The sequence below is a fragment of the Copadichromis virginalis genome, linkage group LG14 (assembly GCF_057382275.1).
Source record: "Copadichromis virginalis isolate Kocher_CV1m ecotype Utaka linkage group LG14, C_Virginalis_male_GT1.1, whole genome shotgun sequence".
NCBI lineage: Eukaryota > Metazoa > Chordata > Actinopteri > Cichliformes > Cichlidae > Copadichromis > Copadichromis virginalis.
The window spans coordinates 25,882,856-26,004,751 of NC_140631.1; the positions used below are offsets into that span (position 1 = coordinate 25,882,856).

At 40.0% G+C, this 121,896-nt stretch overlaps 6 protein-coding genes across 6 annotated transcripts in view; 2 read left to right on the forward strand and 4 right to left on the reverse strand.

The window, feature by feature from the left end:
* The window catches only part of rab4b (RAB4B, member RAS oncogene family), a 9,997-nt gene extending 1,485 nt beyond the window's left edge, over positions 1–8,512 (reverse strand). The window contains exons 1-8 of the mRNA XM_085430148.1: positions 8,327–8,512; positions 4,782–4,862; positions 3,916–4,030; positions 3,683–3,745; positions 2,835–2,989; positions 2,661–2,756; positions 2,299–2,474; positions 1–1,257 (exon numbers count right to left, since the gene is read on the reverse strand). The exon at positions 1–1,257 is cut by the window's left edge and continues 1,485 nt beyond it. Of these exons, the coding sequence (XP_085286274.1) occupies positions 2,359–2,474; positions 2,661–2,756; positions 2,835–2,989; positions 3,683–3,745; positions 3,916–4,030; positions 4,782–4,862; positions 8,327–8,342 (642 nt within the window). The 5' untranslated portion in view covers positions 8,343–8,512 and the 3' untranslated portion in view covers positions 1–1,257; positions 2,299–2,358. The remainder of the gene's footprint in view (positions 1,258–2,298; positions 2,475–2,660; positions 2,757–2,834; positions 2,990–3,682; positions 3,746–3,915; positions 4,031–4,781; positions 4,863–8,326) is intronic.
* Positions 8,513–49,251: 40,739 nt separating this feature from the next.
* rhoub (ras homolog family member Ub) lies at positions 49,252–55,375 on the reverse strand. The gene is made up of 3 exons (XM_085430152.1): positions 54,931–55,375; positions 52,915–52,973; positions 49,252–51,340 (listed from the first exon to the last, which is right to left on the reverse strand). The coding sequence occupies exons 1-3, from the start codon at positions 55,127–55,129 to the stop codon at positions 50,885–50,887; spliced, it is 714 nt and encodes a 237-aa protein (XP_085286278.1). The 5' UTR covers positions 55,130–55,375; the 3' UTR covers positions 49,252–50,884.
* A 1,242-nt stretch (positions 55,376–56,617) lies between these two features.
* Positions 56,618–71,007, reverse strand: rtn2a (reticulon 2a). The gene is made up of 10 exons (XM_085430151.1): positions 70,879–71,007; positions 69,921–69,974; positions 68,871–69,461; positions 67,633–67,830; positions 62,213–62,420; positions 61,609–61,747; positions 59,990–60,059; positions 59,851–59,897; positions 59,701–59,759; positions 56,618–58,137 (listed from the first exon to the last, which is right to left on the reverse strand). The coding sequence occupies exons 1-10, from the start codon at positions 70,907–70,909 to the stop codon at positions 58,062–58,064; spliced, it is 1,473 nt and encodes a 490-aa protein (XP_085286277.1). The 5' UTR covers positions 70,910–71,007; the 3' UTR covers positions 56,618–58,061.
* Positions 71,008–75,402: 4,395 nt separating this feature from the next.
* ppm1na (protein phosphatase, Mg2+/Mn2+ dependent, 1Na (putative)) lies at positions 75,403–80,507 on the forward strand. The gene is made up of 6 exons (XM_085478828.1): positions 75,403–75,874; positions 76,612–77,183; positions 78,035–78,152; positions 78,246–78,360; positions 78,455–78,518; positions 80,342–80,507. The coding sequence occupies exons 1-6, from the start codon at positions 75,469–75,471 to the stop codon at positions 80,372–80,374; spliced, it is 1,308 nt and encodes a 435-aa protein (XP_085334954.1). The 5' UTR covers positions 75,403–75,468; the 3' UTR covers positions 80,375–80,507.
* A 3,497-nt stretch (positions 80,508–84,004) lies between these two features.
* LOC146694063 (amino acid transporter heavy chain SLC3A2) lies at positions 84,005–88,861 on the forward strand. Its single transcript, XM_085430153.1, has 8 exons — positions 84,005–84,502; positions 85,720–85,882; positions 85,958–86,054; positions 86,126–86,203; positions 86,290–86,345; positions 86,429–86,624; positions 87,754–87,861; positions 88,170–88,861. The coding sequence occupies exons 1-8, from the start codon at positions 84,163–84,165 to the stop codon at positions 88,557–88,559; spliced, it is 1,428 nt and encodes a 475-aa protein (XP_085286279.1). The 5' UTR covers positions 84,005–84,162; the 3' UTR covers positions 88,560–88,861.
* Positions 88,862–89,978: 1,117 nt separating this feature from the next.
* ptgir (prostaglandin I2 receptor) lies at positions 89,979–117,469 on the reverse strand. The gene is made up of 3 exons (XM_085430155.1): positions 117,240–117,469; positions 116,011–117,045; positions 89,979–93,235 (listed from the first exon to the last, which is right to left on the reverse strand). The coding sequence occupies exons 2-3, from the start codon at positions 116,839–116,841 to the stop codon at positions 92,948–92,950; spliced, it is 1,119 nt and encodes a 372-aa protein (XP_085286281.1). The 5' UTR covers positions 116,842–117,045; positions 117,240–117,469; the 3' UTR covers positions 89,979–92,947.
* Positions 117,470–121,896: the final 4,427 nt, after the last annotated feature.

Below are 121,896 nucleotides of genomic sequence, written 5' to 3' on the forward strand. Positions count from 1 at the left end.
AATGAGGAAATATTTATCCCTCCAGTATAGCTCCACTTGTACAATGTCAATGAACAAAGAAGATGATTTGAGAGTACATTGTCTAATAATAATTTTGTGTTGTCTTTTATCCCCCCCCTCTGATATCCAGAGCTTAAAGAGAAGTGATTACTTGGAAGTTTAAAAACAGAATCCTGTCAAATTGAACGTACAATGTGGCATGATTTTTAAAAAAAACAACAAACAAACAAAACAAAGGTCAAACCTTTGGCTGGTTGGGCGGCACAAAAGTTTCCCAAACAAACCAAACAAAAGCCAACTGTGGTTTCCTGTGACGTCTTATACAGTACGTGCATGTATGAATCTACGAGATGTCATGGAGAAAAGCCCAGCAGGAGTCAAAAACATTATAATGCCAATTTATCACTATAACTGGACATGTGAATTTAAACATGGTGTGAATCTGATAGAGCTCAATTTACAGACTTGTGGACTTTTGGTTTAAATAAAGAGCAAAAGTTCTTTTTTGTGCTTTCAACCTGACCCACGGCCTTGCCTGTTTGGGTGTAGAATGGAGTGATGGGATCATCCCCCCATGAGAGTTTATACATATCAGTGTTGGGATTTATATGCTATGAATCCATCTGGTCTACTACGAAAAAATTAAAATGACAGGACAAAGTAGAAAGGATTTGCATCACACCTGGTGTAAATCGTACCCAAAAAATGTGATGTTTATCATTTATTTTCCATTAAAAAAAATAAAATTCTCATAAATGATGAAAAATAATATTTTCCATCATTTATGAGAAATATAGTTAATGATGCATGATTTAAAAAAAAGAAGTAAGGGATGTCTTTATGAATGCTAAAACTAGGAAGAAAAAAAACCCCAATGACCCACACTAGGACAGGTTGAATGCACAAAAGAGTTTAACAATAATAATTTACAAGCAATGATATGTAAATGCTCAAAGTATTTTGGGGATTGCTAAAACCAGAATGAAAAAGCGGAGAGCAAGAGAGAAAAAAAGAATAACACACAACAGTAGGTCAGCCCAAACACACAACCCTTGACTTTGTCCTTGTCTGATAAGTAACAGAGACCATGGTGGAGGATGTCTCTTTACATTTCCACTTTGCTCACACTGAGGGGTTATGCTGTCCAAACGCAAGAGCAAACCGACCCCCTCAGGTAAGCCGTAGACTCTTACCAGAGGTCAAGGGTCATAGGTTGCAGTGATCTCCACGACCCAAGGTGATCCAAGGTGTGTAGAACTGAAGGAGAGGGGGAAGGACGATCACACACCAAAAAAAAAAAAAAAAACCTGGAGCCGAGATGTTTAAGAACAGGAAACAAAGTGAGCACCGACACGCCCTCATCAACGCTAACACAGATAAAACCTGTTAGTTTACAAGTCCCACTGGTCACATGAGTTAACAATAGGGATGGGTATCGAAAACCGGTTCTTGTTGAGTTTCCCATTTTTGCAATCGATTCCCTTATCGATTCCAGTCGCCCCGAATGACGTCACCACGTTGCAGAGCGTCATTTACCTGGCAGGAAACATGGCGGCTCAAATGCTAAAAAGTTTGGTCATACTTTACGAGAACGGATGACAACAGGGCAACTTGCAAAGTAGATATTTCATTTAAGGGAGGAAACACTACGAATATGCAAAAGCATTTGCTCACAAAACACGCGATAACCTTAAATGTATGTCGTGATTTTATTTCTGCTCCAGACTCGTGAATCTCAACCCAGCAGCAGCGGTAACGTTTGCACGTCCTTTCCCGTTAATACCGCAGGTAAATAATCAACTAACAGTGCATATTATGTTAGCGCGATCTGCCTTATTACAAACCTGCCATTACTGTGCACCCATTTGCCACAGCAGATGCCCTCAAATTTTCGGTAAGTGAATGTGTTTAATTGTAGGCAGGGACATTACTGAATATTCTTGTGTAATTGCTACAGAATAATTTATGATATACTTTGTTATTGCTACAGAAGAATATTTATTTTACATTTACAATTTTTTCCCCCGGGGACCCTGTGACACCCCATTGAAGAGCCATAGGCTGAATCTCTTAAGATCTCACTGTTGGGTTTGTAAGGCCATGCTACTCCTAAATTTCTATCTTGTTCAAAGAGAAGATATAAAACAAAGTTCTAAGCTAATCGACCTTAGTGTTCTCCTTTTTAAAAAGAATCGATAAGAGAATCGATAAAGAATCGAATCGTTAAACAGAATCAAAAATGGAATTGGAATCGTGAAAATCTTATCAATAACCATCCCTAGTTAACAAGTTACTGACCTGTAGGGGGAGTTCTGTCTGTGTGGACCTGTGGGCTGGGGTGAGGGTGGGTCCCGACCCCTAGCAATTACACTGCTGCTTATTCTGTGTTGTGGTGCCTCTGGGCTGTCGCAGCTGCCTCAACGAAGCATCTCCATACTGAATACCTGAACCCATCCTCTCTGGGTCCAACTCGCCTTTGAGAGAAGCACAATGAGAAACATCAGTGACACAGACATGTATGCTCTAAAAATGTCAGATCCACATCACTTCATGTGCTCAAGCTCTGAAAGCATTAAAAACAAAACATGGAAATGTCACTAAATTCTAACAAAAAACATCCACCTCAGATACACTTCTATAACAAAGAAAACAATGTGTACCTGAATCTATCTTGTTGAGAATGGTGCGAGCACACTTCAAGAAACCCTCCTCGACATTTTCACCTGTTAGCGCGCTAGTCTCTAGAAACATCAGCTCTGTGTGTGGGAGAACAAAAATACTTCTAAGAGTGGGGAAAAAAGCATTTGAAATGCATCAATGTACAGATAAGTTACCATTCTCCTGAGCGAAGCGTGAAGCTTCAAGGAAGGTCACCTCTCTGTCTGCATCCAAGTCTTTCTTGTTGCCACACAGGATAATAACAATGTTGGGACTCGCCAGTGTCCGTGCATCTGTCAGCCAGTTAGTCAGGGCATTGTATGTCTCTCGACTGTAAGACATTTTATTCATGTTATTTACCCAATTTTCTGTTTCAGTTTGTTTTCAGCATGAGGCTGTAGCTCTAGTTTCATTGTATACACTTGTCTGTTTCCCTGTGCGAGAGTGTGTCAGGTGACACCATCTGTGATGGACTTCTGCTTTCCTCTACAGACGCTACCTGACAGAGGATGCCTCTATATTACAGCTCTTGACAGTCCACACTCCACCTCACCTCAACAAAAGACCATAGTTTGTTAAAAGCAAACTACTGCATTCAATCCATCTTGAGTTTACGACCCAGAGTTTATGAAATACAGTAATGTGAGTGGTCTGTCATTAAACAGCACGATTTCTGGAGGCTGTACAGGCACAATGTGACTCCTTTTGTTAGTTGATATATGGACTCGAAACTGTATGAACACTCAAAAATAAACTAAGCTTCAAAGTTAAGTCTGTAAAATTTCATTTTAATTGTAGTCACATTTAAAATTTTCAATTAATCACAGATGCCAATGCCCACACCAAATACAACCTTACATTTTGTTGCTTCTGGGAGTCTTAGTAAACATGTAGTTTTTATTCTGGGAAAATTAAGGTACAACTGTAGTATCTACATCCCATTATCACAGCAAACAAAAAAGCTCACTTTGTTAGAGAAACTTATGAAAAGGAAGTGGGAGCACGAGGGCAGTGGCTGTTTTACCTGGTAATATCGTAAACAAGAAGTGCTCCAGCTGCTCCTCTGTAGTAGCTGCGTGTAACAGATCTGCGGAGAAAATGGAGGAGAGAAAAAAAAAAGGCTCCTTTAAAAGATCAGATGGTGAGATTTGACAGGAGAAACTGTCCAATCATTTTAACAGTTATCATCAGTCAGACACTTCATTATCCCAGTGGAGCTGGGACTTGTGACTTTAGGTAAATTTTGAAGGTAGATACCGAAATCGCTCCTGGCCAGCAGTATCCCAGATCTGCAGTTTGACTGTCTTTCCTCCAACGTTGACCACTCTAGACCCAAACTCCACACCGATGGTGTGGTTGGAGTCCTGTTTAACTGCAGTAGGAACAAACAGAAGACAGTGTAAAAAGGCACAACGTGAAATATACATAAAGGAGCAGGAAAACAAACGAAAAAACTACATGTGTAATATTTGGTGTTTGGCTTGTTTAAAAGACCTCTGCTGCTGTTTTCAAATACCTCATATCCACATTATAAGCTACAGGGAGTTGCAAATTAGATTAACAGTGCCAAGTTGCCCAGCCTCTCTTTCTCTATCCACAGGGACCCCTGAGATATCTTAATCAAATTAAATGTAATCATGAGCACGACTCTGTACATGAAGGAGTGTTGACATGGTTTGTTTTTTTTAAACCACCCCTCTGAAACTGAATTGACGTTTCAATTTGTATTTTAAACAAATTAATGTTTCATATGGAGAATTTTAACAATATAATGAGAGCATCGAGCTCGGTGTAAACTCGGCCATTGTTAGCTAGAGAAAGTCTACAGGAAGTATAATGTTTTCCCTCCATTTAACCACACAGAAAATTGTCTCTTTCTGAAGGACAGTGTGAGGCAAAGAACTGTGGTGATTGGTTTTATTCTGGGTCGACAAATGCCCACATCATCCTGTCATTGTACTCTGACTCATACCAGTCAATGAAGAATTTTCTCCAGATCATCCGCAGACTAATGGTTTAGTCAATATGCAACTCGTGAAACTGACTACAATAATTTCTTGAACGTGTCCATTTATGTGTTTGCACAGTATTAAACTTTAGAAATGCAGCGTTTTAGAACTTACACTTGTTCTCAATGAACTGGTGGAGGAGACAGGATTTCCCCGTCCCAGCACTGCCAATCACCAGGAACTTAAACAGGAAGTCTGCAAGCACAAAAAAGGAGGTAGAGATCAATGCAATGCCAACATCAATGGAGAACCTGCTGCTCTTTGCACTTCCATCCTCAGGGACAATCCTTCCTCTTAATCCCATTGAGCTACTACTTTCATAGTATCCTGCCAAACCCAAATTAGACTACTAATCACAAAGCGCCTAGCATGTAATCAGTTTAACTTGCCACTTACGATTCTAATTTAATACACTTGTTTGTCTGAGGTTGAAAATGAGTGTGTCTGAAGCCTTAGAAAAGCACCAACACTTAATAACACATGTCATTAGAGCAAGGTTTGAGCTTTAGCATTATTAACCACAGCTTAGGGCAACAGACTTGCACACAGGTTGAATAATAACCAAAGGCAGGCTTTTGCACAGATGTTGTGGAAAGTGGGTCTTTTCTTTGAAGGGCTCAATCCAGCCAACACAAATGATCCATAATTACTTGATCCCTTGACATGCAAACCCATTTAGAGTACAGATAGCCATTGTGTGCTGTGGCCAAAGATAACACAAGGGGGTATTTGCATACTGGATGTATGCTGAACGGCAGTTCTGACCAGTATACTGGGAGATCTGATAAGGAGAGTTAGGCATGAAAAGTGGCTGCATGTGTGTGAATTTACGCTGATCAGTTATGAAAACCAAGTTGCAAAAAAAAAAAAAAAAAAAAAAAAAAAAAGGGCTTTGGAACCAGGATTTCAGAATTTCTTAACCACCCAAGCAGTAGCAGTAAAGACCGGACCATGTGTTTCATGTACAGCTTGTGGGGCTAACACAACACAATAATTGGGAGGAATTCTGCATCATTCCTTCCAAGAGAGCCGTTTCAGTTCATATATATTTGTTTGCTCCCTTTCTAGGTCATGCTACATAATTTCAACTAGGTCAGGATTGCGGTTTGTTCATCACTCCCCAAAAATTCTTCTTTTTGAACCACTCTGTTGTTTTACTTGAGTCACTGTCTGGCTGCGTTACCCAACTTCTTGAAGCTCCGGGTCATGAACTGCTCCTCTGTTCTTACACTGAGAACATTTTTTGATATAAATTTTAAATGAAATGTTCTGTTAATGGCTACAGGCCATCCAGATCCCAAGGACAGCCCAAAACCATGATGCTACCTCTACCATGCTTATCATTTTTAAAGGCATGATACAGCACGCTCTGAGACAAACTGCTAACAGAAAAGTTCTCTTCCTCAGGGGGAGGAAACAAGACATGAAAGGTTAGTGCTTAAGTGAATCATAGTCTTTGTATGTTAGATTAGTCAAGTCTCATCTGGCTATACTTGTGATTTACATAAAGACCAGCCTGTATGAGAAATCAGTCAGTAATCCAGGTAATTCCTAAGGCTTCACAAGCTTTATCTTGCAACTTTCAATCTCTCTTAGCTCTGGTTAAGTAAGACATAATAAATAATTAGAGAGGTAGTAAATGAAATGCAAGACATGCAGAAGTGATAGTGTTCTCCTAAATATGTGAAAGCATGATGGCAAACTACAGCTTCCCTACTGAGAACTTGTTCAGGTTGAATTTTAAGTAAATTTTCAATTTCATTTTGAGCTCAAACAAAGGTTCTGAAAGCACAAAGCCTGGCAAGTGATTACTGGCTGCTGTTGATATCACCAGCTTCACACAAAGTCAACAGAAACAGTAAATCAAAGTATGAGATTAATCTTTACTTTCTGGGTGACATTTAAACCAATTATGTCATTGCTCCATGAGCCACCTTCATTTGCTGACACACACCTCCGCCAGCTCAGGTCATGGTGCACCTTTGTTGAAGCGGGTGTTTTCTTAAGCAACACAAGCCAGAGGTCAAAGTCTCGGTAACAGAGTAACTGCAACAAAGCGAAGGCGTCGAAACCCACTTATTTTTCTGTGTAACAGCAGTCAGTGTAACATCTCAACCACACTTCAGTGGCTGTGACAGTGCTGACAAAAATCAGAGACAGACCGCTCAGTTTTAAAAGTTAGCCCAAGCCTTTCTGCATTTTCTCAGACATCGTATACTTCTGTGTGAGATCTGGACACAACAATCAAACCATCAATAATGTCAAAAGCAGGGAGAATGGACTGCAGCAACTACCCTCTCAGGCTACTTTATTCCTCACTCATCAATATTAAGTACCCCCCCACCAGGGAGGATGGGTGCAATGGGTGAGCCCTCCCATCTCTCTTTTTTTTTTTTGGGGGGGGGGGGGGGGGAAGAGATCCGACAATATAAAAAGTAATGATGAATAAAAACTAACAGCAACAAAAACTTCAATAAAAGGAGTACTACTACAATATTTCCTTCTCCCCCTGCTACATGTGCCAAATTCTGTAACATCAACATAAACTCATGATTCTCATGTTGATAGACATTACTGAAATTAACAAGTGAAAACTATGCATTTTAAAGCACTTAACAGGCCCTTATTGGATTCATAATGCCTTTTTGTCGACTTTTGATCGTCCAGATGAGACAGTTGAGGAGACAGAGAGAGAGAAGGAAAAAAAAAATCAATAAAAGTCTTTTACAGGTCCCATTAGTGCTGGCACTCTCCCATAAATGTTGCCCACTTGGATAAAGTTTCATACGAGGAAAGAGAGAGACAGGGTACAAGTATAAACAGAGGGAGAGAGTGTATCTGGGAGTGCAACAGGAGAGGATGATGGTGTGCCATTTCATAACAAATGGCTCTGCAGTGTCAGGCTTACTGACTATCAGACAGAGTACTGTTTAATGAATTTATGAGACCACGAATACATCTCTGTATCTGCTCATTATGTGAATGATCATAGATAAGTGCAGGCAGCATTCATTCTGTCAGGATTCATTTATAACGTATCTGTGTCAAGTGCAAGAGCGGAGTTACTTTAAATAAGCATGGAAGCAGATGCATTACACCAGTGAGACACCAAGCAACGTCTGCCCTGCAGGTAACCGATGCATGATCAACCATCGCTTTCAAACTTCCTCTTACAGGCCTTGTTGCTAGCAGTTAAAAGTAAAAATATACATCAAATCGCAGCAGCCTTTCCTGTCGCAAGGTCACAGAACTTGCCTGAATCTCCCCAAGTTCACGTTAACTCAACGTCTCTACACATGCTATTAATGGCTTTTGCTTAAAGTTTGGCCAACTTTTACCCGTTGATGTCTCACCATCTTCTGCTCTCCTTGTTGCCCGTGAAGCACTACACGCTACCATCAAACGACAGAGGTGTCAGTTAATACACACGAAGAAATCCAACCAGAGCACTTTAACTGACCTACGTGCCAGCACTGAATGTTAATTATTACTGTTAAAATCCACAGACACGGTGAGGTGGCAAGTTAGCCTGTGGCTAAGCTAAGCTAATCTTACAGTTTGCTGATAGCAACGCTGCCAGTCTGTCACATTAGACCACGAAGCAGTCATACATAACAGCTAGCAAGCATTAAATGACCGCCTACTCCACACAAACATACCGTATGTCTCAGACATGTTGACCCTCGCTGTATGGAGAACTCAGTCGGACTCTTTTACTGTTCTTTTAGTACTGTGACAGCCGTGTGCCCGCTGGCTTCACACCTCTTTACGGTGTTTATCTACGATGCTAGAGGTTTCCTTTATCCTTTCCCAGCTTCCTCTGCTCCGACCACAACCAGTACAGCTACGCGCTACGTCATTAGTTATCTAGTGGTGTTGCGTTCATGTGTTATTGGCTACGTTGGAATTTTAAGAGAAGAGACGAACACGCTGAAAGGACACTGGCATCGCACAGAAACTGAGTGAATTTTACGAATAGACAGTTCTCATTAAACTAATGAACGAACGACTAGTACAGAAAATGATGCTCAGTTAGAGAAGCGTGAAGTCTAGCCAACTTTAACTAAGCTAAAAAGTAAAGCGCGTTGTATTAAGACAGATCAAGACACCAGATTTTCCCTGTATAGTTTTTACAGATAGTTTATTTATGAATCGCAGTGTTCCAGCAACACATTGTCATCGATTACAAACATACCACAAAATAGACACGAGGTAGATGAAACTAAATAAATAAATAATACGAGCAAAGTCGAATATAAATGCAATAAGACATGACATCGAAATATTACTACAATATTGTACAGTATAGTGTGGAAATAAGAAGTAGAGTGAGCTTGTGCATTGCCTCTCACAGAATTAATGTAATCTTCCTGAGCAGAGGGAAGCCATCGTATACTCTTTTGGCCATATAGTATGTTGTACAGGATATAGGCTATATTACGGTACGTGCAACATGAAGCCACAAGATGGCAGACAAAGATAGAGGAACTTGAGAACTGAGTTTTTAAGAGGCAGCAGAATGTAGCAAAACCCATATAGATCCCTCTAACAACACTAAAGTTTGAGTTTAACCTCACGTGATGTGACTATTTTGATGTATTTTATAATTACTTTTGCATACTTTTTCTCATTTAAATGCTACTATAAATTAATTTTGCACTTTTTCTTCATATGTGCACTATGGAAACTGATATATTGCTCCATTATCTTGACCAAAACAAACAAACAAACCAATCAATAAAAAAAGAAACAGCACACAAATACACTATGTCAAAATATGTCTGTGATATGGGAGTTTGGCATAAGTGTGGAGTGGCTGGCAAGCAGAGAACTCCTTCCTTGTGAAGAAAATTACTTGAAGCAATCTGAGGTTTTGAAAGAATCCAGAATATCTGTTTTGTTCTTGTTCTTTGCTTATTTATTCATCACCTTACCATACCTGGATATACATACATACACACATGAGCTCACAGCAAGCCCAGGGCCCAGGGAGTACAGGGCCGCCCAAGGGCAACAGGTGATAGATTACAGAGCCTTCCATTCTGCTACTATCTCTCCAAGTCCCTCCCTGCCTTTGTTCTTCTTTGGCAGATCCACTCATCCTCCCTGGCCTTGTTAAAAGCTCTTTTCACTAAGATTAAAGACAGAAGGAAACACAAGGCTCAACATCGTGTGGGGGCACGGATGTTTTCTTAAGGTGGGCTACAAGAATGGCTGGCCTCAAAGGTGTGCAGCAGGCTGAAAGAAAAAGGGGGAGGTGGGCAGGTGGGTGTGCTTCCGTTAGGCGCTTTTCCTTTATGGGTGTCCCAATGCTCATTGTATCTTTGTCTCTCTTGTCCTTTTCCTTGTCCTTTTGTTCACTGCAGTATCATCACTAGAGTTGATATTTGCTGGGCTGCAGGACAAACAAGGTGTTTGCAATATCTGCGTGTGGGATGTTTGGGAGTTTTGACCTTGGGCTGTGCTGACGCAGTTCAGACAAATAGAAAAGTTGCCTGCTGGATTCACATGCCGTTAAGAATGCAGAAATACAAAGGGAGGGAAAATGTGCAGAAATGAGACTTCTTCGTGCACCAATCCAGACAGTCTCAATCCCAGATCAAAACAAATGCGTTCATTAGGGAATCCCCACATAAACCATACAACATTTACAATGTTTACAGCAAACAATGAGTCATGTTCCAGGGCATAGTTGGAGACAGGTGAGCTCTGTATTTGGCTGGCATCACTGTAAATATAAAGGTGTCTGTCACACCATGAGTCATAGCCCACACAGTAAAACAGATGGATTCTTGCTGTTTTAGAAAGAAAACAAAGGCATTAAGTTTATGAAGTAAGGGCTATTAAAACACAAGGTGTTGTAAATTGATGAAAGGTGTGAATGCATTAATGAGTGAAACACATGCAAGCATTTGTGATGACATACTTCACCTATGCAGAACTTGAAGTCTGAAAAAATCTAAAACCCAGCTGTTAAAAACATAAGAGGCAGACTGTCGTGTGTGCTAGTTTGGAGAATGACTAGTACAGCTCTGCTTCCCACTAAGGGGGTGTATTTATGTGCATACCTGCTCTGTACAGTAGTCCTTGTGCAACTGTTTGTTTGCACACCAGGGCATTCACTTCAGCTTCTACTTCACGTCGCTCTGTTTAAGTCAGCAAATCCACACAAGAGGATGAGAGGAGAAGCCCCAGGCTATCTGAATCACAGTAAGTAAAGGGAACGGGAGTGACACATTTACAGAAGAGGGCTGCAGTGTTTGAAACGAGTGAGAAGAAAAAGAGATCATCTTTTAAAGTCAAACTGAGGTCTACACAAAAAGGAGAGCAGTCTCTCATATCATAAATATCAGCTTCCTTTTAGCTAGTCATACTTCATGTTCCTTTCATCTTCCCATCATCAAAAGAGATGTCACGCTGTGGGTCCCCTACATTTAGCTAAAAATACATAACAGCCTACAGCACTGCATTTTGGAAATGAAAATAAAACCACAATGACTAGCTTCTGTCATGCACCCTTTGTATTTGGGTTTTGCTAAGATATTTAAAAAGGCTCGATAATGCTGACTGACTCAGTGCAGTTACAAAAACAAGTGTGGATACATTGGAGATTACTAAGCACCTTTAATCTAGTTGAATTTACTTCTGTTTTTTAAAAGGTATGCATGCCTACAATGTACCTAATGTACCAGCTGAGTAGGAACAGAGAAACCTAAAACAATTTTGTGTTGCTGAATTCCTTCTATTGATATTGTTTGTGGAAAGAAACCTTACAAATGATATTTCAATAAAAGTTATTTTTGGGTGGATCTGCATATTTGAGTTTCCCAGATTGTTTTTCCGAATGCCCGTCCATTTTTCTGTGATTAGGGCCGGCACTAGCAGTACACGGAGACTGTGTTGGAGCAGGTCTTAAACAGGTGATCGGTAACAGATGATAAATTGTATCTTTTAATGCAGGAATGTTCAACTCATCTTACATTGTGGGCCCATAAAGCCCACTTTGATCTTAAGTGGGCCATACCAATCAAATCCCCCCTTCTGTTGGTGTAAAGGCGTTTTTGTCATTTAATCCCTCAGATATTTTAATAATAATAATAATAATAATAATACATTTTATTTAAATAGCGCCTTTCAAAGCACCCAAGGACACTGTACAACAGATAAAAACTGGAAATATACACAATGATAAAAATAGAAGATAAAAGTTAAAACATACAGAAATTTAAGAATAGGCAATTTTAAACAGATGAGTTTTGAGGGTGGACTTAAAAAGAGAGAATGAACTAATATTTCTGAGGTCCGGGGGTAGGGAATTCCAAAGTCGAGGGGCAGAGCAGCTAAAGGCCCTCCCTCCCATTGTGATCAGACGAGCAGAGGGAACAGAGAGAGAAAGAGAAGATGAAGATCTGAGGCAGCGGGATGGGAGCTTCATCTGTAATAAGTCAGAGAGGTACGGTGGAGAGAGAGAATGAATAGCCTTGAATGTATACAGAATTATTTTAAAATGGATGCGAAATTTGACCGGGAGCCAGTGAAGTTGCTTCAGGATTGGGGAGATGTGGTGGGTAGAAGAAGTCCTAGTAATAATACGGGCAGCAGAGTTCTGGACACGTTGGAGCTTGTTGATAGATTTTTGTGTAAGGCCAAATAATAATGAGTTGCAGTAGTCAATTCTAGAGATAACAAGATTATGGATGAGAATGGCAGTGGCGTGAGGTGTGAGGAAGGGGCGGAGGATATAATATAATATTTCTGATATAATAATATCAGAAAAGGAAGTGCAATTCTAACAGCATATCTCTTTTTCTATATATTAAAGACTATTTGGGCTCATGAAATAAATGTGGAAAATTGCAGAAAAAGTTCATTGCCCAGATTGTCCTGTAAAATTTATTTTCTATGGTAGATAAAAAACTGGAACCTTTCTGTCAATCTGCTTCTCAATTACTTTGATCTATTATCATGGTCATGGAGGAGGTCATTAGGAAAAGCTAATGCAAACAAAACTTATGGAAATACAGTCAGACTTTTTTGTTTTGCGATCGTTAGTGACGTTACAGCTTATTGGCCTTTTGAAATAAACCCATTGTAAGGCTCTTTCCATTAATAGGCTACTGTAAGTTTGGACAAAAATAACCAAGACCTTTGAAGATTTACAGTTTGTGGCACTTGTTAGCTTAATATAAAGTTAAAGATACATTTTACTTGAAATAAGGACTGAGAATTTTGCAATTACCTATGCTAAAGTCCCAGTATGATTATTATATAGACTTCATTGTAGACAACAGCTGCTGGTGGCTAATGTAATGGACATGTAAGTATGTCTGTACTATTTTTAAACTAGACTGTCTAATTTCACTCTGCAGGTGGCCATGTACATGCACTGAGGTAAGGAATGAGTGTCAAAAGAAACCAAGAATGCTTTGGAGTTCAGGGTCAAGCAAACCCAAAACAGCAACAAGCCTGGATTCTTTCAGTGACCGGTGAACTAGTTGATCATGTTACTTCAGGGCAGCTTTTGGTATAAGCTTGTTTGTACCCTTCATATAAGGTGTTTGCCACTTGTAACTGAAAGCTGACATTTTCTTGTGTTGGAGGTGACTCTCCTCTTACTTTCCAAAGGTTAGTATCACTGATCCTTGCAAAAAGCCCAGATTTTGTTACCCGGACTTGCATGACTATTGTGACTCTGTCTCTGGATTTGGACCTATTTCTAATCATTTGTTCTCATGAGCTTGTTTTTGTATTTCTGGGAAAATGACGAGTTTGCATAGTACGCTAAATCCATTCCACATGAGTTGGCTGACTATGCTGAGGATTTACGATCCCTTTAATTCTGAGTAAATGAATGATGCAGAAAATAAAAACATAAAGAAGATTTTAAAGAGTTCCCAACGACTAAACTAAAAGTTCTTTGAGTGTCAGAAACATAAATGTGTTTCTGAAATACACCCTGTTGTCAGTTTAAGGGGTATATAATTAAAACCAATCTGCTGTTACGAGGTTCATTTGAGTTTACATAAAATCTGTTTTAAAGAGCTGTCAGTTGGAAAGAGCGTAAGGTCATGTTGTCAAGGGTTAAGAGCACAGGCAGGATTTGCTATGTTATGGCTCTCTCAAACAGCAGCAGCTTTCGCATAAATCTTCCTCTCTCAGTGCAGATATTCACCTCTCTTGACCTCCACACCACCCATTTTGCTCTCCTTCCACTTTTCACACTGTCACACCCCAACCTGGAGGAACAGGAGAGGAGCAAATGGTTGTTTGTGGTCAGGTGTTTTGGGAAAGCAAAAAAGATTCATGCTGTTTCTATTTCAGTCACAACATTTTTTTTTTTCATTTAAAGAAAGATATTCAAAGCTAACAACTGCTCATATTTCTCCATCTGGCTGTAGGCGTAAAACAATGTAAAAAAAAAAAGTTAGACCCCCCCCCCCCCCCCCCCACAACAAAAACAACAACAACAACAAAAAGACAATTTCCGCTCTCGAACACTTTATTAAAAATTTTTTTTAAAAAGTAGTCAAACTTTTCCTTGCATAATGCAGAAATAACATTTGAAAGTAAAAGAAGGTGCTCAGTATTCCTTGGCGTGATGAGAGGTTTTTTGTTGGGGAGGAAAGAGGAATAGTGAGTGAATGTAGCATGAAAGACAACAATAAGACCCTGTTTTCCTCACCATGTTTCCTGTAGCTCAAAACATGCTTTCTTTTTGGAGGTTTACTCAGAGTTTAAAATTAACATCTTATTTTTCACATGTTGCACAAATAAGCCACTGGCCAAAAGTCATTGCTGAAATCACAAAAAGAGGGTGGGGGTGGGGGGGAAGCCCATTAACACATGATATTTTAATTAGCAACATGCCCTGATTTGTTCCTTGTCTTCTTCTTGGCTTCATTAAAATAAACAGTCACAGCGTGAGTGCCTGCTGGATGAAACTTGTTGAGGAATCTTTGCATGATGTCATTCACGATGTGTGGAATTCATACTGATCTGCTGTAAAGATCATCTTTCAAGTCTTCCAGGTAAAAGGTAAAAGAGTTGCTAGAGGTGGCGTGCCTGCTCACCTCTGAACGAGACTCCCAGTGTTTCCTTTCTTTCTATCCTGCACTGCAGACAACAAGAACCAACATCTCTTCATATAGGAATGTTCTGTGATCGTTACTGAAAGGTCCATAAACTGCGAAACGTTCCGTGAATATGCCAGACTGCACGTAGCCTGCACGCGGGCTCAATTTCGCTCTATATCCTGCACCCCCCCCCCTCCCCCCCCCCAAGTCCCCCACTAGATGAAGTCACCCTTGCTGCTACTGTAGTGTGTTAAATAAAGCGTCGTCATTAATAATTCGTCATTTTTAGGCACGCATCAGATGGATGCGTAGATTATGTTCGTCAATAACTGCAAACTAATTTTATTACACACTTTGCTAATGACCCCTCCCCAACAAACGAACAAACAAACAAACAACAGAAAGTCACGAGTGCCTGCGGACGTGCACAAGATTGAGATCTGGATTAGTGTGAAGCGTTCGTGGGATGCCTGAATGAGTGAAAACTGCTTTTTGGGATCGGTTCATGATAAAGTGAATTAGCACGTTATGTAGCGGATCGTCCAGGCAAACGCGCAAAGGGGGTGAAAGTGCGCAGAACAATGATGCTTGCTGAGAGTGAACGATAGGAGAGCTCTGCCTGTAAAGAGGAGGAAATCCCCGCTACACACAAAGCCTGTGTCTATAATCTGACACTCCAAAGTGCACATGTATTATTTTCGTAGAACAAAAGCAACTTCGATAAGGTTACATACGAATTAATTACCTAATCTCTTTTTTGCCACTAGCTCACCCATCTCAGGGGTTATCTCTCACGTTCTCAGCAGGCCCAGCAGTCTCATATCCCTGCCTCAGGCGCACACACATCAGCCTGCTCTCTGCACCACCCCCTTCCTCTCACATGTGTCAAAAAGCATGGGAATTTATCTCCTCCACACAGATATAATCCCTTAATTATCTGATTATGGCACTTTGTTCTGTGAAGAAAACTTGCGTTTCCTGCTCTAGCCGAGGGTTGTGTATTACCTGAAATGAATACATGTGTCAGACAAATCCCTGCCTTGAAGGTTAATTATGTAGTGAATTGTTAAATCGTTAGACATCTACACATGAGGTATAAATGAAAGGAAAGACAGACATAAAGTGTCTTAGTAAATCACTACTCTTGAGCTGATGGCTCAACAGTAGTTTCAGTAATTCTGCCGAAGTTACTGATTCATTCAAAGGACAATCCCTTATTCACAGTTTAATTACAGTGGTTGAGGATGATGGCTAACAGATGAGTCCAAAATCTCCACACAGGTATTCAGGGATGAGATCTGGTGCCTGTAAAAGAAATATGCATTAAACCATTCACTGAGACCTGTTTCCTATGGATTATCATCCCCCAAGAGACAATTCCCATCAAAGTAAATCGCTGGACAAAAGGGATCACCAACTTTCTGTTGATTTACAGTGACCCCCCCCAAGTTAAACAGAGCCAGCTCACTGTAGGGGTCAGTGGTTCAGGTTTTTCTTTAATTTATGACAAGAGTCTGTTGCTAAAACAAATCTAAAAAAAAAAAAAAAAAAAACACACCCCAAAATATCCCAGGAGAACAGGTACAATGTAGGTCAATGAGTAATGAAATCCAAAAGTGTGGATGTGAAGAAGACACTCCGTCCAAGTCATGGTGTTCATTTGTATGTTCTTGCAAGTTCGTGCACGCCCTTGGCCTGTCCCGTAGCAATGTGTCAGTGAGAGGAAACACTTGCCCCAAAAGGATGATGTAAGGGGCTATGATGGATGACATCATTGACCATAACACCCATATATCCACAAAGCAGATATATGCCTGTGCACATCTTTTTTGTTTCTCAAGAGGATAGAATAATTTCACTAGTGACTCTTTGCAAAAAATATTCAGGTTTGGCTATTTTTAATTAATTAATTAATTAAAATATGAATAACACTGACACACAGTGTTTGAATTGGCTGAAATTGGCTGAAATTAACAAAACAAAGTGAGGTTTGATCCATTTCTTATGCAATTAGTGCAGAATGTAATGGAAAACCTCAGTCTTTTATAAGTCTGATAATTTGCTGCTTTCAGCATGAAATATGAGTATTACTGAATATTTAATATTATGAGCAAGTAAAAATAATAAATGAATGATTAGAAACTATTTTGTTTAAACTGATCATTAGTTGCTATACACAGTATGTATAAAATTAAAGGAACTGGACTACACTCCACCACATAAGCCTGCTAATATGTCCTAATTCCACCTCACAAAATCTTCCCCTATTAGTAACAGGAGAGAGGGTCATTGACCTCACTAGTTGGGTTAATCTATGGCTTGTGGGGAAACCCAAAAGGCCAGGTGTGCAACACCTGTGCTTTGGTTTGGACGCCTGTGCAGGTGAGTGTGTGTTTCACCCTTATTCCCTCGCTGGCTTTCCCCCCTGCTGTCCTCCTTTAAGCTCCTCTAATTGTGTTCTCAGCCCACATCCTCTCAAAAAGCCCCAAACACAACCTCTGCTCCTCCTCATGTTGCCGTTCTCTTTATTCCACTCTTTCCTTTTTTTGCAGAGGAATCTTTAATGTGTCAGTGTGTAGCTCGTGTATAAGACTGAATGATGTTTAATTACTTACCAAATGATGGTTCATGAAAGTTAAAGTTATATAAAAAGTGGATTTTTTTAAATTCTTCACACATATAACATTATTTTGCATTCATATGCTTTACTCCAAATAAGCAGCCTAACAAGATTAATAACCTTGCTGAGACACAGGAATTCATATTTGGGATTATTTTAACAAAACAATGAATTTCATGATTCATACCTTTTTGAAATCCAATTACTATTGTTTTTTCAGAAATGAGGAGATTTATAGAGCACTCCTATGTGTCTAAATGCTTCTTTATGTTTACAGGCTAGTCACTAACTGCCCCTGTCATCAGAGCAGTTAACTCTGGGCAATAAAACAGCACACAAAATGTGGCAGAGAAAGCAAACCAGTGAGCAAAAAGTCACAATGAACAAGTAAAATCAACCATCATACAGACTGTTAATATTTAAATATGGATTTTTACTTTAAACTGAAATGTAAATACTACAAAATACTAAAACTTTAGATACAATATCTATATTTGACCTTTGTTTATTTTATTTAGATTGTGCTTTGGTGTGTTTTTGCAACTGCTTTGACTGAGATTCACGAGCAGGACAGTCTAAACAAAATCGAAAGCATAATAACACAGGCCATCTTTCCGAGGTCAGCTAAGGATAAAAAAAATCCCCCAAACCAAAAACAAAACACCTTATTGTGGTGAGGTGGTGATGATAAGTTTATCTTTTGAGTTTGAAGGAGTCCAGCTGCAGCTCTGTCCTTACTTCCTCTCACTTGTCATTGCTACTTACCTCAAATCACAGGGTATGCACAAACAAAACTGACTCTCATTTCCAGAAGAAGCGTGGCTCTCCGTGTGTTTGCTTTAACTTTTCATCATCTAATCTCAGTCTTGTGTGCCCACTTCAAGCATTAGCCGCAGACTTGTCACCTTGGTTTAATTAAAAGAGTAAACGTGGCCAAACGTGGCCACCCCCCTGCCCCCTCCCGTTGCCTTTATCCTCTCTGTCACCATTTTGCAGGATGAATTTATAAAGGCTCATTTCCTTGAAGGGTGACTTAAATTCTTCAAAGGGCTCTCAATTAATAAAGTTAAATCGTTTTCCAACAGTAGGCTGTTAGAAGGCTGAGATTAGATTAGCTGGCCACACTGCACTGAGTGGCAAGCCTCCAGGGCCCTGACTGGTGGGAGAACAGGACACAATGGTGCAAAAGGATTAGCTTTTGTGGATGTGACACATTTTGAGGGGGCTCAGAAGTTCTTTTGAGCTCACCTGGGAAAGTGGCAATTTAGTCGATCCCTTCTTTAGTCACTATGACAACAACGTCCCTCTTACACACACAAGTGTAAACACGCATCAAGGTTTAATCCACTCAATCCTGCTATGATTTTTACCACTTTGAACTACTTTCAGACACTTTTCTTAGTTTCACACGGTTAGTTTCTGATTAACCTTCTCATCTCCTAATTCAAAAGCACATCCTTTAGGCTATGAGAGCTTCTTTACAGGGCACCGCCCCTCCCCACCGCTCACCCAGAGCACCTACACTCATGCCCCTTGGGGCAGAAACAAATAACCTCTTGTGGGATCTCCCCAGCAGGAAGCTTCAGCAGTGCAGAGCTGCTGATCACTTTCCCGTGTCCAGCAGCTGAAGGGATGAGAACCTTTTGGTGCTTTTCTGCTTAAGGTGCGACTTTACCTTACAGTAAACAATACGAGAGCATATGGGCAACATGTGGCCTGTACCTCCCAAGATGCTTGCCTCTTCATCCCTTGTGCAAAAGTTTTCAATAAAAAGCACAATTGTTCTCTCATGTAAATGTGGCATTGATTAGAAGCCAAGCAAAATTCTGCTCTGATGTTGTGATTGCAGTGGAAAGTGTGTAAGATCTTCTCTTTGATCACCACACATGTAACCAGCAACAGGAGTTCACAGCACATGGGGCCAATAAATCATCAAACAACGGGGGAAAAAAAAGTCACTCAGGTGGAAAATGTCAGATGTGGGTGGTGTTCTCAGGTGAATTTTAACTGTCAAGCATGAGGAATGAAATTAAAGTATTAGGAAAGTTTCATGATGTGCTGATGAGTGGATGTCGGAGGAGGATTTTGAAATGCTCATTTGGAGTTTGTTTGCCTGTAGCCATGCTAAATCAGCTCTGTTCTGTTCTTGAATCAGAGCTGCAAGCGATTGCCAGCCAGGACAGGCAACCACTGTGAGCTAACTTCCTTTACTTTCTAGACACACACACACGCACGGCTAATTTATAGACATACATCCACACTAAAGATTGGGTTCGTTATTGCATGTGTATGTAAGTCTGCATATGTGTGTGATTGAAGCCCTTTCATTTCCTCACTAATCTCTTAATCATAGAGCCCACCTGGGGGCTGCAGCCTCTGTTTGCACAGCAGTCACTTTCCATGATGTCACTTCCCCTCTCAGAAACCCCCCACCACACATGCACACAGATACCTAGTTCATACATACAAAACTATAAAACTGTCCTCTTGTCTACTGATATTGATTGTGGTTTTGAGATCAGAGCTAGCATTTTAAAGGTAAAGATCACAGCCAGCTGGTAATTAAAATACACATAAATTCAAACTACAGAAGACAACACCATCATCACCACATGTGCGGGAAGAGAGCAGTGCGAGTGAGGAGGACCTCACATGTCTTTCTATTTTTAGATGTTTATTGTTGGATGCTTAAATAGAAACAAAGAACATAGTAGGAGAAACTCAGGAAGTTTACTTTGAGCTTCCACTCATTGTATTCTTCTCCAGGGTTTTATTGTGATGTAGCTTGACAGGACAATCCGCCACAAGAAATAAGAGACAGTGGAAGGCCTGCAGAGCCTTTTAAAGTTTAGAAACCACTTCATTCACCGAAGTGTAACTAAACAAAAAAGAGCAGCCAAGACAGCCATGTTTCTTAAATAAAAGGTCTGGATCTTATATGGCACTTTTCTTTTTGAGCATTTCAAAATCCTTTATACAAAATTTATTTTAATCCCATTAACACAAGCACTTTTTTCTATGTCTAAGTTATTTCTGACATTCATTACACATAGACGGTCGGATGAATGCATCGAGAGCAATTTAGGGTTCAGCATCTTGCTCAAGGATGCTTTAGCATAAGGACTGGAGCAGCCAGGGATCCAGCTGCCACACTTCAGATTAGCGGATGACCTGCTCTACCTCATGAGCCACAGCCACACATACAGAGCAGACCTGAACTTTTCTGGAGATCAACAGAGCTGAAAAGAGAACATAAATGTCCAAATTGGCCATTAGGGGACTTTTAACAGATTTTAAACAGCCACACCACCAGCACAACTCGGTGTCCAACATCCAATTACTCCCATGTGCGAATAGGGCAGGTAACTTCTGGTAAATTCACAGCGAGAGAGTTTCCTTCGTACATCCTGCCACTGTACATCTACAGTTGGCGCCATCCTTCTCCAAAACTAGACCAAATATTTCTAATAGCGAAATTTGATCTGACATCAACTATCTTCTGCTACACAGTGGAATATCTGGGAGAATGTCTGCATCTTCCCAACACTTTCCTTTGACTAGAGTTTATTTTGAAGGCTCCTTATAGGGGTTGGATTACTTTCACTATGCTATGTTAAACCGAAGCATTTATAAACTCCAATAAAGCTGGCAGAACACGGGCAAGATGAATTACAGGTGTACTAAGTGCATAGTAGAGTGTCATTAAAACAAGAGGTAATATCAGAAACGTGTAAACATGCTCTTAATCCAAGTTCTTTGAAATGCCTTTTTGGCATCAAAGTTCATTTAAGCGTTTATTTAAAATGTTTCAAAATGATCTGCATCAGCATCTGATATGTTGTCTTTGAACCACTTTCCTTTTTGTAATAATTTACATTTTACACAACATAACTTTAGTTATGTTTACTTGGTATATCTGCAATCACATAAGTGAAGGCTTATACAATATAATATCTGTAGCAAAGGTTGTGTTTGTATGGCTATAAAACCATTTCCATACTAAACCTTTGAATTAAATGGTCCCTGTTGTCTGTGCTGGATGTACAGTATATGTGCATATTAGGAGGCCTTTTCTGGACTAGTGCTAGATTGCAAAACCATTCAGTACTTGAAAGTCACATTGTAAATATTTCCATGTTCGTGAGTCTTATATTCCAACAAGGGTGAATTCTGCAAGCTGTTCTGCTGGTGGTGTTTTATCTATACATGTTTTAATGCAGCGGTCCCCAACCCCCCGGCCTCGGACCGGTACCGGTCCGTGAGTCGTTTGGTACCGGGCCGCGAGAGTTGAGGCTCAGGTGTGAAATGTATGGTTTTCAGGGTTTTTATCGGTTTTCAGCGTTATTTAGTTATCGTTTTTATCGTTTACTCGGTTTTCCTGGGTCTTTTCACGTGTGTTATGAATAAATCTTCTTTTTTTCGGTACCGGTACTAGTTTTATTTTGTTGTACTTATCCACGACACCTTAAAGGCCGGTCCGTGAAAATATTGTCGGGCATAAACCTGTCCGTGGCGCAAAAAAGGTTGGGGACCGCTGCTGTAATGTGTTTCATGATTTCAAATCCAAAACTTTCTGTCAACGTCCACAGAATGAACCTTTTGTCAATATTTAAACAGCACAGTATGTCCTCCAGAAGTTTAATTATAGCACAGCCAGGTATTGCCTGCCAGTCGGGCTTGTTATCCTTTGCTGGACAGAATCAAGGCCATCATTTCCCAAAATACACAACAATTTGCCAGTAAAATAACCAGCTTCTATAGCCTTACAAATAAATCACTTTAAGCTCCTTAGACACTGCACTGGCTAGACAGTCTCTAATAAATACTTCAAGTTAACACACACTCAGCAACGGATCTCGGTTGCCACACACAAATACAGACAGTAGACACATTTCTGCACTTAACCACATGAACAGAGACAAGTACACACACAATCTCCCCCATCATCCTCTACGGCGTCTCTCTTGATCCCCTCATCCTGTCTCCTCTGTCTCCCTTTCAACACAAACAAGCTCACGTTTGGAGAAGAAATTGTTCTAATAAATCAAAACTGTAACCAACACCAACACAACTCCTGTGTTTCTCTGTCCCACTGACCCCAGAGCCCCATTAAGCAGTTCTAGCAGGGCCCAGAGAGGAAATAAGGCAGCCTGAACTCCTTCCTCTCTTTCTAGGCTGGCCCAGCGAGCACATGGCAGAGCACGTTTCCCACACAATGTTGGGGTTCACCTCTGACTTCTGACCCTAAAGAGAGGGGGTTGGATTGGACTGGGGTGGGGGACCACCCAGTCAGACTCTTCGGGGGCCTCCTGGGGATGGGATGGCTGAGGGGTGTGGGGCTAAGGCTTAAGGGGACGGCATTATGGTAGGTTAGGAAAAGGGGAAGAAGATTAGAGAGACATATTAGTTGGTGGTGGAGGAGTTTGAACCCAGAGGAGGATGGGGGGGCAGTGAAAGGGGGAGGGGGTGACGGCAGCTTTAAACTTTGTGAATGGGTGTTGCAGTCACTAAGTGCTTCATTATATGACTAGAGGACAGACAAAGAAGGACTAAACACTGTCATGACATTCGGGGTGAAGGGGGAAGAAAGCTTGTTCTGAAGCTTTTATTTCTCTTAGCACACCTGAGGGCGGAGTCTTGATTTGTGTGATTTTGTAACTCTGTATCCAAGAGATTAAAAGGCGCATTGATTGAAGTCAACTGTTGCTAGAGGATTTAGTGATAATGTCAGTGTAGGAGTGAGCATGACCGATGAAGTGAAGATAGACTGACTCTGTGCCTGCGCTGTAAATCTCTCTTTATCGCCTACTAAATAATGAGCGTAGGGCGTTGCTTATATGGGGAAGTGCATTAATAAAGCTCCAGGAGTGTGGTAGCACATCATCAGGCTTTAAAACCTCACGTTTTGCTATTGATGCACTCTGATGTATTTTCTTGGCATCCGAGAATTAAAATATAGTGAATGAAAGACGGCAAATATTTCATGCAAGAAACTTCACATTTGTTCCTTTGTCTCTTTGTCTTACAAATGTGATTTTCTTGAAAATTCAACACTGTACTTTTTAGCAAAGAGCTATTCAAGCATGAGGACAAGGTGGATTTTGGGGAGCACTATTGTAAGTGTAAATATAGATTAATACACATTTTTTTAATTTAATGAGATTTCACAGCAGCAGTTGCATGTGGGACTGAGTCGAAATAAATTACAATGATTGTCTATAGTAATAAAAGAATATGTCACTCGGTGTCACATGTATGCACATGACCCAAGTTAGCTCCAGCTGTAGGAAAAATGTATAAGCTGTGTTTGGTGTTTTTATGAGATATCTTCAACACTTTTTCATTTAATAGTCTTTAAAGGTGCTTTTTGTCCTGGTCTTCATTTTTATTTGTTGGAGTGCGGCATGTAAGACATAACACAAACAAAGGGAACACCGGCGAAGAGAGGAAACAGGCAAATAAGGTAATAAAGAAAGAGTGACAGTGGAAGCAGAAGAACAAAGAGAGTGAACACAAAAGGGTTTGACAGGACCCGGGGAGGAATTTGCCGGCAGGTAGCACTGGGGCCCAGGAAGTAAGGAGATGTGGGAAAACATGGAGGGGGGAACAATAGCAGTGGTGTATGTGTGTCTGAGCGTGCACGTGTGTGTCTGTGTGGTTGAATGAGGAGGTGGGGTGCAGCAGAGCCCGGGGGTAGATCAGTTTACCCACCACCACTTACCTGCTCAGCACAACACTGATGCTGGAAGCAGGCCTCAAAGGGGACTTATCAATGGATCCCATTCATATCAGCACAGGAATGTGTGTATGTGTGTGTGAGCATGTCTGCAAAAGACATGAGCCGTTGATTAATTGATGCAAAGATAAGCAAGAGAGGAAATCTTTGAGACTATGGTCAGTTGCACTCTAAACTGAGTATCGGTGTTTACACTTCCTGTGTGTTTTTCAAACTTCAGCTAAAACAATCCTTTTATATTATTGTGTCTTAAATGAGCCGCTCTTTCGTCACATGTGAAAAGGTCGTGTGAGGATGAGCAGCTCATTATCACCTACAAAAACACTGTAGGTATACATGCTGATGCTTATGTGCAGGACTATATATAATATCGTTTGCCTTCACGTGCAAAAAACCTTTTTTGTACGTGGTTTAGCGAATTAAAGAGAGCAGCGAGGATGTTTTTTTCGGAAATCAGCGCAATGTGGAATTTCTTGAAGAAACAAAGAGGGTTTTGGTGAACAGTCTGACACCAGAGATATTGTGTTTGCAATATTTTCACTGTTGTTTTAGATTTCCTTATATAAAGACAGCAGGCACAATGCAAATATACCAAGTCTTTAAATCCCTCTGAACAAATGTTTTATCCCCTAGTGACTGCTTTAATAAACTCTCTGCCCCACACAAAGTAAAATGGAGAGCTACAATTTCATCCTAACAACCACAAAAAAGAAAAATACATGATTTAAGATATGAGACATTTGTACATATCCCCTTTTGCTGTTTTACACTTCTATTGCATTTCATATGGTTATCTCTGCTACACAATGTTTAGCTTTAGTAACTCTGCAAATGATGATATTTACATTCTAAACATGTGATGATCTTATCACTATGGTAGATCTCTGAAGATCTGAGGTGTCAAACATCTGGTCTGGGGGCCATAAGCTTCCTGCCAAAAGGTCCAGTTTGGCCAACTGGATGGTTTTAAAATGTGTGTAAACTGCAGTGAAGTCGTTAATATATTCAGCTGTTCAACAACATGTGCTGATATTACCGGTGCAGCAGTGCGACTGTGCAATATGTTAAAAGCACATCTAGATGTTGACATTCAAAGCCCTGCAGTTGTGTAGTTTGAAAAGCTCAGATTTTTTGCCTGTAAAGATCCAGTGTGATGTGTTATTTTAACTGAGCTTATTGACTGAGGCATATTACTGAAAGTGGAGTTATTTTTCTAAAAACTGTTTTCAGACTGTTTATCATCATCTTTTTGTTCTTTTTCTTTTTGTTTTATTTTTCATTAACCTCCTAGGACCTGGCATCCACATATGTGGACATCACATTTTGGGTTATTTAGACCAAAATACTAAATCTTGCTCTACAAGGGCCTGATATCCACTTACAAGGACATTATACTGCCACTGTTCTATCGAAATTTTAAATGAATATCCTCATATGTGGCTCTCATTTTTATTACAAACAAAAATCAGGTAAAACAAAAATCTGGAATCTGGTAATTCTTTGTTTTTACATTCATCAAGTCCCAATATGCCCAAATATCAAAGAGAAATTAAAAATGCATGCCATGGAAGAGTTCGGGCCTTAGGAGGTTAAAGGGTTTTCAAATGTTTTTACCTTAAGGTTTTTTTTAATCATTCCATTGTTTTTACTAGTCTGGCTCATTTAAGGTCAAACTGGTCTGTGACCAATAACCGAGAATGAGTTTGACCCCTGCTGTAGATGAAATGCTACAGTAGTATATATTAAATGCTTAAAAGACACAGTCTCTACTAGTTTTGACCACTTTCTTCCACATATCCAATTCAGGATATATCCTTAAACACATAAAGCAGGAATAGGAAGCATCATGCAAAAAACTTGACATAACATTTGTATATGGAAAATTTGACACTTGTATTCTGTGTAATAAATGCCTCAACTATGGAAATATATACATATGGCACAAATGATAAGGCCATAACGATGTCGAGACTGATGCAAATGTACATGACGGTACTTCAGAGTGCAAAGCGAAGGCCCAAATGCAACAGTTTTGCTGGTTTTGTGTGGAAGAGCCATCTCCTTAGCGTCATCCAATACCTGAGCAGCCATGCTGAGTGCTCTTATGTCAATATAATCTGCAACATGGTTGTTAAGTCCAACACAAAACTTTCTCAGAAAGGCAGAATAATAACTATCATAATGGTTTACAATGACATGCTTAACAATTATGAAGATGCATTTTCTTTTAAAAATTCCCCCAGTCCGTCTTTACTTTTGCTTTGGTAAATTATGACTATTCCTGGATTTAATACACAACATATACTCTAAAGGTGGCACATGTGGTTTTACAGATGAGAAGCTCTGAAAATCCCATTCCTATCAATGGAAAGTTGATTGAGGCAAACTGAGACTATTTGCTCGTTTGTGTGCGACAAAGACAATAATGGAAACATGTGAGTCAAGAGTGACAGATGTTTGAGAGTAACCTGAGACAAGCTTTGGTTTTCACTCAAGCGACAGAAGACATGGGCCACATTGACAAAAACAAGTGACCCACAGCAGCTGTGGGACATAGCATGTGTGTGTTTTGTCATATATGTGTATATGTTATGCGTGCTGCGTATATGTGTGACACATGATAGTGTACAGGGCAGATCCCTAACACAGATAACCATTTGTCAGGGGATTCCCACACTAAATGTGAGGAGGAGGAAAGATTGATCATCCTTTACTTTGAGCCTTCCTGCAGTGAATCTGTTGCAACTAGCTTGGAAAAGAATAGTCAGGGCACTTGTCTCTTCATGTGCGAAATGTCAGAAATCTGAACCAGATGAAGGCTTCGTGATAATAACAGCGAGGAGAAAATTGAAAAGATGGAGAGTTAGGAACACTTTGGATAACGGTGACAGTAGGTGATCTTTAGTCGCAGCCACAACAATGCTGATTCACTGTGCACTGATCGTGCTGGTTGACTATCAAAGCGACAGACAGGCATTTGTTTCTTTCCGTCTTTTCCTGTTTGTGTGCGTCTGTAGCGGTCAGCACGTGTCTGCGTTTGATTGAAATGCAAAGCCTCTGCGTCCTGCATGAGGAGGTCACGTTGCAAACAGGAAGGTGCTGACGAAATCTTTATTTTCCAAACACGCTGCTGTGGCAGAGCAAATAATTTGCCTGCTGAGATTATTTGCTTTGAAGGGATAATGGAGACAGTGTGGCAGACGGTGGAAGAGCTGAAACAAAATGCGGTCCTAAATACTGTAACGATTTCAAACTCGAAAACGCTGCGCCTTAGTTTCTCCTATTTGCACTGAATGAACTCAAACCATATTTGAAGAAAGAGGTTGCTTTGGATCAGTGTTTATGCCAAACAGACTGAAAGCTATGTGGGGCATAGGGAATATTAGAGAGCTGCAATTTAATAAACAAAAAACAGGAACACGTTTGTCTTAATGTATGAACATTTCCAAATTACCAGAGGATATTGATGTGACTTCATTTAGTAGCCACTGGGAAGATATTTCAGTTTCATAAAGAGAGACATTAAAAATGTGCTCAGTATTATGCATACCACATCGTTAAATCTGAAATTCACCATTATGACTTACATGTGGTTTAAAGCCCTGAGCTTTAGGATAAACCCCTGAGATTGGGCTTAAAGAGGCTCTCCTCTCAGCGGAGTGACATGTCCCTTTATTTGTCCCAGCAGGGGATCGTAATCTCGCTGCATGCTCTAGCTATCATTGACTCCAGTGTCCTCCTCTCAAGGGAGCTGCTCATGAAATGCACAGGAGTAATGCTCATGAAGTAAATTATATATAAAATGTGGTTGAAATTAAGATACTTTTTTCTCTCCCCTGTTTAAACACAAGTCTGTGTGTGAGCTAATCTGCAATCTCACTGGCTAGCACGACTAAAGAAATCTCATAGGTGCTGTCACTGGAAAAAAATGTTGGAAAAAAGAGAAGCTTTTGCTGTTTGAACAACAACCAACACAATCATCAGTCACCACTGTTTACATGAGGAATCTCCTCTTTCCTGGTTGGGTGTCTCATTTCTGTTTAACTTTGAGTCATCATTAAATAGTGACATCACCACCAATCCCTGAGCACATCTTCACTCAGTATTAATGAGCTTAAATAAAGTTTGTATTGTGTGCCCGATCAGTTGCCTGACAACAAGATTTTTTAGATTCTGCTATTTGCCTTCCAAAGTCAGCAAATGGTATGTTTGCCAATTCAACAGAGACTTTATGAAAACATTATTTTCATGCTTGAACCACACTGTCAGGTGGCATAAAGGGTTAATACGCCTTAAACCGTGGAATAATATCAAGTTATCTGATGTCTGCCAGTATGCAGTGGGGGAAATAACAATTTGATCCTCCGCTGAATTTCTAAGTTTGATGACTTATGAAGAAATGTTTGGAGGAAGTCACATTAAAGTCATGGCATGACCTTGCTAGTGTCCAGATCTCAATCCAATAGAAAATCTTTGAAGGGAGCTGAAGCTTTGAGTTATCAGGCCGTAGCCACGAACCCTAAGGGATTTAAAAAGCTTGTGTAAAGAGGAGCGGGCCAAAATCCCTCCTGAGATGTATACAAACGTCTCACTGCTGTGCTTGACAACAAGGGTTTCTCCCCCAAGAACTAAGTTCTGTTTTGTTTGGGAATCAAGTACTTATTTCACACATGCAAATCCATTTGTAATTTTTGCATAATGTGTTTTTTTCTGGATTTTGGTTGATATTCTGTTTCTCTAAAATTTCTGGTTAAGTGCGTAAACTTACAAATTCAGCAGGGGATCAAATAATTATTTCCCCCACTGTACCAACACTGTGAAACCCTTGGCACTTTGCTACATAACGAAAAATACTTGGAAAAAGTCTGTGAAACCTCAAAGCATGGAGATCAAACAGAGAGTCCATCCATCCATTCATTTTCTTAAACACTTATCTAGTTCAGGGTTGTGGGGGTTACGTCTAACTATACTTGTGTTCCCTGCAGTGCGTCAGTTCCAGTATGCTGGTGTCCGCACATAGAGACCTTTAACTCTATCTAGGGTCAGTGGGAATGTCGTTCTTGCTTATTGATTTAATTGACCTAAGACAAACTAAATGTCAGCAAAAAATTCTTATAAGATTGCTCTGTGGTGCCGTGTGTGTATGAGAGCGCCATTAAAGAAATAAATGAACATCTGAAACTGTTGCAGACCTGTTTTTAATACACGGTCACATGATCACACTGACACATAGGCCTTTCACATAGGCTCTTATCTATATTGCTTGAAAAGACTCGCTCTATTCCATGACAGAGCAAAGTTCACTAGTTTCACCATAGCAATCTTTCAAAGAGACAGCGAGAGTGTGTGTGTGTGCCTAACTTCCAGTAAATGTCCCTTTCGCGGCAGCGTTTATGGCAAGCAGGTGATCTTTTTCAAAGCTGCTCTTTATCCTTAGCTGTTCTCCCTCTGAATGAGTGACTGACGTCAACGCTGCAGAAAGACTGATAAAGCTGAGGTGTAAATTTCACAGCAATTAATCCTGGAAACAGACTTTATAGCCGGCCTCTAGCAGAAGATTTACAATAACATTTCTCCACCACTCCTTTTATTCTTTTGAACACTTTTCCACGCGTCTTTCTGTTTCACCTCCCTTCTCCTTATCTCTTTCCTCTGGCCCTTCTTGTGTGCTCCCTCCCCCTGTATCCTCCCATGTCTCCTTTCTATACAACCTTTTCCTCCTCCTCAAAACTTCGATATCTTGCCAAGAGTTGCACTATTGCGTCCATCGCTATCTTTACTACCCCCCACCCCCACCCCACCACCACACACAGTTATGTCATCGCCTGTCTGCAGCCTCAGGCCTTCTGTCAATCACCAGGCCATAAAACAGAAGCCTTTCCATCCTGCCCACTTTCCATCAGCTCACAGACACACAAAATGTCACAATGCTGTTCTCACTGCTCTTTCGTGCTACTTTTTCTTAGCTATGCTTGCATGTCTAATTTCAGGTGAAGGAGTGAGATTACATTTACATTAGACACAGTGTCTTAAATAGGCCACCGACTTTATATAACTCAGCAGCCTCATTTAGCAGCTTGTCAAGTCTGTTTATCTTACTATATTTATGTGACTGGTTGTTTCTAGGGTCTGATTCACTCTGCTGTCAGTGGGCTCCGTAGCAGCTGTGAGTCCTGTTATTGGATAAATGTCTGAGTACAGTATGTACATCGCTTTGGCTTTTGTCTACATAAGTTTGTGGGTTGTGTGCCAGAGTTACTGTCAATCAGCTCAGTGTTTGCCACAGTGTGCGTGAGTGTGATGAACAGAACATTACATTGAAGCTTTTGGGCGGGTTATGCAACTGGGGAGTGAGGACAGAATAATGCATAGGGGCGGACATACAGTACACTGTCTACCAAGCTGTGACATGTCAGAATAAGAGAATGGCGCCTGTTGTTTATCTGCAACTACGCTTCACAACACATCAATAAGGCCTCTTTGAGAGACAGATACACCGTGGGTCATCTGTTAACCTGCTTCTCATTCCCACTATCTGACCTCTAGACCCATGTACACTCCTATTTGTGCTCCACCTATACTGATCAAACCAATTCAAAAACCCACACTAGCTGAATATATTTTTATAAACACCATCCTAACCAAGTTTTTGAGTGCTGTTTTGCTTTGCTTTGTTTTTTGGAAGGCTTGCCTGAGGATAGGTTTAGATTTACCTTAGTGATAATGAGCTATTTTGAAGGCACATAGTTATTCATGTAGATCCAGGTGGAAAAGCATACACAGTGATGACAACAATGTTTAAACAGATGTTAGGCATCACTTGGACTCAAGTTTTCCATGGATTAAAGAAGCTGCAGGTCAACTTTAACTTGCCAAGTAGCAATGTGATACTTATTAAAGAGAAGATGAGAACATAAAACTTGCTTTCTTCGTTGATTAACTGCAGAAATTGGAGACTGGAAAATAAAATGTTAGAGCTCCATGTTGTTGATTTTCTTTTTAATTATATATTTTTAATTATATCTGTCTATATATTTGCTGTGTAAGTACTGCAGTTCAGCGGTGTGTAGTTAGATGCTAATTCCAGTATGGAGTATGGACTGACAGTCTGGAGTGAGTCTATCTATAGGCCCTCTGAGACATCTGCAGCAGCTGGGAGTGCAGTTACTGGGCAAACGTTCATTTTCTATAACAGAAGGGTGCAAAGAATAGCAGGATGTCATAATGAGAGAGAAGAAATGTTCAGAATAAGGGTGTTCTTCTCAGGGAATCACAGTAGTAGTATTACATTTGTGAAGAAGTGAACTCCATTGTTAAGGTCTGGACTGGTATAGTACTTATATAGCTCTTCCCCAGTCAAGCTGAGTGTCTGTAGTGAGATACAGAGCAAGATGGAGACCAAATAATTCTTACAATTAAGTAAACAAAAGTGTGTCTACAATGGAAGGAAATAGTTAATCTGTTAAAACACGCAGGAATATTTACTATATTCAAATTAAAGAGAACTGAAGTAGCACATGGTACAGTGCTGAAACCACCCCATTTTTACAGCAACAGATCTCCCTTTGAATGGATTTTCTTCTGAATTACCATATTAAGGTTATTTGCTCGCTGAAAACAAACATTCAGAGCAATCTGATGCCTGGAGTCTTTGGCTCACGGGAAGTACATAAAAGATATCATTATTTAAAAGTTTGCCCATGCCTATGAACTCTTTTGATCCATAGTTAAGTGGGTCAGTAGTGTCTGTGAAGGTTCTCAGTCATCCAGGTCACCGTAGTCTAGTCTAGACGTCTGGACTTCTTTAAGTTTCTTGAATACGTTTCACCTCTCATGCGAGAAGCTTCTTCAGTTCTAAGAACAATTGGTGGAGAGTCCCAGTTTTTAAGCCCTATGGGAGTGTCTCTAAGGCTACGTCCACACTAATGCGTTTTCCTTTGAAAACGCATCGTTTTCTCTCCGTTTTGGCCTCCCGTCCACGCTGAGACGGCGTTTTCCTCAAGGAAAAAGGCAGCGTTTTGAAAACGCTCTCGAAAACGCATACATTTCAAAACGGAGCTGCCCCGTCGCAGTGTGGACCCTCGAAAACGCAGACTTTCTAAAACGATGACGCATTTTAGTCATGTGATGCAGTCATGTGACCAATTAAACAAAGATAGCAGAGTGCATTATACAGCAGTTGTTTTGATTGCTCTCAATTTTGACAGCCCTAAAAAAGATTAATATCGGTTTGTACATGCTCCAGATAGCTTTTCTTCAAATTCTTTAATTCTCACTCGCTTTTGCGCATTCGCAGGACTGGAACGTAAGCGTTTTCGGCTGTTTCAATGTGGACGCACAACTCTGTTAAAAACGATTGAAAACGCTAGTGTGGACGCGGTGCGTTTTTAGACGAAAACGCTGTTTTCAAATCTATCCGGGCTAGTGTGAACATAGCCTAAGAGGATCGTGGACCCCATATTGATGCTCTGCCTAATCACACGAGCAAGGTGTGAAAACGGGTGTGGATCACAATCAGCCATTGTGAGTCTTAGTCCCACCCTATCATTTACTGGGGTCAATGGTCCAGGATGTGAGTGGGCATTAAGGTGTCTGGGAAGGGATCTATAAACTGGATTATAGAAGGTCATTCACAGTGGACAGAGATGGCTTCTTTCACTCCTCTTTAAAATCATCTTCTCTTAAAATTCGTCTTCTCTTTCCAAATTGTGAACACGGGCATCCTCTAAAGAGTGACTTTTGTCCTTTAGATGCAGATTGGTTACATTGGTTTCTCCAATGTAGAGGTCTGAGCATTCCTAGCTGCACAGTGCAGCATACACTATAGAAACATAAAGAAGTCCAGACGGTTTTCTTTCTGAGCTCCTTAGATTACAATGACCTGGATGACTGAGAACCTTCACAGACTAAGCAAAGACCATAACATCACCATATTACCAGCCAACAAGGCTGTTGTTCTAAACACATGGATTATCACACAAAAATTATGACACACCTCAGTGACAACAATACCCATGAAGCCTTAAAACCAGACTCCACAAGCAACTACAAAAAGAAAGTTATCAGGTGCCTTCAAGAACCTGAAAGGCCCTACATATCATCGTCTATACCCAGGGGAAGCTATACCCTGTATTTACGGGCTTCCAAAGACAAAGTCAGACCCATTGTTAGGAGTTAATTCAGAACTTTCTGTTCATGTTTATAAAAGTTTGTAAAAATTGTAACTTTGATAAATATAACATTTTTATCAGTATTTGAAAATATACGGGTCTAGTTATACAGTAGCTGAATCACCACTAGTTCCCACACATGCAGGCATTTATTCTGATATATACATGAAAACACAGGAGTGCCTCTGAGCATGCACATATTATCCCATACATGCCTGCAGAGTGGCACACACAGAGCCCTTAGTTTTAAAATGCAATAGGTCTATATTTCAAAGGCCAAGGTCAGAACGGCCTGCACTCACCAGGAAGTTACACAGGAATGAGACCAATTAGAAGGCTGCCCAAAGGAGGTATTCAATCCCTCTTTTTCTCTGCCCCCCTCCCTTTTTGTCTCCATTCCTCTCTCAAATCCCACCAGGAATAAAGCCTCACATTGTCCTTGAAAATGATCCCCATTTTTATAAAAACCTAAAAACAATAAATGCAGATTTTTCTTTCCCTTGAATTTGACTGTTGGGTGCAGCTGTCATATGACTCTTTTCCCACAGCCAGGCAAAATGTGACTGCTTTACCCTTTCATTTTACTCACATCACACTCCCTCACAGTATACTCTGCTCTCTGGATCTGCCTCCCCTCTGTTTTTCCCAGACCTCGTGTAGCTCATTCAGTCCTTCTCTCCCTTCTTGTCTCTGTGTGGTTCACTCCCACACACACACGTACACACACACACACACACACACACACACACACACACACACACACACACACACACACACACACACACACACACACACACACACACACACACACACACACACCACACATGCAATATGATTCCCATGGTGGTTGGTCAGCATATGTCCACTGATAACAATGCGAGATGCTCAGCCTTGACTTGCAATGAACATCTGCTTACTCACTTTATAAACCAGTGCAGGCAGAGGTGACATGGTAAGTGAGGTGTTTTTTTTTAAAACATTGGATTGGTAAGGAATAATTCATCTTCAAGAAATAGAAGTTCAAAAAGTAAAAAAACCCGTCATTAGTAAATTTATTATCGTACACATTGCACTTTTTATTGCTAACACTGATGTGTTAAAGGAGTTGAATGAGTCACTTGGGGTATACACAAAAACACACGTGAGGAATCAGCTACACTGACACTGCCAAAAAACTATCAAAATCTGCCTACTAGCACCTATAATGTTTGGTGGTGAACATGTTTTATCATGTTTGTTCAACCTGCATACAAACAGAAGTACAAATGGAACAGTTTGTAATTTGACAAAGGGACACATGCAGGTTCTTAGTTCTTAATCAACTGTTCACTTTAACCTCGTAAAAATACCAACATATTATTAGGTGACATTTGAATATTCAGTAAATATCACTTAATTTTAACTGTTTATAACACCGTAGTTACATATTTTCATTATTGGCACAGTGCACATATAGCATAGTCTGCATGGTATCAATCCAGTTGAGAGAAAATGCTTGCGTCAACACTATGCTTCAATAGCAGCAACTGGCAGAAGAACACTGTCATGGGCAATCTATGCTTTTTGAAAGAGTGACACTGATTGGGCACAGAACATCACAGCCTGGAACATAATACCACTAGTTCATCTTCAGTGGAGCAAAACATATGGTGAAATTAAGTGGACTAAAAATGCAGAACCTGCCTGTCAGAAGGTTGCTGGTTCAATCCCTGGCTCCTCAACTCTATGTGCCAAAGTCTAGCTTGGGGAAGACATTGAACCCTCAAAACCCTCAAACTGTGAGTGTGTCTGGGATGGCTAAACTTTATGCACTATTACAGCTTGGTAATAATGTGGTATTATTGGGGTAATAAGGTGGACACGAGCAAGATATTAGAAATACAAAGTATAGTAAGAATAGTAATAATGGGCCAGAAACAGGAGGTCCTAATATTGAAACAAATGTATACCTATGAGGCAAAACCAATTAATAATAGTATAGTGAGGATAACAATATAATAGTATGTTAGCAATATAATGGTAATATCTCTGCGTTAGTCTTTTTATAGTGAGACTTGTGGTAATAACACCATAATAACCAGGTAATACTGGATGATAATATAATATTAGCACACTGTTAACATATTATAATGCTTGAATTACTTTTAGTTTATGTCCGTAACATTTTTCTTTGCTCTAAGCTAATGATAAAAACGTTGTCTTTAATGTTGTGACTTATAACCAGAAAACGGTAGCTTCTGTTTAACAACCAGAAATTGGTTGCAAAATATAAAAGTGTCTGTTTCCATCTAATTCCATGTTATTAACCTGTTAAAGATTATCTGGACACATGGGATAGTTTATGTGTAATAATCAGGAACCAGTTATGCAAACTGCAAAACTGCTTGTTTCTATTAATTGCATTAATATAATAACAATTAATAAGGATTTTTATTTCATATTTGTAACGAAACATTAAATTTGATCATTTACCTTTTGCTGAAATGACTATAAGTTTGTGTTAAAATGACGAAGAAGAAAAATATGAGAAGGCACTGATAGAAAATTACCAGGAAAGCTTCAGCTTCCTAAAATATAAAATGTGAATGAAGCCAGGGCACTGCAGAACACACATACTAAGAGCCAGTTAGAATGAAACTAACCTACTAAGCTGGTAATTTTTCATTTGCAAGAACAACACGTCACATTACTGAACTGTAAGAATTTAATCCCACTAAAACCCAGTTTCAGGTTTCTTACTCTCATTCTTCTAGAGGTGAAGGCAGCTTTACTGCTGACACAAACCAGACGTCATGACCCTGTTCCCAACGTGTCCAAACTCCCTCCCTGTACTCAACATCTCAGCTCTTCCTGATGTTTTTGTTGGCTGACGCTCTGTAGACCAACAAAGAAATGAATCAGCAGGTCAAAGTGAAAAGGAATCGGACAATAACGCCCCAATCAAAAGCATCAAAGCCATTTTCTGAACTGAATAGAGAAGCTTGGATGGTGATTTGACTACCTTTCAGTGGTGCACTCTGAGAAAAGCCCTGGAAAAACAGAGAAACAAAAGCAAATGGATGATGTGGATTCACGTTGCTCTGTGGCATCACAAAAGCGAGTTTGTTCTTATAAACTTTACTGGCAGTGACTGGATACATTCATAATGTCAAGTGGAGGATGGGAATGGGTGAAGAAAGGCCAGAAGGGAGGGATTCACAGAAAAGAAAACGATGGTGTGACGTTCAGTTTAAAAGTTTTAACTCAATAAATTGTATGGGAAGGAAAATGTAGGATTGGGTTAAATGCTGCATCAAGACAGATTTACTAATCAACTTAAACTTTCATACTCATTTTAGACAACTGGATAAAAAGTGAATAGTTTACATAACAGAAATCAGAAATCATACTTATTCTATCTTTTTTCAATCCACAGTGGTGTTTAGATGTTTGGATGCATTTTTTGAGGTCAACAACCATGCAAGCTTCTGAGGTCAGCTGTCAATACTGGGCAACATCATGTTTGTCTGGTGTGAAAGATATGTTATCATTGCTTTGTAGTACTGTGAAAAGTTTCACATGAGTCAAAACAGTGAAAGGGCTTTGAAGATCCCCACAACGTCTCACGTTTTCAAGATGTTCCAGCATCTCTTTCTGTATAATCTTTGAGCCACAGGGATGCTGTACTGATGTATCAGTGAAATGGTGGTAATGACTGACACAGTAGTCCACCACTCAAGCCAGTTTACAAAAACTGAGATGCATGACAATCCAAAAACAAACATGATGGACACCAGCAGTTGTGACATCACTTTTGCTACATAGTGCATTTTTGCAAAGACAAAAAGTGAACACGAACTAGGTGTAAGTCAGTAGACAAGATGATGGGTTACAAGACAAGTCAGCAGAGGACTTGAAATTTTTGGTTGATTAGCACTTCATAAAATATAAACATAGTGCTAAAAACAGCAGTATAACCTTTTAACTTAAAAAAAAACCCATTTCAGCTTTTAACTTAGTTAACAGCCTATGTGTGATTCAAGTTTCACCTTCATTTTTTTGAGCAGCATAGTTCAAATTGGCTATATTTCTTTTTTCATCTTCTACAGGATACAGGAAATATGGCGATTATTCTATTACCACTTATCTAAACTGCTTACATCTTGTTGTCAGGTGCTGCCTTCAGTCTCAGATCATTTGGGTCCAGACACTAAGTCTGGACAGTGTCTGGAGTAAAGGCCCTCCTACGGAGCTCCTCTTATAGGTCACATCCTGTCCAAAGGGGGAGAAAGAGAGGGCTCCTCTTGCCGTGGGAGGTGGTAGGCTGGAGGTCAAAGATCACGGCTGCTTTCTCAGGTTTCAAAGCATGCTGGGGGCTGAGGTTGCAGGGTCACAGCAATAGTTTAGCTCTAGTTAGGGCTGCTGTGTATTTGTGGGTAACAATAATGGCTTCCACAATTAAACACTAAAAACTGAAGCACTTATATCCTCTGCTGAAAGATGGTGATTGTCAGGGTAACTTTTGGTTTTGGGAGATCATGTGGTCTGTCTATGGGGGCTCCTCACCTCCTGTGTAGTGCACCACATGCTCAAACAGTGATTTTAGTGTATGTTGTGTTGTTACTGTGAGATTACTAAGCAATCAATCATTGAGGGCAGCTCTATGTTTGACTTCAGTGGACAAACACGGTCCCAGTGTGAGCTCACTGTTGGGAATAAAAAGGCTATTAGGTCTGGAAGATTTGGAAGTGTGTGCATGTGTGGTTGTTTGTGTATGTAGGGGATTATGGTAGAAAGTGGGCTGATAAATCACATTTTGTGGTTTGAAGAAGAAGAAGTGTAAAACAACAGAACGCCAGGATAAAAAATGAGAAAAATTACATATATAAATAAATAAATCAGTGTGTTATGAAATTTGGGGGTGGAGACTTGGCGAAGAAGAAATAAAAAAAAAAGCCAGTGGGAGGTCAGAGAGAGAAGAAAAGGTAAAGGTCATTCTGGTGGTCAGCAACTGAAGAATAAGGCATTGTATTTTTTTGTATTCAATGGAGAAATGAATGCATATATTCAGAAGTGGGATAAAGGGCGATTCTAGAAAGAGAGAAGAATAGGGGGTGAAAAAGGGAGTTAGTGTGGGTGCAGAAGAACAAAATAAAAGGAAGACAAGCGCAAGTCTGCCAAGACTGATGAGATTAAAGACGGGGAGAAAAGCACAAATCAAAAAAGCTGCAAGAAAAAAAAGGGCGAAGAAGAAAAAGTACGTCAAATGTACAAGCTGAATCCTGTTGTCATCCAGTGAACTGGAAATATGCTCCACTGTACAGGCACAGAGAAGTGGAGCACTTCTGCAGGTGTTATCTCAGTTACTGATAAAGAGCTTTAGGCGCAGCATGCCGTGAGGTAGGGAGACTGGCCGCATAGGGAGAGAGGGACGTGCTTACATAACTGGCCCCGTAACTTCCAACAGCTGGCTTGGCCCGGGCTTGCAGCACTAAACTCTGAGTGGCTCGAGATTCAGATTTCATATGTCTATCGGTGAGTACATTAGAGCAGAGTGAGGAACAAAGTGTCCCTGGCCATGAGAGATTCTGTTTCCTGTCAGTATGCATCTCCTTAGGCTGAGCGGGAGAGCATATGTGTTGATGAAGCGCCAAGAACTGAGGAAAAAGCCACGTTAATTTGCTGATCCACTTATTTATTTCAAATAGTTTGGAGCAAATGATGACACAAGGTAACACTTCCAAGCTCAGCACTCTTATCAATCTTTAAGAAGTTTCAACATGAAGTAAACTGTGTATCTTTGATGAACCATGAAAGATGTGTATCAGTAGCCAAGATGAAGAAATGAGAAATGAAAACTGGGGCAAAGAAAGTGATTCCATTAAACCTGCAACAGTGTTTCCACAAGATTCATTTTAAACTACAAAGACTGAAGAAACAATCAGAGCTGTTTTTTTTTTTTTAAAAAAAACATGCCTCATTGCCTTTCATCCTGTGACAGTCGGGTTTGACTCCAAACCCTGAATTGGATTAGAAAATGGATGGCTGGAACTTGCCTTATTACCTTGTTAGGGTGAAGGGATCTCAGCTGTCATATTTAAAACAATACCATATTTTCCTCTACTAACACTACCCATGCTCCAGTGTTGGTTGATCTTTTTGTGCTGCTTGCAAGCTGATATACTTAATCATGTTAGGAAGAGTAAAACAAATGTAGAAAAAAACACTATAGTCATTCTAGCTGGTTGGCAGGCATGTATAATTCAGCTTTTGTTTTTATAATTGAGATGCTTTTGAAATTAAAATACTTTCATAAGGAGTTATAGGTGCATGAATGCTAAAAACAGGTCATTTTAACCCAGCTGTGGCCCCCAGCTTTGTGGAGTCTTTCATAAACTGTTCATGTTGAGTCTGAGACTGCAGAGGGTCCCAGTGCTGTGGAAGACATCATGCCAGTGGCCCCCAGGATTACAGGCCTGTGGCACTGACCTCCCACGTCATTAAGACCCTGGAAAGACTCATCCTGGATCAGCTCCGACCCATAGTCAGACCACATCAGGATCCCCTTCAGTCTGCTTACCAGTCCCGTCTCAGAACAGAGACGCCATCATCTATCTGCTCAATCGTGTCTACACCCATCTGGACCAGCTGGCGAGCACTGTGAGGGTCATGTTTTTTGACTTTTCCAGTGCTTTCAACACCATCAGGCCGACCCTCCAGGGTGATAAGTTAGCAGCGATGCAGGTGGATGCTTCTCTGGTGTCCTGGATTGTTGAGTACCTGACAGGAAGACTACAATATGTACGTCTCCCACAGTGTGTGTCTGACAAGGTAATCATCAACACAGGGGCACAACAGGGGACTGTCCTCTCCCCCTTCCTCTTCACCCTCTACAGCACAGACTTCAGCCACTGCACAGAGACCTGCCATCTTCAGAAGTTTTCTGATGACTCCGCGGTGGTTGGATGCATCAGCAGGGATGATGAGACAGAGTACCGGGCTGTGGTCGGCTCCTTTGTCACGTGGTGTGAGCAGAATCATCTGCAGCTCAACGTGGCAAAGACCAAGGAACTGATCGTGGACTTTGGGAAGACCAGGAAAACCTTGACCCTTGTTTCAATCAAGGGGGCCAACATGGACATTGTGGAGGACTATAAATAGACAATAAACTGGACTGGGTTAAAAACACCATTGCACTTTACAGGAAAGGTCAGAGTTGTCTCAATATTCTAAGGCGGCTGAGGTCCTTCAACATCTATTGGACAATGCTCAGGATTTTCTATGAGTCTGCTGTGACCAGTGCTATCCTCTGTGCTGTTGCATGCTGGGGGAGCAGGCTGAGGGTCGCAGACGCCAACAGACTTAATAATGCCAGTAATCTTATGTGGATGAAGCTGGATTCCCTTAAGGTGGAGTCGGAGAGGCAAATGTTGTCCAAGATAAAGACAATGTTGGATGATACCTCCCACCCACTCCATGATATAGTGGCCAGTCACAGGAGCTCGTTCAGTGCGAGACTGAGATTACCAAAAAGCACCACTGAACGACACAGGATATCATTCCTGCCTGTGGCCATCTCCCTGTTCTGAACTCTTCCATCTAATACACTGTAAACACTGCAATAGTTACATGCTTTTTGCACACGCTCTTTTCTACTTTGTAATATTCCTGTTGAATATTACAGATGTTCTTGATATTTAGTAGTAATCACCTCTGTTATTCCTTGATATGTTATTTATACTGGAGCAACTGGAACCCACATAATTTCCTTAGGGATTAATAAAGTATGCTGATTCTGATTACTAGGTGGCTGGGTTGCTATAAAATTGAATTGAACTGATGTCATGCACAGATTGCTCAAGAGTTGTTTGCCATATTGGATGTAATAACAATGTGTATTCCCTAATTCGTTGGCAGTGGTTCTTGGAAGTTTGTTGCTGCTGCCTATTGCAAAGATGGTGCTGTACCAACAACCTCTCTGTGATTGCTTTGGTTGCTAGAAAGCCACAGTTGTCTCTAGTTTTTCCTGTTTGTTGCAAATATTCACAACTAGCCGAGCGGTACTAAAACTTAAAAATATGTGCTGGAAACTGGAAATAGAGACTACCTCAGAAAGTTGTACCTCAGAGCTGCGGCCAACATCTTTACTTGAAAGAAGAAACTCCTCCAGTTCGGCTTGAGTTGCACATTTAACAATTTCAGCTAAGTCCATTCACACTATGACTGCAGCAATTTGCTAGACAACAAAGCAATCACAAGGAGGTTTCTGCCAACCAGTTGGGGAATAAATGTTTTTCTCTAGCCACAGGTGGTTGCCAGCAGGTCACTGACCTGTAAGCTTGCATGACTGGGACTTTAGCAATAATTTTCCCAGCAACTGCCATCAACCAACTGCAGCTGGGAATATTCATTTTTTCTGGGTAGCCAGATGGTCACTGACAGGTCTTCAAGCCTGTGTGACTGGGGCCTTATTCTCTTGATCCTACATCATCACCATTATTGTCACAAGTCCAAAATGGTCAACAGGTTAATGTGTCTTGGTTAGTGGTCATGTGCCAAACAGTAGTGACATTACAATTTATCATTATGATAGGATCAAAAATATTAAACTCTAAAAACCATAATTGTCACCTTCATGGAAGAACTAGAGGGAAAGTGAGGTGATGATCACACTCATTAGCTTTTGTGTGGTTGATGTAAACTTTTGTCCCACGTGCCACACGCCCAGGGATCACCAAACAGGGTGGATTTTTCTCCCAATGACCTAGAATATCTTTTAAAATCCATCTGATATTCTAGTCTGTTAAAATACTTTTGGACTAACCAGCTAATGGGCCATTCATATGTGGAGCTAGACTGGCTAAAGAAACAAAGGTTTGGTTTAAATCGGAAAAACACAAAGCTAGCACAGGTTTCCACATATTGAATCATCTTTTGCTGGCCCGTTCCATCAACCCAACTTCCTCTCTCTGCTGCCCTTTAAAAGCATGATTTCCTCTTTTGTCCAGATGGACATGAGTTTCGTGGGTTTATCACTTATCACTTAACACATTTAGTGATACACATCTTCCATGTGTGGAAAAAAAATGATCTTTCCTCTACACCAAAGTACACAATGGTCCTGCAGTGACGTTGAGCTGTTCAGACCAGTAATAAGTCACAACGCTGGGTAAATAATTAGCTTTCATCCCAGACATTATCAGTGATCACTAAATCCGTGGACTAACTTGTTTGACATTTGTTTACTTTAGGAATAAATGTACTCTTTTGAAGATAATGTCAATCCCGCATGGACGTTTAAGAATGGTCAGTAACTCATATGTTATCTGAGGTGACTTTGTTCTGTGTAAATCAGTCAAACTGAAAGCTATTGGAGTACTAAACTATAATACAACACCAAGGCCAGGGGAAACAAGGCATAAATGAGTGTGTATGCATATAGACACACAAACACACACATGCCCTGCAGTCTTATCTGTCCCATATGAGAGATCAAAGCGCCACAGGCTGCAAGCAATCACACAGAGAACAGGGAACACCAGAAAAATAAACTGATAAGCAGGTGATAGAGGCAGCAGAAAAAAAGAGGAAGCGCTGGATAATGTGAAATAAACAAGCCAAAGTATAGAGAGAGACAAGGAAGAACAGACGAGAAAAATATATTCACACATGTCACGGAGTAAATGAGGTCATTATACCCATGAGCAGTTTCTACAGAGGGAACAATGCATGTCTCTGTAGGCCAATCACACAACAGAGACAAAGTGGGCTGCAGCTGTGAGCCAATCATAACCTCTGTTAGTGACATCAGCCATTCAGCTGGATCCAAAACAGGGAATATGATCAACTCAGGAAAGAAAAAAGGCTCCTCTTTGAAATCAAAACCTTATTGAGTTAAACCCCAAAATCTGTGCTCCTGTGCTCCAGTTTCATCACCACTTACTGTTCACAGGCGGGACTACTTTTCATGCCCCAGATACAATTTGACACTAAACACTGAAAGCAAGTACAGTCGAGGTGACTCGAGGCACTAAGCAAACAGCAGATGTTCACCTTACGAAAAAACGTTAGTGGCTTCTGAACTCTTAAAAATATAAATTTTCTACAGCTCGCCTAGTAATGTTTACCTTTGAACCTTTGAGAAAACAAGATGTTCTGACATAACTCGAGTCAATTATTAACAGCAGCCATCAATGGAAAAAAAGCTTCTATTGTGCAGCAGAGGTGGAGATAAGAAAAAAGATATGAGGCCGCTTCTGTCATCTCATTCTATCTGAAATTGCTTAATTACATTTTGAGCTGTGTTTGGCTATAAAGTTTGAGGAATGACATTACATTACGTGCAATTACATGCTCTGACTTTTGAAATACACCACAAAAGCCACATAAGCACATACACACAGGTGTGTTTTTAAATGAGGCAATAAGCTGCATTTATAGTACTGTTCAGTACTTCAGTACATTCACAACTCCTAGAGTCAGTTGCTTAAACATAAAATTGCAATAATAACATAAAACCATTCATTATTTTTTATATTTTAAAGCTCAATGACACAGCAATAATAATCTACTAAAAATAGTCTAGGCTTGAAAATCAGCTAAAGAAAGAAAGTGAGTCAAGATCTCTTCTGTGATGACTTTCCTGAAGACTTTGTGTCAAAGGACACATTTAAGGTAACAGTTTATGGTAACTTGGATTATTCTCCATGCTTTCTTGTGTGTCTAGTTATTGGTCTTCAGCCACATTGGCACTCTAATGTTATCTGTGTAGAAACCAGTGCTTTAAGCTAAATGCTAATGGTGGGCATGTGGTTGAGAAAAATAATGTGAATAACAACTAAGCACATATTTATTACATAGTCATAGCATTCCATAGCATTAAGATTATAAGTGTGCACTTAACTGGAAATGCATTTGATTATCTGATTATCATCAAGTTTTTGATTTGGGAGTTTGCTGGTCTGAAGTCTTCAAGTTTGTGTTGGCACAAGGCCACAATCTTCCTAGGAGTGGATCCCCCAGCAAATTCACCCCCAGAGTAAGCTAGTGCAACGCTCAGAGAAACATAAAATAAATAAAAAACAAAAAAATAAGAGCTACATTTCAAACTCTACAGGCCTCAGTTAGCATGTTAAATATTAAAGATGATGACAGTTTGAACGGTTGGGAATGGTTGCCATTAATAAATCTCTACTTTTCTAGAAAGAACATGGCAAGACGACTTAGGTTTGCAAAGTTGCATCTGAACAAACCACAAGACCAAAGGATCAATGTTCATTGGACAGACAAGATCAAAGGGGAGATGTCTGGCCATAATACACAGAGTCGCGTTTGGTGAAAAGCACAAAAAACACATATCCGTTGTTAAGCACAGTGGTGAAGAGGCACTGATTTGGGCTTGTTTTGCAACCACAGTACCACAGTACTCCTCGGTACAGTTGTGAAACAGGAGAATGATCCCAAGTAAGCAAGAATCTACATAGAAAAGAATCAACGTGCGGCTATGGCCCAGTCCACAAACTTAATTGAAAAGTTGTGGCAGAAAACTGTAAATCTCAATGAGTTAAAGAAACATTGTGAAGAAGAACAGGCCAAAAATTCTCCACAATGTTGCGAGAGATTGATAAAGTCAAACAGAAAACAATTACCTCAAGTTATTGCTGCTGAAGGTGGTTTAACAAACTAATAAGTCAATGGGTGAACTTAGTTCGTCACAGGACTGCACAGAGTTCATCATGTGATAAACAATTTTTATATGATTGTAGTAAGGCTGCTTACAATTATGCTAATATTGAATGGTACTGAGCTAACTTTGCTAAATAGGACAGTTACCTAATTCTTCAAGAAGTAATTTTTTTTAACAAAGCATTAATACTTAAGATGTAACATGTTAGATCTTAAATTTTGCAACTAACTGGTCAAAATTAGTATTAAATATAAAAAATGTTTTTATAAAGTAACAACACTCAAAAAAAATCAGGAAAGCACAAATTATTACAGATCATTTTATTGGAATACCTTAAATTATCATGGAAATCTGTAAACTAAAACTCAACGTGTCATCACAACCTATATGGTCTATCCGCCTGGGACAATGAATTTAATCAGAACTTTAACTGTCGCTGTTGGCCACAGAGTTGTATTATTTCCTGAAGTTTAATTACAAACCATTTTAGATCTATGTCACTTCAAACCAAAAATATCTGTCTCATATTGGTGGTAGGTCTAAAAGTGAGGAGATTTTTGCGGTCTGCTTTATAACTTTCATGACATCCCAACCTTTTTGCTGTTCGTTCTGCTGGCTTTGCTAAAAATGAGATGAGGTTCTCATATAAAAAGCATACAGTTTAAAACCCCAATAAGGTTGATGAAAATAATAATTATTCGCAGAGTGGACTGAAACAAGGATAGAGGACTGTACCATTGCTGACAAATTGCTGTTTAAAAAAAAAAGAATTTATTGGGCTATTTTTTTAAAGTTATCCTCAAGATGTGAAAGAAGCTGGAGGCAAATACAGTGTACATGTGTAAGTGCATACATGTGCATGTCCAAACAGTTTGCCTGAGACAAAGACACATGTTCTACAGACTACAGGACAGATGTTCTGAAGGCAGAGATGGGCCTCTTTATAGCAAAACACAGAGCTGTTCAAAGAGGCCCTGCTGACCCCTGGGACAGAGCGACTCAATTAGCTTCCCATAATGAGAGCGCACTGTGGGGGGTGTTTATATAAGCTTATTAAAACATAATCCTAGTTGCTGCGCCATACTGTAGCATGCCAGACAGGCCACTCCTGCAACCAAGTGTGAGCCAACAGCCGGCTGGTGGGTTCAGTCATCAGAAATAAGGAGAAAAAATAAAAATATTATTCGTAAACCTATACATTAAAGCTTCAGCAAATAATTTAGATAACATTTAAAACTTCCTATTCAACTAGAGGTACAGTGATGAGAACGTCTTTGCAGTCCTTTGTCACAATCACATAAACACCTAACACTTTTAGTTTTGTGAACATATGAGGACAAGTCACTGAAATAACTGAGGTCTAAAAGTGATTTCTGTCAAGAATAATGAACTGTACTCAATCAATATCTTTTAATCGGGCCCCAGACATATTGCATCGCATTACACAAGCTTGGGCAACAGTTAATCCTAAAGACAATGTACAAAGTGGACCACAGTCCACATTGCTGAACCCCTTCTCAACCCACAGACCCGATTAACATGGTTAATGTCTTTCAGTAATCCCACCCCGTGGGCTGAGCTCCAGTCATTATGCTGGCAATTGCGTTTGGGGGGGTACCACAGAAATCCTTCATCAACTGAAAGACATCAGAACTGATTACTGATCTACACTTTCATGTGGAGTCAGAGTTCAGTTGTTACCTAAATGGTTCTTAGAAGTTATGTAAGGAGGTGTGCTCACGGGGTTGTAAAGTTCAGTAACCTTTTGAGGTTGTTACAGCTGAAGGAGGCTACAGCTGACCGGGCCACCCATTTCACACCATTAGCTCACCCAGTGTTGGTTTGACAGAAAGCTGAAAGTTTCCATTTCCAAGAAGAAGTGCTGCTAGCTGGAACCATTAAGTAATCATACTCTGTATTTGAGTTCAATGGCATAAAAAATCTGCGCTGTTTAAGCTCTTTCTGATTTTTTTAAAAAAAAATGTCTAGAAGGAGTGGTTTGACAGTATAGGAAATGCACTCTCTTGCCAAGCTAGAAGAGAAGATTGTTACAACTCTCATCACCGTCTATCCAACATGATGCTGAGTTAGCACAGCTTAGCTTAGCATGAAAGCAGGAAATAGCTACTCTCTACTTTACTGTGTTAGAGTTGAATAGTATTCATTGCTACTAATCAAACTTAAGTGTAAAGGGAATGTTAGCATGCTAGGTTAAGTCATAAATCGTCTGCGTCCTCTTAAACGGACCCATGCCAAACCCATGCTTTGAAGCTTTGTGGCAGAGTTTTCTTTGGTTTCAGTTTACTTTGATATTATTACTGTTATGAAATTTCACAAACTCACTAGTTGCAATGTTGGCATCCTATTAAAGCCTTTCATCGAGCTCTTTATAGCAACAGTCTATTAATGGGACTAAGATCTACTGAATTCAAAGAATATAAGTGCTATGGCCTATTCCTTTTATCCATATACTATAGATCTAAAAGCTTGCTAAAAACCTGCTCTACCTCCTGAGCTACAGCCACCCGCTGACTAATACTGCACAGTCTCCTTCAGTTGCTAAATGAAATAAAGTATGTCCACAAGTTTAATTAGTGTCACAGTTTAGTCAAAAGCTTTTTTCAGGTGAACGTGGGATCATGAAAAGACAGAATTAGACACTTTGAGATGGTCGGTGAAGACCGGACCTTACTCATGTCTGTATGAAAAACAGGGTGAGGGTTGGATTAGACTTGATGGACACTGCATGCTCATATACGGCAGTTAATTGTCAATCACAAGCTAAGCCATTGTGAAGCAAACTCGGTTTTATCCTTCTTTTTAGTCGTTTAAAAAATTAACAAAAAGTTGTCTTAAAAAAGACCTAAAACTAGCAATTGAGACCACATAGAGTTTAGTCAGGTCACTGATCTGACTTTTGCACAACTAGATGTCTCTTTGCTCCCAGAGGAATCTTGACTTGCTGAGCATGAAAGAGAATACAGATTAAAGGCACTTTTGCACTGGCAAGAGAAACTGAGCAGCTTTTTTGGACTGAACCCAATATTTGCCATAATGGGAGAAATCTGATTGAGCAATGAATGTTAGTTTGACTTCTTTAACCAGTGACCATGCATGGGCTCCATTGCATGCACAGATTATCAGTGAATGATAATATTTTGTGAGTTCCACATGACTTCCATAATCTTCATGGGTTTGGCTCATTGACGTAATCTTTTTATTTACATTTTGTAACACAAATCCCCCCACATATGTTCATACTGAGCTCTTCTGGTTTATGCAGTAAAATACGTATTGCAGTCTAAATTAGCAGAAAGACGTGCGCTTGGACATTCTTACAGCCGCAGACAATAACCTGAACTTCCAGCAGGCAGGTAGATATTACAGTCAAACACACAAGCCACAATGCTAAATCACAGGACGTTTTGCAAGACAGCTGCCTTGCTGAGACACAACAATGGGGTTTCATACTAAAATATTGGTGGAAAGTGGAGCCGTGCTAACTATCATAATTAGACCACTTGGCATAACTCCTGCTTTAGTTTCACTCATTCTGAGGCCGGACAGCATACTCATCTGCAGCCTGCCAGACGACACAGACTCTCTTTTTAGTCACCTACCCTATCATTAGCATTTCTAAACAAGTACAAGATACCTACCTAACCATCCTTCTCTGCCATTGTTGTAGTGTGGTGTAGACACCCAGCTATATATGGCAGGAAAGGGCTATTTTAGTCAATTATAATCATCTGATCCTGCAAAGTTAAAAGTCTTGGTTCCCGACAAAACCTCTGAGGTTTCTGAATCTTTGAAGCGTTTTCCAACAAAAATGAAGTTTTAGTTCATTTTAGAGAGAACTGCTTACCTTGCAGAATAAATGACTGGTGATAAAACATGCAGCAGTTCTTCACTGTTGTTTTCTGTCAGGTTATCTCATGGTTAATGATCACTTACTGTATATTACTTTTACAGTGCTATAAGGTGATTTGAGTCAACTACATCTAGTGTAATGATTCTTAATTGAGATCCGACTGATAACAATAGTGAAAATGCTATAAAGGGGACTAGAGAGGGGATATTTTACTTTTGAAAAGATAGAGGAAACACACATAGAGTTGTGTTTGTTGTTCTGCTCCTCATTGTGGCAAACAAATAAAACCCTGTGTGTAAACCTCTACATTTGGATCAAATTTCTCTTTTAGGAGAAAAAAAACGTCTATTCATGCTCTGTAGTAACCACTAACCTCAGAAACATTCCCCTGCCCTCTACCACGTGACCACGTAACACAGCTCCACAGAAGAGTCAACAACAAAAGCAGGTTAAATATTTCACATTTTATTTAGTTCCACTCATAAAACCCAAAGAACTTCTCTCATGGCAGAATCAGACACAAACTGAAACAATCATACGGAGCCCATTTAGAGTTGGGACAGCACAGACAAAGACCGAGTCACTTATACTGTATCTGTACAAGCAGATTTATCCTGATGACATTACAAACATCAAATGATCACTATGTAACATACATAACAGCGTGTGAGATCTCATACATCTGCTGTGTATTGCTGTTGATCAGTTATTGGCCCAGAAAGATCAGATAAATAGACAGATGAATGAAAGGCTTCTGAAAAATAAGAAGCAAACACAGAATCAGTCTCTTTGGCGATTTCACCTCATTTACTGCATAATCTCAAAAGTGGAGAGAGTTTGGTTTTATACTGACTGACAACGAAAGACCCTTTGATCATCCAAAGCAGTGAGCGGAGCAGCTAAGAGCCTTTACCTGCTTGGATCCTACTTTTGAAGAAGGATTTCCACTCTTTCACTGGTCCAAAGTCCGTTGCATGAAATGTGGATAATACAACCAAGGTACAGTGGTATAACCCATGTATTGCTGCAACATTGTAACAGTAACAAAATGTCATGAAGTCGAACTGGCTTTAACATTTCGGAATCAGTCAAAGTGAAAACCGATATTGCTAAATCTTCCATAAACCTACAGCAGAGATGTGTTCTCCAGATTGTGTTGGTTGGATGATGATCGGTATTTGATCTTTGCCATTAATATTTTGCAAAATCAATCTATTGGTAAAGGAGCTTAATGGCCAATTAACAGCTGTGACAAAACTACAACAGCCTGTAGCACAACACACACCATTCAAAACGGTCATACACATCCTGGAGATGTCATCATCATTCCATTAAAAAAAATTATACTCATATACATTTGATTGTAAATTTTTAAAAGGATGAGTTAAATCTGATAAACTACAGAGCCTATTTTTAGAAGCTATTTGACTCACAGATGCCTCTCATTTAGGAAAAAGTGCAGGGCTTGCAATGTTTAATTTGGGCTTTTAGGCGGAGCAGTTCACGCTTTGAATTCAATAAAACAAAATTGAAAAGAAAATCGGGAAAAAATCTATCACAAGTCTTGAAATCCGAGTTACAGTGTAGATCAAATGAAATAATATACTTTGATAAAGAAATGAACCAAATCATAAAAAAGAAAGAGTATATTTTTAATATGCGATATCATCACCTTAACGACCCCCAAGTCAGCTGGAATTCCTTTGGACAAGTTCTGTATGATATGCAGTCCATGAGCCGTAACACTTTCCTAGTGCCATAAGTTTTGGTTCCATGATGGTCACAGTCACATTTTACATACTGGCTCTGAAGAGCAGACAGTGGTTACAACCTTATACTGTCTCTTAGGCATCAACATAGGGTCTTTTCTGGTCAAAGTAAAACCATCAAATCCTCAAACAGCCATATAGCTTAGCCAGGTGCCCCTGCTGAACTGTTGCTCCATCGAATTAAAGTCACAGTAGGTCATTTGAGGCCGTCCATGTGAAAGTAACAAGGAGTCCTTACATCCAACTCAACACTCCCAAATACGTCAGCAGTTCCAGTTTTACATCAGTTACAGAAATATTATCTCCTTCCCCCCTACTGGACGCACACATATTTCTTCCACCAGGCCTTGGAGAGCATCTTCATCTTATCGGCTGTGCTGCGGACCTTCCTCTCCCGCCGCGCTCGCCTATCAGACTGTCGCAGTCCCACAGAGATGGCCACATCAAACACCTCCTTCAGATTCTTTTGTGTCAGTGCCGAGCACTCAACGTACGTCACAGCCCCAATTTTTTCCGCCAGCGCCCTGGCATCTTCCTCCGGCACCGGCCTCTCCCTCCTTCTTGCCAACTCGATTAGCACTTTGACGTCCTCCCGCAGGTCGCACTGCGTCCCTACGAGGATGATGGGCGTGAGGGGGCAGCGGCGGCGGATTTCGGGGACCCACTTCTCCCAGACGTTTTGAAAGGAAGCGGGGCTGACCACGCTGAAGCAGAGCAACAGGGCGTCTGTCCGACTGTAGCAGAAGTGGCGGAGTTTGTCGAACTCGTCCTGATGGAGAAGAACAAAGAGAGAAATTTTATTTTATATATATATATTTTAACATATGTCTGGTTCAGAGTCTTTATTTTGATTTGAGCCACCTCCCTTCACTCTGACCACACACGGATGCACTTGAACACACTCAAGTACTGTAACATCACATCACAGGAAAGGGAGTGGTGCCAGTAACTGTTAAATAACAAACCGTCTCAATAGTGTTTATATTGCGCAAATATTCAGAACAGACAAATCCTGCCCACACATTTATACCATTTGCAGTAAATCTCTTAAATTGACACTTTGGAGCCACACAGCTTTAACTTACATGGGCCTCCCACATCCTTGAGTACACAGATTAAGGTTGGCAGTAACTTGACTCAGACCTCTCCTTTTTTTCCGTTTAACTCCATCCTTTCCAACACATATCTCTTAATCCTTATTTAACTAAACAATGCCACAAGCCCGCTCTCTGCCCTTTAAAACACAATTAAAATGTGCAGAAAAAAAAATATCAGCAGTTTCCACATGTGGATTTGAGGCCCAGCACATGCCGCTTCTGAGTTTGACACACACAAGGTCTGGCTGCGCTTTGTGATCTGATGACGTAGGCCCATCTGCAGAATATACACACACGTATCAACATCTCTGAGTGAGGAGCGACGTTGTTTATCAGCCCTGGAAGTGTCTGCTATCATCTTTTTCCAGACCTTCTGTGTCTTTCCATCTCTCCTCGCTCTCTCCTCTCTCATCTCAACGTTTTTGGCACACCCGACCAGTCTCTGGTTCAAGCTCTCCCCCCACCCTCGTATAGAATTGCATCACTACAGTAAGTGTTTGTAGAGTTTTATCTAGTTGAATTTGCCCCAGCTTGTCTGCATGCGGATGCGTCTGCGTGTATGTGTGTGCAGATTTAAGGCCGTGAACAGCTCAGAACATGCTGTGAGGTTTTACACGTATTAGGGGTTTACTCAAATGCCTCATTCCACTTTATAGCCAAACTGTCTTTGATTCTATGCAGAACTGGCAGTGCCCTCGCAGCGGCTGTGAATGTCAAATATGCTGCTCCCAGGGCAGGGTTTGACTGTAGTGGGTTATGAAACAACCACCCAATGCCCCAGAGAAACAGAAACACTGTTTCACAACATGTTCTTTCCAAGATTGGCCTATCAACATAATAATGAGTCAATAAATTTACCTGGCAAGCTCTGTGTAGCACAGTTCATTCACCTTAGTAACTGACAGAAAACAGTTCACAACTAATTATAATTTTATAACCAAATGACGTTTAACCGATTATTTGTTCCATCGTTTCAGTGCCTCAAATATAGTGAGGATGAGTCTGCAAATGTACTCAAGATTTTTTTTTAAATGTCTTTTTAAACATTAGCAGCATGCAAGGACCCTAATATGTGCTATTAAAAACTATTCCTGCATAACTCTGCATATGACACTGCAACCAAGCAACGGCGACTAATCAACCAACATGTGAGAGTTATGTAGAGCAAAGGCCGAGAAGCATGCAGGCACTGTATGTCAATGACCTGCGTAGAGTGGTAATGCAATGTGTTTGTGTGCAAACTCACCTGTCCCGCAGTGTCACACAACTGTAGTCTGACTGGGCTCCCATCCACCTGAACCACAGCTGCAGATACAGAAAGGGACAGAAAGAAAACAAAGTGAGTCACAGGTGACAGTATGAGTTTTAAGGCTGTGTATGTACCCCCACCTGACACTCGAGTTAATGCACACACACACACACAGCTACTAACCGCAACACTCTCAGCAATAAACAAAACCCTTACAGTTTAAAAAACAAAAAAGACTCCCCGCTGCCGCCTGTTCTGCTCTTCCAGCTCGCAAATGGCCTTGCTCAGTCTCGCCCACCCACTCTGCCAGTTACCGTTCAGACCGTAACACTTTACTGTCGCTCAGACCGCTCGGTGGGCTTTGTTCTGTGCTGTGTTTTGGCAGAGGCCAGTCAAAGGTTGTCTGATGGTGTGTCTATGTGTGTGTGCATGGGGGTAAAAACAAAGCAGATTTTGTTTATTTAGTGACTCTCTTCCAATTGGCCTCATTTCCAGATTGGAAAAGGGAGTGAGTCATCTCACAGTGAGTTTCATTACAGGGCCATTTATTCTATTCAGAAAACTGAACACAACGCAGAGCAGCAGGCACATGGAAACATTTACAATAGGCCTGGAGCGTGTGGTTGGTCATACCACCTGATCAAAGGGTTTTGCTGGAACTATTCATATAGGAGGACAGCCGTCAGAACACCCTGCTTTCACAGATGCAAAGGGGGGGAAGCGCGGGAGGACACAGAAGAAGGAACATAAGAGAGATGCCATTGGGTAATCATTTCCTAATACCTGACATATGATACTCCTTTGATTTTCTCATCCAAAACTCCTTATTGTCCAGTCTCCTAGCCTCCCGCTTCTCCAAGTCTCTGCCACCTGTGGCATTGTGTAACTGCTCAGAAATCAGCTTTCAAGGGAACGCTCTGATTCCAGGCACTGAAAAATGACATCACTATTAAGGGCCCCAACTGCACAATCACTCTCTGTCAGGCCAGGGAGAAAGACAATCTCTGCCTCAGAGCTACTGCAACAGATGTGCCCGTTTCAGTATAGAAGAGAGGCCTTGCGGGTCAAGGCTGACAACAATAGGCAGAGTTGTGCAATCCAAAACCCGTGAACCAGTGAACCAACCTCTGTTCTGTATGGAAGAGTTGAGCCAGCACTTGTCTAAGGGTGGTGTGTGCTCTACAAGAGTGTTTTATGAGATTTGGGTTGGCCACATTGTTCCTTTTAATGCTTATCAAGAGTAATGTCAGGGAATTAGCTATTAAGTTTACAAGTTTTTTCATAGCCAGCCGTTTTCTTTTTAAATAAAAATGTTAGATTTTGAAAAGGTAAAATACCAAAATCTTTTTGTATATAAATCAGGGTATAATCCTGCACGAAAAAGCAAAACAGCTTCTATGTTGCTCTAGAACTGCATTTCAAATGGTATGTCTAAATAACAGATGCGATCACACGTCAATAAAAGCGATCAACAGGTCACCGTGTATTTTTTTTCTATTCCAATACTGTTCGGGTTCAAACACCACCTTCAAAGGATTTTTGTTTTTCTTCTCTTACATCGCAAAAGCTTCCAGGGATTAGTGAGACAGTTTGGAAAGTGGTACAGCGCCAAATGGAAACCCAGCTACACCAGGGAGGATACTTCATCCACATTAATTACCGCTGATGGAGGACAAGATAGCAGGAAACACAAAGACATCTATCAGTCCTTAACATCTGAATAATAGAGGGACATTGGGGAATATAGGTGCGGTGGGGCGAAGTTGATCTCTAAAACAAGCAAGAGTTGAAAAGGCATCCTGTGAAAAATGGGTGATACTGACAGGTAGATGGAAACCAACAGATTTTTCTATAGGAGGGTTTTTTTTTTAAGTGTCATAAGTTTTATTAAGTTTATTCACCTCGTTTAAATAAACTGGACATGTTCAGCTATGACAGGTGACACACATACACGGTCTGCCTGTGCATTCACAACATTTCTAAAATCTGGAATAAAATAATATGTCTGTTTACCCGTGAAGTCATCAAATGCAGTAGGGACGTATTTCGTCGGGTATCCATTCGTGGTGTAGCTGACCACCAGACTGGTTTTCCCCACCGCTCCATCGCCCAGCAGGACGCACTTCAGCAGCCGCTCCTGCGCCTGTCCTGGCCGGGTAGGTTTGGGTTTATGAGGAGGCACTGGAGGGGCCATGGTCCTACCGTAATCCATTCTGAGTGGAGGTGCCTTTCAGTCAGCCAGCTCTGCACCGCGATCTCCTCGATGGACCGGTGAAACACCCACCATGAGAACAGGTTCTTTCCTCCTTTGCAGTTTTTCTTCCCTCCAAACGGTAATGATCGCAAACGGAGCTCGTGCGTAAAACCTCTCCTCCTGTGCGCGCTGTCAAATCCAGTACGGGAAGTTATCGTCCAGTACTGCACCGCTGAACACTGCAGTTTTACCAAGCGAGGGAGGACCCAAAGTGTTTTTTGTGTGTGTTTTAGGATTAATTTGACTAATCCCACCTACTTTTTCTCATTGGCTCCGCCCAGCAACGTGGGAGTGTGAATCCAAGTGTTCTTTGAAGAAAAGAACATTACCCTTATTAAACTGTTTGGGGAAAATTAGAAAACAAGAGGGACGATCCTGTGTTTTTATTATTATTATCAATCTTTCCTTTCAATATATTATTGTGTAGTTTACTCGTTTAACCTGTTACACACTGCGTTGCTATGGGCTTAATGTTTGATCTCTTGCAGGCATGTCCAGACGTGTCCTCACTAGTTAGGAGGAAGCCTTGATGCCCTTTTTGAACATGGATATAAAAAGTGCTGAAATTTTATACGCAGACTTCAGCCTCCTGACTTACTTTACCTTGTACTAGTACGCTTTTCCAAGAAGGAACATCCAGAATCTACAAGATTACTCAATCAATCAATAAATGGAAATTTTATTGTATTCTCCACGTGATCGGCCAGTTTTAAACTGTCCAATATCTAAGGTGATCCGCTTTCTTATGCTAATTTGTCAAAGACACTGGAAACCTCGAAAACTGAACCAAATGTTTTGCCTTTTGCCGCCTCCTTGTGGCTGCAGCGAGAAACTGACATACCTGAAAACAGGTAGAGTTAATACTCTTGTCTGTTTAAAAAAGCCACAGTATATGTTGAATTGATCTCTCAAGAGTTTATTTTTCCAGCCATAAAACTAGTTATTTTCAGGAATACAAAGAAAAGTGCACTAAGATAATGCAGGTCACGAGTGATCAATTGTTTGGAAATTAAATGAAAAGGAATTAAAAGTCAGTTTTCTGTTTAGATTAATATTTTCAAGGCAAATAGAAAACAAAAACTTCTGGTAATCTAGGCCTGGTATGACAACTCTATGAAAATGAAGTTTGGCTGGATTAGTAGCAGCTTTGCTAAATATGTACACAGGAATCATGACAAAACAGATTTATACATGTTAAGCTGTGTGGTTACATATTGCTGTCACCCATCTTTTTAAAGAAAGGACAGATGGGTGTGTCTATGCTACTACTGTAGTTCTATGACCAAGCAGCACATGATTTCTGACACTAACTGGCCATTAGGTTTTGGTTTTTAACGGGTTATATCTATGCTTTCTCTGTAGGATGTAAATTCACATCTATAAGGCATAACAGTCTTTGTGTGAGCTTTAAAAGCAGACACTAAAGGGAAATATGGACTTCAACTGTGGAGTATCCTGAATAATTTTATTATTCCTAAAACAGATCTACTTACAGTTCCATATAAGATACCTTGCCCTGTACAGATATAGGAATCCGGTAAGTTTTGTACATATACAAAACTCCATTATTGGGAAACAAATGGTTAGGCTGATACGAGAAGTGGTGCATTGTTGGAGGAAACAAGTTGTAAGTACTGTGAATCAGATCATGCACTGTAACCTGCGGTTAAAAAGGCACCTGCTGTATTACACTTTCACGTTCCTTCACAAGCTTCCTCTACAACGGGAGACAAAACACTTTAAGAGCACAAAGAACATGGGAAATCTTAGCACTTTGTCTATTGCCCATATACGCAATCATGAAACTCCTCAGCAACACTGACACCTCTGGTACTCTGCCAGTGAAGAACTTCCTCTCGTAAAATTTATAATGTTGTAAATTACTAAAGTCACCGAGGAGCTCAGTTATCTTTCTGTTTATATCAAAGGAGGGAAAGCAGTGCCTTTCAGCTGCTCCCTTTAGGAGTCAGCACAGCGGATCTTCTGCCTCCATCTCACCCTTTCCCTAACAGCCTCCTCTATCACACCGACTCCCTGTATGTCCTCCTTCACTACATCCATGAATCTTTTAGTGTAAGCAATGAAAAAAACAAAAAACACACAAAACATAAAAAGGGTGACTGATAGTGAATAGAAATGGATGCCAGCGAGGGTGAAAAGAAACACAAAATTTTGGAAAATTAAGAAATGTGACTTTAATTGCTGGGTAACAGTTTTGTTTGAGCAAGCTCTATGTCAGTTACTCGCATACATGCACACACAAACACAGAAACGTCCATACACACCTGCATACACACAGATAAACAGTCATGTGAATGAATATGCATGGAGAAATGTACATGTGATTTCACACACGTCTTTAATTGCCAGTTTTATGCTGCCGTGATCTGTGTTGACCCCTGTTTTAGTGCTCCTCGCACAAATCCCCTCAACGACTCAATTCCCTTTACTCAGGCGTGTAGCTGTCAGTGTGGGAGCTTCCCTTTTATGGTCTTGTACCTCATTTTGGACTACAGCTCAATTTAAGACACTTTTTGAATTCTTTTTTACATGTCAAAAACAATATTTCCAAAGATGGTCATGCGCAATCACCTGCGCTGCAGAATCTCTTCTTCTTCGAAACCAGCAGCAAGAGTCCTATCCAGGATTCATACACCATGAAGCAGAATCATCTCAGCCCCATCCTCTAACCCCCATAACTTGGATACAGTTAGTGTGAAGTACCATGCGTAGTCCTCATCATCATTCATTTAAATAACCTCCCTTTCGTTCCCTTCCCCATTTCTGGAGCTCTGTTCTTTGGAGCTCTGAGCACAGACTGCCATGTAAGACATCTGAGTGACAGTCTGTAACTCATGTAGCTTCTCTTTAAGTCGCTGTCCATGAGTGATTACTGGGTTTTGGGTTTGGCACCACCAGGAGTTGGATCAGGAGGAGGGCCACCACCCTGGACAAGTCTTTGAAGACTACAGGGGAGACACATAAGTGATAATAAGTGAAAATTAGCATCATCCACCACCATTATTTTTTGTTAAGTGTGTGTTAATGCCTCACTGATAAATCCTATGTTTAAGGAACACATTCCAACATAGTTAGTCCCCTTAGCTCGTCCTACCAGCCTTATAGTAGAACCTTTTAAATTACTTCAGTTAGATCCCTCCCTGGTTTGTTTTAGTGGCTTGAAGCCATTTTGATACGGATTACCTGGTATTTTTTCTTGGGATTGTGTGTGCGTGATACTGTTACTGCCATTAACTATATCAGCATATTATCGTGGGCTTGGAAGGCATGACTGGGAAATGGATAAACTATTTTGGTTGTAAGTGGTTCCAGTTTGGATCGACAACCAGGTTTGTTAATCCTACTTATTTTCTTGTTTAGAAAATCTGGTTGATGGAACCAGGCTGTGAACATTAAAAATTCTGAGATCCCACTGTGAGCTAAAAAGAGCTAAAAACTCATGCAACTGTAACAATGGATCTCCAAACTAACACTCTATACTTCAACATTCGGCCAATAATTAGCAGATAATGAGCAAATACACTATAACATATTAGTTACCATTATTATTAATAGCATTGTCATGCTGCACAGCCATGGTGGATCATTCTTCTGATGAGAATCATTTGATTAACAGTTAAAAATCTGTTGCTTTTTTCTAAACACAAATCATTGAGCATCATGTTCAGTCTCAGTCTGCTGACCAGCTGAAACTAAATGCTGTGATGTAAAGTACAATGTGTTTGCTTTATTAATTGCAGTACTGTGCAAAATCTTGAGCCTCCCTTCTCAAAAAATGTAAAGTGGGATTTGTCATTGATTTTCAGTCCAGGTCTTGTGTAATCTGGTACACCTCAGCCTTTTCTCCCTGTTTCCCTTCCTGAAGAATGACAGCCACCCTTCCCCTAAAACCATTTCTGATGTACAGTCGATGGATCAGCTGAAGGGCCAGATGCATTTTTCAGGTCCTGTTTCAGGTCTTTGCTGGATTTATTTTTTTATTCTATTAGTCATATCCTATTTATTTACCATTTAAAGCTGAATCATGACACACTCGCCAGAAATGTATAAATATATATATTTTAAATTAAAAACAAAAATGAATGTAAGATTTATTTGCTTTTATTAATTTGACTTTGTATCATATTTGCTATATCTGGCATTTCAGCTAACAGCACTTTGAGAATCACCTTTTTGTGCAAAAATACTCGTTTATGTCTGTGTTTCTACAACAGGCTGCAAAAAAAAGTGCCTAAAGATTCAGTTTTTTTCAACATGTTCAAAATGTAATTTCCTTATAGTGTTAAAAACATATCTGAGTACTGCAGCAATGAATAGATTTGGCATATTTGTTTATTTTTCTTATAGACTGCATAGTGCTATTGACTATATACTGTGTTAAACAGTGTGAATGATACTTTGTGCAGTCAGCTCTGGTGCATACTTAAAGTAAAAAGAAGTATCTGAGATCATGAGCTCCACTGTGTTGGTGATAGCACCTTTCTGCCACAGGATGGCGTCATACTCACATGTCCTTGACGTTGTCAATTTGGGCCTGGATTTTTGCAATAACGCCATCAACCTGCTCCTGGAATATAACAGAAAAAGGGTACAAATGTTAAAGGATATGGTGGACATTAAATATCAGTGAGTGTACAAATAGAAAAAAAAGTTGCTACCTGACGTCGTATATAAAAAAGGGGCAGAGAAAAGACAGCGATCACACCTAGAAGAGAAAAAAAAGTAGAGTTGCCAAAGTGATAAACAAAGAGTGTATCAATAGCTTTCATATGTCCAGTGATGATATGCGTTTCTTACTGATGATGAGCAAAGTAAGGCCATTGCACAGGTCTCCCAGGTATGTCACAAGGTACATCAGAAACAGGAACTAAAAGAATAAACATAAAATAAAGAAACAGCTGCACAGACTTTAGCTTTCACCAGAAAGTTAAGCTGTTATCAAGAAACCCTCCTGCAAACCTCCATTTGGTTTTCATTTCCTTCTAGAAAACAGTCCATCACACTAACACACTGTTGATTTTGCTCCACTGTATTATGTAAATAGGATACAGAATTCATTAAATTATTGTCACTGACATCATTTCTCCTTGACGGATAAAATAAGCTTTAAATATAACCCCCAGGCCCCAATATGATACAACTCTTTCCCCTCATTTTTCAGTTCTGTCACTGTACATATGATACTGACATGGGACACCCTGTGTCAGATGGAAGGAGACTCCAGCTTATCCCGGGTGTCTCTGAGTTCATATCCCTGTGTGTCATGCCACATTCCAGCAAGGTCAGGGTTGAGAACAGGGGGTCCTGGGATTAAGGGGCTCAGTCAGCTTACGCTGACTCACCATTTATTGCAAATGAGTTATTTCAGCCTGCTGTTAACAGCTACAATTTCATATCTATGTAGATGTTTTACTGATACTGGTAAAACTAGAGTATTCTGCATGTTATTCCAATACTGGCAGTGAGGTTTACTAACTATATTGTAACTGACTGGTACACGTGTATAGTGAATGCTGCATCAATAGCTCCTATCCCAGTCTAATACTACTCTCTATGAAATAAGTGGAAATTACCCTAAATTTAATCAAAGGTAAGTAGCCATCACACATTTTTTTATTCATATTTGATTGACCGTTTTGACCCCTCAGAGGATCCCTCAAACTTTTCTTAGACTTGTATCACTTGCATTACTCAAGAACACACCTACATTTGAAATGACTTGAGCCTAATGATGACTGTGTCAAAAGGCTGATTAAGAACTGGCATTTTATGCATTAGCTTTCAGAGAAAGGACATAAACCTAAAGTCAATCAAGTTTTATCTAAAAAACTGCAACAAAGCATTTTCCGTCACAGCAAACTAGATAAATCATTAGTTATGTGATGCTGGCAGATTTTCCGCTCTTGACTTGATGAATATGATCTCTCCTGCAAGCAAGGGTTTGGCCTTGCTAGCAGGAGAGGCATAGCCAAGGGTTGGATGAGAAGAGTGAGGCATTTCAGTTTGATCTGAAAGGATTCTTTATCCAAAGGGACACTTAGCCTTCCAAACAATTACCAAAAATATGTCACAGGGACTGACAGCTGCCAGCAGTGCTATTAATTTATTTAGGAGGAGAGGCTTCAGCTTTGAGCCGGGAGAATGAGAGTAACAGTCGGCAATGACCTAACCTCCAGTGATAGAGGGATGAGGCAGGGAGGAAGATGACAGATGATGAAGCAAAATGAAGGACTACGGAGATAGGATGATATCTTGGTTAATGATGATAAAATTAAGATAAAAATGGAGAGGAGAGGTTCTGGACAAAGCGAAACAAATCACTGAAGACAGGTGATTAGGAGAGTAAATATGAAGCTGGTATACACATACACACACATCATTTTAAAAAAGTAACTTGACTAAAAAGCTTAACTTACCTTGAGGGATTCAAAAAGGTTGCCAACAAAAAAGAGTCTCTTCAGAGTGTCAACAGCTGACAGAGTCATCACAATAAGTTTCTGCATATAGAGGTCAGCCTGCTCTCCACTGAAGCTGATGTCCAAGTCCAAATAAGACCTGATAGGACAGGATGACAAAAGCAGAAGCTAGATGCTGAAATGTCAGATTTAGTCTCACATTTCTTTGCACTGCATTTATTTTTGAGTCTTTTCTGAGTCATTCCTCCTTAAAAACACAGATTCCACACAATACTTCAAGCACATATACTTGTCATAACTTTCAAAGCCATTAAATTGCCCAATCTCTGAAACTTCCCAGGTCATCAGCAGCTATTTAAAATCCATTTTACATATAAAGCTATCATTTTATAAAGAGGCATTGCAACAAGATGACTATCCTATAAGGAAAATTCAACAAAAGTGACAATATTTCAAGTATGCTTTAACAAACAAAAAAATAAAGGTTTCCTGAGTGAAAGTTGTTATCTTAACCCCCTGGTCTTGAGCACATTCTATATTAATTTGTATAAAAACTAAAATAACAAAGGTCAAGTCCCCATTAAATAAAAGCACAGCATCTTACTTGAACGGATGTTCTCCATCACCCCAGCTGAGGATGTAGAGGAGTTGGTAGTAGATCCGTACTGAGATGGTGAAGCACATGATAGCCAGGGAGACTGTGGAGACCACAGTGATGATGCTGAGCTGGAACAGGGACAGCAATCCCACCACTAACCCTGTGAGCACCATGCCACTCCGCTCCGTGTCCTTCCAGTAGATCAAGTCCATCACTAAAAGGCAAGGCAGGTACCGTGTGGTCAGAAATGTACATGCTTTATCATAAGCACAAATATCATGGAAATTTGAGACTTTTACAATATTTTTTTTTGTGATGTTCTATTTCCAGGGTGGAATGATTGTACAGCACAGAGGTGTAGAGGAGTCAAACATGCATACATTCACTTAAATCTTTTATTAAATAATGCTTTGCCAGCATCTAAAGGATTTATTTAAAGCACACATTAAAATGACCGAGTTCAAGGAAAAGGAGAAATGTAGGTTTAAATAAGTTTGGAAGGTCTCGCTGAGCCAATTTTAAACTAGGGCAGATTCAAAGTACAAGTTATTCAGATGTGTCACCATTTTGCCAAGGTTCAAAAGAAGATACGAACTGTCACCCTTAGAGGAAGGGAAATTGGTTATATATTCAGAAACAGTCCATTAAGCACCGAAGGTCAAGCCTGCAATGAACTGGGAACTGCTGGAACACCAACATCACTGTGCACAGCAAAGCCAGTTTTATATTGACCTTGACTGAGGGTGCTGACCAAGACAGAAGCCCTTGCTCCAAAATTGATACCTTTAAGCTCAACTGAAATTTGTAGCTGCCCACATGGACGAACCAAATGCCTTTTAGTGAACATTTTATGGGCAGGCAAAATGAAGATTGACCTGTTTCGCCACAATCACAAGAGGTATGTTTGGAAAAGTAAAGGTGAGGCTTTCAAACAATAAACCTAACACAGTACCAACTATCAAGCATGGTGGTAGTAGCATCATGATCTGTGGCTGTTTTGTTACCATTGGTATTGGTACACTGCAGAAAATGGATGAAATAATGAAGCATGACTACCTCTAAATTCTTCAACTTCACTGCAAAACAGCTAGATTGTTAAAACTTGGATACAATTGTGTGTTCCAACAGGACAATGATCCCAAACACAAACTGGGTTTGGATTGGATGAAGCAGGCTAACATTAAACTTCTAGACTGGACTTCCCAAACCCCTGACTTCTAACCTAATCTAACTCTTCCAATTCTGCATGGAATAGCAGTCAAATATCTAGCCAGAATTATGCCAGAAGTTTGTTGATATATAACAAAAACAAGCTGCAACTTGCTGAGGTACATGAAACTAAATATTACTGGGCATGTGAGTTTATTTTTGACCCAGTTTGGATTGGAGAAAATCTGAATTAAAAACAAACATTTGCCCCTAATTCAAGCTTTGAAAAGTTTTTAAAGATTTACCCGTATAATCACGCCACCCCGGAAAAAGAACAGTTTAATAAACTCAGCAAAAGCACCAAATTACCATGACATTTATGCCCATGATGAGTGTACGTACACCTCTGACAACAACTGAAGAAAAGAAAGGTTAAAAAAAAAATAGAGCCAACAGAATAGGAAGTAAAAAAACAAACAAAATAAAAACAGTGGCTGAAAAGTCCAGGCAACTGTTGACAATATATTCGATTTTGACAAAGCTGCTGTATCATTTAAACTCCTCAACATTCGGCTGAATAATACCTTTTTTTATTTTTTAAGAAGCACCATTGAAAGAGCACCTGGAGCATAGGAAAAGAGATGGAAAGGGTGGCCAGAGAGGTTGAAGACATGAGGCAAGGAGGGATTTTAAGCCTCAGGCATGAAAGCACACAGGGCAGCTCCGAGGACACATCAGGCTCTAGGTCCAGTTAAATTTAGCCCTCAGATGAAAGAGGGAAACAAGCAGTTGAGGGGAATTTAAATGCAGCCTTTCACAGCACCTGCTGTCAGTCGTCAGGACATCGGCAGCCCCTTCTCCACACCCTGTTAGTTTCCCTCTCTGTCACCCAGCAACAGCTGCCCTGGAGACTGAGGTGTCTGCAGAGTCATGCAGTACTACAGTGGACAACTTTGATGTACGCAGTAGAATTCGTGGGTCATCTTTTTTCTCTTAACAATTTTAATGTTACAGAAAACGATTAAGCAATTAACAGTAATTAAAATTCCATCACACAGCTCACTGTAAATGCAGTGTCCCTGTGCTGTGTAATTATTGTCAGAGAGAGACCTGGTACTTTGTACTCGTCGTTCAGCGAAATGCTAAGCCTCAGCATTAGAATAAAGGGAAGCCTCTTTCAATGGAGTGTACTGACAGCAGGTGGGTTATTTATAAACATCACTGCACACAATTAATACCCATGATGCCCCTGGAACACACCTGTTCATTGTGTTTGTTTGTGCTGCTGCCATTCCGGGACAGTGACACTCACATGGAGACACAGCAGGATACGTGTTTAGTGTAATAACACATAAACAGCAGTATGACATCAAAACTGGCCATGGAAGACACATTGTATTTGGCTCATCTTCACACACCTTGTACTTGTACTTTACTACTTGCTCTCTATTACTTGCTCAGGGTTTTCTAAACACACGAGTATCGAGTAAATATGCAAAAACACTGTGACTTCCCCTTGTAATCCCCTAAAGTTGGTTTATTTCATTTATTTATTAGCAATTTCTTTCCAAACAGAACTTGAACAATTTATCAGACAAATAATATTAGCTGTTTGTTGATCGATTTGCATTGGCATGTATGAGGGCTGATAAATCAAAACTTCAAAAGCAAACAGGAAATTGGAGAAACACCCTTCAACCATGTTATGAGTGTTGACATTGCCCTGTTGGCAACACATGCCACAAACACAACAGTCAGAGAGTAAACAAATAAATAGACAACTGAACATAAAGAGAGAAAGAAAAAATTTGCACATATATTAGAATCTCGAATTTTTAAATCAACTATCGGTAACAGTATCGGTCTTAGAATCCTATATCAGTTGGGCTCCACTTTCAGTCACTTTACTTAAGACATTAAATAATGGATTCAATTTTCCAAAGGGCCACATGAGAAACTGGGACTGTTGTGAAGGGCTGCACCAATAAGCTTATAAATAGATAAAAATCATGTTAACCAGAATTGAGTTCAGAGTTGCTGGTATGGCTCTCCACAACAGTCCCATTGGCCGCTTTGCAAAATGAATTGCCCACCCATGCATTAAATATTTAATCTCCACATGACAGGAAGTATTTCACTGGTTACAAGTTAGCTTAATTCTTCAGTCCACTATAGTTCACTAAGATGAAGAACTGCAGCACCTTATGGACAACTGAGCCTGGCTCCAAAAGTGAGGAAAGCCCATAAACAAAAATGACCACATTAAAAGTAGAAATAAAGATATACAAAAAAAGGTACAAAAGGGCTTTGGTCTTTTTTATTTATTACTCAGGCGCATCCACAGTTCACAACATATCAAGTACTGAGCTAAAACATGGTGCAATTCACATTAGCTAAACTGCAGTGCTTTAACTACGATATACAGGATGTTACTGTATTCTTGATTATAATTAATCAAACAAACAGTCAATCAACTGTCAATTAACCAGTCAAACAAAAGTAATAGAGCCAACTCGTCCTTCATGCCACCTTGGCTTGACATAATTTCATTTCAGCCCCCAAAATCCATTTCACTTGTGCCTGGTCATGTCAGCTCAAGCATGTTGCCACAAACCTCGTACTACTTTAGAATGAAACTCCATCTGTGCCAGCTCTTCAGTCTAAAGAGGAGACACCAAAGAGTAAGAGAACCCAGCTGGCAAATATATTACAACCCATGACTGAAAGTTTATAGTCATTTGAATGGCTGGTGCTCATTTAAATCCAGGGTACTGATAAATGTGGCTATATTTGAACAACTGATTAGTTTAGTGCCAAACACACCTGCAGCTGATGGAAACACCCATCCCCAGCGAGCAGCAGGAAATCCACTCAGTTTAAACCTTCAGGACTCTGACAGACCAGCCTTCTCTAAGCCAGTCAGAAAGCTAAACAGTCCACCACTTGAATCTGCAGCTTTCTCTGCCATCAATTTAACTGAAATGAAACACAGCTCTTTGTGGGAGTTGTCCCTCAGCTCATCACACTAAGCTTAGACCTACAGCTCACCTATAAAGGTGTAGAAAATTCTATTTCCACATCCAGAGCATCTCACCTTTACTGGCCATTTTGGTTGCTGCTCCAGCGTTTCCCCTCGCACCCTCTGCCCCTCTCTCTGTGTGTACCTCTCACCCCTGTGAGCTGTTTTTGGCCACCCACTGCTCGCTCAGCAGTCCAAAGGCCTGACAGCCCAAAATAATCTCATGTGCAGCACCGCCCAGCACTCTTAGAAAATACAAGAGCTTCACCCATAAACAGATGATTCGCAACCATTACACTAGATCTTCTGACTCTAAAGACAGATGAATGAATCCATTCCTTTAAACTGGGAGTTTGTTTTATAGAGCTGTGTTCATATTTTAAATTGTGTGAAACAGGAGAATGAGTGTCTTTTTTTCTGTTATGTCACCAGGTCCCATCTTTCTGTTTCCACTGCTGACAAAAAAACAGAAGAGCAACTGAAAAGCTGCATTCTTTTTCACCTTTTCTAGAGTTATAAATTCTACTTATGATTTAATGTGACAAAACAAACAAGATAAAATGCTTAAGCTATCAAATGTCTAAAAACAACTAGCAGTACAAGGCCTAAAATGACTGACTAAAAGGGTGCTGAATGAGAACCCAGTCATTTATCATTGCCAGTTTCAATATTTGAAATTTGATACAATGCTACTAAAAGCAGTCATAAAACCAAAAGAAACATGATATTCCAATAGATATATTTGCAGTACTTATTCAGGGGACCCTAATCTCTGTCATCAGCCTGCCCGCACATTTATTAACGCTCAAACAGTCGTCTAAAATAAGACCGAGCTCCACTCTGATGGAGGATCCACTTCGAGGGTCAATTCACCACTACAATGCTAGCAAACTGCCACAAATCTGCATACACAGAAACTCCTCCCATATACTATGTGCATCTTTCTTTCTGTTGTGTTGCTGACATCAGCATGAATCTGAAAAGTCAGCCAGTGCCAGCTATGGTTTGCTCACAATGAGCCAATCACTCCTTAAATCCCAAAAGAGGGTTATTACGGAGACACAATGAACAGCCAGCACTTCCACGGGGGTGGGGAGAGGGTCAGTTATCTTTGTCTGCCTGCTCCTGAAGGTCCATGCAGAAAGTGAAATCTGATATTCTCCTTCTTTAAAGTATTGATTGAGCTCAGTGAAAGAATCTTGCTGAACGAGAGAAGAGGCAGAGGTCAGGAGAAGACAGACGTTTTTTATTCTCCTACCTGCTATGTGTGTGCATGCTGCCCAGTCCTCTGTTAGGTTAAGTGCTGAAAACCAGTGATCTCTGACCAGTTGTTCCTGAGTGTTTAGGCCAATGGCAGGCGGCGCAGATGACGCTGGGTCTCCCGGTCGCACAGTTGTGAGAAGCTTGACTGAAATGGTTTCCCTGGCAACAGGAGATACTGGCTCAGCTGCTGCTGCTGGGAAAAGGAAGAATGTGTCACTATGGTAATGCCATCACGTTGAATGTGCTTAACTAAACAGCAGCAAACTATATTTTGCACAAGAATGCGGATTTGTTTGATTTGACCACTATTTGTCTTTATAACATTCACCACAAACAAAATCTCTTTTACACTGACACGATCACAAGATACAAATGATATATGAGGCTATCAGACTACTGAATGTAGTTTAGATTAGAGTTGTTAATTGGGTATTTTACAGCCTTTAGAAATAAAAATTACATCTGGGGTTCCACTGCTCTTCTATTTATACATGCTATTTTTTCTCACTTTTTAATTTTTAAGCACAATAAATTTATATGTAATGAAATGTATTCATAAAAACCCACTGGAAAGTGGGTTTACAAAATATTTATGCGGCCTTTCGATGCTACAATTGTCTAATCATTTTGATTTGTCGTCACTTCTGCCTCAGACCCTAACGTGAAGCATGACTCAAGGCAAGGTCATCACTTAAGCTCTCAGAACATGAAGATTTTAAAGTGGAGACTGTTAGGAGGAACTAACAAAAAAAAAAAGTCTCTTATACTCAATAAATGTAAAATTTGGAAAGACTCCTTTACAAGATGTTTAAATTCAGTGTAAAAATAATATAAAATGAAGGTAAAACAGCATACAACAACATAATCTTTTTGTAGATCACATGAGGACTTCAAAAGACTTTTGACAAGATCATTATGCTGACTGACAGAATCAATAACCCAGGCCTAAACTCAGTTTTTTGTATTCTAATGTATCTTTAGTTGATCATAAGAATTCATAGTGATTTTTGGATACAGGCTACACTTATAAAACATCTACTCTAATGCTCAGTATGCTTAAAATTACAAGTCAGTTGTGCAAAGAGCTCATTACATTTTTTTGGTTGAAAACCTACTGCTCAGTCAACCAAGCTAGTCATCTCTGTACTGAGGCATCCTGAGATTTCTCAGACACTACATATTTTAGAGTTTCACACAACACAGAATGAAGCAACCTCATCACATATTTCTCACTCTGAAGTATCTGTGAGGGGCTCTGTTGCAGGGATGACAGGATGGAAGGGGAATTCTCCACACTCTCGTCAACACTCTCCTCTCTTTGAACTCCTTCATCTCTCTCTTGAGGTTCTGGGTCCAGGTTTTGGGGAGAGGGCTGAATTGTAATAGTTTCAGTTTGTCTTTGTTGCTCCCTTTCCCGTCTTTCTCCAGCACTTTCTGTCCTCGTCTCAACTCTCTCATGCTCTCTGCTTTCTGACGTTTCCTCTTCTTCATCTCTACCGAGGAACAGTTGAGGATCCCAGTCTGCATCAGGGGAGTCCAACAGTGTTTCCAGGGTGTCCGTGCGGATCAGAGGAGTGCGACTGCCTCGAGAACCAGCCCTGCGTCGATCGCGGAGGAGTCTAGAGGCACCCACTGCTTCAGCCTCGGCAATAGCGATGTAGGAGAAAGTCTGCTCGAAGGAGTTCTGACGCGGTGTGCCCCAAATAGACGGGGATGAAGCCAGTCCCTCATCATCATCATCTGGATCTCCATCGCCCCCCTCATCGTCGTCGGACCACTCCCTGGCCGTGTGCAGCTCATACATCTCTGACTCCTCATTTCCACCTGAACGAACAGAAAAACAAGATGGATGTGAGCTCAACGTACACACTGACACACAGTAACAAAACAGAGAGAGACAAAGAAACAGGATACAAGCTGGGAAAAAAACAGTTTACAAATAATCTAAAGACACTGGGGCTACTAGTGTTATTGCAGTGCTATGCAAGGAGAGAGATTTTAGTTTTATTAAATGGAAACGTCAGATGAAAGCTGCAAGGCATCCTATTTGATGTCAGGGAGAAGAAAGAGTTCAGAGTCGAAAGATGAAGCCTTCTTTGATAAGTGCAAAAACAGCTCTCCTTACAAAAAAGGAACAAATCAGCGTTCCTTTAGTCTAACCTGTGGATCTTCATTGCTAGCATTAGAGAAGTTGAATAACAGGTGCATTTAGGTGAACTTGCATCAATGAGTAGACATTCTGCCACCAAATATCTCTGGGGATGTTAAGTGTCTGCTTCTTACCATCAGTGCAGGGAGGAGTTGAGTCTGGAGTGGATGCCACGGAGCCATATTCCTCTGAAAGGACAAAACAGTGAAACTTTTGCATGAACCCACGGGTAAAACAGGAATGTTTAAGGCAAGCTGCTGTAAATCCATTCTTTCCACCATCTCACACTGAGCTCACAGCCTGGCAAACACTGAACGTAGGTGTTTCTTCTAATGATTAAAAACCCCAAAAGAAGCATTGCAGTAACTCGTTATGAGTCACTGTTTTAAGGGTTATAAGTGAACTGTCACTGTACACATTGAAAAAGACTGGGAGGTACCCTACTCAGCAATTTCAACCTCTATGTAAAACAACAAAGCATAAAACTGTGTGCATATCAACCATTTTGTTGCATATTGATTCATTTCCTTGCAGAGTTGTGCTGGCAGCAGTAAAGGCCTTCACTACATTAGACAGCCAGCATGACTTTAGCTAATAAATAAACCAGGGAGTGGAACGAAGCAGCATACTCTCGTCTGCACATGCAAATAAGCAGCCACTTTAATTTAAATGTAGAGAGGATCGTGCCCATATTCTGTCAGAAAGCTGAAATAAAAGGCAGATATGGAAGCACAACAGAAGCTTGTGGCAGCTTGAAATAACTTGCATGCCTAACATGCCTGGCTGAAAAGCCCTCTCAGACACAACCAAATAAACATCTGCTATCCAACGCTAGATAACAACAACCAAACAATCTGCTTCTGCACTGCATCCGCTCCATTAAGCCATGTGTTTATGAAAGGTATGAGCAGTAGAGAGGAACAGAGAGCATGCAGGAGAGGAGGGAGGGGGAGAGCTAACACATACGATGCTCATAGCAGTTAGCAGGAAAAGATACTGAGCTGGAATATAAGAGATGATGGAAAGGTGAGATAAGCAAATGCAGACGCCCCCAACACTGAAACACAAACTGAAGGACCAAAGCAGACTCACGGCAGTGGGAGAATCCTAAAACCTGGCCCATGCTCCATCAAGGCATTGCTGGGCCCATCCAGTCATCCAGTCTGGAAGCTCCCCCCTCCTCCTCCTCCTCTGCTGCCGACACTCACGTCCTGTGGACTCTCTCTCTCTCTCTCTCTCCTCCTCCTCCCTCTGTGTCTCAGTCATCTACTGAGAGGCTTCCTCCCTCTCCTGCCTCTCGCTCAGTCACTCAACAGCCCCGCCCTGCCTCACTCCACCATCCTCCCCTCTACATCTCCTCTTCCATCGCTAAGGCTGCAGCTGTAGTAGTAGTGTACGCTACAGCAAAAGGGGGGAAGGCACGAGTGTCTGTGTGCCTCAGCTTGCTGTCATCTCCCATTCACAGCTACTCTACACCCATCTATCCCCTCTCCCTCTCTCTGTCATCATGTGATCCCATCTCAGGATCTGATCGAATCAGGTTGTCAGAGAATGAAGACATTAATGATGTAAAACATAAATGTAAAACATAGGTTGGGTACGATGAGCTGAATCCTCAATTACATCCCATTACTAACATGTAAGGTTCGTCAGCTTTAGTTTGTTTTAGTAATACAGATCAGATTCTGTTTTCTCATATTATAAACACACAACTAAAACCACAGCCATAAAATATGCAGTATATAATATACTGTAGCATAAAAATTCAAGTAAAAGCTTTTAATTAGATTGGAAACAAGGCCTGGGAAACAACGAACACCAGGAGGCAGTGTTGTGCAGCTATAAAAACTGATAGTTTGGTTTGAGCAATGCTGGAAAAAATATGTGCAGTATGACGTCTTCATAATGCTTTTTATTCATGTAAAATTCAGCTTTTGAACTACAACATAGACCCTTCATTTCAGTTCATAAAACTACACTGCTAATGTATCCAAACCGCAGCTCTTTTACTGAGATGTTTGAGTCATTTTTTAATCATTCGTAAAGTAACTAAAAGCAGAAATTTAAAAGGGGAAAATATAGATTTAAACTGGATTTTTGTAATTAAAAAAAGGAAACCAAAAAAACTGAATAGAAGTGCAAGCTGAATGACATCATGGCAGTTACACAGCTGCCACTAGGTCAAAGCTGTGCCTCAACAAAGACAAATATATTTTCCTTTTCATAGTTTATATAAAATTTCACATATTTACTCATAAAAAAGCTAAACGTAAACTTTTTTTAAAACCTAATTTTTAGGTGATCAGTGTTGTGTAACAGCTTAAATGGGTTTTATCTGAGAATAGACCAAATTACTTAAGCCATATATTGCATTCACATGACAGATTGATGTCCAAATGTTTGAGAGATGTCAAAAACAATTTATGTTTTCTTGAATGATTTCCATAACCGGGGTGGAAAACTGACGGACTGCTTTAAACACGAAATGATTTGAGAGACAACAGCACATTACACATGCAGCTGAAACAGCCATTATTATCCACTGTTAGCATCACATGTAATTGAACAGTTCTACATTTATTTTTGTTAAAAACAAACAGTCGCATCCTGAGTTATACACCTGGCAGTTTCCATGATCAGACAAACACAAGGACCAGTGTCAGTTTATAAAAGGTTTAGTGCTACTTTTAGGTTGATGACAACAAAGATACACACATATAGACCTTAACGCTCTTAACCTCTAAACCAGGTCAGAAATCGCAAATACACAAACTAATTAGATTAGGACGCAGAGGTGTCATCTGACACACAATCAGCAGGTTACAAGTTCGAGGGCCAGTTTACTGCATATCATCTGTCTCTTCATGTGAACAAGTTCCACTTTTACTTTAGCTTATTTATATCCTCCATTTTAGCCTTAAACAGCATATCTTTCTGTTTCATATGAACATTAAAGCACTTCTTTTAGATTTCTGTCATACATCAGAGATGATGGTACACAGCCAAAAGGAGCTGGTACCATTTACCATTCTCAACGTTTAAGGCAGAATGGTGGCCAGTGCTTCAAAAGTTTCAAAAGTCCAGTGTGAACAAATAGAATTCAACTTCACAGTGAATATAACTCATGATTAACTCACTGGGAGTCAATATCTGAACATACAGCTCTGTCCAAAAGTCTTGGGCCAACACACACTTTGTTAAAATTTCGCTAGGAAATGGGAAATATTTGCGATGACTTATTAAAGCATGTGCAAAAATACACGGAAGAAAAGTATATAAAGCAAATACTGATTTTGTAGAAATTTAACGAGCGTGAAAGTCGCTATTTGTTATGATCGCCTTTATTCCGCTTGAACAGCTTGAACTCTCTTAGGCAAGCGGTCCTCAAGTAGTCTCAAGAAATAATTTTCCAGGCTTCTCATAGGACATTCAAAGCTCTTCTTTAGTCAGTTGTTCCATTCTCTGGCAAGTTCAAGCTTGGGAACCGGTGAAAGCCCATGCATGACTGCTAATGTTCTACTGTGTGCTTTTCTATCCTGGTATGCTTTTGTTGCATGGGTAATATGTTGCTATCCTGAAAGATTACGCCACTGCCCAGCTAACACTTTCCAGAGAGGAATGCATGTTGAATTAAAAATATGATGATACTTTTCTCCAACACCACTGGCTGAACAGACCCTGCACTATGCTTTACAGATGACTGAAACAAAAATGTTGATAAGCAACAATTTATTTTACTTTTGAAATAAAAATGTCATATTCATCACTCTAAAACACCTGTTGTCACATATTTTCATTCCAGTTCTTGTGTCAAGTGACATACTTCAGCCTTTCTTCCCATTTCTCTTCCTTAAGAATAACTTCTTGACAGCCTCTCTTTCACTAAGGACCAAATTTATTTGTCAGGTATTTGCTGGGTTTATACCCATTTCGTAAGGATATGACTTTCAAATACTGTTTAATCTCCTTAGATAATTTTTTAAGGTCTGCTACTTTTTTTTTTACAGTTTTTTTTTTTTTTTCAATTTTAATGCCACACTGCACACCATGATGAGACATTAAGTTTTTAGCTATTATGGATCTAATTTGGAATCACCTTGTTGACATGGTAAATTGCCTGTCAAACTGTGTTATCTTTGGGAATTTTTTAAATACATTTAACAAAAGAAAAGAGGAGAAATGATATATTTACAGGCTGCTAGTAGCAAATTGCCTCAAACTACAATTTTACAATGGTTCTAAGTTGTCTGTTTCATCCCTGGTAAGACACCTTGTTTACACTTGAATGACTTATAGCCCATTTAAGTGGGTTGACAAACATTCCTCTGAATTCCTCTGAAAATGGCCAAGTATAAGGGCTGAGCTGAAAAACTGTGAAAAGCAGCCCAAAGAAATGACCTTCAAGCCTGGAGAACTACTTCTCAAGACCACTTCATGTCCACAAAGTCTGGGTCCTTGGAAGCAAAATATAAGGGTATGAAGGGTGGCTCCAGACTTCAGCACAATGATATTTGCCAGTGATTTTGTTTTGTTGCAGTTGTGATCATTTTTAAATCCACCAATTTGCCTCCTGACATTTTAAAAGAAATAACTGCATGCAAAAATAAGTTCTACTTAAGTTTTATTTGACCTTAAACAGAGATAAGTGGTTACAGAAAACCTTACGAAAAATGAAAATATCTCATTTTTATTTACAGCGCTCATCTCAAAGTCTGCTACGTGGCTTTTTGAGCTCTCAGTGATTTCCCTTGTTTAACAGGAGAGCTCACTGGTCTTTATGATGAGGCACGTTGAACCTAGTGCGATATATATTTTTAATCACTTGAATTGAACTTGTGTTTCATTTACACAATTAGATTATCAAATAAAATGTGCTAGCTAGATTATGACGTATACAGATGACTAAGATGATTTTTTTCCAATAATCAAATTTCAAGCAAATTAAGAACATTTATAGACTGACTTATGGACAACACTGGCAACCTCACAGGGTATTGTGATGATCCCTAAACAAATAAACAATAGGATTCATGAGTCACTCAAAAATTCTCTCTAAAGATCGTCAGAGATGTTAATCTCCCACAGGCGTGCAAGACTGATCATGGGCTCTGTCAGTGTTTTGCTAAATGTCCCAGTTATAATCCATGCATGTGTGCAGACACAGGACTCTTGTGCTGGCATGCTGGCCATGTGATAATCCAGCATTACCTACAGAGCCAGTACTACACAGTCAGAGGTAGAGGAAGAAGGACAGGGAGTGGGTGGGGCCAATTGAGGAGATAAATCCATGGAAATAGATGAGCCAATAGAAGTGCCAGGTTGATAAAGTGAGAAGAAAAGAAGAGAGAGAGGGAGACAAAAAACACAAAACAAAAAACCCCACAGACAGTGAGAACCAGGTCTTGACGAGGGAGGATTCTCTACAAGAAAGTCGCAGGATTTTAAAAAAATATGCCCCTGGTGTTTTTAAATAGAAAACTAACGCAGTGTTTCATTTAACCGGATTTCACTGTAAAAACAATTTTAGTTTACCTGCTTCCCCTGCTTTGGGGGGAAGAGGGTTATAACCTACCTGTTGCACTGGACCTGTTGAGAAAAACACAGGGGCGGAGGAGGGGCACCCGGAGGAGACGAGGTGCCGCCAAGTCGAGCAGGAAGCTTGAGCACAGACTCTGTGGAGTGATGAGGACAGCACGCCGGGCGAGCAACGTGGAGGTTCCCTCCTTCCTCCGACAGCTGGTGAAAGAGACAGAGAAGATGGTCACCTTCTTCTTCAAAGGAGGATCCAGGGAGACAGGGCCTGGGGAGGAGGACAACTTGGATGAAGATGACGGAATACCCAGCCCGTACCTGGAGCATCCCATTTTGGAAAAGTATGTGTCTGAGGGGGGATCTCCTGTGGGGTTGAACTATGCTGTGGCAAGCATGCAGGGGTGGAGGGCTCAGATGGAGGATGCCCACACCTGTATGCCCCAGCTGAGAGCAGAGTTGCGAGACTGGGGTTACTTTTCTGTTTTTGATGGACACGCAGGCACCACAGTGGCACAGTACTGTGCCAGACACCTGCTGGATCACATCCTGGCTGCAGGTACGTGTTAACCATCGACTCTGAATCAAAATGTAAGATTTTTAGAAACTTATATTTATATCTAAACACCTTCAAAGTAGCCCCAAACATGTTCTTACTTTACTTGTTTGACAGGAAAACGCTTCCAGTCTTTTGTGGCTTTAATAATTAACATTCAGACTTGAAATGCACTCGCTGTAGTTTGCTTAGGACCAAAGCCTCTTAAAGAATAAAATAAGCAACATCATGCAAAGGAGAAGCGGTCTGGCAAGTTAAATACTTTAGCAGAACATGTGTATTTTCAGTCCCAAAACAAATCCTTTGATAAACAGGTCAATTAAATTACTTTAGGAACACAAAATAGCTAATTAAGAGCTGATTAATAAAGGCTATAAAAGATTGAGACTTAAGGGTTACAGCACACTGTGCATTACTTAAAGTGAATTTAAAAAAATAAAACACCACACTACACTACAGTATGCATTTTTTTCAAATCAAAAATTCTAGATGCTTTTAGAAACACTTGAAACATCGCAGGGACTGAATTTATTTAAACATGTAATTTCAACCCAGCAGTTCTACAGGGAGAAAAAACAAAACTACATTGAGTTTTTCACGTTTGCTCACAGCTACAGTACTGCTCAGTAATGTTTGTCTCTCCAGTGCACTTTCTCTAAACTTGTTCTGTGTCATTAAAAGTTAAATGTAAAATGTCACAAGCCAAACATCTATCTTTGATTGTCCCTCTTTTCCAACAGGTGGGATTCAAACAAACGAGGATCCTGAGCAAGTAAAGGAAGGGATACGCGAAGGCTTCCTAGACATTGATCGTCATATGCACAAACTGGCTCGTCAGGACAACTGGGACAGAAGTGGCTCCACTGCAGCAGGTGTGCTGATTTCTCCGCGCCACATTTACTTTATCAACTGCGGAGACTCCCGCACTCTGCTCTGCCATGACAGCCAGGTGGTCTTCTACACCGAAGACCACAAGCCGTTCAACCCCAGAGAAAAGGAGCGGATCCAGAACGCCGGAGGCTCGGTGACCCTGCAGAGAATCAATGGCTCGCTGGCTGTTTCCAGGGCACTGGGAGACTTTGACTTCAAGGAGGTGGACTGGAGGTCACAGACGGAGCAACTCGTGTCTCCGGAGCCGGAGGTGTACGAGCTGGTGAGGACGCCTGAAGACGAGTTCCTAATTCTAGCTTGCGATGGTGTGTGGGATGCCATTGGAAATGAAGAACTGTGTGCTTTTGTACGCAACCGTCTGCAGGTGTGCGATGACCTGAGAGAGATTTGTACCCAAGTCATTGATCTCTGCCTCTATAAGGTGAGAAATCAGGCCACAAAATCCACAGTAACAGTGAAGCACTTTGTGAATAGAAGCACTCAGACTTGCAATGTTCTAAAAGAATACACACACACACACACACACACACACACACACACACACACACACACACATATATATATATACATATAAAATTTTAAACTGAACTGCTTAATTCCCAAACACATGTGTATCATCGCGAGGTCTTATCTTAGCAGTCCTTCTGTTTACTTCAAACTCAGCACACTGGACCTTTCAGTAAGACTCAGAGTTACCACAGGTGGATTTGTGAATGGCAAGCTTTACGTCAAGAGGGGGGTGGTGGTGGGGAGAGTCTCTGTGAGGAGGTTTAATGCTAACAACTTGTTACGTAAGTAGATTACTCCTGCTGGTCTTCTTAATGCTTTTTAGTTACTATCCATACTCTATAAATAGCTGTATTAAGGAATCCTGGGGACAAGATTGGAGGGAAGAAAAGCCGCACATGGTTGGGATTAGGCCTGAATGTGAGGCTGTTGACGCTGGCTCAGACACTTTATCCCGGCTACGATGGGGCGCTATTTATTTATTTTACTGTACCTGCTGAATAACTGCATGTTCCAGTACACACTGAGCCTCACTTCATAGGCAACAGGATGATGGCAATAACACTGCAATAACTTTCCAGGATGCATTTTTCCAGAGTTACAAGCTATAATATGTAGTTTACAATGTGACATCACAAAAAAAGCCAAAAAACATTTTTTCCCCATGACATGGAAAAAATACAAGAACCTCAGATAGCATTTAAGTACATGTAACTTTCTACTCTTATTTTGATCTGCATCAAAGTGCTCTGTCTCCCTCTGCAGGGCAGCTTGGATAACATCAGCATCATCATTGTCTGCTTCCCTGGCGCCCCCCAGGTGTCACAGGAGGCACTGCAACAAGAGGCAGAGCTTGAGCAACAAATTGATATGAAAGTGGAAGGTACTGCTGATAACTTTCCTGCTTCATGCTAAAATAGATCGCTCTTAATTTCCATTTTTATAAGCAGGTTGTTTTACTCATTGACCTCCACAGAAATTATCCAGATGATGAGGTGCAAAGATGAGGACCCTGACCTTCTATATGTGATCAAATTCCTAGCAGCAGAAGAGATGCCGGGACTGCCCCCAGGAGGAGGAATCACCAGCAAGTGAGCAAACGAATCGCCGCCAACACTGATGTGTTTGAAGTGTAATTAATTTTGGAGAATCAAATACCTACTCTTAGTGTTTCTACTTTTGCAGGCGAGACTGTATCATCTCAGCATACCAGAAACACATCATGGCTCTAAGGACTCAGGAGCCTATGGTAATGCATAGAAGACACGCATAAGAAATGTCACAAAAGCTGGTAGATCTATGGATGTTTATCTTCTGTCACATTACAGTTGGAAAACCTTAAAGTAGGGATAACAGGCTCCAGAGAGCAGGACAATCTGAGGGCAGGATTTCTCTCGACATTAACCAAACCACAAGTTGTGGATTTCTCCCACTGAGAACGCCACATCCAGATGAACAGAATGAAATTTTGGAATTTTAAAATTAAACACATATGGTTGCAACTAGCTGTTGTTGTGACTGATCAACCTTCTAGTTTAAGTTTGAAGTATGAAGACTTGCAGGTTTACTTTCTGTGACAGTATGTTTAATGTTTTTTGCTCAAATCCCAGTTTTATTTAGTGCAACCTTTCCTCCTAAAACCCAGCAATCATTTTTTGTCCTCTGTCTGGTACATAAGTCTGAGACCATTACATCAAGCCCATTTATGCAATCTATATGACTCCCTCTGTACTGTCAAGGGGAAATCCCGAGCTTTCTATTCTATACAACATTGTGGGGGTTGAGCTAACAGAGCACACAGACTTTCTCTTTAAAATGATGGAAATTGCAGTTTCCATATTTTCCATATTCTTTTGAAACATTTAGCAGGATTTCAGCAATGCACAGTAATTTTACCTCTTGCAAAACAAAACTTTGATTCAGTGTCTTCAGTGTCTGACCTAAGTCATTACTTCAGGAAGCAGAGAATTAAATGAAGTCAGAACTGTGAAAGGGGAGTCAGAATTATTTCTGTCAGGGGATTAGGTGGAGGAAAGCCAGACATCAGAGCAGGAAGGTTAAAATCTCAGAGGAGGAAATAACAGCTTTTGAGGATCAATTCGATTTCAACTATACAGAAATTGGGTTGAAATTTTATTTTTAGGATGAAACAAGAAAACAGAATAATGCTGCCCACAACCCTGAAACAGGAGCTCCTCTGATTACATCAAACAGGAAACAGGCAACCCGGCATTATTTAGAAAAAAGGAGCACACAAACAAGAGAGAGATGGTTATTTCTAAAGGTGGCATTAAAACTTCTGCACTATATCTGTGGTCACCACATGACATCATACATGTCTAATGTCTCTGTAAAGCACTTTGAATCACCTTGTTGTTGAATTGTGCTATACAAATAAATTTGCCTTGCCTTGCCTTGCCTACATAACCGAATTTCCCATTTCCTAGTTTTAACCAATTTTTCAAGATTAGGGAGTCCATCAAACTAATACATGAGCTGAGGAGTCTCTGAAGTGACACCTCTCTTAAACAGAATGTAACAAGGCTGCCATGGAAAGATGATTCCCTTCACATGATGATCCTCTTGGAGACAGACAGTGATTCAAATCCCACCACTTCAGAGGTCTAGCTTGTGCAACACTTCTCATCCATAATGAAGAAGAAGTGTTGTCATGTTACCACTTCTCAGGCGCCCCAAAAGTCGGTATGCCCTCCATCGTAATTTTTAACCTTCTTGCACTGATGTCTGGTTCTCCTCCCCCTCATCACTTGACAGCTCTGAGCACGATCCCACTTCCACAGTTCCGAGTAAAATATCTTTAGGCCTCACTCAGACATCATAGCATTCGGTGATCAAACAAGACTTATTGTCCACTTCCAGGAACAGAAGATGAAAAATAAATAAATAACAAGTTTAAAATGTGTTTCCTTGAAACAGAATAATCAAAAAAATAATAATTTCATCCGAGTCTCAGAAGGAAATAATAATAATTACAAAACAACTTAATAGAATTTCTATTTTATAGCATTACCGGGTCTGAAATAACTATGTCTTTGTCTTGTGACATTTCAGGACATTGAAGGATCAGAGGAAGACTCAAACTAAAGCCACGAAGAATCAACATCATGAAGAAAGCTTAGACACTTCTTAGATGTGGACCACACTAAGCACAATTCTTTAAGTAACGTTTTTGGGTATAGGGTATATTTGTTTTTGGGTATAGCCACACATATTTGCTTTCTGGTCAAATCATATTAAATATGGAGGAACAAAATGATACATCCACTGCATGTGTTTTTATTTATTTATTTATATTTAATTCACTTGGGGTGGGAGGGTGGGTGGCTGGGTGACACTTTTTATCTAAAAAATTTATATTAATGTGCAAAGGTCTTGAGCAAAGGTCTTGAGCACCTCCGTGGTCTTTAGCAATAGTCCTCTGGGCTTTCTGGAGATCTTTCAAAGCTTTTATTTGAACATTGGCTGCTTTTCACGGTTTTTCAGTCCAGCTCTTTCATGGCTGTTTGTTAAGCCACTTAACACTGACCTATGAATCATTCAAGCATAAAAAAGGTCGCCTAACCTAGGGAAACAGTGTTGTCACTACACACAAGAACTTAGCAAAAAACTATTTTAAAATTGTGTCATTAGGCAAAAAAACCCAACAAAAAAACCCCACTCCACATAATTTCTTCGTATTTCTTTAATTGAATCTATAGAAAATACCAAAGATACCGCAGTTTGACTGGCAAAATAGTATTTTTGCAGCAACGATGTGATTCATAAAGACTTGCTGGCATATCTTAGCATAGAGATCTCTGTTTCTGTAAAGATTTGATGGATCTGGACAACTGTGGAGGACAAAAGAAAAAGTGGCAACACCTCTAAGAAAAACTACCTACAGCAGATGAACAGTATCTGGAAGTTACGTCCTTAAGAAATAAGAAAATGTCCACCAGGATCTGAGAGACACATCTGGTACTTGAGTTAATCCATCTGCTGTCGCCAAAGACTCATCAGAAATGGCCTCAGTGGAAGGTCGGCCCTGAAGAAGCCATTTATAGGAAAAGGCTGAGGTGTGCCAAATGACACAAGAACTGGAAGGAATCAGCTCTTACAGAGTGATGAATCCAAATTTGAAATTTCTGGTTCAAATTACAACAGTATGCTTAGAATGGGTCAGGAGAGAGATACAACAGTGACTGTCAACCATTAGTAAACCACAGTGGAGGCTCTGGGGATTGTTTCAAAATTGATGGAATTATGAACACAGAAAATTATCATCAGATTATGATTCACCCTGCAATACCATCTGGAAAGTGTATGATTGGCAACGTTTTCTTTTAGCTCAACAATGATCTCAAACACACTACCAATGGCCAGTGGACAGAAGAACACACAGTGGATGAGTGTCAGTCATAGACTGCCCTCATGGACTCCAAGATTATTGAAGCAGTGTGAAATCATCTTGACACAGGACAAAACAAAAAGGCAGTCGAGGTCCAAAGAAGAGCTTTGAATGTCCTTCAGGTCTGCAGAACTATTTCTGAACACGACTTAAAGAAATCAGAAGAACGCTTGACTAAAAAAGTTCATGTGTAAAAGAGGGTCATAGCAAATGTTGACTATCAAGCTTGTTAGAATGAACTGTGTTTTTGCCTTATATCAATATTTGTATATTTGCGTGTCTCAATAAATTGTTGCACCAGCTTCGCATTTTACTAGCAAAACGCTAAGATGTGAGTAGTGACTCATGACTTGTGTACAGTACTGTACTTTATGACAGTGGGTCTGCCCATCAATTTTCTATTGCTTATCCAGGGAGTATTTGATGTTATTTAACCACACAGTGCCTGGTCAGACACTGATAGTTATCTGCTCATCATGGAAGCGTCTGTGTAATGCAGCTCATTTACATTGCCATGTGATATTGTATACAAGCTGCATATGAGGAAAACAAATGATCTGACATTTGTGATGGACCACAGTATCTCTCGGTAAACAATCAGTTTGCACGGTGCTGTCATGGAGCAAAGGTCACACAGATGGCAATAACTTGTTACATCAACATAAGCGTATGCCACGAGAGAGGAAAGCCAGAGCGAGAGACACAAAAGGATAAAGAATGAAGGAGAGGTTAGGAGAAAGACGGGTGGGTGTGTGTGTGTGTGTGTGTGGGGGGGGGGGTTAGAGGACCAAACTGGATGAAGAGGATGAGAGGTTTCTGGGAATTAGCACATCTGCCTCATTACTTCTAAGATCTACAGCATTTTAGAGGGCGGGTGTGATGTGTTACGTCAATGTGAATTTCAAATTGCAGTGGAGTTTTTGCCAGTGGATCTCTGTTGCACAGTTAGCTTAGTTTGCTCCATGTGTACAGCTTTCAAATTATAGACAGTCACAATTATTTTACTTTAACACTTAATATTTTATCTCTCACATATAGAGTCTAAAATATAAGTGTTATCCTAACTTAGGCTTTCAAAAAAAAACAACTTGTTTGCGAGGGTGTGATGTGGCCCGGCACCTCTTTATTAACTCCCAGAGCAGAGCTTTTATTGGACTGTTCCTCCTTCACATCTCCTCACTCCTGACAAGTCGAATCACTGGAAATTTTCAGCTCAGGGTAGCATCCCTCAGCTTTGAACACTTGTTTGGACAAACATAACAAGAGAGAACAAAAAACAAGAAGAGGTACAGAAGAAGAAGAAGAAAAGCACCTGAGAGGAAGGCACAAAGAAACTACCATATATAAAATGTGAGTAATAACTGGGTTTTGTGGCATTTAAGTTCATTTAAACTGATTTAAAATGACTCTGTTGCCTCACGGCAGGAAGTTAAGCAGCTTTGGGTATGAACCACTGGCTGGAAACTTTCACCAGCTGTTTCCTTCAGGTGCTGCAATTGTTTCCAATTTCAGTGGATTTTGTCGTTTTTACAGGCAACACTGGAATTTTCAGAAATATCACTTTTTACAGAAGTGTTTGCTTGGCTGGGATGGCTACAGCCTCTAGTGCAGAGAAGTTATAAACAAAGAGGATCGGCTTATACATATGATCTTATAAATAAAAGAAATCATCTGAGCATATTTTAAAGGTACAGACTTTCTAGGAAAATCTGTTCAGAAAATCATTTCTGTTTTTACTAGTTTCCTGTCTGAGTTGCAACAGAGGAATGGTAAAATCCCCCCCAAAACCCCCTAATGTGTCACTGCCACCAAGAGCTGTCTCTCTATTACGATGCAGGGTCTTTACCTTACTATAGTAAAGTGCCTTGAAGTGACCATTGTTGTGAATTTGTGCTGCAAGAATAACATTTTCCAGAATTCAACTAATTTTAGTTTCAGCTCATCAGAGCTGCATGCGCTGACTCAGAGCTGTTAATTCTGCCTTCCATCACTGCCAGTGAAATTCATTTAATGGAGGCACAGCTAAGGACAAGAGGAAACATGCCCACGAGCAATTAGTAGCACAGAGTACACGAGGGAATAAAAGTGTTGAAAAAAGACAAACTACAATGATGTGAAATAATCAGTAAATTAAATCTCGAATAGTCCTTCCTGTGCTGCCCCCCTCTCCAAACGCTTAATCTTGTTTAGGGGAACAAGGACACTCGTTGTCCCTCACTGCGCCACCACTGTAAGAAAGTGGGACAACAGGACTGTGTGTCAGATTAAATGTTGCACCTGAGTCCGGCAGGTAGGTGCAGCTCATTACAAAGCTGCCTTGTGCTCAGTGTCGCGTGGAAACAGCGAGTTACTGAAAGAGACGAACTTAGCGAGTCCAAAGAAAACCTAAGCGACAGTTGGACAGCTTCTGCGTGCTTCGGCTTGAGTGTCTAAATGTTCATTTAAAGTTAAAATAATCCCCTTAATCTACCTGCAGCAGCGTGAGATGCCCGTGAACGCAGGGCATGTGGGTTATAGCAGTGTGCCGCCGGGAGCCTCAGAGACATGCCCTCTGCTCATTCCGGAGTCCGACTCTCTGTGGAGGCCAATGACGAGAGAGGAGCTCGAGGCAGCTGCTGGGCCTGTCTGGAGGAACGTGCGCTGTTACCTGGTGCTGCTGTTCTGGCTCGCCTGGGTCACCATACTTGCCACTTCTATCGCCATCATAATAAAGAGCCCCCGGCCGGTTGCGACGCCCTTGAAATGGTGGCAGGAGTCTGTGTTCTATCAGCTGCAGGCCGACCAGTGGACGGAGGCGCAGACCGAGGGTTCAGAGGGCATGTGCGGTAGGACGCGCCGAAACAAAATGCTGAAATTTGGGTTTAATATTTCTATGCTTAAAAAATTGACATGATGGATAATTTAAAGGTGGGTGATCAATTCAAATATCGATAGATTCTATTCCGACGCTGATATTGGATCGATATTAGCACGATAAGATAGATACTTTGCTTCGATCCTTTCAGTTCAATTTTAGACCACTAAACTGTGGTAAATTATTTATTTATGTTTGTTTTTTGAAAATGGAGGAGGGGGGACGACTTCAAACATGCACTACGAAAAATGTCTGAATCTTTGTATAGCCTGGCCCAAATTAGACGGACACATTTACATTCCAGTCCCCCATTTTCAAAATACATGAGAAACTGAAAAATGTTTTGCTTTGACTGATTATTTTTGGAAAGTGAAAATCACAGTGACTGATCAAAATTAGTTCAGAATTTACAAATTGATGAGTCATCTCAGTCATGATGCACAAGCTGCTTTTATAAGTTAAAGGCACTGGCCCCGTAATTACATGGTAAATGGCCTGGATTTGTACAGTGCTTTTCTAGTCCCTAAGGACCCCAAAGCGCTTTACACATCCTGTCATCCACCCATTCACACAAACATTCACACATGGTATCTGATCTATATCAAAATTTGCAGCGTGCACAACCTTAGATGCACCTCATTCACCATCACTTAACTACCTGCTTCCTGGCAGTCACGACAACAGGAAAGCTGCAGTCATCAGTTTTCATTGAAACCATTTTTTCCATTATTTTGTCCACCGCATTTATGTTGGTAGGGCCAATAACGGCTTTTAAAACCACACAAATGTTATTGTACCCAAAAATGCAATGTGCAAGCGTGGCTGTATTTGTACCAATTATTGCTTTTAGTTAAACAGTTTCACTATTACTGTGAGGCCAAAAGCTGCACTGGGTTCATCTCTGTGCTGATAACTACTTAATCTGACTGTGTGATTAATACTGTGGGCTACCACACGATTGTATCAAGTTATGAGAGTCTGAGAAAGTGCTGTTGCTTTTGCTTTGAAAATAGAAAACATTTTTCTAATCCCACATGAGCATCTGTGCGCAACATGTTCTTCGATATAAATGATAAATAACAGCTCTACTGAAATAAACATGAATGCAAACCCATCACATGAGGAAACTGAATATCATGGCATTCTGATTAAAAATAAGTAACTCTTTCTGATATGTGTTTTCTTAAGCAATGCATGAGCAGCTTCCCTACCTCAGGTCTTTGGGTATAGGGGCTCTAATCCTGAAGGGTGTGTTTGATGTTGAGGTCTTTCCTTTAAACCTCACTGCCGCTGATAAAAACTTTGCTCCACTGGCTTGGATACAACATCTGCTCAGTGAGCCGCAAAGCAGGTGAGTAAAGAACTTTTTTTTTTTTGCAAATGGTATTCAGACGTGGTTTTATGGGCCTTTATTACTGATTAACAGGCTTCATGCTGGTCCTGCAGGTCTTGTGCTTGACTTGTGTAAACGGGATCTGTTGGCACTTCAGGATGTAACTGGAAACCTCTCAGCTACCACACAGGTAAAACCTGCTTTCTGATCATGCACTCAGTCAGGAGTTCATAAAATATGAAATGGATATTCTTTCTACAGCGTGCACTCCACTTCTGGTTGGAAAAAGGTGTGGCAGGTTTTGTTATCTGTGACACTGATGCAGCATATTCAGAAAAGGTAAAATGATATTGACTAGTTTTGAATTTAGCTACAAGTGGCGTTACCATAGGCTCAGTTTTCCCAATTAAATGTGTACTTTTCAGACTCTGCTGGAGTGGAGACGTGTCTTTGGGGAATTCAGTAGTCCCGAGGAGGAAAGGTGTTGTTATGCATGTAAATACAGAGTTTTTTTATGTTATAAAGGAAGCTCAAGGATTGCTGGAAAAAAATGTTTAATTTCAGGATTGTCGTGGTTAAACAGACGGCAGATGTTCTGCGTCCATTAAATGGCTCCGGTCAGGTCAACGTTACACTGGTGGATGTGGTCATGAGGTCCATTCTCCCTCGTTCACATCACCCACTGTTTGCACAGGAAGTGGCTGATGCTGTAGAGAGACACCTACAAACAAGAGGAGATAATATATGGCCCAGCTGGACAGTAAGATTTCTCTATAAGATTCTTGTACATTTTGATAGAAAAATGCTTATTTTACAGATTTTGCAAATTTTCCTAAAATCCTTGTACAGTTATTTTAATTGACTGCATCAAGTCATTTTTTTCCATTATAAGCAAACCTGTTATTTGTGTTATTAAATGTCAGAAAAGCTAATGCACATATTGCTTAATCTAGTGGTATTATCTGTTTCTGACTGAACAGCTCAGCCCTAACGTTCGTTTTGGCTACGTTCACACCGCAGGCGAAAGCGCATCAAATCCGACTTTTTTGACCCTATGCGACCCATATCCGATCATGGTGTGACAGTGTGAACGGCACAAATCCAATATTTTCAAATCCAATCTGGGTCACTTTCGTATGTGGTACTGAATCCGATACATATCTGATGTTTTAGAAAGCGACTGCTGTTTGAACGGTCATGTCGCATTAAATCCGTCTTTTACGCCACTGACACAAGACAGACGCCAATTATCAGCGCCGGAGAAGACATCATGAACCCTTCCTGGCCATCCAGTGAAACTGTTGGGAAGACAATGTTGGAGAAATGTGAACATTTTATTTGTACTGTATAATCTGCAGATTCTGACAGAAGTCTGCAACTATCCTTTGAAGCACCGCTCCTCTCTAAAACAGCAATAAGGATCATTATTAGGCCATATGTAAATAACAAAATAACTTTATAACTTAAACAAAATTGGGAAACGTAAAGACCGAAACAAGTCTTTATATTAGGGCCATCAGTCAAACAACACTGTTTGGTCTGGATCGAAACAGAGCGTGTTGTGTGTGACATCTTCTTTTGCGCATGTGGGCCGCTTTGAGGTTTCACACTAGAGAGCGTTTGCTGTCGCATTTTATTTGTAGTGTGAACAAGTAGACAAAAAAATCGGATTTGATCAAAAAATCGCAATTGAGCATTAAGACCTGCAGTGTGAACGTAGCCCTAGTCAACTTTCTATGTGACAGTTTACAAGCATCAGACTACAAAGATGCGACAAAGATACTAAAAACCGCAGCTCTTATGCACTACTTTTCATTACATATTTATTTTTTCAGCTTTGGTTTGGAAAGTTAGTAGTTATATGGTCACTCTCTCCATTGTTTTAACAGGTTGGAGGCAACGCATCTCAGGAACTGAAGAAGTTACTCCTGGTGTTGATGATGACTCTGCCAGGATCACCAGCAATCCAGTATGATAAAGACATGGAGAAAACAAAGGTAAAGCCTTGTTTGAGACTTTAAATTGATTGATGAATGATTTTTAACCGCTAACGATGTCATCTGAAACATTGCAGCTTGTATTATACGCCACTGAAAATTTGCATGTCTCACAGAGAGATGGACGAGCTACTAGATACCAAACACTCAGTATGAAGCTAGCTTGTGCTCTAAAAATGTCTCAATAAGATTTGTTCTTTGACTTTTTTTCACAAATGCAGTTGGAACTCTTGCAAAGCTGTTGCAGTATTTGGGGCATATTGTATTTATTTTTCTCACATTTGTCGCCATCCTCCCCTCTTCCTCAGGAAAAGGGCAAAATGAACCGTGCAGCCCTTCAGCTCTTCTCCTCCCTCAGCTTCTCCAAAGCCAGAGAAGAAGCGCTTCAATATGGCAGTTTCACCTTCCTCCCTTTCAACACCTCGTCATCCTCCAACTCCTCTCTTTCCTCTCCTTTATCTCCCCCAATTCTTGCCTTTCTACGCTCCTGGGGTTGTGTCCACTTCCTTGTTCTGCTCAACTTCGGGTTTCAGCCTCAAAGCCTGGATCCTGCCTGGGCCTCGAGCTTGCCTGATGCCGGGCTGTTTGTAGCCAGCACAGGGATGGATCGTTTTGGGTCCACATCTCTCTACAGTCTCAGACTGCAGCCCCACGAAGCCATCGTAATCAAACTTTTTGAAGCACAAAACTATTCGTAGAGTTTCTGTGGTCGGGTTTCAGTATATCTCAAACCACAGTGATGCAGCTGTTTTTAAAAAAATTATCATTTGTGCTCAGAAGTCACTGAAAATAAAGTCATTGTTTTGTGTGGCAACATTTGTGGTTCCCCTTCAACCACTGGGATCTGTAATATATGTATAATATAGCATGACTGTGTGAACTCAGATAACAAGTAAATCTTGATTTCACATCACAAAATTTTGTTTTGTGTGTGTTTAAAGAGTTAAAATGATACTCAGTTCACATTGGGTTTAGATAACCTATTATAAGTGTGCTTATATCAGAAGTGAAAAAATCCTTTTTACAACAAAATTTGGCAGTATCCCGAGTGTTATTACTGTAACCGAAGAGTTCTCTTGTATTTTGAGTTTCCTGAATTTTTGAAACGGTCACTTAGGCGTGCGACTAAGTACAGTATATGCTAGCAAAATGATACAATAAATGCTGGATATAAGGACAGCATAAAAGATGCCAATCAAAGAAAAGAATGAATGTGACATTCAACACAACCCTTTCTGCCACACTCAATTAGTGGTGAAGTGTGGCTTCCTGAGAAAACAAAAAACACTTGGGAATATAACCTCTCCATCTTGGGATGTTTACATTAAGTAACCACAAGGTGAAGCTGCAGTACCAGTAACTGTTCAGCTGCTCCCCCAACTCTTAAAGTATGACAGTAAAAACTCATCAACTACAAATAAAGAGTTTCTAAAAACAGTAAACCAGTATTGATACACAGCACTTACAAAATCAGCTGCCATCATGTGACTGCTGAGTCATTCACTGCTAATATGGCACTTTCTTTTTTTTTAAACGTTCCTCATTTTCATCTCTTTCACTCTGAATCATGTCAGATTACTTGTTATTTCAGAAATTTAGGCAGCATTTCACTTGTCAAGAAACTTTCTTACCACATCATCGGCATCTGGAGTGATCTCACTAGAATTTCAAAATAGCAAGTCTTTGTGTGATGCATCTGAATAAACCTATAAAGCAATTATACTTTAAAAAAAAAAAAAAATTTAAGATCACATCTTTCTCAAAGACCTCCATGTTATATTCTCTCTAATATGGTTAACATAAAAATCAAAAAGTGTGTTGTACTGTTGCAACACTTTTTTTTTTTTTTAACTTTAACATTTTTACTTGCCACAAAAAATTATAAATGAACACACACACACACACACACACATATATATATATATATATATATATATATATATATATATATATATATATATATATATATATATATATTACTGCATAAGGGCTTTCATGTCATGTCATGTTCTTCAAACATCGGGTCTCATAGAAGACAAACAGTGCAAGTAAGGATGTTCACTTTTGCTTTGTTTTTACATGGACAAAAGAGTTTTTGACAAGATTGTAACTGTAATGAGATTTTATTTTATATGAATGAAATGTTAATGATAGAATGAATGATATTCTTTCATTCAATTCAACAGATTTACAGCTTGATGATTAAACACTACATCCTCAAAGCAAAATGTGTGGGTGGTAATGTGTCTAACATCGAGACATGCATGACTGAGCATAAGTGAAATCAAAACGTGAATGTGGATTGAAGACAAAAATGTTTTGAAGAAAAAAAAATCCCAATTTTTGTCGTACTCATACATTTGCAATTGCATAAACCAAACTTGCATAATCATTAAAACACACAGCTTTACAGCACAGGAATACAGTTACAGCTTTAAAGTTAAAAGTCTAATTCTCACAGTGCATTTTGCAGCAGCACGGAATTTTTAAAAGCAAAAAGCTCTTAAAATGACATTCACAATCATCATAGGTAGTTTAGAGATCCATGAAAAGGAGGAAGAAAAGGAGAATGCAATGTTCAAGCAATACAGTGACATTATGAACAGGACTCCCACAGGAATGAAACCCTCTCTGAAAAAGAAGTAACCCAACTCTCAGAGATGGTTTGGAATAGCAACAACTTATACTAATCCCTTTCGTTTCTCAACATAAAACATTATTATTAGACTTGCAAAAAAAGCAGGTTTACCTTTACATTACTGTTTTAATGCAAAAGTAAGTGGTAAAAGGAATAGGCCATTTTTACGACAATTTTTCCCTCCAACAGAGCACAATTATGAAAAGCTTCTACTGTACCAACATATATACATAAACATTTATGTATTACCTTTTCACATTCACTTAAACCTTATGGGTAAAGGTAGAGGATGTATTTTAGAAAACACACACATACAACCACAAACACATGAAACACAAAATAGTCAGTGTTATGAGTCAGGCGATCTTAACTCCTGAAGAAGTAAAAGCTTTACGTTTCTGAAATCCATTTTTTCAGTCACAGTGGTTTTGCTCTTGATACATATGTCTTGACAACGATGTGATTTTTTTTAAATGCAGAAAGGATATTTCAGGGGACTCTGATATAAACTGTAGAAGCATTTACACTTTCTTGGAGAAAAAGGACATTACACGTGTTTACAGATGTTATTGTTACTCCCATTCTGAGGGCTCCCCTCCGCAGGAAGTTGTTATGCTTGAGACAGACAGTCTATGTTTATCCCTCAGTCGAGATAAGGTGGTCTCTACTTTGTTGCCTACTGCTTCTTTATATGAAAGTAAATACAACGTGGGCGATGCCTGAGAAAGTCTCTGAAGCCACCAGCAGAGTCTGGTCAACACAATGCAGAGCAGAAAAATGTAGGCTTGACCCTTTGGGACCTTTCTGTAAAATTGAGAAAAATCTACTGACTTTTTGGTCTAGTGCCAACCTGTGTTTGAGATTTTTGGTCTTAAATAAAAATACACTATATAGACAAAAAAAACCAAAATAGGCTTCATCTGTTAATCTTCAAATTCAGGTGCTTTCTATTCCATTGCCACAAGTTTACAAAATCAATCACCTAGCCATGAAGACTGCCTTTGAAAACACTTGTGATAAAGCAGGTTGTCCTAAAGAGCTCACTGAATTCAAGTAAAGGTACTGTAATAGGACACCATCACTGCAGCAATTAAGTTTGTAGAACTCTTCCCTCTTGAGTGATCTTACTGCAAGTGGAAACATTAAATAACCGCAACAACTCAGTCATGAAGAAGCAGGCCACGTAAAGGTACCGAGCGAGGTCGGTAATTCTCTGTAACTCTCTGCTGACTCAGTAACTTCAGAGTTAACATCAGCATGAGAACAGTGCCCGGGGAGCTTCATGGTATGTGTTTCCATTCCTGAGCAGCTCCTTTAGGTGGCCCAGTACTTGTGTCCATATCAAGTGCTTTGGTTTTTGACCAAATTTGGGTTCTTCACTGGATACACTCATGCTCGTTCATAATAACCACTGACACATTAGTAATTAGCATTGCTAACACTGGATCTGCTACACATTAGCATATGTTGCACATACAACAAACATTGACATCATTAGCATTCAGCTTGGATCACCCCTATATGGAAAATAAATTTCCAGCCCCATTGTCTCCATTAGTAAATGTTTCCTAATATACAGAAAGTTCTATGAGACTTATATATCACACTGTGATTTAGTTCTATATTTATTCTTATGCATAATAAATTTTACTTGATTAAATTTTAATTCATATGTTTTTTAATTCATGTTTCATGACACACAAATACATTTTCAATACATAAGTTGTAGTATGAGACACACAAGTCTTTCAAGACATACAAAATACAAACATTTCCTGTAAGTTAATTTAATTTCCATATGGGGATATCCATGGTGGCAGACTTGTTAAGGCTATTCTGGGTTATGGGCAGTGGACAGTTCAATAATAATCGTGTATATCTGTTACACACATATGTCATCCAAATAAACCGTATAAGCAGGCACGTTGCGTGAGCTGAATCTCATGTCATCCATGCTTTAGACACAGATAATGCATTAACAGACTTACTGACTTACTGTGCCTTAAAGAAAGGGCCGACTGATCGAGATTCAAACAACAACAACTATACATTCATACATTTCCATACAGCTTTCCTCAACTGCATATATTCAGATTTTACAGTATGTCATCCTTGGGCCTGACATGACTGTAAGTGTTCCTTAGTCCCAAGTCACAGTGCTGTTTTAATGGCACAACTCCCCTTGCAATGTTGAAATAACTTCCGTCCATTAGTGGAAAGTTAACAGTTAGTGCAGTCATTTTTTCCAAAGTTAAGGGAGAAATTTCAACGGCAGCGCGTAGATTTAAATTGTGACAGTCTTGTCTTTGTGCCTTCAAATACTAGGTGCAGGAATTTTGGATTCATACATTCATTTCATTTTAGAGTTTTCCTTAAATGTTTTTTTCCATATAGAAACGTCCTCCAGCCTCCAGGCCATCACCTTGCACTGCCATGGGTTTTTGTGGGTCATCGAGGTAAATTGGAATACATGTTGGTTGGTGGAACTGACGTGTCTGGTGGGTTGCGTTGTATGACATTGTCAAGGGGTAAAGACAGAGCGCAGTGTGCTGTCGTCTTTACGGCTCCTTTACTGAAGCGGAAGCTCAGCAGAGAGCAAAGGTGGCGAAACACGGACTTGCGGCAGATGATAAAGACCCAAGGATCAACGATGGGGTTGACCGCATAGAATCTGAAAGCTGTCAGGTTCTCTTTGTCACCGCAAAATGGATGGATCGCATTGATAAAGCCTGCAATCTGTAAAGAAAAGACAGAGAGAGCGTCATGGTCAGATGCAATTCCTGTGATTTCCAGTTTACAAGTGTAAATGTTTCTGTACCGTCTCTTCTACAAGGCCAAGGTCAAGAGTTAGAGAGACAATTTTTGTAGAATTGTAAATTAAACAATCAAGATGTGTTTGAAGTGCAAAATTTCAACTTAATTAAAATAAAAATCTGTCTATTTTATATACAGCTCTGCATTCTCAGAAGTTCAAAATTAATGAGACAATCAAAGCAGTTTTATGGCCAGGTAAGACCTGTTCCCTTCAAAGTACTGAATATGTATGTCATAGCTGTTCACTGTTAGTGTAAGTGCGGGAGGTCATCATTAGGCTGACAAAAAATTTTACACTGATCTGCTCACCAACACCAAAAGACCTGAAAGACCACAGAAGACAACTGAAGTGCGTGATGACAGAATTATTTCCAAGGTTAAGAAAAACAACTTCATAGCATCTAACTGAGCCAAGAAATCTCTTGAGGAGGCAGATGTATCATTGTCAAACTTTATTATAAAGAGAGCCTTCATGAATGGAAATACAGAGAGTTTACAACAAGGTGCAAACCACTGGTTACACCAGCCGACACAGTTCTCTAAAATAATCTTTGAACGGATGAAACCAAGATGAGCTTGTACCAGAATGATGAAGACAAAGGTATGGAGAAGAAGACAAACAGTAATAAGTTATTAAACGGTAACAATGTATTTTTAAAAACATTAATACAAATTTTTGAGAGGAAACTTCTTGACAGCGGAAAGTTTTTGGCACACGATTAAAGATATTAAAGAATAAACGTTGTCTCAACTGGATGGAGACCATTCGAAGCTTCCTCCAGCAAATAGAGCAGAGTCGTCGGCACTTTGTTGCTAAAGCCAGATGAAAACTCAACTGCGTGTTCAGCATCAGTGTCAAAGGAGATGGCAGTTCATCTTGCTGTGCAAGGCTTTAACAAATGTCAGCATCATCACACTCTGTGTAAGCGCATCTTTAAGTTTCAAATGTACAAAGTGTTCCGAAAACAGACCCACATAAGGCAGCATGTTAAAACTACATCTTTTTCCTGTATCGACCTTTATGGTATGACAGACTGGAGAAAAGCAGGCCAGACAACAGCAGCAGCTGGCTGCCTACAAAGCCAGGGCAGAGAGAGAAGCAGCAGCTGGCAAAGCATCTTTGTCACCTCACTCCCATTCTCTATCAACAATTCTCCATTTCCTCCACGAAATATCCAACAAACATTCTCCTAATTAATGGCTTCTGCTGATTGACTGCTTTTCTACATCGGTGTAAATGTTTCCATGTTGCTAGGGACTGGACTGAAAACTAATAAGCAAGAAACATGAGAGAGGCCTGAGGGAGAGTCCAGACCCAGTGCAGGGACCAGTCACAAGCATGACTGCATGCTTCGCACACTTATCAGCTGGCTAAAATCAACCAAACATGATATTTCACCTAAAGATGTCTGGGTATGCCGATGACAAACAATTTTAAAAAAAAGACAGAGAATAAGAGAAGAGGCACACCCAAAATAACAGCACTTATCATGTGATTTTACTGAAAGGGGTTGAGCTCAACGGTATAACAACATCAAAATCCTGGAAGAGAGCCGTCATCCTGCATGTGTCAGTAGCAGTTACAGTTGAGCGTGGAATGAAATACTCTCCAGATGTTTTTGACTTTTTAGGAAGTAATCATGCAATTTTAAGTCGTCTAAAATTTCTTGAATTGCACAACTGATGCTGGCAGATTCTAGCGGATTTCACAGGCTTAATAAATGGCAGATAAGACACGGAGGGATTTTACGATAACACATCTGAGCTAGTGTGTCCTCAACTTCCTTTCACACAACACGTTTCCTTTTTTGCAGGCGTAGACTGCAAAATTTCACAATTTACCTGCTGCCACCACTTTATTAGTAAGTTTCTCTCCTCCTTGTTACTACATTAGTAGCAACTGGTAGTAAAATAAAAAATAAAAAAATTCCAGCTTTAGTAAAAACCAGTAGCTTCCGAGATGGAGTTGGAACTCAATAAAATTATCAATGTCGACTGTGTGTAAATGAAATGCCAGCAAACTTGAAAAATAGTCACCCAAAGTATGTAAGCAGGAAGTCACTGCAGCATCAAGAGCGGTAATAAAACTTTGAAAAATTGGGGAGCGGTTATTTAATAAACTCATCTGGAAGTATTCAGAGAGTTTTGAATGTTTGTTTTGTTAGTTGAAAATTAATTTTTTTTAATTCATCACTGCGTGAAGCGGCTGTTAACTGCTTTGTGATTGCCAGCGTAGATCACGTACATTACTAGTCTTAAAATTGGCTTTTGTTGCCTAGGCATCAAAGGTTACACTGATATACACGCTGAAAAATGGAAGATTACTGAATTCAAACTGTTTATTTGAATTTAGTAAACTCAAGATTTATGTATCGTGTGTGCGTGTGGAAAAGGGCCCGAGTGTACAGATGTCAGCACAATTTGGTGGCAGATACATTTTAAAAGCTCTGGAGAATCATAGAGAAAGATGTTCGTAGGAACGATAAAGAAAATACAACAACACCCTTAACTATTTTGGCTTCTGACCTAGGAAAAGGTCTCATGCTGGCAATAATTTCTTATTTGATTTAATGTTTCAAACAAAAATGAATCTTGGCATTAAACACACTAACAAACACAATGACAAATGCTTCTTGTGCTCAATGCAAAGTTATGGTACCCTTAATTCATCACGCGGCGCTGCCAGAAACATTTCAAACAGACTCGTGTGCTCTGCTACCTTCCTCGCTATTGTTGTCTCACGCCACATTACCACCCTCGCTCATGCTTCTGCTCCCTACATGCCACCCTGCCTCTTATGGTGCTCTCGGCAGGCTTTAAGCCCCGCAGAGACAAACACAAATCACGAGCCGTCCACTCAAAGCACTACAGGCTGTGGGGCCAAAACTGATGACATGTCAGGCTCTCCTTAAACAGGAGCATATTAATGGATCTGTCTGTGCTTAAAGAGCAGGCCAGACATAGAGGGAAAGCATCATGGGGGATTATTTAGGAGAACAGAGAACCAGGGAGCTGCAGGGAAGGCGTGATGAAGACATGTATTATATATGTACCGTATATAAATCTAGCCAACAAAGTGCCGTACATGTGCAGTTGCATTCACCTATCACCACCCACAGCCTTGCAAATTGTAATGACAAATACTGAATGAAACAGAACCTCGTCTCTTTTGTAGCCATGGAGATATTTACCTTTTAACCAAATACTCTTTTAAAGCAGGTAAAGAAATCGATGGATTTTAAACATTTCACAATTATACGCAGAAAGCTTTGGAGGGCACTGTTACCAGACAAGTACCAGACTATTATTATTATATTTCAGCTGATGGTTTCACATCCAGCCTATTTTACTTTGATATTTCAAGAGCCCTCGGACTTCTCAGTATGGTTTTACCTTGCCTGCATGCAGCTTTCTCAATCCTCAGTTCCTTCCCTCACCACCTCTCCTCAAGTCTTAATCCTACCCAGCAGAGATGCAAAGAGAGTGGAGCCAAGGCAACAGGCATATAACAAAATGAGGTATTTTTGCTTAGATGCTTAGACAATCTGAATGAATGAAGAGACTCCTTTATTTACAGACCCCCGCCCCACCAATGCCATGGTTTGTATGTTCCAGCCGCGTCACGCACGTTAGCAGAGGATGCAACACCTGTGCACTCTCGAATAAAACTCGTCCGACAAGCCTCCTCTCTCCTCTCTGCCAGATGCATTTTAGGAATTGAGACATCCTTCAGCATGGCATATTTAGATTGATTTCTGGGTCATGGTAGTGATGAAAGACAGAGGAGATGAGGAGGCACGTGGCATCATTTGCTCTGGTCTGACCGGAGATGCAGTTATCCTTTATTTAGGCCACCCGTATTTTGTTTTGGAGATTTTGCTTTTGTTTTATTTTGCTCAAATTGTTTTTTATGGATCTCGCTTCTTTGTTCTGACAGTCTTCATGTACCTGGATCCAGGCCATCTGTTGTAAATAAGGCATGTAAGACACACATAGGTTGCATGTAAGATGGTTGATGATGGCTGCTTCATTCAGGAAACAGACCACATAATGGATTTCTACACTCTACAACCCATTACTGCCTATCGTGTTGTCCTAGTGGACTCCCCTAACTCTGTCTTCCTGATCCTGTTTCACTGCAGATTATTCTGAAACTTTAGATCAGACAGTGCAGAGAAAACGGGGCTTTTAGAAATCATTTACAGATCGATTACAGTCTCTGAAGGAATTAAGATTTTTGGAAAATATGCGTAATTACTTACTTATTCCTAGAGTAAGAAGAGAAGCTCAATATCAATCTCATTGGTGCCTGTTAAACCTGCAATATTTGTTTTGTTTTTTTTTAGTTGGAGAAAATTAACTATTAATACAAAACTGACATCGTATGTGCAGCTTCTTACATGTTTGTATTCAATATTTGTGCTTCTTTAACTTCTACAGAAAACAGCTGCTTCTTTAGTTACCTAATGCACCCCAGTGTTTGCCCCCCGGCTGCTTGCTTTTCAGGAAATGGAAAGCGTGTTGTGTAGTGTGAGGTCGCTCAGAGTGTTTCCGTTAAAAAAACACAGCCTGTGTCAGTAACACTGATCATAGCTTGAGCTAGATCTGCACGAATCTAAAGCTATGACTCCCACAATTTACAATACACGAACTTATTTGATCTGTTCTTAATACAAAAGCACTGATTTTAACAGGTTTAAGTATGGAAGTAGCTTAATGTGTACTGATGTTTGCCACAAACATTATTGTTTAACAAATTTCTGCACTTACAGTTTTGTGTTATCATCATTTCAGAGGACGTCACACTTACAGTCATTTCATGGAATCTACTCACTATTTGCCGAATCCTAACATTTGATCTGAACCTGACCTTAAAAGTAAAAGCCTTTCACCGTAGCCATCCCCTTCAAGGGTAAGCTAGCAGTAACACAACACGTGCGACCTTATTGCCTCAGGTTGATTCATTCACTTACATTTTGCTCTGAAGTGATTCAGCGATGCTCACACTGATGATATTCTGTTTCCTTCAGCTTCATAACTTGCTTACAGCTGTTAGCCTTTACAAGCAATAGTGAGTCATTTGCAGACTTTTTGGTTCACTTCATTTAAGTCTTTAAGAGAAATCTAACACACCCATCCTCCATGGAATAAATTTATAGGCTTGAGCTTGATTAACGCTCTCGTCTTGCTTTTTTGGAAACAAATGAATCATTTTGGGTTGTAGAGTTGGCAACAGCACGAGAGCACAATTTACCAAAGGTGCGTGAAACTTTGCTGTATTTCTGTTCTTTGGCCAAAAGGTTGCATTAGTGCAGCGACAAAGATTCCTCGGAGGGGGCTCTCTGCACCGGGGCTGTGATCGACCGTGGCTGCCCAATTTTACTCTTTAAGTGTGTGTGTGTGTGTGTGTGTGTGTGTGTGTGTGTGTATGTAGCCATATGGAAAAGAAATAGTAAAAACTTATATGATTTACTCATGAAAGTGGCCACTTTCGCATTACTTTCATACATTGTTTTAGTAAGTATCCAAAACATACAAGTTTCATTATATAATTTTTCAAGGGATCTTATATGTGTTTTCACTCTTATATGCTTTTCATACAAGTTTCACACAAGACAGATACAAACTTTATAAGATTTATATATATCTTTTCCATATGGGTATCCATGATCGTTTATGTTAATGAGAGTGTGGGGAGTGAGTTGGAGGGCGGGGTGGGATTGGCTGCTTTTAACCATGTAAAGCACTTTGTGCTACATCTTTGTATGAAAAGTGCTTTATAAATAAAGATTGATTGATTGATTGATTGATTGAAAGGTAATCGTACAAAGATTTATAACCATGTCATAGCATGGAGGCATCTGATTCATTCAGCACTTTAAATGAGGTGAATCATAAAAACTACTAACTACGCACAGATGAGCCATGACAGAAAAATGAACGGCCTTTTTATTGTGCAACTCCCTTTAGTGGTGTTTTTCCATGCCTAACATACAACACTGGGAGAAGGGCTTCTGGGTCCTGTGGGATGCACAGCAAGGACTCTGTGTTCCTCGAACTGTTCTTGGCCAGTTTGTTTAGTATAGCTTGCATGTACGCCCTGTCCTGGTAGGGAAAGGGGGGCACATGTGCATGTAAGGTGCCATTAACACAGGATACACTTGGTTTGGGTGGCACATGTTAAAATAACGTCCATATAAACGCCAGGACCGTACTATGTTTCGCTTCACCTTTCAGTGTTTTCTTTATTTATATTGTGGCTGAACTGTGTACATATTCGTGGCTTTATTTTTGAAAGTAATCTTTTACTTTTAGTGACATTTTTCCACATGCAGTAAATTGGTGGAAATGTGAGTTCACCCAAGTGTTTTTTCCCCTGTTTAGTTTTCCGAGTTGTCACTTCTCTTCAACTTCACACATCAACGAACCTTATCCCTGTTTTCTGCCCGTGTGTATTTATCAAAAGATTCATTCAAAACTTGACAGCAGATTTATTTTCTCGTAACTCCGCTGGAAGGTCAGTGAAAGGTTCACCACAGCACATTAAAGTTCATTGATCCATTGATCATTGGAGATTATAGGATTTCCACTAACAGCTATGCAGGAGTGTTTTCTGTGTTATTTCTCCTGAACGCCTTAAACAGAGCAGCACGAGGCTTAGTGACATAAAGGCTGTCTGAGGATGCTTATCTCTGAGGATGATTATCTCCTGAGATCCTGAAGTTGTTTTGTTTTTGTAGTTGGTGAATTATTCAGTGTGGCACTATAATGCAAGGGTAGACAGGTTTTTTTGTTGCGTGTTTTCTGACATTTGAGGTTAAGGAGAACGTACAGAGAGGAAAAATGAGTGGGTGTTTCCTGCCGACACCGTCTGCAGGATATACATCTCTCGTGCATGTACAACGGCTCAATGGTAACATTTGTTTTCCTTACTGACTTTTTCACAGAAAACACATCCCAGTCTTTGGAGATTATTATTAAGCTGTTCATTTCCATGAAAGACATTTCCAGAAGACAAAAAACTATATGCTGCAATAAGTGACGGTAGTATAGTCAGTCTATATTGATATAATCAGACATGCTTCATCAGGGGAATTACACTGTCTACACTTACGGTCCATTAGTGAGCTTCCTCTCTAAGATGTGCTCAACACTACAGTGAACTACTGCACCTGAAAACATTAAACCTTTTATGATCATCATCTATAAATGACTTCTGAGAATAACGGACTCTCTGAACACTCACACATCAATTCAACTGTCTGCAAAGACCACAGGGCAAAGTAATATTACATTTAACACGCATGCCTTGGTATCACAAAAAAATGATTCCTGTTTTAAATAGTACACAATGTCTTATACATTACATGCTTTCTAAGTTCGTGGAAAACTCATAAAAGTTTTAAGACAAACCTTTATAATCTCTTTAGAATTCAGGGCCAAATAAAGCTGTCACTCTGAACTCTCTCACAATTAAATCCTGTCTCGGGAGCAGGATGTGCCAAATGTGTAGGAGTTGTCGTTTGCTTAACAACTGACAAAAAGAGGCTGGTGTCAGAACTACACTTCTCAAACTCCCCAAAAGAGGAAGTGGAAGTAACCGTGAAACCATAAAACCCCACTTTTCAAACTGGACAGTGTAAAATATGAGGCACAGTGTTTTAGCTGGGCAAATTACAAAACCTTGAGAGTGTTACAACAGAAGAAGCTGTAGACCGACACTTCCTCTTCATTGGAGATAAAAATGCTCATTTTCTTAAAACTTCAAGAAACTTAAAGAAGTCCAGACGCTTTTCTTTCCTTAGACTACGGTGACCTGGATGACTGAGAACCTTCACAGACATGATGCTACTGTGCTTTCGTGTATTGTTGACAGGGTCATATATGCCCTTTGAAAACAGCAGGAGTGTATCTTTTGAAATAACTTCAAATCGAACAGAATTGCTCACAGTAAAGTGTAACTGTTGTTGACTGAGGCTGTGTTTAATGTCACTAGTGCAGCCAGATGAATTTAATCCTGGTTGCGACATTCTTTCACAGAGAGCCATCTGGACGTCATCCATGTAAATTAACCGCATATAACCGAGGACTATGAACTAAATCCCTTGTTGCTGTTAGCAGTGAAAAACATCCACTGGAACTAATTTGCTGTTGCTTTAAAACATCAGTCCCAAGGGCGTAGATTTGGCATGGTCGGAAGGTACGTGTCCCCACCAATAATTTGATCTATTCGAGTAAAGAAAAACAAACCCGATAGAAAGAAAAAACGATGTGTCAGCGTCAATTACGTCCTCTACTGGAGTCCTACGTCATGTGACAAATATGGCCAATGTGATTGGCTGAGCCTTTCAGGGAGCTCTGTTTAGTTTTAGCAGTAGTGATGTGCGATACCACTGATTTCCTTTCCGATCCGATACCAAGTAAAATTCAGGGTGGTATCGGCGATACTGATCCGATACCGATACTCTGTACAAAAACTTAATGTTTCATTGCATTTCATAATACAATATATAATTGTATTATGTAATTGTAATAATAACATAACCATATTGCTTCATAATGATTAGAGGACATCAGACAACTTGTTTTTATTGCTTAATAATGCAGAATAATCATATATAAAAAAAAAAAACTGACGTTGTGCGCTATTTGAGCATGTTGCCTGCCTGCAGCACTCTGCGAGAGACGTCTTTCTCGCCCTAGCAGCACCTGTCCCCGTCCTCCTCTTCAGTTCGCCTCAACATAAGCTCATCATATTCTGTGATGTGATTTACTCCGAGGTGTTTGACGATGTCAGTGGTGTTGCCACACAGAGCGTTCTCACTCCCGAGGCGTAACATGTCGACGTTTTGTCACGTCCCGCCGCGTTCCTCAGGAACGCGAAAGGAGACCTTCGGCGTTCTTATGGTACGCGGCGGGTTATGGCTGGAATCCAGTGCAATGACGCTCCCGCGGGAGTAGACGTTCCAGCCCTGTATTCCAGCCCTAAACCTAACCTTATCCCTAGCCCTGACCATAACCTTATTCCTGACCTTAACCAGGACTTTAATGATGTTAAAAAGCGTGTTTCTAAGCGATTTGAAGAATAAGAGCGAACATGTGTAGGTTCAGTCCAGACGGTTCTCATATTTCCTCTTTTTCCGAGGTCGTCATTTAGGAACGTGGTGGGTAGCCGAAAACGTAATATGGTGACGATTTGTCACCTAGCGTAAAATGTTACGCTTTGGGAGTGAGAACGGGTTGTGCCACAACACCCCACTGTCTTGCCACATATACCACAAACCGCGTCTGGGCTGTTTGTGGAGGTAAAATGCATCCACACATGACTCTGTTTGCGCTCAGCCATTGTTGTGAGTGTGCACGCCAGGGGCTGCGACACATTTATACAGCCGTATTTCGCATATGACTATGAAAGGCGTAAGAGGAAGTAGTTCCTTCAAAATTAGAAGATCCAAATGATATAGTTTCTTTCCACTGCATTCATTTTAATGGAAAAACTACAAATTTACCCCAGAGTACTAAAATATCGATATTATAATATGAGAATCGATTCTAGAACAAAAATTGCTGGTATCGGAAGAATCGATATTTCAGTATCGATCCGCACACCACTATTTAGCAGCGGCAAACCTGCGCTGCGAGGAGGAGAGGAAGACGCCAACAAAGAGGAAGAACCTGGATGTAAGAAAGTGTTTTTCAAAGAAACCTGTAAGTCACTTAAAGTCAAGTTCACTCATAAAATGTGTCCGTCACAATCACGTTACAGGCTATGCTAGGCTTTGGCCCACATCAGTCTAAAACTGTATGTACCCATTAATAACGTGTTTTGGAAACTAACTGCACAACATGCAGCACTATTAGTTCTCTCAGTCTCAGAGCAGCATTTCTAATTTTGATTGAAACTGTCAGAGAAAACAGCAGCCTCGAGCAGCCAGGATATTAGATTACAGAGGCTGTTAGAATTATATGTCTAACGTTAAAATGTTGGTGACACAATAATTTCATCCTAACGGCACTGACATATTCATAGGGTTAATTTTTGAGACAAAATGTCATGAGGTAGTCATGATTTTACAAATATTCCACCTTGTAGTGCAGTTTGCACAAATTGTTTTAAAAATGCACTCACCCTACAAACATTACTGATGAGTCAAGATCTGCACAAAGTGACAGAAGCACTGAAGCAGCTTCACATTGTATTCTTATTGTCATGTATGTCCTATTTGTCAGGTGACAGAAGAACCAACATAAAGCTCAGAGAGTAATGGTGACACAAGGTCACAGGTGAAGTTGGATGATGACTTGTTGGTTCATTGCTGTATTTGAAGCACATGTGTGACTGCATGTATGTGGAATGTCTCACTGTTATTCATCAGGTGACAGAGGCAGCTCTGCCATGTTGTAGCTCGGACAGAGGTGAAGAGGCGAGGTCACAGGTGACTGACTGATGATTTGGTGCTATAGATTAAATAGTATTTATTATCATGACAATTGTTAGGCTGCTGATGTAAATTGATTCATTAGTGTATGTTTGACAAAGAATCTGAATTGACATGTCTCACTTTTTAAATGGCACAAATCAATGTGTTATTTTATCAGGTGGCAATATGTCCTAGTGCAGTCAGAGGGGAAGAGCCAGGGCCAAAGGTGAGGCACATCAAAATAATAATTTTAATCTGAGGATAAAACGCAGGTACTGAGGCTGAAAGAAGCTTCAGTGCTCTCAGAAGACTAAAAAGATGGCTAAGGTCAACAAGGACTCGAATGAGATTAAACAATACTGCTGTATGTCCACCAGGAGAGACTGGACAGTATAGATGTAAAACAAACATGCCAGCAGTTTATCTCAGTTAACGAGAGGAGCAGGCATGTGTTTGGCTGCTTCACATAGCGGACATTGAGTTGTTGTGTGGGACACCAGTAGTCCATGTCTGTTGCTGTAACAGTAGTTCGTGTTTAGAATAAAACATCCCAGCTCACTGATCTGATCGGGGCAATAGTGCCTAAAATGTTGCACAATTTTGCTGAGAGATCTTTTACTTTGTGGTGATCTTAGACGAGTAGTTTTATGGACAAAAACCACCAGGTCATTCAGTGTGCCTTAGTGCCAAAGTATAACAGATGTTGGTGTACTATAACTGAACTAATGTTGTTAAGTCCTTAAAGTCATATTCATTTATTGTCATGACTGTATTTGAAGCTGTTTTTATTTTTGTATGATACCTGATTTATATGGAATATGGCTGAAGTAAACTAAAGCCTAAAATACTTAGTCAGTGATTTGTTTAATAGTAATTTAACATTATATAATTCACATATAAAACTATGAATTGTGATTGTAAATGGTTTAAAAGCATGTATAATAGCATATGTAGGCAAGTGTGTTCCTCCTTTTATCAAGAAGCAGAGACAAAAAGGAAAAAAGAGTTCGGTCCCCACCAAGGCCAAAACCAAATCTACGCCCTTGATCAGTCCTATTTTTTTGTTTGATTTATTGATCTTCCATCCCTGTTATGGCATTATATTAACTCTGGTGATGTGATGATATGTGACATGGTCACGTAGTCAAAGGGTGACACAACCAGCTGGGGTGGAGGTAGCCGGTGAGCGCTCTATGTTTTAAGCACTTTGTAGCTGATAAAGCCACGATTCAGACGACCTTTCAAAAAACAGAATTATTTTATTGCTTGTCATCCCAAACTAACTTTCATATAGTTATGAATCTATACAGCAGTAAAATAAAAACAGGAGGTTATGATTAGCACACTGTTTCCACCCACAGCAGGTGACAGGTGATTTCCTCACTTTACTGCAATGCCAATAAAGTCTGTTCAGCTGACAACTGTTGCTTTTGTGTTGACTATATTTATTAGACGAACATCACTGGAAGCGACTGTGTGTTTTTATCACTTTCGCACAAGGTAAAGTCGACCTTTTTTAACTGAGCTCATTTTGATCCAGCTCATCACCTTTATTGCACAACAGTGACAGGAGAGTGAAAGTAAAATATGCATTTTTTACATTTAAATTAGTTTGTTTCCAAAAACTTTAAACGTTCTGAAGACGCAACCATAAACGAAAGAATACATTACTTACATTAAGCCTGTCTTTTGAGCTACCATATTATAATTCTGTAAATCATAGACCTACTTTCTCGCCCTATATTTTGGATATTTTTTAGCACTACTAAATGAATGGATGCTGTCCACAACGAGGAGCGCGTGACATACAAAGAAGAATTCCAGGTCTTAACACGCACAGCAGGCCTTTATTTTGGGCTTTTCCAAACTGGTTCTAACAGCAAACCAAAGCCAAATAAATCCCTCACCGTCTTTAGTTGTTATATTTTTGGGATTAGCTTCATTATTATAGTAAAAACACTGCATTATAAACCTCATTAAAATAAAAGCGCAGCATATTAGCAACAATATTGCAACACTATTCTGGTTAAACACAGCCAAGAGAGTTACACCTGCATCGCTATGTGTTTTTCACCCCCTGTATGGTGCAGTTTTAAAGGTTATCAAAGCGGTTTGCATAATTCATTTATCCTGCTAATGCGAGCTCCAAATAACCACAAAGCACTTCCTTTATGAAGTCTGTAAGTGACTATTGCTAAGTGCTGTGTTTGAATGTTTATTTGGATCTTTGATTAAATTTATAACTGGCATCCTGATCAGAACAGCTGTGATTCAGCATGATTCCTTGTCATTGTCCATCTCTTAGTTTTTCCCACTGAGCTGCTGGGACCAAGAATCTACGTGCCAGGCTGTGTGCTGGGTGTGTGTCAGCTGGGGATCAGCAGCATAGCAGCATCAAAGGAAACCTCTCAAACAGAAGATAATAACAAGGATTGAAGTCTGGATTACGGCACTATCGAAGCACACAGAACAGACTCTAACGCAAAGCTAACTGTTACACAACTGCGAGACAGATTAACCAAATGAGACATAATGTACACAAAGAGTGAGAAGTGAAGCCAGCTAGTTGATTCCTTATGTTTTCAGTCTTTATTCCCAGATAACAGGCTCGCGCTCGCACACACACACACACACACACACACACACACACACACACACACACACACACACACACACACGTTATTCATTAACTATCGCTTAATAGCTGTTGAATAAAAGTTTTGAATGATTCTGTTTCGGTTTCTAGTTCTGTTCTGTGTAGAAGAAACATGACAGGAAGAAGAAAGTTAGATATTTTATATCACAGCTTTTTAAACTACATGCATTCATTTCAGTTTGAGTGTTACAGAAAAAAAAAACACAATTAAAAAAGTACCTCGCCATGTCACTTGTGCACAATTTTTATCAACAGCAACTTGTCTGTAATTTAAAAAAAAACAGTTCCTCTACTTAGGAAGTTAAGTCTCATTTCCATCAGTGAGGGTCACACATCTAAAACTATACAAATACACCCTATGTGGACTGGCTATTTGCCGACATGATGTATTTTTAGGATTTTGCAGGACTCTCTGGGAGAAGATGAGAGCAGAGGAAACTTCCCATCATATTCTCAAGTTCGCTGCAGAAGTAAACATTAGCCAGGGTGCAGTCACCCCCAAAATTTCAAACCACCAACTCGTCACTACTGTCTGGTTGCAATTATGTTGTTTCGTTTGTTTAGTCCCTGTTGTCTACATACTCTGTCTTAGATGTGTTTGAAGGCAGAAGTTAATCCACGCACAGCTGAAATGCATTTTGGAAAGAATCATAAAGAGGATTCATTGATGTGTCCCCCCCACCCCTCATCCATCAGTTCCACCCACAAACATTTTTTTAATTTACTGATATCCTAGATCAATGACTTCATTGTAATTCTATAACTTTATGAGATGTGTGGAAAGTACAGATGCTGACGTATCCTGTCTCCGTGTTGAATAGTTAGAACAAGAAATTTGTATTACATTTTTCACTGTGACACTAGCAAAATTATTTTGCTTTCTCATGGAGATTTTCTTTTCTCTTTAAAAGACTTCAAAAGACTTCCTCATGACCCAAGCTGAGGGCACACCTGAGCACATAAAATACACACATTAATAGGATTTACTGAGATGAGAAAGGTCTTTACAAGAAATATCAGTAACCTGGTTAGTCATACATGATTCTTACTCAGCTGGACGATTAAATTAAAAGCAGGTTATGTGAGAGTCAGTCAGTTGTAGACTGTTGACCGAACTGTTAACAGTTTTTACAGTTCACAAAGTTTTTTTCTTCCTTCCTCTTTTGGGGCCCCTCCAGCAGGCAGCGTGGCCAACTCAGGGATCACCCGAAGCAGTCATTTAGTTGGCCACGCTAAAAACCAGCCTCGCTATGATAATGGTTTTTAACTGCAGCAAGGGTTTCACCACATTATTGAACTCGAGTGTCAACTGCTTCCCTTTTCAAGTGTCCTTCAGCACATCAACAGATGCTCTGCCTATTCTGCCATTGTTATCGTCTGTTTGATATGAGGGTGTTGTATTTCACTGCTGTACCATTGTGCCAGGTCGCTTATCTCCTAATGCTGCAAACAAGGCGGAGTATAAAACAAGAATCCTATTGTTCTCTGGAGCTGCTAACATAAGGAGACTAGACTTAGCTGTGTTTACTTAAGCTAATTATCAATTGTAAAACACAGATAAGTGGTTGTGTTTTGATAAGTGGATATGAAAATGGATTTGAATTAACTCTGGATGCCAGGGCGGAGATTTGTGTCTCCACCTGCATATAAAACCAGGGGTTTTTGCTTGTTAGGTGAACGTGTAAACCACTACACTGTGGAGCCATTATGAAAAAGTCACACCTCTGTTTTTCAAATCAAAAATACATTTTTAATTACACAATGTATGCCTGGGGGAAATGTGATTACTGTATGTACCAACATATCATTTTATATCATTTGTTCTATATAAACTTTTTCCTCGTCTTGTGACTTTCCTCACAATCTGAAGCGACTACACAAGCCCTAAGGTTGAGAAACTCTAAACTTGGGTGTGGAGCACATTTCACACAACAGCGTGTGAACAATGACACTGTTGACAGAAAGGCAAATAACTGTGCACACACGTGGCAAAAAAAAAAAAAAGCTACCCAACTACCAAGAGCTCTCAAAGTGAATGTATATGCAGCAAATGGCTAACTGAAAAAAGGGGTGCTGGTACTTTCTCTTGTATGCACACAGGCACACCAAAGCATGACACCTTGCATCTGTTTGGACCAAATGCCTATGTTCCCGATAGGGATTAGCAAGTGAAAAAGAACTGAATCCTTCCTAGAGTTGCTGATCTTTTGCTTTAATTGTCAAGGCCTCAGCCACATAGGTTTAGTGACCATGCACAGTAAGATCAGTAGGAAGAAAATTTATCAACAAATGTATATGCAATACTAACAGCCTAAACACATATAGAATCATACAGTGGATCACTGGTTCCTCTACAAGACATTTTACTGTATCTACCATAAATAATAGCAAATAATTCTTGCTGGGTAATCCAGCTGTGAGTGCAACTGGTTGCCTGCCTCTCTGTATTGGCCTTGGTTAGACTGACCTGTCCAGGGTGTACTCCCACTTCTCGCCCTGTGGTAGGTGGGATAGACTCCAGCTGTATTACCATCAATTATCTTTAAAAAAATTCTGCAGAATTAAGGGGCCTGTAACCTCAAGCATTAGCCAGAGTGCAGCGGTAGTGTGAAACTGTTACATTTCATAATGTCTTGTCCTTCCAGTTTTACCACTGAAGTATTCAATATGTAACTGCAGAGAAATGTGTGGTAGACAATCTGGCTGGAAGTAGAGAGATCATTCAAAGGACAGAGAAAAAAAAGTGCCATATACAGGAAATAAATGACGCGCAAAAGCGCAACAATCACTGTTTTGACGTTTAGATTTGAGACAAAAAATGACTTGTATAGAAGAGTCTCTCATAGCCACAAATCCACAGTGAATTATCAGCCAGACTCAAGACAGCTGTTTTCAGCACAAAAGAAGATCCTCTGAGAGTCACCTAGCCTGCACCAAACAGCAGACCAAAAATGTCAGAAACTAGATGGTAAACAGAACATATAGCAGCTAAAGGAACAGATTTATTTTTACTTCAGGAGTTGTTCACGGGGATACAACTGAGGGACGCATTCAGAAACACAACATTAAATAAGTGCTTAGGCTGCTTCACACTTGTTGGATGTGCAAATAAGCAGCTATAGTTATGGCTCACATTCTCAGAGTTGAAAGTCACAAAAAAGACTGTTAAAAAAGTATCTACTAAAGGTATTCATTAACAGTGCCAAAGCATTTCGAGCTCAATCAAGCATGCAGAGTACAGTACAAGGTTCAGTTAAGCACATAATCATCATCAGTCACAAACAATTTTTCATTCGGGGAACCAAAAACACATGAACAGATGATGACTGCTGCAGCTGCCCCCATCTGCTCCACATCTGTCTTTAGCCTCTTCCATTCATTCTATTCCTCAGCCATTAAAGACCTCTTCCACAGCTGCTCACCTCCTATTGTACTGGAGCCCAAAGCCATGTTCTCCAGCTCCCACACTTAACTGGCACATCAAAAGGTTTCTTCAGGAGATTCGTTGGCATCATATGTTGTCCGATTTCAGAATGAGTTCAAAGGTAAGGCAAACAGGATAAAACTACAGGTAGTACAAAGAAAAGCAAGATCAACAAGCCTGCAGCCATCTGACTACTGAAATACAAATAAATGCGTGCACATGCATGCGCATTTGTAATGTGCACAAAATAAATGCTTATTTTATAGCAATTATTGTTTTTATTGAGTTACTTTTGAGTATGTTATGTATGTTAAAAATAAAACTGTTTGTGTAGAAATAGAAACAAACATTGATTAAATTGTTTTACATATTTTTTGTGAACGAATTACTTGATTGATCAGGCAATATGTGCTTTATTTTTAAGTTTTTATTTTATTTTATTGGTGCCCTTTTTTTCTTGTGGGTGGTTAAACTTTAACAATGTTTCCATTCTGTAATCAGAAAAAGCCTTAAGTGTACAACATAGAGCGTGTTTACCAGCAGCAAAAAGATGCCCCAGTGCCCACTTTTACAAAAGCAATCCAAAGTAATTAATTACACATTTTACTCTGATGAAGCAATTACAATTACTTGACTCAATATAGTTTCAACAAGACAACTAATAATCTCTCAAGGAAACTCCCCAACACTGTATAGATGTTTGCATGTGTGTATCTGCTTATAGGCACAAAGGAAAGGAATCCTCTTTGTTCTTTTCACAAAGTCAGCTGCTGATTGCAAAGCATCATCTTTCCTTTTAGAGACAACACTAAACCTCACAACAGGGTTAAAATACCACAGAAACAAAAAAGGTTCTTATTTTCAACTCTGTCATAGCATAAGTACTTTTACACATGTAAGTACGACGCCCATGCTGCGTGGACTGTGCTTCTAACAACAACCTAAACACATGCAAAGGTAATGGTATCCTATGCTAATGTCACACAGAGTGCTTTCCATTCTAGTTTATGCTTCCTCCTGTCCTCGCTCCTACGTGGTGTGGAAACAGTTTTCCCATAGAGAAGATGGGGAGCGAGAAGGGTCGTGCAGGAGGTTTTAACAAGAAAACACAAGTGCATTGCTTATAGAGGTGGCACAGTGGTTAGCCCGGTTGCCTCACAGCAAGAACGACCTGAGTTCAAGTCTGCCATCTATTTTTTCTATGTGGGGTTTGCATGTTCACCTGGTGTTTGTGTGAGATCTTTCTGGATGCTTAGCTCTTGTTCTTTCTCCAGCTAGTCGCTCAAGTTGGTAGTTTAGTAGAATTAAAGAATTCAACTGAGATTCCCAACTTTTGGTTTCATTTTAGACAACCTCTGGAAGGCATTTTAACTTCAATCTTCTGGATCTGTCTGGATTTGGGAAATTCCCCTCTTCATCCACACTAATTTTCTCAATCTGGATCCAGTTGGATGCAAATAGGAGTGGCCCTGAAAAAAACACCAAAAGCCTGTTATTCTGCATATTTTCAATGGCATTCAGGCTTTGGCTATGACTGGGCATGTTAATGCATGTAAGAACTCCAGGCGGTTTGGAAACTATTGTTATAATATTTAGTTGTACGCTTGTTTAAGTCCTGCAGGGGAACAACGAACATGCATCTAAATGTTCTTGAACTAAAAGCAGAATATCCTGTGAAATTTGTCTTCATAACATTTTGTTAACTAATACCTCAATCTTTCTTAAATCTATGACCTGACAAATAGTTTACCAATGAAATTTTTGTGTCTTTTAACAGAAGAACTGTGTGCTGCATACTGTTCCACATAGCATTTTGAAAACTTCACTCTGTGTGATTTCTCTTGTCCAGGCCTGTCAAACAATCCAGATTTATGAAGCGCTGTGATGATTCTTGGAGGAATGATGCCCTGTAAATGTGTTAAAGCTGCCTGCTGTTCATCATCTTCCCAGCAATCAGCCCTCTTGCCCAGTTAGCTCACAGCTATTGGAAGCAAGTTGATATTTCCATTTTTCTTTTTTTCAAATCACAGAACAAACTGTGCTCCTGTCAGATTTGTATATCACTAGCCCCAGCAGAGTGAAAGAGAGACAGGGTTCAACAGGAGTTATATGAAGTCCAAAGACTTAACATTAAAGTAATTGAGGCGCTTAAATCAACGGTAACATGACGTATCTACTGTGAGAAGAATCAAAAAGAAAAAGGTTCATTTTTTAAACAAAATAAAAATGGAAATTTTATTTTTATTTGCTATTTCACTGCTACTGCCACTAAGCAGTGTTTAATCTTTGGTCTACATTTGACAAACGTGCAAAGGAGATGCCAAACTTTATACTGCGGCTGTGGGCGACTAGTCGACTAGATGTTTAAACGTTGCTTGTCTTGATGGTCCGTACTAGAGATAATATTTGGGTAAAAGTATTATTCTCTGTGAATGGAAGATGTACACAAGCACGGGGGAAAGTAAACAAACGATAGCAGCGCTGTTTTGCAGTACTCAGATATTAAAAAATGAGCAGCTTATACGTCGGCTTTGTCAGAATAAACTGGAATCTAACCACGCAGCCAAAGCAATGTGTAACCGCATAATGATGCTAGCAGAAACCGAGGTTCTTGCTGCTAGCACTGTTAAAGCTCGCCAAACACTGTAATTTAATCATTGTGTGTGCTAATCTGATACACGACGCACATTTCAGCTACATTTAAAACATGTTTGGTTATCAAGAAACTTGACTCATATTTCATGGAGCTCATTGGACAATGGTTAACTTTGTCCATTGAAAGTGTGCTCATTGTAAATGTTTTCTGATGCTTTTCCTTCTTTTAGACTAGCAAATTATTTTGGATCCCTACGTCATATATCAGAACGCTGATGGTTTGAAAACGATTAAAACAAATAACTTTATTATTTAAATAACTGAAAAGAAGGAAACAACATTCACAGGGTGACATTTACTGTCATTCAATTTCCAACTTCCCAGCCTCTAGCCTTCCACCTTACTTAGACGGCCGTATGGTGGGTAAAACTACTCAGAAGATCAATGACTGAAGAATTAGTATGACCTCATTCGAGCTGTTATTTATTTTTTTTAGATACAAATAATATTTTCAAAAGCGGCTAGCTGGAATTTATCATGGATTTTTTTTGCACTCCCTAACCACACACACAGGAATCAATACAGATCTGATGATTGAGATGGGCATATGGCATCTGCCCTAATGGAAACCTTTTATGAATAAGTTAAAACATTAGTGATTAAATCGAGCCCATGCTGCTGCTGATACAGTTGCTCACTTAAAAAAACCCCTAAAAAACAGGAAAAACCAAAAGCCTGCCATTTGTTTTTCATTATTCACAAATGGGATAATTGGGAAAATTTCTAGCGAAAACAACTTTATTGAGCCAGGTATTGACCAGATGGGTCGCTTCAGGAGTTCCCATAGTGACACTATGAAGGGCATCGATTTGTAGACTGGAGGAAACAGCTTTTAAAATAGAGATTACAATAGGTTAAATACTCACATGATTCTTATTGAGCTGTCAATTAATGCTTATAAACTTCAATGGCAGTATGCAACAGTCATTTTACTGTTAATTCAGCAGTATCAACTTGCATAATCCTGAGAGAATGCTTTAAAACCTTTCCAGCAGCAGGAGATGATTTTTGTTTTTCATAGCTGTATTTTTAAACATTTTACAACCAACAGAGAGCATACTGGCAATAAATTTGACAATAAATCTGTAACAATGTGTCAGTGTCTGCCTGAGATTAGCTCTAATTGGATAACTGAACCTAATAGTTTCCAGCTGTCTGCATCAATTGCACGGTATTAAAAGTGTGAGTGGGAGGTAATAGATAACATTAAGATCAGGGTCATAGTTTGACAAACTTGCTAAATAATGCTTATGCGAGCCAGGCAACAGTAAACTAGACATACATTGCCTTTCCTTCTTTGTCTCATAGATCGTGTTTTACCACCTCTCTGTCTGCAACACTAATAGTTAATCTTGCCGTACTCAGAACCAGACTCAGAAAAATGCAGAGAAAACACCGCTTCATTTATTAGTGTCCAAAAGCCATTCAGCGGATGCAAGATTGTGAAATGTGATCTGTAAATACAAAGTCCACACACATTATTTATACCTGTGAGCCAAAGACCATTGAAAATAATGAATGTGTCGTGATACGATAAATATTGATATTCCCTGCCAAACTTAAATTTAAAAATGTAAGTGTTCATTTTCCAGTGCCTGCTTTTCATCTCACCTACATCAACCCAAGTGGAGTGCAGAGCCACAGAAGAAAACCTAATTCTTTAAAGTATATTCAGTTCCTCAAAAGTGATCTGAGACAACAAACACTAACCGGAAACACATGCTCAATGTTTTTATTTCTTCTTTTTTCTTTTTGCACATTGTTGTTGTAGAAGTGCAAGAATTAATGACCAAATGAAGACCGTATACCTCTTAAGTGAAGCAGAGAAATTGAGAATAAAAATTACACTTGAACTCTACATTGTTTTCATTGCAATGAACAGATTCAGACTTCTCTGCCCACATCTGCTGTGCCTCAGGCAAACCGACCATTATTAATCATGAGCCTACATCTGTCTGGAAGCTCTGACACGACAATCAAAACCACAATGTGAACAACCATACATGCACACACGTCTGCTGAGACGCTGCTGCAACATTGTCTTTCATCATATACACAACGGATATCAAGCTCATAATTTAAGCACGTTGATAGCAAAACTTAACGTTAGGCTAAATTTGACTTTTTCGAAAACAAAGCTCAATTACAGAAATACATAGGAAAGCTCAAAAGTAAAACAATTTTCTATTTTTAACTTTGAAACTGAAACACAAACTGTCTGCATGACTTCTTAAAAGGAGGACCGTGTGCTTGCAAGCGGTGAAGTTGGAGTTTCCTGGAATCTTACTCAGAGTGTGAACGAGTATGTATCGTCATCCCTGTCACTCTTAACCATAACTCAGGGCAAGTACAATCACATGGACCCTAGGTTAGTCAAAGCTTTAGGGCAAATGTTACCACAAACCACCACGAAGCAGATGGTGAGTAGACGGTGAATAGCACAAGCGTGACAAAATGCATTTTCAGCTTCCTGTAAACTAATTTATCATGAAACCGTCTGTTTAAGAATTTAAAAAAGGCTAATATACATATGACAGCACATGAATGCCTTTATAACACGATTCACACATCCTCTGTGAAAGGCAGGGCCGGACCAGTCTGCCAGGGTTGTCAGGTTGTAGGCACACTCCTCTTAAACAGAGGCAGATACCGAGCTGTGAAGAAAAATGCATAACACAAACACACAAGCAGCGACAGTGTGCTTTGTGTGGCAAAGGCTGCCATTAGGGACACACCTTTCATTAGCAAAGCACAACCGTTAAGGAGACTTCAACAGGGCAGACAAACACATACCACAACTTACAAAAACATCAACCGTCGCCATGCCACCAAAAGCTTGCTATGTCCATAATAATTACAGAAGGGGGGAAAGGAATTCACTTTATTAGATGCACACAAAGTTAGGAAACCCTGAGGCTAAAATGACCTTACTCCTGTAAACTTTGCCTGCCACCAAACAGCACCTACTGAGCACCTACCACCTACCAACACTGAGGTGCCAAAATCTCCAGTTCCTTAAATTGGCACTTGAGGATCAAAAAGTGAGTCCAACCTCAGACTACAATGCAGAATGCCTGGACTTTTGCAGACATAAGCATTTTTGCAGCCTGACACACTTCACCCTCTTGGCTGAATGTTTTCACTTCCTGCACCAAAAAAGGAACAAAGCAAAGACCACAACGCTAAAATTGAGCCTTAAAAAGCACTCACCAATGCATGAAGTCAGGTGGCTCCATCCATCCTTATTTACAGATTACATCAGACTTATCTATCATCGCTGCAGATTGTGCACAAAAACATCCACTACAGGCCAGTAATGATGATAACAATAACTAAACCTTCTTTAACTTTCCCCTTTTTGTCTGTAAACTGCTGTAACCTCTTTTCATTTCACTGGGGAGCTGTGGTCATGTTTCAGCAAACTGCATAAAAGCAATCAGTGTGTCACCTCTCCTTCAAATGTGACTGTGTAGTAAAACTAAAAGGAAAAACAACATAATATCAGTAGCTTGCACAGAGGGAAGGTCAAATATAGACTCACAGTGAGAGGCAGTGAGCAGACCACAAAGATGACAGTGATGAGCGCCAGCAGCACCAGGTGATCCATCTCCTCTTCTCCCTGGCCAAACCAGGCCAGGCTCAGCCTCCTCTTTCTGCCCGTTGACCCGACCGAGCCACGGCGCAGTTTATGGCTCTTGTGCATCTTGCAAAGGGTGATAATCACGGAACCGTTGCACACGAACACTGCAAAGATCAGCAGTGCCGTGAGGGAGGAGTAGGACAGAGAGAAAGCCAAAACCAAGTTGGCCTGTTCATCCTCAGTCGCATCCATGTCAATGAAGCACCATGTCCCAGGGCAGTACTGCCTGAATTTACCATAACTAACGAACGGCAGTAGGCAGAAGGCCACAGAAAATAGGTAGATAAAGAGAAGGGTAAATTTAGCAAAGTTGCGGCGGATGTGTACAGAGTAGAAGTAAGGGTGGCTGATGGCCAGGCAGCGTTCCACAGCCATGGCGCACAGGATGAGCGTGGGTGCAAGGCCGAAGAAACTCATGGCAAAGCCGAAGAGGTTACACAGTCCTTTACCGCCCAGGTCTGTAAGGGACATATTACGGGCATAACAGATGAATACAGGTGGGCTTAGAAGGGAGGTGCCCAGAAGATCTGTGAGAGCCAGGCCGGTTACCAAGATGCAGAACACAGAGGACCTGGAGCGATGCTCCTTCTGATGCACTCCCAGGATAAACAGAGCCAGGAGGTTTCCGACAACACCAAGCAGAAACATGATGATACTTGTGGCCGGTTTGCCATCACGGCCCACAATGCAGGTATGGTTACATGGTTCATTTGAAACAATGCTATTGTTCATCTTGTTGAGAAGAAAATAATAACCCCCTCAGTGTGGAATTAATAAGGAATTCCCAGACATCAATAGAAAATCTTGTCCTCTTGACAGCAACATTTGGCAAGACGTAAGACAGAGGAGACGTGTGGTGAGACTCATAATCCTGTTTTGAATCAAAATATCAGAAGCCTCCTCTGGTTGTTTCTTGTAGACAGTTTTCAAATCTTTCTGTGGACCAAAAACAAACAAAGAAAACAACGAATACATATCTTTAGTTCTCATAAACATAAAGCTATAATCTATGGGAAACCCTAACCACGTTTTCACAAAATACAAAACAGCCACACTTTTCTGATTCTTCTTACGTCATCACATTGAAACGCTTAAAATATATCAAATTTTACTAAGAAATACTGACTCACCTTTTACTGGATCTGACAGAAAGCCCCCAACACATAAAAAGTACTTGAAAGTTATTTCTTCCCCTTTCGGTAAATCATTAAAGGTAGCACGAGTCTGCTCTGGTGTGCTGGGTTTAAATGTACCGCTGCTGGAAGTGTCGGAAAAACAGAATGAATCCACGGACGGAGAGGAGGACTGCTGGCGCGGCGCTTCTCCTTCAAACTTTATCTCTCTGTTGTCGTTGTGCCTCCTAACCGGTTTCGGATCGATGCAGTCTAGGCTATAGTCCCTCCCACTGCACTTGTGACTCAGATGACATCTTGAGCAACAGAACACTTTAGAGCCGATGCAAAACCGTATTTAAATCCAATAGAATTTCGGTGCTTTCTAGTGACTATTAACCCTTCCCGTTCTAAGATGGTGTAGATTTCAAGATAGTGTGCATTTGCACCGAAATATTTAGTGATTGATATATCATAAATCACTAATAAAGATGGGGGTACAACTTAACTTATCCATTGTGAACCATTTAAATAATACCTGGAGTCTAGGCTGCAGTGAGCTAAAGTAAACTTAACTGTGGTTGGTCTATATATAAGAAATAGGAACAAGATACTGACAGCATATGTATTTGTGGACCACGCTCCCACACACACACACACACACACACACACACACACACACACACACACACACACACACACACACACACACACACACACACACTTAGATTGACACACAGACTTCGTCTTGATGTGAGCTAAGAACAAAATGTTTAATCAGTCTTTTGTGTAAGTATTTGGTTTGGCAGAGTCTGACATTCATTTTTATGAAGGTGCTTTGAATAGCCTCAATCTCTGCTTGCTTACATTTCATGCAGCCTTTAGCACAAGTCCAGCGATGCAGAGAGAGAGCCAGTGCACACTGGCTGAGCATTTTGTGATGGGTGCAGCCTCAGCCCTTCCACACTGGTTCATGCTTAATTTGTGAAAGCTGTAGTTTCTGTTTTATTTGTACAGTCTGTAAAATACTGATTAGGAGAGGGCGGGGGGTAAATACAGAGGTTAATCCTTCAAGTGTGTTTGCTCTGGAAACAGTGCTTCACTTTGATTTGTCCATGTCATGTTGGCCACGTATTACTACATGTATTGTTTCTTCCATGACGCCTATACACACAAAAACATATAAAAGGGTTTACACAGTCATATGTTATCATTATATCTTCCTTAACTGGCCATTCTCTTGACTGATGTATGTGCAGGCTGCGCTTGGATTCCACTGAGGAGAAATGATCGGAGAGCAATACATTTAACACTAGACGCTGTTATTTCATTTTGCCACACTGTTTTCATCAGCAAATCAAAGGAAAATAGCTGGGATGAGATGTTTGCTGAAAAACATAAAAACCCTCATACCTCATGTGCTATTACTTTAGTCCTTAATGGTTTGTTTCAGTGACACCTACAAAGGATACTAACAATAGAGTCATCACAAACAATAGCCATGAATACAAATTGCAACATAGTAATTACATTTCACTGCTCACTTTCCTCTCAGAGTAATCCTATTCACGCTTGCTTCCTGTTGCTGTTTCTGTAGCTGACCAGTCATATTCATAACAGCAAAGTGCCAAGCTTCAATTATGGATAGAGTAATGCAGATCAGATTTCTCCTTGTGTTATACTTTGTTGAGTTTTGCAGAGTTACACAGCTAATACAGACATGCAGTTTCAGCCTTCTCAGTTTCACTTCATCTCTCCAGCATTCAAGCACTCCCTCCCTCCCTCCCTCCCTCACAAAGTTTACTGTTAACTACCAACTTGAGATCTGGATAGCACTTGAGTTGTTTACAGTTGCTTTGCCCATAAAGCAAACCAGGCTAGCAACTTTAAATAAACAACACACAAAGAAGCTAAAAACAAATGCAGACATACTTGCAAACATTCCTCAAACCATCAGATGAGTTTGTGAACATAGCAACTGAGGCGCCAAGATCATAACACTTGGTAAATTTAAACAACTGCTTATTTAGATACATAAGCAGTTTATAATAGCTTTAGCAAAGCTTTGGTTTACAATCAAAGCTGTAGGTGTTTGCTTGTATGATCTTAATTAATGACTAGATGGATCTGGCAACTACAGTTCAGATGAAATATGTACTCAAAATAAGAAATAATGGATGGCAAAATACTGGAAAAATGAAGAATGCTGTATGATGGACAGATTAGTGAGAGGACTGTAGGTGGGTGATTGGTAGATGAATAGATAAGTAGAGTAGGGAATGATATTTTGGATAATAAATGAGTGAGTGGGTGAATGGATAGATAACTAGACAGAATGGATACTAGAAGGCTGATAATGATTATGAGTGGGAGAACAGCTGGATGAAATGATTAGATGTGTAATGACAGGAAGAATTATGGACAGCTGGATGGACAAACAGATTATTAACACTGATTGACAGGAGACCTTGGGATCAAACCACCAAGACCTCGGAGTCTGTTTGATTTGAATTTGCAATCCAGAATTTTTGAATTCCCAGTGGTAATTTTCAACTGGAACATGCCCTCAAGTCGGATTTGCAACTTGGAAAGTCGAAGCGGCCCCACTAACCTTGACTTAACAGTCTAAGGTTCTGGCAGTGCATGTAAATATTAGTAGAACTATAACAACTACTGTTGTGTATTTTTGACTAGTTAAATAAGCCATATGTAGTGCACTGAGCAGACTCCATCCATTACGGTGACACAGCAGTGTTTTTAAATGTAAGAAAACCCCTAAAAAATTGTGCTGCATTGCCACTGATGAGTGAATGGCTAGAATTTTCCAAGAAGAAAAGCAAATCCTGTTTCTACTTGCTTTTCCAACTAACCTTTGACTGTCATCTGACACAAGTATTGGTGCATCACCAGCAAGTGGTGGACCCGAAGAAAGACGAGTGCTATGTAAGTCTTTGCAAGTGAACACTCACAAAACTCTGGAAACTGATAAATTAAGCCAATCTGGCTGCTTGAGGTTAGCGCCAAAAACTGAGTAATTCCACAGAGTTTTACGTTAAAATGCCCCAAATTGTTTTGAATCTATGGTTAGCTTAACCCCTCATAGCAAGAGTGAGGAGGGCTAACATTTTATATAATTTATCCACCTGGCTGCTGGAGCTAGAGATGTTGCATTGACTAATAGGTGTCCTGACACAGGTAGATGGAACTAGTACCTCCACTTCTGCATCTTTCTGCTGTTTTTATGCTGTTAGAGGTTATAGGGACCTGGAATGGTCCCTGACTGTGCGCATAGTCCAAATTAAAAATGGAAGTAAAAAAAGATGGACTATGAAACAGATGTGCGAACCCCACGATTGCATTTTTCTTGACTTGGCTGCTTGGCAAGTTTAAAAATACAAGAAACACTCCTATTTAGAAATGGTGTGCCATTAAGTGAAGTATCAAAATATATTGCTTACATTGGTCTGTGAATTGTTAAAAAAAAAAAGGCTGCTATGAAAACAAAGTCTAGCTAAATGTTGCTTGAACAGTATTTTTCCTTTTCTTTTCTAAAGAGAATAATAGCCTATGAGCCAGCTGTTTTTAAGTACAGTAGAGGCAGTGAGTGGACATGAATATAAATCTTCTTACCTGATGAGCATCTTTTTACTTTCAGTTGAATGTCAAAGCAGTTTTCCTGTAAAACATATGACGCATCTCACATCAGCTTGTGCTTTGTTTTCTGCTCAGAAAATGCCATTTCAGATTTAGGACAAAGGAATTTACTGATGTGAAAATTCATTTTCAGGAAGAGAGCGTGAAAAAAACAAACCTCATGTTTCCCTACAGAGTGGCTGAATAATGACATTACTTTGTCTTCACCAGAATTACGAAACATGTGAAGTTCAAAGGTGTTTGAACTTGGTTGTTTTCATCTTTCTTTGTCTTCCTAATTGGAAGCAGATGTTAGCGGTAAAAGATCTGAGTTTAAAGTGGAGGTCAAATCAGATCTCAAGAGATCTTGGAAAAGCTCCCAAAACTGAATTAGATTATGAAAAAGGTCATATTTAGCATATGGATGAATGCTGTGCACTTGTGTCTGTTGACATGTTTCAAAGGGCCAAGTAAGAGTAGATTAAAAAAAATGCAATAGATGGGGAAAAAAAGAAAAGATTTCTGTGCCTACACAGATTTTCCATATTTGTACGGCACTTCCTTCCTGCTGGTTCTTGTTTTATTTTAACTGAGTGATTCAGGTACTGAAGTCATGGAAATAATAATCACTAAATTATTAAATAAGCCACCACGTATTTTCACCTTCCCATGTCACGGTGGGCTTTGTTTCTTTCTCCTTTCAAATTCACCCTTCATTTGTGTTTTTACATTCGAAAGACCGGTGACGCAAAACACACTCTAATTATGAGCCAGATGCTGACGCAGACCGTAAAGATGTAGGCTCAAGATTGTGGAGAAGATGCTGCTGATCTAATACAGATACAAACCCATGTGCAAAATCCCAAAATACTTTGAAAGAATTTGAGCTCACAATTCATGCCAATTCTGTTAACATTTGTATTTTTCATCCTCACTTACTTTACACAAAGATGTATTGCATATTTCTGTTCTATAAACTGACCACTCTGTTTGAGCACATCATTCATCTTTAGTCCTCAGCAAAACTGCTTTTAGTGAACCA

Coding starts and splice junctions, on each gene's coding strand:
- rhoub (XM_085430152.1), bottom strand. CDS start 55,129: ATGGATTACGGTAGGACCATGGCCCCTCCAGTGCCTCCTCATAAACCC. Junction 52,974..54,930: donor TGCATTTGATGACTTCACGG/GTAAACAGACAT, acceptor CTGTATCTGCAG/CTGTGGTTCAGGTGGATGGG. Junction 51,341..52,914: donor TGTGTGACACTGCGGGACAG/GTGAGTTTGCAC, acceptor CTTCTCCATCAG/GACGAGTTCGACAAACTCCG.
- rtn2a (XM_085430151.1), bottom strand. CDS start 70,909: ATGGGCCAGGTTTTAGGATTCTCCCACTGCC. Junction 62,421..67,632: donor AGCATGCACACACATAGCAG/GTAGGAGAATAA, acceptor CTTGCCTTTTAG/TGATGGACTTGATCTACTGG. Junction 59,760..59,850: donor TTTTTTATATACGACGTCAG/GTAGCAACTTTT, acceptor GTTATATTCCAG/GAGCAGGTTGATGGCGTTAT.
- ppm1na (XM_085478828.1), top strand. CDS start 75,469: ATGAGGACAGCACGCCGGGCGAGCAACGTGGAGGTTCCCTCCTTCCTC. Junction 75,875..76,611: donor GGATCACATCCTGGCTGCAG/GTACGTGTTAAC, acceptor CTTTTCCAACAG/GTGGGATTCAAACAAACGAG. Junction 78,153..78,245: donor AATTGATATGAAAGTGGAAG/GTACTGCTGATA, acceptor TGACCTCCACAG/AAATTATCCAGATGATGAGG.
- LOC146694063 (XM_085430153.1), top strand. CDS start 84,163: ATGCCCGTGAACGCAGGGCATGTGGGTTATAGCAGTGTGCCGCCGGGA. Junction 86,055..86,125: donor ACCTCTCAGCTACCACACAG/GTAAAACCTGCT, acceptor TTCTTTCTACAG/CGTGCACTCCACTTCTGGTT. Junction 86,204..86,289: donor ATGCAGCATATTCAGAAAAG/GTAAAATGATAT, acceptor TGTACTTTTCAG/ACTCTGCTGGAGTGGAGACG.
- ptgir (XM_085430155.1), bottom strand. CDS start 116,841: ATGAACAATAGCATTGTTTCAAATGAACCATGTAACCATACCTGCATT. Junction 93,236..116,010: donor TCTGCTCACTGCCTCTCACT/GTGAGTCTATAT, acceptor TTTTCTTTACAG/ATTGCAGGCTTTATCAATGC.